Genomic DNA, 123612 nt, shown 5'->3' on the forward strand with positions numbered 1-123612 from the left:
GAAAGGGTACTTTGGATTAGAGACTTGTGGGGCTCACATCCTGGAGTCAGGCAGACAAGGTTCGAATCTCGTCTTGTACAGCTGCCCTCCTGTCTCAGGTTCTCGGCTATGAAATTGGGGAAAACATCTCCCCATTATGAGGGTCAAGGTAAAACCTGTACAAGGCAAACTCTCTGAGTGGTGCCTAGAGGGCTGCCAGGTGGGCTGATACACACAACCTGGCTGTCAGGGTCACGGGCACCTGTTCATTTACTGTCTTTTGCCACAATTGTGCCTGGAGCTCACTCCACCGATTACACAAGTCTAAACCCTTCCATGGTGCATCAGCTCCCAATTTGTCTCCTTCCCTCTGCTGGTACAAGCAGCTCCCTGCCCCCATCTGTGACATGGCTGGCCCCACCCTTAGTAATTGTATTTTTGTCACTGGTCTGAATACCAGCTTCACTGAATCTAAACCCCCCTGGGCCTAGCACGAAGTCCAGTCAACCCGTCTACTTGACCCCTCCCAGTGCCCAGAGCCCCATGGGTGCCCACCTGTCTGTCCATGTCAAGGGAGGGGCCCAGAGCCCATGGGCACCCACCTGTCTGTCCATGTCAAGGGCGGGGCCCAGGTTGTAGGAGATGCTGTGATCATACAAAGCAGGTACCTTCTTCCCAACCCCAGGGCAGGTAGCCTAGTTCTGTCATCAGAGTTTCTCCCAACCTCACCCCATCCTCTCAAATAAACCACTGCTCAGCCCCCACTGGGCACAAGGGAAGGGGGTCATCAGCTCTGTTTGCAGGCGTCTATTAAGAGAAGGCAGTAGCTGCCAGAGTTGAGCATGACTGGGCACATACCAATCTGTCCCTGCTGGCATCTTGGCTCCCCAAATGCTTTGCCAGTGCCCCAGCAGGCACTGTGGGGAGCAGGCCCTGGGAGAGAACAAAGCACCAGAAGCAGCTTCAGCAGTTAAACTTTTAATGCAAGAAAAAGTCTTAGTTGCTTTTCTTCCCACAGACGAATGTGGGTAAGCCACTGCATCTGAAACAGTGAATTCTCGACGGTGCACCTTCATCCTCTCCTGATACCGTACGGAATGGCGGGCCGAGGCCGGCTGGACGTAGCCAGGCCAGTTCCTGGCCACTTGGACCCAGCAGACGGAAGCCTGGAGAGCAGCCCTGGGCGGGTGGGCGGGTTGGAGAGGTCAGAGTGGAGTCCCTGAGACCCCCATGGGAGTGCCTGATGGGAAGCCTGCTTCCCCCTGCCACAGTGGCTGTGATGACGGCTCCAGCAAGTATGTCCAGGCCCCCAAAGCTGTGCTCAGGCAGCCCAGCCGAGGCAAAACGGTGAGGTGGCCTCAACTGGCCCCTCACTGCCTCATGTTTATTGCTCAGCCTGGGGAGGGGGTTGTTCTGAGGGCATCCCAGTTACGAGCCACCTTCCTTTGCTCAACGGAGGGAAGGCAGGAGAGGGCTTTCCTGGGAAATGAGGGGCTGAAAGAGGGAAGAGGTGGGTTGTCTCCGGTCTCTGGCCATTAGGCTGAGGCTGGAGCACCAAGCCATACCAAGTTCATGAGGACCTAGCACCCACCCAAAGGTGGGGCAGGGAGGTGCACTAGAATGTCCCAGGAAAGTGAAAGGGTGCAGCAGAAAACACCCCTCTGGGGTCCCTGGCGGCGGGAGCTCTGCACGCACCCGTCTAATGGCTCCTGGGTGGAGCTGCCCCGGTTGGTATGGGAAGCAAGACAAAAATCACAGTTTCTGAACGAGTGGTTGGGAAGTTACTGGAAAATTCGGTCAAGTATAAAAGGTGTTACTTTTACAGAACCCAAACTAGCTTATATATTTTCTGGAAGATGTTTTCTTTCACACCCACCCATCCCTCTGACCCCCCCAAAGGAGGCAGCTGAGCTTTGCCTTTGTGACTGCCAAGTGAGGGGTGGGAGGCTATGAGCAAAGAGCAGGACCTGCGCATAGGGGGCTGAGGGGTGGCAAAAGGCACAAGAACAAACGGAGCCCGGGAGCATGGGGAGGAAGCCACTGGCCCGAAGAAACAATACTCAGCTTAGAAATAAACGTGATCCAGTCATTCCTGCCTACACGAGGCCCCGTGCCCGGCAGCTGCCCGGAGGGGTGAGCTGGGAGTGGTCACGGGGCAATAAGTACTGTACAGCCAGAGCAGGAGGCAAGGATGGGGGGGACAGAGCTGTTTGCATGAAGGCATTGGGGCTGTCAGACGGAGGAGGCAAGAAAGAAGGCCGCCTCTAATGTTATATATTAAAAATATCCATAGTTCTTGTGCATAAAATTCCATCATTCACATCCAAGTATTACCCCTACCTCCCTTGCTGGGCCAAGGAACAGCCTTTAAAAGAAAGATGGTGGTTTTCCTTTTCAAGAGCTGAGGAAACAGCCACTCAGTCTTTATGGACCTTGAGAACTGGTGAGCCTTCCCTCCCCCCAGTCTGCCTGGCCAGGCTCTGAGAGGGCTGGACGCATGGGGCTGGGTGGTCACTCGAGCCTCCGCTTGGAGGGTGGGATCAGGTGCGGGGGGAGGTCAGAGGGCAGCTCGTGGCCCTCCAGCTTGACTTTGATGAGGTGGTTGGCCAGGGCAAACTCCTCATCATCCAGCAGCCCGTCCTTGTCCACATCAGCCAGCTTCCAGATCTTCCCCAGCACCGTATTGGGCAGCTTGGACTTCACCATCTCCTTCTTGGCATTGGCGCCTGTGATCTTGCCATTGACGGGCGACAGAGTGTAGAAGATCTCGTCATAGGTGGGCTTGTCCTTGCCTACCACCCACTCGATGTCATCTATGCCTTCACCGGCCCCCTCGCCATAGCCGTGCCCGAAAGGCCCGTTCATGGTGCCGTCAAAGGCGCCACCCTTCACGGCCTGGGAGGGCATCAGGGACTCCTCCTGGCGCACCATCACCATGAGCCGGGCGATGTCGTTGGCCAGCATGTCATCCACTGTGTCCAGCAGCTTGGGCTTCAGAACCTGGAACTTGCTAAAGTCCTGAGTCTGCAGGAGTTCCTGTGGTGGGTGGGGAGGAAGAAGGGTGAGTTGGGTCCCTCTCAGACTCCAGGTGGAGTGAGCAAAGCAAGGGTTCCCAAGAGAAAGAGCGGGCTCCTCGTCACAGCCCCAGCCACTTCACAGCTCGGGCAACTTGAGCAACTCCACTGGGCCTTGGACCCCAGTCTGTAAACTGGAAGGTAAAAGCAGTCCCTTCCTTGCAGGGCTATGGAGAGAATGAACTGGGATGAGGCCAGAGTGCCTGGCGAAGTCCATCTTCCCACTGCCCCGGCTGTCACCCCATTCCCCTCAGGACCTGTGTCAACTTCTTCAATTCAGGCTGACGACTAACCCAGCTAATTCCATTTTGGGAGCCCCCACCCCATGGAGACCCACTGCCCCAGGCCTTGCTCATACCCTAATGGCCACCAGCCTGCTGAGGGTGCGGGACGTCGTACCTGCATCTTGCGGAGGTTGGGGAAGTCGCCGGGAGAGATCTGATGCTCGCGCTCAATCTTCAAGTAGATCTCTCCCAGGTTGCTCACCAGCTCTTTCTTTTTGCTCTCTTTACCGAAGACATTGGGCATCTCCTTCTTGAGGGAGCTGATGATGTAGGCGTGAACCTGTGAAGACAGGGAAGGGGCGGATGTCAGGGGCTTCCTGGACACCTCGTCAGGAGCATGGTCCTGCCTGGGTTGCCCCACAAAGCTGGGGCTATAACCTGAGAGGCCAAAAGCAGTCCAAAGCCCACGCCCTGCTTCTCCACACAGCCTCCCTCCCCCAGCAGCCCCTCCACGTGGCAGATGTGCAGGGCCCTCACCATCCTGCATGTGCAAACGTGAACACTCACATCGAGGTCATAAAACTCCAACATAGCCTGAATTATGCTCCACTTTGTCAATATGAAAGCCACAGGGATGACTAAGGATTAGAAAAATCCCACAAGGCTTTTCCCAGATGTTTCAAGCTTTATGTCAGCTTCAATACCTTGCTTAGACATTTGCCAATTCAAGGCGGCACACCGTTCCCCACATCGGGGGGTAAGGTTGACAACCCTCCGAGGCACCAGCCCTTCAAATCCTCTGCCTTGACAATGTCCAGCAAGGAGGTCTGCAGCCAGCCAGCCAGCCTTGCCACCTTCTCCCAGACCCCACCCCATCAAATTCCCTCTGCCAACCAGCCCGTCTGCCCTGGGCCAGGAACCTGGCTGAGAGTGGCCCAAGGGAAGCAGGTCAGTCACACAGTGTCCCAGGCCAGAGAGTCAGCCAGACAGACACTCACTCCAGGAAAAGGAACAGCAGGTGGGGAACAAGATTGGAGACCACGGGGTTTCCCAGGCATGGTGACTCAGTGTGCCTTCAGGCCAGATGACACAACCCTTTCTGTAAACGAGCAGGCGACCAAGTCTGCCCTTTGTTCTGTCCTGGTAAGAGGCTGGGTCACAGCAGGGCTGGACCAGTCTCTTCTCCATTCACTGCATGTCCTCCTTCAGCTCAGGGTGTCCCTGGGCTCTTTGAGGCCAGGAACCAATTACTCAGGTTTTCTCACAGGTTCCTTTCTTAGAATGAGCTGCACTCACCAGGAAGGTTCTAGAAGTGATGTATCTAGAAAAACATGCAGCCCTGTGTCCTCCAGAGCAGGCCTCTGCAACTTCACTAGTTATATAGACCACCAGGGGTTCCGTTCAAATGCAGGCTCTGGTTCTCAGAGCACAGGTGGGGCCAAGAACCTATCTTCCAGCCAGCTCTGATCTGCTGGTCCGGCCCTCTGGGTCCCCAGGGAGGAGACACAGCCCAGTGGTAAAGGATGAGGGTCAGTTCCCATTGCTCAGGCCAAATGCTACCTGACGCCAGGTCTGAAGACAGTATGGGTGCCCTGGGCCACTGTGTTCTGTCCATGGTGGAGTCTCAAAGTCTCAGGGCTACACCCTGGCAGTCAGCTCCCTGGAGGCAGGAACATGGCCTGCAGGGCTCTTCTCGGCTCTCCCAGGACAGGGCCTGCTGCCCAACTGGGAAGCCCCATTCCTCAGTCCTGTGATACTCAGGAGCCTAGGGTGACCATTTCACTGGCCACAGAACTGCCTTCTCCAAAGTTGAAACACTCCCACACCGCCTTCCTATCCTCTGCATGCCACCCTGCTGTCCATGGAGTTTCATCAGAGAACCTGTGATGCACCAGCCGGGGCTGATGGCCGAGCTCTGGTGCCAGGAGGATCAGTGACCCTCATGTGCACACTGACCCAGCCTGAAGACTTACCCAGGCAGGTTCAAGACTTGGCACTATTCCAAATCAGATGTCCTCAGGGAACATGTTCTATTGTTCTGTGTTGGAAGGGTCCACTGGTGGCACTAACCTTCATTTCCCAGCTCAGTCACCCCAGGGTCTCACGTGCCTGGCAAGGCCCTGAGAGTCCAAATTCTTGGGCCCATGGTCTCCCCAAATGTGCTTTATATGCTGTATGCTTCCCCCTTATGGCTGCGCACTGCCATAAGGGTGGGGACTTGTTAGTCCCCTCTGAGTCCCCAAGCACCAGCACCTGCTGAGTATACTTCAGTGCTCAAGAGACCTAAGAGGGGAAGTGCGTGAGGCCTTAAACTGCACCCCCCACCCCCCACTTCCACTCCCTAGGCTGTTGATGGTACAGTGGTACCTACCATTTTCAGGTTTATGTGCATTAAGAACCTCACTTAAAAAAAGCCTGTGCCCACAGGTGCAGAGAAAGGGCTGGTTGACAGTGCAATGGGGTTGTGGCTGGAAGTCTGCAGAGATGGGTCTTGGGCATCCCAAAAGGCAGGGCAGACCTATCCCCAGGCTCCAGTGGCAGTCCCAGCGCAAGAGCCCACCCAGGAGCAGGTCCTGGCTCACCCAAGAGTAGGCCATGCCCCACCCCAGTCTACCTTGGCCAGCCTCGCCCTCTTGATCAGGTCATTGAGCTTCCTGAGGGCAGCGTTCCGGGGCAGAGACTGGATGTCTTTGAAGAGATCCTGCTCCTCGGCCTCGAAGAGCTTGCGGTTGTCGGGGATGAGGAGTGGGTGAGACCAGAAGGAGCCGATGTAGACCCTGACCACCTCGGGAGTATTGATGATCTTCCCCAGCGACCACATGAGGGCCCCGTACACCCGCATCAGCTGCTGGGTCTCGATCTGGTCAGCCTTGTTCAGCACCACGCGGATCTTGTCCTCGTGGTTCTTGAGGGCCTTGATGACTTCTGAGAACTCGTCGGAGATGTCCAGCTTGTGGGCGTCAAAGAGCAGGATGATGCGGTCAACCCGCTCGGCGAACCACTCGAGGACAGCCGCGAAGTCGTACCCTGTGGGAAGAGAAAGGTGAGTCAGGGGCCCTAGGCAACAGGCAGCTTGGACCTACCCTGGTACCTCTCCACCTGAGGTCATTTAAATTTCTAGAATGTACTCACATGGACAGCACAGCACCCTGAGGGCAGGGTCATCAGGTCCCTCCATTTCTGTACCCACCATGGTAGTGCCCTCACCCACGTAGCACCTGGCATTAAGAGATGCTTAGAAAATAAATAATGCAAAGGAAGACACAAAGCCCAAGCTCTAAAGTGGGTCAGACTATGGCAAGAGTGAGGAGACCCCAGCAGCACAGCTCAGCACCGTGTGGCAAGGGCAGACTCAGGTGATGCCAGCCAGATGCCCTGGCACAGCAGTGACAGCAAAAAACAACAATACTATCTGCCACCGCTACCTGTCCAGGCTCTGTTCTGCAGGAATCTCATGTATTCTCTACAACAGGCGCTGGCAAACTATAGCTCCAGGGCGAAATCTAGCCTACCACCTGCTTCTATAAATGAAGCTACACAGCCACCAAGCTCTACTGCCTATGGTCACATTTATCTACAATGGCTGAGTTCAGTTGTTGCGACAGAGACCGTAAGGCCTGCAAAAGCCAAATATATTTAGTCTCTGACCCCGACAGAAAAGTTTCCTGACCTCTGCTCTACAGCGAGCTTGTGAAGTGTGACAAACCACTTCCCTCGATAAGTCTTAAACACTTCTCTAAAACAAAGTGGCAGACTGAACTCTAGCTTTCCACTCCGTTCACAGCTGGTTCCCACCGACCAATGCCATCCGTGGCAGAGCGCTAATGGCAATTCTTCCTTTTAAAAACAGAACTGTCCTGTTTCAGCTGGATTCACTGCCCCGCAGCTGGCTGGCAACAGCAATGAGCACCAAAAGGAGTATGGACCCTTTGTCGTTTTTCCCTCTCCTGAGGACTGGAATGTACACGTGATGACAGGAGCTGAAGCAGTTACCTTGCGTTCAGGATGACAGTTGAGCGTCCAGGGCAGCCTTGCTGGACTATCATCTTTCACATAATCACACAGCTACCTGACATCAGCTTTAAGCCAATGGGTTTTGGGGTTTCTGTAAGGGCAGTTTAATTTGTATCCTATGTTGTAGTTATAGTTCAAAATGTTTCTTCCACAGCCCCCTGAAGAAATGAAAATTCTGTTTCTCACCTTTTAGGACTCCCAAGGAGAGTTGGGAACCTACACGGAAACAATGATCTAAGAGTCTTTGGGAAGCCTGGGTCCCAGCCCCTGCGCTGCCATTTCCTCTTGGGTGATTCTGGGCAAGCCTCCTGTCCCTGGGCTCCATCTCCTGGTTCTTCACCTGCTACCCATGGGCCACCCAAATGTAGGCCGACCCCCTTAGGAACCACCAGTACTTCCCAGGGTGCAGCCAAGCTCCAGAGAATTAGTCAGAGAAGCCATTCCTATGGCGAAGAGCCAGGGACATTGTCCAGAAACTAGCCAAACCAACTTCTACCCCCCAGCCAAGTGGGGGTTCAAACCTGCATTTTCTAGACTGTGGGAACAGAAAAGCAAGCAGATAGAGGAGGAGAGCAAAGAAAAGGACAGTGTGAAGAAAAGGCCCAGCGTGACCTACAGTACTATGAGGAGGGCAGTCCCTCTCCTTCAGAAGCTGTGCAGTAATGCCAAGCCCCAGGGCCGAGTGCAAGTCCACAGCCTGGCTCCCAAGAGGCTGCCACCTCCACTGGGCCAGAACCCTGGCCCCCTGCCTGGTTGGATAAACATCCTGGTTGCCAGGCCCCCAGGTTCAAGTGTGCTTCAGATCTGTCTGCGCGTCTGAAGCCACAGTGTTCCCAGCCTCTCCCCACACTAGGCACTCAGAAAACACAGGCTTTTAAAGAAGATAGCTATGGACTCAACTCCCAGCTCCAGCCACTGACTTTGTGACCTTAAGTTCTTTTTTTTTTTTAATTTAAAAATATATATATCTTTATTGATTTCAGAGAAAGGGAGAGAGAGAGATAGAAACATCAATGCTGAGAGTGTCATTGATCAGCTGCCTCCTGCACTCCCCTTACTGGGGATCGAGCCCACAACCCAGGCATGTGCCCTGACCTGGAATCGAACCGTGATCTCCTGGATCCTAGGTCCATGCTCAACCTCTGAGCCATGCTGGCCGGGTGTGACCTTACATTCTTAACTTTTTTTTTTAAAATCCTCACTCAAGGAATATTTTTTCCATTGCTCTTTCAGAGAGAGTGGAAGGAAGGGGGGAGGGGGAGAGAAACATCGATGTGAGACACATCAACTGGTTGCCTCCCGCACAAGCCCCGACCAGGGCCAGGGATCGAGCCTGCAACTGAAGTACGTGCCTTGGCGGAATCGAACCCAGCACCCTTCAGTCCACAGGCCGACGCTCTAACCACTGAGCAAGATGGGCCAGGGCTAAGTTCTTAACTTGTGAGTTACTCGTTCTTAGCCTGTTCCTCCTTCACAGATCATGGGAGGGTAACGTGAGGCAACACGCTGGGCTCCCAGCACAGGCCTAGGCACTAGAATGACTTCCGTGAGTTGGGCAGGCAAGGGGAGAGGTGACAGGGCCCACTGGAACAAGGGACAAGCAGCCCGGCATTGCATCACGGGTCAAGAACTAAGAGCGACAAATGTTGAGTCCGGCTCTGAGGCCAGAGGCCAGCTTTTGTGCCGTGGCAAGACAACGTAACTCAAGGAAGATCCCAAATCCACTGCTTCTGTCCACTTGGAAGGCAGCCTCTCCAGGGCAGCGATGTACAACCCTCTCCCACCCCAGAGCACCGGGAAATAGTGTGTTCTGAGCAGAAGCAGCCACTCAACGGGGAACTGGTTGGAAAGGGCAAGGCCACCAGACTCCCGTGCTTGGTATGGCAGGGCAAGGAGCAAGTCCCCTCACAGGCTGCAGGTTCCAAAGTACAAGTCCCTGTGGCCCCAGCACATTGCACAGTTGGGTCCCAGAGCCACGGAGAGGACGCCCAGAGCAAAGCTGTCAGCAGAAAACCAGAAAGGAAGGCTGAGGAGCAGGCTGAGGAAAGTGGGGCAGGGAGTGGCAGCTGTGCCAGGCTGGGGAGTCTGCAGGGCCTGCCCAGGCCACGCTGCTGCCACTTTTTATGGCTGGCTCTGGGACCGGCAGGTCAGCGCTGAAAAAGTGATGACTCAGGACTGAACAGCAGCTCCCTTTCAGCAAAAATGAGGGCCAACTTCTCCCTTCATCAAACTATTTGTCCTCAGACAAACAAGTTCAAATGACCAGAGTCACACAGCTGGGGAGGCAGCGATGCCAAAACTAAGGCATTGGGAACGGGGGCGCCCTGATGGGCTGGGCTTGAGCCCAAGTTAGCTTTGGCCCAGGAGTGAGGACAACGGCGGGGAGCTGAGGTCACCCCCACACTCCACCCAACGTGGCCTCTCCCTTCCCCCAATGGTGGGGGACCAAGAGCAAGATGGGGAGAAAAGGGGAGGTGGAGTGAGGCACCTGAGTCACTGCCTGCAGGTCTGAGCCCCCAGCCGAGCCCCCGCCGCCCGCACACTGCTGCTCGCCAACACCTCAACTGGGAGCCAACACAGTGAAGTCCATTTTTTGCAGGTGAATGAAATTTCCTGTTTATTATGGAAAACACTTTTGGTCAGAGAGACACAATGGCTGGCCAATTCCACCCACAGGTCATGAAAAGGGTCCCAACACTGAGCTTGTGTGATTTCATCGCAGGTGTGTGAGCTTCAACAACCAGGTGGCGGCAGCCACAGCCAGGCCCACCCAGTGCCCCTTAGCCCACCGAAGCCCACTGGGCTTCAGAAACGGTCACTTGACAGGCAACCGAGGGCTAGAGGCACAGCTGCAGCACCAAGAGCACCAATCAAGTCCGTCCCACTGGCCAGGCGGCCACAGCCACCACTCAGCCTGGACCTCTGCGGCAGGCGACAAACACAGAGAGGAGTTTGCCAATCCCTGCCGCCCAGGGCTGCCTAAGGCAGTGAGCCTTCAGGCTGTGGGACACACTAGAGGCCAGCCTCAGTGAGCCGATACATTTAGCCTCCCAATCGGGCATCAGACACCATGGAATGCACAGCGATTCCACAGCAAGTGGGAAGTCGTGGCATCCCTGGTGAAAGAGAAAACTGCCCCAGCCACAGAGATGGGACCCCGGTCTGCAGCTCCCACGAAGGACACAAAGAGTGCAGCCTGAGGGGTAAGCTGGAAAGAAAAGGCCAAGCCCGCAGTGCAAGCAGACGCCGGGCCGTCTCTGACGGGGGCCGGCTCTGGCTCGGACGTTGTGAGATAACAAGCCAGTCACAAAGGACAAACACTGTACAACTCCACTCACAGGAGGGACCTAGAGGCGGCCATCAGGGGTGAAGGAGGGAGAAGGGGGTCAGTGTTTAATGGGGAAGAGGTTCCTTTTGGGAAGAGGAGAAGGTTCCGGAGGTGGATGGTGACGGGTGTACAACAGTGTGAATGTCCTTAATGCCGCTGAACTGTGACTTAAAGATAAGTCTTAACCCCTCCCCCACACACAGAGTCCTGGGGTGGGGGAAAATAGGAGAAAGGTGGCGCCCATCAGGCTGTGCGGAAGGAGGCCCTCACCTTGGCTGGGTTCCTGAACCTCCTCTGGTCCCCTTCTGCCTCACAGGTGGCCTCCTGAGGGGGTCTGACTTCGCACAAACCATGCTTTCCCCTCCTGGCACCTGAGGTGCAGAGGCAGCAGGGCGATTGATGCCTCCTCAACCTGTCCCAGCACCCTCCACACACAGGCAGTTCCAGCAGCCAGGGGGAAAAGCTGCTTCATACGTTCCAGAAGTCTCTAGAACATGAACAATAGAGGGTTTGTCTCCAATCAACTTCTGTTTCCTGCCATTCAAGCTGCGTGGGCCTGGATATTTCTTACCAGCTTTCCATCTCACACGTTTCCAACTGGTGCTGGGCCCAGGAGAGCAAAATAGAGAGTAAAGGACTGAGAACTGACACTGGGAGGGCTTGTTCCTGAGCCTACTTAAGCTAAAGCTCTTAAGGACTTTTCCAGTGGAGCACAGCGGTGAGGAGAAAGGGGCCTCCCCACACCTAGGCGTTTGCCCAAGATAAATTAAGAAATTAAAATTTGCACTGTACACAAATGTTTATAGCAGCTTTATTCAAAACTGCCCCACACTGGAAACCCTTCAACAGCTGAATGGATGACAAATGACGGTGCATCCGCAGGATGGGACAACACAGCAACAAAAGGAGCAAACCCTGGTACTGAGTTCCTGATGGACCACGGGAGCACAGGCCAAGTGAAAGCAGACAAACAGCAGATGCAGACTGTACGATTTCACTAATGATGTTCTGGAAAAGGCAGAACTTGAGGGACAAGTACCAGATTAGTGGGTTGCCTGGGATCAGGAGTGACAAGGGGGCGCAGGGAACTTTCCAAGGTGATAAAAATAGTCTATCTTACTAGGTCACAGTGGTGGTCACATGGCTGCTTCAGAAAGCTGTACACCTTTTTTAAGGTGAATGTCACCATATACAATGTAGACCTCAGTAAACCTGACCCAACACTACAAAAGGACAGGGCCAGAGGGAAGGACAGATGGACTCTGGAGTCAGGTTCCCATTCTACTCAACAACCGGTGTGACCCTAGCAAGGCCACTTTCCCTCTCTGAGCCCGTTTCCTCATCTGTAACGTGAAGTGATAGATATTTCGACCTCATGGCGCTGCTGCGGGCATCGAGTAAGCGCCTGGCACACTGTAAGCTCTTGGTAAATGTTTGCTAGTATTTACTAACAGGATCTGTACTTTGTACTCAAACTCAGATTCTGATGGGTGTGTAGGCAATGACTGCTTCTAATGCATGAAGAATGTCTTGTACTCCAAATATAAACCGAACATTTGCAGGCCCTCGGGCCGGCAGCCTGGGAACAGGTGCCGAGTGCTGGCACCAGCTGGTACCACTCCTCTGCTGGCAGAGCAGCCCACGCCCCTCGGCAGAGTTGAGCGCATTCCCATCCAGGGCTGGGCCAAAAGCTGTCTGGCTGGAGAGGGTGGGGGCAGTGGGGGTGATGGTGAGAGGAAGGCTTTTAGAAGGTAGCTGCACTGGGGCCGAGCGCCCAGAGGACCTGCAATTTGAAGGGAAACCCTGCTGAGTCAGTGCTTCCCCACCCTCCAGCTCCTTGAGATGTGATTCAGAAAAAGGCGTTCCTCATCAAAATCTTGGAATTTCTTTCGCATCAAAGTCTGGGAATTCCTGGATTTTCCAGTGTCTTTATTTTCAATCAGCTGACATTTGTAGGACATTTAATTGTGTACTAGGCACTGCAGCGAGAGCTTTCTACCTGGAAATGCCTATAACACTGACAAGAACGACAGGCTCTATTACTATCTTGTTTTACTGGTGCGGCTCCAGAGGCTGCAGCAACTGCGGGGGCCCTTGGCCCCTAGTACTGACCTGGAACTGGAACCTTCTGTTATTAGCTGTGCACTGGGCACTGGCAAGCCAGGAGGCACGCAGCACTCAGCCTTATACCAGGCTTTTGGACAACCTAATGAAGCATTCTAGGAACTGAAAAACACTGGTGGAACTCTGGCCTGGAGGGCTTTTAGGGGTGGGGCATCTCAGGAGATGGTCAGCATGAGGGTCAGTGGGAAGGGACACCTGGGGAAGCCATACCTGACGATGAAGGAGCAGGCACCTCCTGATCTTAGACAGAGCCTGAGAACTAGGGACAGTGAGAACCCAAGGGACCAGCGAGCCTTGGTCAGGGCTCCTAGTAATGTTGCATGGATGGCCTGAGAGGCAATTTCTGGCTGGAGGCAGAGAACTGGAAAAGAAGATCCCAGCATTGCTGTTCAAAGCCCCGGACCTCAGATCCATTCTGATCTCAGGCTAGGAGAGAAGCACTTAAGAGAGCTCAGGAGCGCTGCACAGTAATGACCTAAGAAGGTCAAAGACTTGTCTGATCCAAGTTCTCAGGGGCTCCTTCACCCCAGATCACCCTCTCTCAGCACAGTGCAGTGTGAGCGCTTCTGCTGGGTTGCAATCCTAGCGCCGACCCATGCTAGCCTGTGTGTCACCTGGGCAAATTACTCAACTTTGCTAAGCCTCCGTTTCCTCTTCTGAAAAGCAATAGCTTCCTCCTAGGTGCAGCTGCTGTGACAAGTACGTGGAGTGGGTTCACGTGGCAGAAAGCCAGGCACAAGGCCAGCTGGGCTCTGATGTCCTAATCCAAGTCTAAACACCACTTCACTGCTGACACAACTCCCAAATTCCGGCTCAGCTCACAGCCACATAGTGACAATGGCAGAGAGCACACTGGCTGGGTCCCTGCCTCCTGGGCTGGGACTTCCACCTGAGGGTGCCTCCCACTGCTGCTACCAAGGTCCCTGATGTAACCATGCAGGCGTCCAGCAGTCGGGGAACCAAGGGCACCAGCCCAGGCAGCCCCAGGCACCCTTTGGAACGCCTTGGTCTGTCACACAGGAAGTACCCAGGAATGAACATGGTGTCCACAGGTCACTTTCTCTGCTGACACAGGAGAATGTTATCTTTAAAGTCACTCAGGAGATTAGCACAACAGGAAAGTGCAGCCCGAGAACCCCGTAGGATTCTCAGGGGTCTCTCGCAGAGCCTGGGCTATGTCCTGACTGCTTTGGGCCTGTACGGGTCTTACCTTATCTTCCAGACAGCATCTCCTGCACATGTTAGGGACCATGGGGCAAAAGTCAGGAGGAACCAGGCAGGCAGGGTGGGAAATGGAAGCAGATATAATGAGCAACTCAAATGCACATGCAGCTTCCAGAAGGATGTTGTTTCCAAGGAGCGAGGCTGGCAGACCACAGACCTGGCTCACACTGCTTGCCCCGGACTCGGGATTTCTGCTGGCTCTATCCTTCTGGGAGGGAAACGCCTGCTTTCCCCGCCATCAGCAAAGGGAGCAGAGAGGCAGTCCCAGGGAGCCTGGAACACACTGCCCTACTCTGACTTCCCCTGCTGGACAAGGCAACATGGGACCTTTGCAATAACCAACGGGTGGGGCCTCAAGGAGAAATCCACTCCTTTTCCATCCACCCAGTGGTCACCACCCCTGGACCCACTCCCAGCACATCTAAAAGGCCCCGCATGATGGACTTTCTCCTGCTGCTAACATGCTGACAACCAAACATATTCCAGAGCTAATCCCAACTTGGTGACTTTCAGTAAAATACTTTAAACTAAGACCTTCAGAGTTATGGAGGGAAAGAAATGGTAAAATCAGTTTGATGTCTCGATATTTCATAGGGAAAGCCCATCGCCAATCAGAACAATGCACTTATCTTTATTGTAATTTTTTAAAATTGATTTTCAGAGAAAGGAAGAGAGAGAAAAACATCAATTTTTGTTGTTCCACTTATTTAAGCTTTCATTGGCTGATTCTTGTATGTGCCCTGACCAGTGATTGAACCCACAACCCTGGGGTATCAGGAAGACACTCTAACCAACTGAGCTACCCCACCCTGGCTGGGCGCTTATCTTTAAGCCGCCCTCCTTCCTGTCCATGATGGGCTGGGGAGGCCTTCTGTGGCTGCCCAGGGACTTCGAGGGACCAACACCTTACACCCGGAGAGGAATAGGCGGGGCTCACTGGGGGAGCTGGGTGGAAAGCTACTGGAGCCCATCCTACTGGCTTCCTTCTCCAGGTATCTGCCATCTGCACGGGCAGCTTGAGGGCCAGGGCTGCCTTGCACGCTAAGTGTTCCCCGTCCTCAGTCCAATGCACTCTGTGTTACTGGAGGGCATGGTGAGGCACTGCTCTGGGGAGAGGAGAGGCAGGGGGCGGTAACATCCCACCAGACAGGACCTGGGTACCTAATGTATCAAGACATACACTCCCAACTTTTGAGCCAGCTAAGGTCTAAAAACAAGCTGAAGTGTCAAAGACAGCCCGGCAGGGGAATTCCCAGCACTGGTAGAAAAGAGCTGTTTCTGAGTTCCCCTTTCCGTGACAACAGGGGCCACAAGAACCCTAAATTCTTCCTCTCAGATATCTTAACTCCCAGTTCTGAAGGCCACACTGAGGGTGGCATTCTGGGGAGATAAGCCTCTTTTTGTGAGTTACTGTCCCTTATCCAAAGATATGTACACTGACTGGCCCCTGGGGCTGGGAGCATTGTGCGAAGCCCAGAGGTGGCCCCCAGTCAATAAGCCCCATTTACTCCTCCAGGTCATTAAAAAGACAGCTCTAAAGAGGCTCAAAGAAAGTCCCTCTAAGATAGCGCAACACTGGAGGGAGATTGGACATAAATTCCCCTTTGTGGGTCTTTCCCTTTAAGAGTAACTGATTCAGCTTTTCTAGCCTTAATTTGGCAAATGACAAGGCTTTAGCTTATCAGGCATTTTCTTAAAACCAGGTTGGAACAGTAACAGCAATAAGAGAAAACTGGTCCTCGCCTTTTAAAAGGGGTCCCTAAATGTGCTCTCTTGAACTCCTAGAGCAGGTTCAGTAGCTCTGATGCCCGCAGCCTGGGAAGGAAGACAAGCAAGGTTTCTCAGCACCGGTGACTGGGCCCCCCTCACAGCCACAGCACACACACCCCCAAACCTCAGGCCACGGGCTTTGGCTGCAAAGCTCATCAATGCTGGGCGGCTCAGAGGGGAAAAAAGGGTGCAGGAAAAATTTGCAAGTCGAGGATAAACAAACTGCTCCGTTGTCCTCAACCCCTCTCTGAGTTTGCTCTCGTTTCATTTTCACATTTGCAGCTGCAGGCTTCACTTCTGGTCTGCCAGATATCATCTGACTGCCCTCATGCTCCCCTAGGCCCCGACCTCCCCTCCCTTCTACAAAGTGGGGTGGGGGTGGGGTGGGGCAGCAGAAATAGAACCCAATTCAGGCACATCCTGAACCAGATCTTCAGAAAAGTTTGGCAAAATCGAACCAATTTACACAACTCGAATGGGCCTGGTGCACTAATACTTTCTTCTTCTTTTTTTTTTTTTTAAATATACCTTTATTGATTTCAGAAAGAGGAAAGGAGAGGGAGAGAGAGAGAGAGAAACATCAATGATGAGAGTCATTGATCGAGCCCACAACCCAGGCATGTGCCCTGACCGGGAATCAAACCCTGATCGCCTGGATCCTGGGTCGCAGCTCAACCGCTGAGCCACACCTGGCCGGGCAATACCTTCTGCCATGCACAGCACGCAGGGAGGCTGCTGCTCACTAACATTTAAGCAACTTAAACACATTTCCACTAGCCCCTAAACATTTAACAAATTCCTGCCCGAGTCTCCTCTTGGTGGCTTGTTGAAGTCCAACCGTTCTCTCACAGGCCTGCAGGACTCAGTAGGAATGTATATGCCGTCGGGAGACAAAGCTTTTAAATACAAAGTGAGTGAGCCCAAGGAGCCAGGGGCTGGCTCATTCAGTCAGCAATGCTAGCTGAGGTACCTTGGAGCCCGGATACTAAGTAATTTTCTATGACCTCACAGCCAGCCTGAGGCCCCATCTCCCAATCCTGTCTTCTTTCCCAGCATGCCCCAGGGGCTGGAAAGCATGAAACCCACACAACATTGCCAGTGGTTTCACCTGACAGCTCTTGTAACTTTAGCAAAGGAGCCAAGGAAGAAAGCAGCTCCTGCCTGTCAGGGCTCAAAGCACTGTGGACACACAGGGCCGATGGGAAATGAGCTCTCACTTGGGCTGGAACAGACCTCAAGGGTGTCATCTGGGCCACATCACAGACATTAGATGGAAGTAGTCTGACCACCACAGGTGCCCCAGGCTGTGTCACAGCCTGTTTACCTCTGCTGATGCGCTGTTTCTCTCCAGACAGGATCCCAGGAGTGTCGATGATGCTTATGCTATCCAAGACCGGGTTGGGCAGCTGGGCGCACATGAACCTGCACAGGAGCAAGAGCCGGGAAGAGGGCAGTCAATACTCAGTTATCGCTGCTCTAGAGGGCCCAGTGGTGCTTTCTCTGCTCCATCACAACCTCTGCTTCCTTTCCAAGAGCAAGAAACTTAATGGAGGTTTTCTATCATCTTAGTTTCCAGGAGTGGCCAACAGACTGTACACATATTTTTTAATATCTTTATTGATTTATCTTTATTGATTTCAGAGAGAGAGGAAGGGAGAGACAGAAACATCAATGATGAGAGTCACTGATCGGCTGCCTCCTGTAGGCCCCCCACTAAGGATCGAGCCTGCAACCCGGGCACGTGCCCTGACCGGGAATCAAACCTCGATCTCCTGGATCCTAAGTCAATGCTCAACCGCTGAGCCATGCCCGGCCGGGCTGTACATATTTTCTTAACTGATATCCAACCAGCAAACTCAAACTGACCCACATCAGCACATCCCTCACATGAGCTTTCCTCCAGAGTTCAAAAGTTCAGCGCTCAAGCTGCTGATGTGTTAGTGAGAACTGCATGAGCCTAAGTCACCATTCAGTCCCAGAAAGGAAGCAGAAGGGTGACACAGGAACCGTGGGATTCCTTATTACAATTTATAATTTCTAACCACTGACTACATCTCTTTTTTTAAAATATGTTATTGATTTTAGAGAGAAGAGAGAGGGAGAGAAACACAAATGTGAGAAACATCGATTGGCTGCCTCCTGCACGCCCTCTACTGGGGATCAAGCCCACAACCTGGGCATGTGCCATGACTGGGAATTGAACCAGCCACTCTTTTGATGCATGAGATGACCAGGGCACCACTGGCTACATTTCCATACACCGAAGAGAGAAGGTCCTTTCCCACTGCTGCTGGGCCCAGCCCTTCCCTTCCGCTCAGCTCCTTGGGGTAAAGGACTGCAGTGGGTGGCCAGTGAAAGCTGGAGGACCACACAGGCTGGTTGGTGGGACAGAGAAGTAGACACCATTTTCTGAAAGTCAAAGCCTGCAGAGGAAGAATGAAGAATGAAGCCATGGAGAGGCTAGCAACTCATGAGTGGGGGCTTAGCTGTGTATGCCTAAGTTACCACTGGACTTAGAACATCCCAGAACAGCAAGGGGCTCTCCCAACTGATAGCAGAGATTCTTGATTGGACACAGAATAGTCTCCTTTTAAAACTTCTCTGAAAAAGGTACTGTAAGCAAAGAAAACACTGACCCAATGTCCATAGGACTTGGGCCTAAAGCTGCCTTTCCAACAATAGGGAGGAAACTGAGCTGATTAACTTCCCCTTTTGGTCCCACCTCCCAGGTGGACCAGTGGCCTGCAGACTAAGGGTGAAAGGTGCTGTCTACAAACACAACAGAGCAAAACCAGCTGACCCACAAGGTGAGCAAACCTTGGACCTCATCCTCCCTAGTGCCAGCAGCAGAGCCCGTGTGCTGTAAACAACTGTGTGCCAGGCCTGGGGCTCCTGCTAGGGAAAGTAGTCACTGGGGAGAAGACCAAATAGAAGGATCCCAAGTATGACTGGCTCTGGGTAGCCCTGGCCGGTGTGGCTCAGTTGGTTGGGTGTCCTCCAGTGCACTGAAAGGCTGCTAGTTCGAATACCGGTCAGGTACATGCCCAGGTGTGGGCTTGATCTCCGGTACAGAGCGTGCAGGTGGTGGCTGATCGCGATGTTCTACTCTCACACTGATGTTTCTCTTTTTTTTCTCTCTCTCCCTTCCTCTCTCTCTAAAAATCAATTTAAAAATCTTAAAGAAAAAAAAGCCTTGCAAATAAGCCTGGTGAGTAATCTGTAGGACCCAGAAACAACTGTCACCCCAATAAACTTAATTTAAAAAGGGGGGGACAATTGCTCTGTGGTGGAAAACATGAAGGGGAGCAGGCACTACAGATGCATCCACCCATCCCATCCCTTCTCACAAACAAGGATGCACAGATTTCACTCTACACTACAAGTGGGCGGTAACAGTTACACAATGAGTTTTCACAGGATGATCTTAGGGCATTCTGACTGTGCCCTGCCTCCCTCAGTCTGCTCCATCTGATTTTTGTCTTAAAACAGCCACTTAGGGGGAAAAGGCTGGAAAGTCAAGTTCATGACTCAATGAGTCTCTTTAAGAGCACTGGGAGAGGCTGTGTCAGCCAGAGAAGAGCCCCCTTTGTGTGCCCTGGCTGGCCAGGAGGCACAGGCTGACAAAGCTCAGGCCTCTGCCCCAATACAAACCCATGTGCCCCACCCTTAGCTAATAAGGGCCCTTTTGGCAGGGTCATTAGCATTTGGGGACCCTCTGGAGATGAGGTGGTGGCAAGAAGGAAACAAGTGTGGTTGTCGGATCCTAGGGCACCAACATCATCGAAGTACCTGTCTGGTACCCAGCACTCCTGAATTGCTCTTTTTGTGGGGCAGAAGCAGCAGCAACTTGCTGAGCAAACACAGTCAGCACTGCATCCCCTTGCTAGGTGAGCTTGACAAATCCGTCTGGCTCAGGGGACAATTAGTTTCCTGAACTAATGAGGTGGATGAACTAGATGTCAGAGATCCCTTCTAGCTCTGAAACTTTCAGTCTACAAATTCAGAAAACAGGCCATATGCCTTGGCCAGGTAGCTCAGTTGGTCAGAGCATCGTCCCAATATGCCAAGGTTGCGGGTTAGATCCCTGGTCAGGGCACATACAAGAATCAACAAATGAATGCATGGATTGGGTGGAACAGCAGCATTTCTCTCTCCCTCCAAAATCAATTTAAAAAACAACAACAACAAAAAAACAAGCCATATACCCATTTCTCCTTTCAAAACAAGGTTTGCGATCACAAGCAGAAGTGGAGACCCAGGAGCAAATTAGGTAGGTATCGCTACCCTTCCTTCTAGCTTCACAAAGTTCTGTGTGAAAGAAGAGACCTAATAATGCTTGGAATTCCCAGCATAGCAGCCAAATTTTCCACAAGATTGCACCGCACCCACCAGCTAAGACTCTGAGCCAATCCCCTATCTATAGACACAATAATTCTAAAACACCAGCATCCTCCGGAGAGAGGCTCCAGGCTAAGAGGGCCGTGCCTCTTCAGGAGCCCTCACCAAAGGGCTTTAATTCAACTCAGGCCCTTTATGCCATCAGCTGTAAAATAGGAGGACAGTCTTAAAGGCCTGAAAAGGGCAAAAAGACAACAGTAGCCTGTCTCCTCCGTTAATGGTCAGCTCTGACTGGACAGGCCTGGCCCCAGCTTGGACTGGGGGCGAGCTGGTCCACCCTGTGCAGTTGGACAGTGTCTGGAAAGGAATGTGATCATACAGGGTGGAGACCTGGAAGGCGAGTCAAGGTTCTTACCCAGACCCAGACCTCAAAAGGCATGTCGAGTCACTCCTCCTGGAATGGGAAGTGTCAGAGAGGGCAGATCTGTGAAGTCCCTTGGTATGCACCATGGGGGTGGGCGGGGGAGAGGATTTTAAGAACACTGACTAGCTGGTTTGGTTCAGTGGTTAGAGCATTGGCCCTCGGACTAAAGGGTCCTGGGTTCAATTACAGCCAAGGGCATGTACCTTGGTTGCAGGCTCGATCCCTACACGTGTGGGAGGCAACCAATCGATGTGCCTCTCTCACATCGATGTTTCTCTCCCTCTCTCCCTCTCTCTCTCCCTTCCACTCTCTCTGAAAAAGCAATGGAAAAAATATCCTCGGGTGAGGATTTGAAAAAAAAAGGAAAAAAAAAAGAGAAAAAAAAAGAACACTGTCTAGGGCCTCCGAGTTCCTTTACAGAAAAATGAGTTTGGCCAAGTAGTTCAGTTGGTTAGAGCATTGTCCCCATACTCCAAAGTTGCAGGTTCCATTCCCCTTTAGGGCAGATACAAGAATCAACCAATGAGCCTGGCTGGTGTGGCTCAGAGATTGAGCATCAATTATTATCCAGGAGATCTCAGTTCATTTCCCGGTCAGGGCACATGCCCAGGTTCTGGGCTCAATCCCCCAGTAGGGTATGTGCAGGAGGCAGCCGATCAATGACTCACTGACTCATTGATGTTTCTCTCTCTCTCTCCCTCTTTCTCTCTCTGAAATCAATAAAGATATAGTTAAAAAAAAAGGATCAACCAATGAATATACAAGTGGAACAACAAACTGATGTTTCTCTCTAAAAAAAAAAAAAATCAATAAACAATTTTTTTAAAGTGAGTTTGGCTGTTGCGCTCCTTAGAAAGGAGGTCAATGTGTTTCATTCATAGCATCGTGAAGGTTAGAATCTTGGAGGACTGATTACTCTCATCATGAGAAGGCAAGTTTCACCCATTTAACTAAGGGAACTGAGGCTCAAGTAGGTTAAGGAAGCTCCCAGTGAGTCTACAGAGGGACTCCGGGTCCAAATCTCATTCCAGGGCTCCCAGGGTCACCACTTGACGCTGCTTCCTGTAACCCTTAAGGCAGCACAACTCCATCTGCCTGCAGCCCCAAACTCCGCAGGCTACAGCCAGATCCTCCCTGTTCTACAAAAACCACCGGCCCCAGGGGACGGACAGCACAGCACACCAGCAAAAGGAATGGCTAAAAGTTTCACCATATTTTTCCACTTAAGAAACAGATCCTCGAGGGAGGAAGGGGTGGTATGAATGAATTAAGTGCGTCCAGTCTGGGGGAAGGATGTGGAGACATGACTAACCCCTGGTTCGGAGGGAAGGGGAGCTGGAATCTGCGGGGATAGCGGTGTGGGTTGGGAGTTAAACTGATAACCTAGAAAATTCGGGGGAGGGGGGACAGAAGCCGGGGAAGCCGATGACGCGCACTCCCAGAACCACAGGTGGGTTTTCTATGAAGTGGCAGGGGACCCAGTCCCGTCCCAGGGAGTGGTCGCTGAGGGTCTCGCCAGAGCCTTGGAGACAAAGGACAGCGGGGCGGCGGCCACGGGAGGGTCGGGACCAGAGTGCGGGGTCGGGGCTCCGGTCGTCCCCCCAGCTCCCCAGGGCGTGGGGTGAGTACCTGTTGAGGAAGGCGTTGCCGAAGGCATTGAGCTTGCGGAAGGGGCGCCGCGGGTCCACGACGAGCGCGTTGCCCGGCACCACGCCCTCGGTGGGGCCGTGCATGACGGCGATGAAGGAGTCCGTGGTGGGCTCGGGCCCGATGCGCATCCCCGGGAAGTCCTGCTCGATCAAGTGCCGGATGAAGGTGGTCTTGCCCGTGCTGTACTGGCCCACGAGCAGCACCATGGGCTTGTTGTCGAAGTCGGCGTCCTCCAGAGCCGGCGAGTGGAACTCGTGGAAGCGGTAGTGCTCCTCCAGGGGCAGCAGCTTCTGCGAGTACAGCTGCCGCAGCCCTTCGGCCACCGTCTGGAAGAGCTCCGGCTCCTTCTTGCGGCGGGCATCCTTGCTCACCCAGCTGAACATGCTGCCGGAGACCGGGCTGGTTGCTGCGGGCAGAGCGGCGGCTGGAGCTGGGTGAAGGCGCACAGCCGAGGCGGGGCCCGGCCGGCGGAGGGGCGGGGAAGCGGCGGGGCGGCGGGGCAAGGGGCGGGGAGGGGCCGGTGCTGCGCAGGCGCACGTCACAGGCCGTGCAGCGCCCTCTGCGGAATGAAGAGCGCGCCCGGTCCAGCGCCCTTTATAAGGCCGTTCTCCGCGTTCGGGCGGGCGCGCCGCCGGGGGCCAGGGAACTGGGAGGGGGAGGGGAGGGAGAGCCCTGCCAGCGGACCCCACGCCACGTCTTCCCTTCCCCATCTCCCATTGGCCAATTTCAAATCTCGCGAGCGCCGCTTGCTCGGCTTCCAGCCCCCGCCCGGGTGCCATGGCAACCACACTTGTTTAGCCTCACATTAGTGGGCGGCTCCCAGAAGTGCTGTGGTGGGAAAGGCGGGAAGCGGGAGTCGCGAGGAGGTCCGTGGGGCTTGCGTGCCTTCCAGCGTGCGCGAGACGCCCAGTTAAACACCCCAGCTCCCTGACTGCGCACCCCACCCGCAATTACCCCCAAGACGGTCCTCCTCCTCCCACGGGCTCAGAACCCCCTGAAAGTTGGGACGACCCCCGGAGGCCTCCTGGCCTCCTCCTCTCCTCTCGCCCCTGCTTCCCCGACACTTCCTCTCATCCGCGCATCTTCGCTTTGGGAGAGGGAGTGGCAAGCAAGAGGTTGTAGAGGAAGCTGAACATCCCAGGCGGGGAGTGACTGGGCAAAGAAAAACGGGGAGGGAGAGGAGGCCGTGGGGGAAGTCTGACTAGCCGCAAGGGGTGACATCCCTCGGGCCAAAGGGGCTGGGAACTGGGAGACGGACGACAGCATCCGGGGAGAAGAGACAACCTCCTTAAGGAGGCTGCATCTATGGGAAGGTGGGAGCGTAAAGAGGAAGCTGAGGCCCTCTGGCCACATGAGTTTTGAGGAAGAGGAAATTCCCTATGTGGGGAGGAGGGGAAATGGGCAACAGTGAAATCTTGTGGGAACTTTGGGGGAATTAAAAAGCCCAAATACTTCTGCTTTCCTCTCAAGGTCACCACCAGTTACCATTTTTTCACTCTGACCTACCAGTTCTTGGCTGTTCCACTAGGCTCATTCCCCTGCCATCATCCCTGGCCACACATAGGTCCCCATGGCTGTCCAGGTTGGTGAGAATCTTCACTGGGTGATGTCAGAGCTTTGGGGACTGTGATTGTTATGTAACCATTACAGGATACCAAAGTGCAGGAGGGGATCCTGGAGGGCTCCTGGACAGATCTAAAATGTACTTGGGAACTTGGAGGACTCATCTCCAACTTTCTGGCTTCTGGGAAATGTGGGAGCCTGGAGGGCTGGGCGCCTATATCAGGGAAGAAAGCAGACTGTCATGCTAAGGGGACAGAGGCAGGAACTCAAATCTGAGAACAAGCAGAATATTAGGGGAGCAGGGTCAAGTGGAAGCCAGAGGGGGCAAGATGTGAGGTTTGGTCACCCACCCCTTAGAGAGTCAGGCCTCGGTGCCTTCTGAGGGGATAAGTAATGTTAAATTGATTGCCTTCCCCTGTTCTCTAAGCATTAGAGAGCCCTGCCTGCACTCTTAGGTCCCTGATTTACCTCTTTTATTTGGATTTCATTCCCATCTTTTCATCAATCACAGTAAGACATGTGATAAAAAGCCATAAGACTTTTTTTAGCTTTCTCCTCAAAAGAGGATATTGAGACTCCTAGGCAGGCTGTCACCATAAGGCTGTGTGCCAGCTGGTGACCAGGAACCTCCGGCAGGCCCTGTTCAGACTTCCTGGGTCGGCCTTAGAGCCAAAGGACTTGCCTCCTACATGGCACTTTGAGGGGTCCACCCCGGAGATGCAACTTCTGGGCTGTTCCAGGGAAGGGCCCGGGGCTGAGGATCCTGAAAGAGGTGGCTGTTCAGTGGCTTGAATGTGGTTTTAACGAGCTGGGTCCCGGCAGCGCTCAGACTGACCCACCATGGTTTGCATATCTCCTCAGAGCGCTGTGTGTTGGGAAAGCCCAGCCCTATAAAATTGAAAACAAAATGTTCCTGGGTTATTTATAAACGAAACCCAGACCCTGTTGTCTCTGTATGGCCACTTGATTTTCTCTAAGGAGCTCAAAGGGCTGGAAGAGGGGGTCTTTCTCCCTCATGAGGCTCAAATGGGCGGATATTAGGTTCCCCAGTTTCACAGAGTTGGCACCTAGATCCTGGCAGCTTCCTTTTCTAGTAATGCCCCAGACTGGTAATTACTTTTCTAGTAATGGCCTAACTTTCTTTCGTTCTGTTTTTTGAGTAAAGTAGCTCTGTTGGATGAGAAAGTTGTGTGAACTGTGAATGAACCATTTCACTTTTGGTTTCTCTGTTTCACTTTCTGTCTTTGCCCGGGGTCCCGGGGAAAAGATTGAGGGAAGGGTTCAGATATTTCCTTTTATCTCAGAAATGATGTCCACCCTGCACTCCCAGTATTTTTTCTTCTTTCAAATTCACGAACACACCTGCAAAACCCAGCCTCCTCAGGGACTGCACTCAGCCAGCAGAAAGGGGCCCCCTGCTTTCCCTCAGAGTCCCTTTTGCTCAGTCCCAGGAGGGCCTGGTCTAGAGAAGTATCTACCAGGCCTCTAAAAAAAAAAAAAAAATGGGGTTTTTCTCCAAATATGGCAGAAAAATCACGCTGGGACAAACCAAAAACACATAGGTTTGTCTCTGGGATGAGGAGTGGTTCATTCTTTCCACTGAGAAAATTTGCATATTAGTGCAGCTTTTTGGTCTTGCAGTCACGAGAAATAGATTTGGCCAACAGATCAGTTTTGCCAAAACAAGGTAAAGAACTGGAGAGGCTGTTCCTCCGCAGGACAGGGTCTCCAGTGCCGGCCAGAAGGGTCTCTACAGCCCATGAGGCCTCTTTCTCTCCTAAAGAGGCACAGCAGTGGACATGGCCTGGCGCTAGGGATCCAGGAGAGTTGCTGGGCTCCAGAGGCCTCTGAGGGGTCCAGCAGCCGGGACAGGGTCTGGCTTGGAGGTGACAGAGTGTCAGGGCTGCTCAGGACTCTGCTTCCAAATCCCAGTGAGAAGAAGCCAGAGGCTCTGGGATGTTGAGTGTCTTCCTCGAAGTCACTGAGGCCGGATGAGAAGCGGAGCCTTTGGAATGTTAACACTGTACTCTTTTCACACTCGAACCATCTGAAGTCATAGGTTGGGCTGGAGGCACAGCCGAGGAAGAGGGTTTCAAGAGCCTTTCTCATGAAGCTGCAGCTCCTGCCCTGCATCTTGGGTCTCGTGGGAACCACTCCTGCGACTTTCCAGGATGCAGTGCGCTTGTAAGGGCCACAGTGCTTTCCTGAGCTAAGCTGCACGGGCCTCTGAACACTTTTGATAGAAACCATATGCTGGGCTAGAGGACGCCACCCGCTGCCAGGCTTCCAAACTCTTCCAAACTTGTATCTTTAACTCTGTTGCCCTTGACCCCATCTTGCAGGGGCTGTGGGGGCAGGAGCTGCAGCTGCAGCCAAGCCCAGGGTGCAGTGTTTACTCCGAACCCTGCAGCACACAGGCGCCACCCCAGCCCTGCCCTCCACGCCTTTGCTGTGGACACATTGCAGTCAGGACTCCACAGGGAGTGATTTATCACTGCACATGAGAATTCTGCCTCTACAGTAATACTACCAGGGATCCCCTGACAGGGTCTTGGAGTCCCCTTACTCTACATTGATGGAAATGGTGGGTGTAGCCCTGATGTACCGTGATATCAGCAGCCTGAGAGTGCACATGAGGTGTGTGGGTGTTGCTAAGGACCCGTGCTCTTAACCCTGCCTGTGCCAGGACAGCCACTTGCCCTCCTGACCTCTCCAGGCATGTCTTCCACTCCAGGTGCTCTCCCTCACCATGGCCTCTATCCCCTGTTCCCCCATGGCTGGAAAACAGCCTGAGCCTCACAGTAGGCCTTACAGGCTAGGGGCTAGAGAGTTATTCTGTCCCCAATCATGTGTCACACTAAATTACCAGGGCACAGATCCCAGGTCATCCTTAATGAGCCCATCCTCTGGCCTCTGGCCCAGGCCCTCACATCCACACCTCAGTGGGGGGTCATTGTGCCCAAAGTCACTCTTCAGTCCCCTCCACATAGACAGTCCATGAAGCTGTCTTGGCCAGTCAGTCTCTCACTCCCTCCTGGCCTGGCTGAAACATTCCCCTGACCTTTGTCTTCTCCATCCTGCCCTAAGTACAGGCAGTGGGGGTGGGTCATCTGAAAAGGGACTGGATGTTGAGGAGATGAGAGGGCCATATCCGCCCAAGCTCCATGTTCACTCTCAGAAGTACATGTTGTGGCTTCTCCGAGGGCAGGAATGCAATGAGACCCTTCTCAGAGCTGGGGCTGAGCCTCCGAGACCCTTCTCAGAGCTGGGGTTGAGCCTCCATCTGCTCATCAGCCTGGCCTCCTGCCCCTTGATTCCAAGAGCTCTCCCTGCAATACCCTCTTGCCCTTTGTAATTATTGGTAAGCAGAATTCTAAGATGTCCCCAAGATTCCCTACCCTGGTGTACACACCTGGTATAATGCCTGGGGTGATGAATATGGTGGGTTTACTCCTGTGATGTCAGTCATGTTTGATTGCACAGTTGACTTTGGATCAGGGATTATTGGAGTGGCCTGACCTTATCACAGAAACTCTAAATGCAGAGTTTACTCCGGCTGGCATCAGAGGACGGAAGTCAGAGATGCAAAGCGGCAGAGTCAGTGTGCCCTTGTTGACTTGAACCAGGAGGGGCCACATGAAAAGGAATGTGTGTGGTCTCTGGGAGCTGAGAACAGCCTTCACCTGACAACTGGCAAGGAAATGGGGATGTCAGTCCTACAGCTACAAGCACCTGAATTCTGCCGATCCAAGCCAACCATCAACAAGGAGTGTGGAAGCAGATTCCTTAGAGAGCCCGCAGAGGAGAACTGAGCCTGGTCAACACGTGATTTCAGCATTCCAGGCTCGGACTTGTGACCTTCAGATCCTGAGCTGAAAAATGGCTGTTGTTGCAAGCCACTAAGTTTGTGGCACAGGTATTCCTGGAGTTTTGAAAGATCACATTGCATCACCTCCTTTTTATGAAAGACCTACATTAGTGCCTGTTTTTGCTAACCAAAAGAAATCCAAAGAGATTTTCACTTTTACAAAAAAGTCGAAAATAGTGTTGTGTTTGTTTGGCAGTGAGCCATTACAGAGGCAGTGCGTGCTCCAAACAGCAAGACTGGCCCTGCTTTTACTACGTATTAGTGTTATTCTAGGTGTTATCTGTTAGTTGGTATGATTGGGAGGTTATTTTTTGGGTCTGGGACTGCTCAAAAATTTTTTCACAAAAATTAATGGTTATTGCAAAATTAAAAAAAAGATGAATGGTAATTGCTTCTTTGCTTTAGGCCATTTCAGCTTATGAAAGGTTTCACAGGGCCCACCGGAGTGGCGCAGTTGATGGAGCATCATCCCATGCACTTAAAGGTTACCAGTTCGATTCCCCATCAGGACACATACCTGGGAGCGTACAGAAGGCGACCGGTTGATGTTTCTCAGTCACATCAGTGACTCTCTTCCCCGCTTCCTCTCTCTAAGCATGTCCTCTGGTGAGGATTTTTTTTTTTAAGAAGGGTTTCACAGGAACACTCTACTTTCGAATAGTGGGGGGAGGGGGCCAGATCCCGTCATTTGTTGCACAGCAGTGGAAAATTATTACAGCAATGGATTTGTCCTTTTGTCAAGCAACAATTTACTTGATTGGCAACACCTGGAAGCCACTCAACAGGCGACAAGAAGAAAACGGAAGGAAACAAAAGTGATGGTGGCTATAGCTGAGAAAGCAGATTTCAAAACTGAATACAGTGTGACCTGGCTACACACACACTACCAGGGACAATGAAGAGGGCAAAGTGCACAGTCAGGTTCAGGTCCGAAAGACTGTGTCATCTTTAACAAGACGCAGGTGTCAGGGACCAGCTGTGAAATGGGATAACAAAGCCCTGGCTAGCAGGATTAAATGAGCATGTGCAGAGCGCACAGCACAGAGAAGTCAGATAACTCGAGTGATGACAGGAAATGTCTACAGGGCTACCCTTGCACCAGCGAGGCTACAGCAACTTTGGTTTACTTCGCTATATTACCCAAATTTTATATCATGGACATATTTGATTTCCTTAATTGAGGGGTGAGAAGGGGAAGGAAAAAGCTGAGTGATGTTCTACAAAACAGCTGACCTGTACTTTTTTTTCCTTCAGATTTTTAATTGAGTCTTAGAGAGAGAGGAAGGGAGAGGGAGAGAGAGAAAGAGAGAAAAATATCGATGTGAGAGCAAAAAATCCATCAGCTGCCGACCGGGAATTGAGCCCACAACCCAGGCATATGCCCTGCCTGGGAATCGAGCTGGCAGCCTTTCAGTGCACAGGAGGAGCCCAAGCAACTGAGCCACACCAGCCAGGGCTGGCCTGTACACTTCAAAAATGCTGAGGTCTTGAAAAACAAAGAAAGGCTGAGATGGTTTCAGATTTAAGAAGACCAAAGGGACCCGACAGCCAAATGTGAGGAGCGATCTCAGTTTATTTTGACAAGAGACCTCGGAAGTGGACGGCATATCAGATGATAGTCTTGCACCACCGCGGCTATGCGTGAATGTGGCAACGGTACTGTGGTTGTGTAAGAGATGTCATTTTTCTGAGGGGATACATGTTGAAATATTTAAGGGTGAAGGGTCATGACCTATGTAACTCACTCTCAGATTGTTCAGAAAAAAATGTGTGTGTGTGTGTGTGTGTAAGAGAGAGAAAGCAAATATGCCAAAATATTAACTATTGGTGAATCTGAATGAAGGGTGTATGACTGGTTATTGCAACTTTTCTGAAGGTTTCATAATTGTCAAAAACAAAGAGTCCTAGCCGGTTTGGATCAGTGGCTAGAGCATCCATCTGCTTGCAGACTGAAGGGTCCGGGGTTCGATTCTGGCCAAGGACACATACCTCAGTTGCAGGCTTGATCCCCGGAACCGGGTCCGGGCTCATGGGGGGTGGTCAACCAATCGATGTGTCTCTCTCACATCAATGTTTCTCTCTCTCTCTTTCCCCCTCCCTTCCACTCTCTCCAAGCAATGGAAAAAATATCCCCAGGTGAGGATTAAAAATAAAAAGAAAGAAAGGCTGTTAACAAGATACCCCTCCTTCAGGCACCATGTGGCCTGGTCCAATATTACATTTAGGACCTCATGACCCAGCAGAACCAAAGTCTATCTATAGTCAATCAATCAATCAATCAATCAGTTATATTCTGTTCACATGTTGGAACACGGGGCAGCAGTGAACGAACGTGAATAAACTGTGGACTCCAGCAACCAGATGGACAGCCAGACACAGAAGCAAGATTCATTTATATAATAAACAACAACCCCGGGCAAAATAAACACATGGCGTTTGGGGCTGCATACGGATGGTCAACCGCAGAGAAAGTCAAGGGAGTGTTACCACAAAGGTCAGCGTTGTGCTTACCTGGGCGGGGTCACCTGGAGGGACACATCTGCCGGGACTCACTTCAGAGTTCCCCAAGTAGACACGGTACATTGATGTCGTACGCGCACATGGCAGCTGGATGTCCCACCGGGAACCCCACTCTGTGCGAGGTGAGCGCTGAGCCCCTGGGACCCGCCTCTGCGTGGCGCTGGCAGCCCCGGGGCGGCCGGGAGGGGCCGGGGCTGCGGGGGGCGGGGCCGGGGTGGAGCGGGCGGGCGGCCCCGCAGCTCCCGCGGCGTCGGCCTGGGGCGCCCCCTGGTGGTGGTCTGGGCCGGAAGGCTTGCTGAAGAGCAGGCTTCCCTGGTGCCCGCTCCCTTGCCCTCTCTGCACCTTCGTCCCCGTCGTTCCTCCGTCCTCCAGCGCTCCCGACACCTTCCTGGGCCTCACCTCAGCAGAAGCTGCACTCGGACTCGCCTCTGGGGGAATTTGCCCCTTCAGGGCCGCCCAGTTCTGACCTCGCCTTCCCCTAATCCTTCCCTTGCGGCTGGAACTCCGTGCATTTGCGCAGGCCCTCGACCTCGCGTCCTACCTGCCCGCACCGCACTGACGGCTCTGGGCACCTGATGCCCACCTCGCTCCAGGCGCGTCATTCATGCGGTCTTTCAGCGTGCATTTCATCTAGGTATGTGTTTATTTTCTAACACTGCCCTCCTCTCTTTGCCCCTGCAGCCCTAACACACTAGTGTCCAACGCCTTTTAATAGGCCCCTCTCTTTGAAATACCTGGAGTCTCCTAAGTCATTATAAATAGGTAGCATTGCCAGGCTGGTGTGGCTCAGTGGTTGAGCGTCAACCCATGAACCTGGAGGTCATGGTTTGATTCCGAGTCAGGGCACATGCCCGGGTTGCGGGCTCCATCCCTAGTAGGGGGTGTGCAGGAGGCAGCCGATGGATGACTCTCATCATTGATGTTTTTCTCTCTCTCTCTCCCTCTTCCTTCCTCTCTCTGAAATCAACAAAAATGTATTTTTTAAAAATAGGTAGCATTATTGGATAAACAGTGTTGGGAAAATTGATAACTGTTGTGTAAACTATAGGGAGATCTCAACATCATGCCACATAATAAATAAGCAATAATATCAATTTCCTTACTCTATTCCAGTTGGTCCTGTTTTAAGGGCTCTTTTATCAGTTCCTGCATCCAAGAAAGAGACATGGGCTCACCATATCCTCCTCTTAACCCTCTCGTCATATCCAACCACCCAGCTTTCTTCTCCTCTAACCCTTACAATTGCTCTTGCCTTGACATCTCTTCAACAGCCTTAATGAGTTTCAGTCTGTGAAAACAGTGCTCTCACTAGCCTTACTCTCCCACTCTCCATCTCCAGATTTGCCCCATTGAGTGTTATCTGGCTACTCTTCTGCTGAGACTTTCCAGGGATTCTCTGCTGCCTAAAGAACAAGTACGGATTCTGGAACCTCAGATGGAAAGCCCCCCAATACAGTTCATGCCCCTCTCTCCCAAATGAGAAAGGAAATAGGGTGTATGTCCCATAAATTACTCAACACCCCGCAGGCCCAAGGCGGGCTCTGCCATTCAAACGCATTGATATTCCTGCGCAAAATGTATAGAGATGTATGTAAGAAGAGTGTACATTGATGCTCTTCGGGTGAGGTTGAGTGTGCATTTATTAAGCACCTACTCTGTGCCAGTCTCTGAGGCTACAGGAAACAAAAAGTCAGTGGCTGCTGCTCCCAGGGGTTCACAGGCGGGGGGGGGGGGGGGAACAGCCAGGTGTTGGTGGTGGGATCTCTAAGGGAGACCGCTGAGCATCATGGGAGCCAGTGAGTGGAGGCTGGATGCAGTCGAGGGAGGTATGCACAGGCCAGGGGCCTGCTGGGGAAAGGCCGCAGGTCAGGAAATCAAAGAGCCAGTCAGAGGGACCTGGGCTGGCCTTGCTCACGAGTGGAGCAGGGTCTCTGAGAGCTGTCAGAGGCTCTGCAGAGGCAATGGAGGAGGAAACCCAGGGTGTATCTTGAAATGCCCCCCCAGGAGGAGTGAGTCATGGACTTTATCCTAATGGAGTTTGGGACCAATGGGAGGGTGAGATAAACACACAGAGGCTCTCAAGAAATAAGATAAGGGGCTGGTGGGCGAGGCCCACAGAGTTGTTGCGTTGAGGCCAGGAGCTGATCCAGCAGAGTCATGGGGCGGGGGGCATCTCAGCTGAGGAGATGGGGACCCAGGGATCCAGAGCTGAGAGGGCAGTGTGAGCAAAGCAGTCCGGGGGAAGGGACAGTGACAGTGATATAGAGACCAGAGCAGGGGGTGAGAGGCGTGTCAGCTTCAGAGTCCTCAGAAGGAAAAGGTCTGACTGTGTGACTTTAGCAAGCTGCTCACCCTCTCTGAGCCTGTGTCCTCATCTCCCAACCAGGTTCCCTAGAGTTACCTTGCAAGGTGGCTGAGCTGATTCCCGGTGATTGATGTGTGCCAGCGCCCAGCCCACAGAAAGGGCTCAAGAACCATTTCCTGTGATTAAGCAATTTGGGCTTTAGTCCTAGGTCTGTTTTTCCAATTTTTACCAGCAGAAATCTTTGTGGTCAAATGAAAATTTCCCCAGAATCCACTGTATAAAAGCCAGGTAGGAGAGAGGCTATTGTGGGAAGCTGGAGAGGGGGTGGGGCCACAGTCTCCCCCATTCGGCTCGCAGCTGTGCAGGAGGATGAGACTGGCAAGAGAGAGGAGGGGGGTGAGCAGAGGGGAAGGTTGGCACAGGGTCCCTGTCTTGGGGGGCTCTAGCACAGACTGGGGCCAGAGCCTTTGGCCCACCCCAGCCACACTGGATGTCGGTGGTCCTTCCTCAGGATGCAAGATGGAAGCTCAGGATCTGTTCAAACATTTATTGAGCACACACCTAGGCTCGGCCTGGGCCGGGGGCTGAGCTCACAGGTGGTGGAGAGGACAGAAACCTTGGGAGAGTGTAGTACTCAGGGGCAGCACTGGCTGCTGGGGGTGCCGGGCAGGTATTTAGGATCAGTGGGCTTCAAGAAGGCTTCCTGGAGGCAGCAAATGCTTAGGCAGAGCTTGGAATGGTTAGTAAGAGTGAACCTGGCAAAACGGCTGGGAAGGGTATTTCAGGCAGAGGGAACAGCATGGGCAAAACACAGAGGCATGCCATGTCGCAGCAGTCAGTACAGGTGGGGCCCAAAGCAGTTCAGGCTCAGAGGGGCAGTGGAAAGGTGGGAGTGAGACAGGAGGGCATTGGGCCTTGAGTGCTGCGCTGGGGTAGCAACTCTTCACTGCCCACTGGACACCTCCAGCCCCGGGCCTGCCCCACAGGTCCTGGCAGCTGGCATTGAGGCGAACATACCTGTGACCTATGGAATTGGCAGCCAGAGGGGAGACGAGAGCACTGGCTGTCAATTCATAGGTCAGAGCCCTGTGCACTCGGTCTCAGCAGCCTACTGACAGCCTATTACCCTTCGCCATCCTGGGCCTGAGGGCACAGCCATGGAGGTCCCTACTGGTCTGCTGGTCTCCACCTCCACGGGGACTGGCCCCCACCCCAGATAACAGCAGCCCCACTGGAACTAGTGGGCACTTCCACATGGAGTTGCTGTTACAGGGGGTGGGAGCCACTTGGAGGCATCTCCTCTTGGGCAGAGGTCTGAAGAGTACCCCGCACCCACGTAGCTGGGCCCCTGGGTCCTCATGGCCTGGGTCCATGGTCTTTTTATTGAGACTCCTTATCACCCAGGGCCCACTCCTCTGGGCGAAGTCCAGTCTCAACCCCAGATCTGCCCATAAAGCCGGGAGTGGCTGATTTACAGCTCAGAGGCAGCCTTTGCCCGCTCTGACACCCACACCCACTGTCCCCAAGTTCCCGGTTTCCTCCTTTCTTTCCCAACCAGAGCTGGGCCCCAGTTCCAGGTTTGGCTGCTGCTGCCTCCCTCCGCTGCCCTTTGCCCACCCTTTCCACCTCAACCACAGGGCAGAGGGACATCGAGGGACGGCTGGGCCTCCGTTGTCTCCAGGGACCTCCAAATGCCCAGATTCCTTAGGATGGCCCTGTAGGAACTGGACATGAGAAGGGCAGGGGTGAAGGGGAAGTAGAGAAAGTGGGCGAGTGAGGCAGAGAGGCCAAAAGAGAAACAGATGAGACAGGCGGAGAACGGACAGCGAGGGTGAGGTGGAGGGAGAGGGGACAGACAGGGCACTTGAAAAGGTGCCGATCCACAAACCTGCAGACACAATGGTAAGAACAGGGCTGCAAGCAGTCACCCATCTGGAAGACACTTAGCACCTTGGTGGCCTGGGAGCTGGGTGACCTTGAACATGTGGCTTAACCTCTCTGAGCACTGCCGGTTCCTCATATGCACTTTAGGGCCTGTGAGGCTGTCCTGCACACTGGCCTAGACTGGTGGGAAGACCCTCCCTTTAACCTTTGGGTCTGTCCCTGCTGTAGGGAGGGGAAGGAGCTGCTGGCTGGGGTCCCTGAGCTAGCCCCTGGCCCCCAGGCCCTGGCCTCCGGGGAGGACAACTTTTTGCTGCAAAGTGTTTTCTCATCCCCCCTGACTAGCTCTGGCCCAAGAGGCTTCAGTGACAGGTTCCTGCCAAGGGGATATTTCAGAGACCCCAAGACTTCCAGAGAGGAAGAGCTGGGACTCTGAGCTTTTAGAGTGGGCTTGGGCCATCCCTCCCTTTCCCTGTAGTGGAAACTGGCCCAGAGAGGCAAAGGAGGCTGCCCAAGGTCAGAGCCAGACCTCGAGGCCTGTCCTGCCCGGCACCCTCCCTGGCATGGTGTCCTCCCAGGATGCAGTCAAGTGGGATCGGGGGTCCCCAGGCAGGAATCCTCTGCCTAGGACAGGCCTGTGAATAAACATACAGGCCTGTGTGGGAGCTAGTAACCTCCCTCCCCTACAAGCCCGCAGGCCCTCCTGAGGATGCAGGGGCAAGACCCAAGTGCCCAACCTGGTGGAGACAGTGGCCACACAGGGATGCCAATGCCACAGCCCATGAGTCCCGCTACCTCATCCCACAGGTGGAAGCTGAGGCCCAAGGATGGAAGGAGCTTGGTGAGATCACCCAGCCGTGATCCTCAGAAGGGCTAGGGAGCCTGCAGAGATTGCTGGGTTTAGAGTGCCCTCGGGCAGAGGGGCTGCAGGGGTCTAACCGCCTGGGAAGGCTCTTACCTGGGTGCCTGGCTGGCCCTTGGGGTGTAAGGAGGAAGTGGGGACGCCCTGGGCCCAGCGCCTGCCTTTTGAGCCGTTGGCCCAACCCTGTGGCCGTTAATGATTATCCTGCTGCCTGTCAATACGGATCACAAGTGCAGTTCGAAGGGCAGGAAACCCTGGACTGTGCCCGGGCAGGGGGGCAGCTCCATGAAGTATGGGGCCAGGCCCATCTGCCCTTCTAGTGGCATCAGACCCCAGCTGTCCACACCCCATCGCCCTCCTGGCCCCCTTCCCTCCAGCTCGGCCTACTGCCCCAGGTATCCATGCACAGCAAGGACCCCGCGTCCACCAGAACAAAATCTCTGCCCTGTTCACTTCTCATGTCTCCCTCACTGAGAAAGGGACACTAGGGACACAAAGGGGAGCTGAGGGAATATTTGCTAACCACAGAGGGGTCTACAGTTGGCCCCAGCAATATGAAGGTTCTCTGAATCTGTGCCTCAGTTTCCCCATAGGCCCACCTACCTCAGTGTAGTGCTACTGGGGAGTGGGGCAGGGTGGGGCAATCTGAGCAGCTCCTTCCTTATTCTCAAGAAACAAAGTATGTGTATGTGTGTAGGGGTGTGGACAATGGTTATTTACCTGACCCCATGAAAAATTTCCATGCAGAAGCCACTGGCAGGACCCCTTCCAGCCAGTGCTACCCCCAGTGCCCCTCTACCCCTGGTGTCATTAAGCTGGGACCCCAAGACAGAGGCTCCAGTCACCTGAAGAGCCTTCTGCTAGGGATGGTGAGAGCAGCCTCCAGAGGGCTCGGCCTTCCAGGAAGGGCCTTGACTGACCCCCCCAGTCCTCAAAGCTGGGCAGGGATTATCAGGAAGGACCTGCGACTCAGAGACCAAAGGCATAGCAGCCTCAGGTCACACAGGGTCTGAGCCTCAGCCCACGCCCTGCCCTCTGCTCTGTCCAGAATCCTCCCAGTGGTCCCCTCACACCCGGCCCCAGGTAAGGCTAGACCCTGGACTCTTGCATGGACAGAGCCAAGAAAGTAGTCTGGGCCAGGTGGCTTCCAGGGCCATTACTCCCCTTCCCGTCACTCAGCTCCTGCCGCATCAGAGCTGGGCCAGGGTGGTGGCCCACTGGGAGGGTAGCGAGGAGCCCAGGGAACCAGAGGGAAAGTGCAGGGATGGGCAGGTGGCTGGGTTAGAGGTTAGGGCGGGGACCCTGTCCCACTGGGTGGGGGTGGTAGGGTGCGGCAAACCCTGGTGGTGACATGGGAGTGCTGGGTGCAGAGGTGGAAACCTGGGTGCCAGCCAAGGTCAAGGCTGAGGCTAGAGCGGTGCAGGTACACAGGATGAGGGGCTGGCGGTGGGCACAGTTTATTCTACTTCATGCAGACACTGACCCGCACGCTCAGGAGCTTAAAAATAATACATTGAACCACACAGTGTCTCTCCCCACAACTTCCTCGGAAATAGAAAGACACTTGGCTGAGTGGGGTCAGGGTCCGAGGGTCCAAAAGCCTCTGTCCTGGGACAAGGCAGCAGTGTGGGTCCAGGTGGTAGTGGGGGCAGTGTTCTTTCTCCCCAGAGAAAAAGTGCAGAGACAGAGCCAAGGGCCAAGGCCCCAGGCAGGGAGGCCCCACTCTCAGCGATTGGCAGCAGGTAGGCCAGGGCCAGGGTCCTTCCCTGTCCTTCCTGAGGGCCCGGCCCGCCAGGCTGTGGACGACAGCTCTTGGGGGGCGTGGGAGCTGAGGTGCCGCTGCGCCTGGCTGGGCGTGGTAGGCAAGCCACTCCCTGGAGTCCTGGGCACCTGGTCTCAGTCCTGGGCCTCATCTGAACGCCACTTGAGAGTGTGGTCCTTGTGTGCATCCGGGAGGATCTGGTTGCGCATTCCCCCGAGAAGGTTGGATGTGGCCTCTGTGGCCAGGATGAGGGGCTTCACCACTGTTGGGGGCAGCTGGCGGATCACGCCCCCGACAGCACCTGTCAGCCCCTTCTGCTCATGACCCCGAGTCGCCACATCACAGAAGGTCTGAGCTGTATCCAGGAGGCCCTGTGGAGGTGGGAGGTCAGTGCAGGGGTCTAGTTGGAGAGCGGGTGTGGGAAGATGGGGAGGGCTGGGCCTTATTACCTCTCGAACGGTGTCATAGGCCTTGGCCACGCCCTCCCGGAGGTCAGCTGGTTGCTGGCCCTTGCGCCTTCGCACAGAGCGCTTGTCCTGCAGGGAGCGGGCTACAGGTGCCGCCGGGGACAGAATATCATACACCGTCTCGGCCGTGGCCTGGGGGAGCACAGGGACACCGATGAAGAGAGGTGACCCGGGCAGACATGATGAACCCCTAGGCCCTAGTCCAGGGAGCCCACCGCTGCCTCTCCTCCACCCCTGTGCTTTACTGAGCTGCTATAGGGGTCCTGCCAAAGCTCCCACCAGCCATGTCAGGAGGCTTCAAGTGGACTGCATGCCTCCTCAGGAGCTGCTCCTAATGTCCTGTGGACCCACACCCCTCCTGATGATCACCACACCCCTGCACCCCACCATGTCTGTGGGGTACCCCAAATGCAGCTTGCCTGAGCCAGATGCACTGCCTAGCCTCGCCAGTTCTACAGAGCGGCCCTGCAGAGGCCAGGGGTTCCCCCTCGCTCACCTCCATGGACCAGTGAGTCCATTCCTGAGTCCAGCCTGCCTTTTGTGTTCTTATCTCTACTCCCATGTCTTTCACCCAGCATCACTCCTTCCTACCCAACTTCCTTGACTGATGGTGCCACACTCCAGCTAATGCCCTGGAGTGGGCCCTCCGATGCTAGCTTGTCCCTCCAGCTGCCTCTCTAGAGACCTGCCCCCTGCCCTCATGGGGCTGGATTGCAGGGCCCAGAAAGCACCATGATCCCTATGCATCTGTGCGCTCACTCCCACCTGCTATGACTGTCTACAAATCCCTGCCCATCCCAGCCCCCAGCCCACAGCACTCACTGAACTGAGCTACACCTGCCCACAGGATAACTCCCTGGGATCCACCAGCGCCTAGCAAGGTGCAGGGCCTGGATGAACCAAGGCCAGTGTTGGCCTTATTTTTCTGTCTGTAAAGAGAGCCCCCTTCAAGACTTGACGATGACTAGAGACCCAGTAGGCTCTTAAGCCTGGGGGGCACTCACCCTACTGCATGGGCCACAGTGGGCCTAGAGAGACCTGGCTGTGGGCCCCAGCCAGTTACTTGGCCTCTCCCTCTCCATGACTTCACCACTGTTGGGGGCAGCTGGCAGATCACGCCCCCCACAGCACCTGTCAGCCCCTTCTGCTCATGACCCCGAGTCGCCACATCACATTTTTCCTCAAAAAATGTTTTGTACACCCAGACTACCCACCGTCAGTAGAGCTTTGGGGACCAAGCTGGACGCCATGGCAGACCCTCCCTGCCCTGTATAGGTAGGAGCTGCTCACCTGGATGGCCTGCACCAGCCGGTTGCTGAGTTCCAGGGCAGCAGAAGCCGTAGACGAGCCAAAGGAGGCAGCCCCCCGTTGCAGCCCCCGCATGAGGCGCCCATCCTTCCTGTACTGCTCGATGGGCAGCCACAGCAGGTCCCGGAACCCTTGGACTGGGGAACGGGGTTGTCAGAGGTGCCCGAGGCTACAATGCTCCTACTTTAGGACCTCTCCTACATATTCCCAATGGCAACTTCTAGGATGCCCAAGAGTACAAGCAGTTTCAAGAGTCCCCAGAGCCAGACACTTACAGAGCTGGACAACTGAGTGCATCGGGCCTACCCCCCGCAGCAGGCCAGGCAGCTGGTTCTTGCGGATGTCCTGCAGCCACTCATTGAGAGCATAGCCCAGCACCTTGTCCACGCCTAGGAGTCTGGGAAGGAGAGGAGAGGAGGGCAAGGTGGAGCAGAAGCACACACTGAGGGGTCACAGGGCCAGGAGGACCCAAGGCACCTCAACACTCCCCATGGTGCCGCCCAGCCCCATGTGGGGGGATGACTGCACGTATTTCACAGAGGGGAAAATGAGGCCCCAGAGGGTTGATGTCTTGGCCAAGGCCACACAGCCAGTCAGGAACAGAGCAAAGGGAATATGGGGACCCTGGAGAGAGGTTGGGGTGCTGGAGTGTGGAGGCCTCACCCGTGCCGGCAACACAGTCGCTTTAACTTCAGCTCAGAGCAGTTGAGCTGGGCCAGGCCAATGAGGAGGCCAGTGAAAGTGCCCTGGGGAGGGAGAAGGGGTTCGGGTTTACACCCACAGGAGGCCAACTCAGCTGCAATGGAACCTGGACGCAAGTCCTGGCCTCCTGGTCCCCAAAGGCCAGGTCACACCTGAACAGAACCAGGACCCCAGAGGGTCCAGCCCACTCAGCCATCCCACCTAATGGCCCCACTTACCACTTGATCCATGGTGACGTGCTTGCCGTGGTAATCCAGCCAGATGGGCACCTCAGATGTGAATCGAAACTCCCTGGGGATGAGGAGAGAGGGTCCTTTAGTCACTGACCTGGCGTTGTGCAGCCCGACCCAGGGCCCCCAGCCCATGGCCCTACCTGAAGTAGATGGGCTGCTGCTCAGAGGAGCCCTGCCCACCCTCTGCGGCCTCCTGGATGCTGGTTGTCTCTACATCCTCAGGCTGCCCTTCTTGGGGGCTGCTCTGCTGGACTCGGGTCTCAGGGTGAGCTAGAGATTAGACAGAGTAGGGATGGGCCCACGGGTGGCTGGGAAGCAGGAAGCCATGACCCTCCCCTACCAGGTCTAGTTTCTCACCCTCAGCAGAGGCCTCTGCAGGGACCATGGGGTTGATGCCGGCAGCCAGGCTGCTGAAGTAATCTCTGAGGAAGAGCAGAGCGTCCTGTGGGGCGAGAATGTGGGCACAGGTTGGGCTCAGAGGCTTGGCAGCAGTGGGGCTCACGCCAGACCTGCCCCCACCCAGTCCACTCACCTGGTCCACATTGAGTCGCAGGGGCATCAGTGAGACCCGGAGACAACACTCAGGTCCGCCCAGGTTGGTCGCGGGGGCCACGTGCAATGCTTTGATGGTGAGCTGGGGACAGAGGGTGAGCTCTGGATGCCTGCTGGGCCTCAGGCCCCCGGTCCTGGCTCACCGCTGCTTGCCAGTCAGTCTGGGTCCACACAGGCTGTTCCTTCAGCTAAGCTGGCCCGAGCCCCACCACCTTCCCAGGCTCGCAAACAACCCAGGTGCGGGTGTGCAGCCCCATTCCCTGCCCAGGACCACGGGGCTGCCCACAGTACCATGTTGGAGTGGGTGCGCCGCGGCATCCGCTCGCTTGTGTACAGGTACAGGAACTTGTTGATTTTGGAGGAGGGGAGCCGGTCACGGACCTCGAGCTCCTGTACAATGAACACCTGGCGGGACAGTGGCTGCTCCTCCAGTTCCTTGCCTGGGGCTGCAGAGTCTGCAGCTGGTTCCACTGGGTACACCTCATGCTGGAAGCTCACCTGTGAGATGGATGGAGGCCTGAGCCAGGTGAGCAGGGCCCAGACAGGGACAGAGGGGTTCACCACAGGCCCCTCCTCTCCCAGCCACTCTTCCTGCACGCAACCCCATCTCAGATCCATGCCTCCCTGCTGCCTGGACTCCTTTATGTGGCCATTCCACAGGTATTTCAAACCCACAATGAACTCTTGACCGCCTTTCCTGAATCTATGTCTCTATTCCCACCTGTCTCGTTACCCTAAGCATCAACCTTCGCTCTCCAACCTCTCTATCACCAGGGACATCGGCTTTACATCCACAAAATGTCTGTAAAATCCATTCCACAAAGTAAGTTTCCATGGAGTCCTGGCTGAGTGGCAGGGATGGATGGCCTGCCACTGTCCCCCACCCCCCTACCCCAGCTGGCCCCTTGCACCCCAAGCCTCCAGCTCACCTTGCTGAGCTGGATCTCCATGAGGACCTGGTGCTGCCTCCCGCTGCCCCCCTGCATGCGCCAGGAGTTCTGGGGCCGGTTGGGGCCAGAGCTGTGAGAAGGGGAGCCCCTGGGACCCGTGAGGCCAACTCTTGCCCTGGGAGGAGGGACAAGGGACAAGCTGACTCAGGGAAACACCCTTTCCTCACCCCCTCCTCTCAGAGTAGGCCTTTCAGCCTGTGGTGGGAGACCTTCTCCTGGGAGGTGGATGGAATAAGGAAAGGGGAAGAGCTGAGGCCAGGGAGGTAAGGATATGGCTCCAGGTTACCAGCTACTGAAGGCCAGGGCTGGATCCCAGCCCAAACCCCATCTCCTGGGTGGGCGAGCCCCGCTGTCATAGCTGCCACCTTCACTCTCTCCTTACCTGTGGCTGGGGTGAGGGCCAAAGTCTCGACCCCCATAGAGGTGCCAGACAAGGGAGACTTCACGCAGCACCACACGGGTGCTGGGCACTGGGAAGTGGGCAGGCGCCCGCAGCAGGTCTGTTCTGCCCAGCGGCCGTGAGAAGTGCCCGTCCTGCACAATGATGGGGCCTGGATGCAGCTGTGTCACCACGGGTTCCCCGTCTCGGGGCTGCAGGGAGGAAGCCAAGTGAATACATGTGGCACAGATGCTTTTCCCAGTCCAGGCCACCCTCCACCCATTTCTCCCGCCTTTACAATTCCCTCCCAATTTTTGACAAAGCTGGCCCTCCTGGGTCACTGTTCCCACAGCCTGTGTTTGAATATTCTGTCTAGGGTGGGGCCGAATGCCCCTTGCTCCTGCCAGCCTTGTCTCCCTGGGTCTTGCTTGCATATGGCATTCCCACTGGTGCTTGGGGGCCAGGTCAGCACCCGTGCAGCAAATGGTTCTCCTCACTGTTCCACTAACCACCTGCCCTCGTCCTCCCTACTCTGATGTTCCAGGCCCTCTGCCCAGGACGCCATGCCTTCTCTTCCTCTGAAATCTACTACCTCCTTCAAAACCCAGGCTCAGGGCTGCTCCCAGAAAGAACCCCCCCAGCAACACCTGCCCGGGGGTACCTACCACCTTCTGCCTCTCCCATGGCTTAATCTCTAGAAGGGCAGGGGACTGAGCCACCCTCTCCCACCACTTCCTGCCCCTGCCAGTCTGCCCGCCACACACCGGGATGCCCAGGCCAGGAGCGTCAAGGATGCAGAACTCATCACTGTCCAGAGTGTCTCCATCCCATTCCTTTTCCTTTTCATCTCCCTTGGCCTCTGAGCAGGACCCGCAACTGCCAGCAGGGACCCCAGCAGGCAGCGAGGGAGGTTGCTGCGCCCCACTCCGTTCACCTGGGAATAGGTAGACGGACACGGGCGAGGCCTGAGGGAGAGTGCCACCTGTAGGAGAGAGGCTGGTTTTGGGGGGATGCTTGACGTGGGTGCTGATTGTGTCCGCTGGCCCCAAAGCCCCCCCACCCCACCTGAAGACTGGGCCAGCTCCCGCAGGCTGCGCTCGGTGTCCAGGAGGGCGTCAGTCAGGTCCCGCTGGTTGATGAGGGCTGTCTCCACTGTGGGGCATGAGGGCAGGGAGGCGGGGCTCTCGGAGAGCTGGGCCAGGCAGGGGAGGAGGGGTGAATGAGTGCCAGGAGGGAGGGGCAGGCCCAGGGATCCCCCATGGCAGGGCAGGGGGCCAGGCAGAGCTCTGGCAGCCTGGATGGCCAGGCCTCACCTGTACCTTCTGGCCGGCGATCTCAGTGGGGCTGGGGGGCCGGGGTGGGGGGTGCAGGTCGCCCGCACTCATTACGTACTGCAGCAGGTTGACCAGCAGAGCGCAGGAGTCGGCGCAGGTGTGCATGTGCACCACGTTGTTGGAGCAGCGCAGCTCGAACAGGGGCTGGCTCTGTGCGGATGGGGCAGGGGGGCCATCAGCCCAGGCTCTGTCCTCTCCATACACAGATAGGACAGGCTAGGTCTTCCCTGGGGTGGTCAACCTGCCCAATAACCCCACTGAATGGATGAGCAAGCAGGCGGAGCCCAGAGAACGGAAGGGGCTTGGACCCAGGCTGCCCAAGAAGCCGAGTGCCACCCCGAGGGAAAGGCTACATGAGATAAACACCCTCTCCTTTGCCCCTGACCCCAGCCAGCCAGGCAAGGCCTACTATCTCCATTTTACAGAGGAGGAAACTGACTTCCAGGCTCTGCTTTTGCCCTGGCTGCTGCTGCCCTCTAGTGGCAGGACTCACACTGAGGGACACCCACTATGGGCCCGGCCCTTCCCAGGAGGGCCAATACCACAGCCCAGCATTGGAAGGGCCAGCAGTGATTGTGACCTGAGCCTGGCCCAGGGAGCAGAAGCAGAGAGAGATGGTATGTGGGCGAAGGGTGACCCCCTTGAAGGCACCCTGGGCCCCTGTACTGCTCTGGCTCCAGGGATTCTGGGAAACAGCCGCACTCACCAGTTTGCCCTCAGTGCTCCCCTTCCAGGTTTTGATCACCAGCTCCAGGAGGTCAACATCCAAGACACAGACATAATCTGAAGCAGAGGACAGGAGACATTCCTATTGCTTCCTCACACCCAGCCCCTGACCCGCCACCAGAGGGAGAATTGGGGATTTGTCTGGGTGCAGCCCTTGTGCTGTGTACATATGTCGGTGCTAAAAACCTGGCCATCAGTGGGGGAGGACACTGGCTGCTCTGTGTGGGCCCGGGACCATGGTCCCTCAGAGGGGAGGGAGCCCAGTCCAACCCTGCCCACCTCGCCGCAGATCCAGGGTCTCCACCTCACACTTGTCAGAAAGGTACAAAGCTGAGTCGTCGAGGATGAACCTGGTGGGAACAGGGCTGAGAAGGGTCTGGAGCCGCTCCAGGCAGCTCCACGGCAGCCAGCAGGGGCAGGGCACCCAGAGACAGGCAGAGGGACACCCATAGCAGGTCCCAAGCTCATAAGAATGAGGGCTGGGCCCTCCGGCCTCAGTGCTGTCTGTGCCATGGGGAGGCCAGGCCTGGTCTCCGTGGCCCAGGCCGATTTGTCCCTCTCCAAGTACCTCCAGCTCTGCCGCCTCATCCAGGCCTCGCAGCAACCCTGGGAAGGGAGGGTCCTACTCCCCTCCCGCCGCCATTATTCTCTTAAAACAAGTCCTTATTTCTTTTCTTTCTTTTTATTAAGAGATAGCAAAAGTTTATTGAAGGAGAGGAGAGACAAAAGCCCCCGCCGCAGTGAGAGGGGTCCCAAACAGGTAGCCCCCTTATTTCTTAAGGGGAGAGACCAAGAGGATCTCTCATGCTGCCATTCCTCTGATATATAATTTTTAAATTTTATTTAATTTTGTTTTATACAAGCCCTTAGTTTAATGTCAACACAACACAAGCTCCTTTAAAATATTTTAAAATATAGCAACAGAAAAGATGCGATCCCTAATTCCTAATCCCAAATTCTGATACACACTTTCTACCAAGCCACACAGAGAGGTATAAGGACCTCCTCATAAATCTGTTTTAAACATATGTAGTTTTATATCTTACTTTTACACTGTACCATGGCATTTCCCCATATGTTTCAATGTTATTCTTTGACTTGACTTGAAAGGTTGGATGGGTCACAGTACTGACTCAGGTTATAATTTGGCAGCATTTGGACTGTAAGTTCTGATTGTTTTCAATTGTACTATAGAGGCATTATATTCCACCTGTTTTATCCTTACATCCCAGGACAAGCACCAGAAGTGAAATCATTAGGACAGAAAGTGCGAACACCAGTAAGGTTTGGGTTTGGAGGTCCTACTGCTCTCCAGGAAGGTGGACCCAATTCTGATGGAAGGATCATCACCAGAAAGTACAGAAAGGCTGAGAGTGGCCTGAGGACACACAGCAGGTAGGCAGCACCCTGGGGGAGTGGCAGCTGTAGCCCAGCTTGGGAGGGAGGGGGCTGTATACCTGAGCAGGAAAGTGGAAGTGTCCATGATGATGTTACTGGAGAGGGTGAAGGTCTCGGCGGTGACAAGGACACGCACAGGAAGATAGAGGGGCCTGGGGTGACAATGAAGCTGGGGCAGGCTCCTTATACACACGTGAGAGTCTGCCCCCGGCCCCTGGCACCCAGCCCGCCCAGCCTGGGTACCTGTAGTCCACAGCGCAGGAGAATAGGTGTGTGTGGAGGACGGTAATAACCGTTGGGGGCAGGTAGCCGAGCACTGGGTCATCCAGCACATCTAAGAACTCCAACAGCTTTGGGGACCAAAGTGGGAGAGGTGGTGAGGTTAGGGTGGCCTCATCCTTCCTCTAATCCCCCAGCGCAGCCCAGCCCAGCCCATGCCCATGGCACTGGCCTCCTCCCAGCCTAGAGAACTGTCTGCCCATGCCACCCTTGCTCACCTGGGAGTGCCAGCTCTGTTCTGGTAGGGTTATGTAATGGCGTAGGGTGGCTTTGTGCAGCCGCAGTGTCACCAGGAACTCCTGGGGGTGGGACACGGTCAGTGAGCAGGAAGCCCAGCCCTCCATGTACCAGGTGGGTGGGCAGAAGCAGGCGTGGCTGTACCTTGATGTTCTTGTGGGGGTCCAGGTGGATGCGCACAGCAGCGGACAGCATGTGGGGATCCCGGCCAGGGCCCTTTCGGCCTGCGGCTCCCTGCTTGGTCACCCCTTCCTCTGATGGGTAGATGGTTGCGACCAGCTGGGCCGGAGGAGCAAAGCTGGGCAGCTCCAGGTGACTGGGCAGCAGGTAGTCATCCACAGTCGCTGGGGAGGCATCAGGTGAGCCCCCTGCCAAGCCTGCTGATCGCCCACTTCACCCAGGCCCCACATCTGTCCTGAAAGCCCTTGCCCATTGGACCCTAGAGACCCCTTGACAACTGGCCCACAGCCCTCACCTTGGTGGTAGAGCGTTGCCTTTTCAGCCTCCAGGCAGAAGTAGCCGAGCCCTGGCTGGCCTCGGTACTGGGAGACACTGAAGATGGTACCTTGTTCCACGTCCAGCACCAGCTCCCCATGCACGGCCTCCAGCTGCCTCCCACCCTCATCCTGCAGACAGAGCATGTGGCCTGGCCTCACCCGCAGCATGAGCAGTGCCCACGCCCTCAGGGGCAAGGGGGACTCCTGGAGCCCCGGCCTAACTAGGATCAGCTCCAGCATCTACCCAGGCTCCGATGGAGGCCCAGGGCAGCACTTGTCTCTTTTGCCAGAGGGGAGGAATCGCCCCTGACCAGTTTGCCTCCCAGCATGAGATGGTGCCCTTTCGGACTCTTGTATACAGCAGGTGCTAATAAGTGGCTGACAGGGTACAATGGGATGGGTGTGGTGTCAGGGGAGTGCTAGTGGCTGGACAGGCCCCACTCAGCCCCCACTGGGGCCCATTTCCCACATCCCCAACTTGGCGCTGCTCACACCTGTCTTGGTCTCCTGCCAGTGGGAGCTCTGAAGTCAGGGGCTCACCTCCCCGGGGCTGCCCTCACCTTGGTCTCACAGAGGGCGGTGATCCGGCCCTTTAGCACCGTCACCAGCGTAGAGAACGTACTCTGGGAGCGAGGGCTCGGGGTCTCGGGGGCGGCCTGGGGGGCACCTGATGCCCCCACTGAGAAGAAGTGGGCATCCTCGTCGTCCGAGTCTGAGTCTGGGGTAAGATCAAGGAGCCGAGTGGGAAGGAGACCTGGAAGGGCTGCCCTAGCCCTGCCCGGCTCTGGGGGCCCCAGGACCCCACCAGGTGCCCCTCCTACCCAGCTTGAAGGCTGACTTGCACATCTTGAAGTTGTCATGCCAGAAGCCTGAGGGGCCCGGGAAGCCAGGAGGGTGAGCGGCAGAGGCAGGGGTGGGAGCAGGAAGCAGGTCTGCGGGCTCCCACATGAGCAGGTCGTTGTTGATCCTGAGACAGGCAGATAGATGGCGGCAGTAAGGGAGGCCCAGCCCGACTCCCTGCCACCCCCCATCTCCACCCCACCCCCCATCCGCATCGCCACCTGTTGTAGAGGCTCTCATAGACCTCCTTGCTGGGCAGGAAGACGTGGGCGCTGGGCAGGACCACTTCCAGGCTGCAGCGTGACAGCGCCAGGGCCCGGCTTTGGAAGGTCCTCATCTCTTCAGGGTCTCCAGGAATCACCATCTATATGGGGGAGCGGGGAAAGGCAGCTGAGAAATGCTGGAGCCTACGGTTGGCTGGGGAATCAGACCCAGGTCTTCATCCTAACCTTCTATCATTCATTCATTCTTTTTTAAATTTAATTTTTTCCCATTGCTTTTCAGAGAGAGTGGAGAGAAGAAGGGGGAGAGAGAGAACATCAATGTGAGAGGCACATGGACTGGTTGCCTCCCACACACGCCCTGACTGGGACAACTGGGTCGGGAGCAAACCTGCAACCCTTCAGTGCACGGGCTGACGCTTTAACCACTGAACAACACCAGCCAGGGCTTAATTTTATTTTTTTATCTGATCCTCACCCAAGGATATGTTTATTGATTTGAGAGAGAGAGGGGGAGGGAGAGAGAGAGAAAAAAAAAAACACATGGATGTGAGAAACATCGATCAGCTAGCTGCCTTGTCCCAATTGGGATATCAAACACCAAAGCCTAGGTATGTGCCCTGACTGGGGAACAAACACACAACCTTTTATTGTACAGGACAATGTTCCAACCAACTGAGCCACATTGGCCAGGGCCATTCATTTATTCTTACGGAGTCATCCATATGAGCCCTTCTCTGCTAGGATGACAGCCATCTCGTGCCAAGCACTGACCACATGCCAACCTTGCTCTGCGGGCTTCACACATGTTAATTCCTTTATCCACAGGACAGGCCTGAGAGGGGTCACTGTGCCCACTTTCCAAGGAAACTCATCTGTATGTAAGTCTCCAAGAGGTGAGGCATCAGGCTGAGATGACATGGCCACTGGGTAGCAGAGCCTGGATTCAAACCCGGATGTTTTGGCCCAGAGGTCAGGCCTTTAACTGCCTCTCACTCAACGCTCATCACCTTCAGAGAAGAGGACCCTAAAGGACACTGCCAATGATGGGACAGGGTCCCGCTCTTCCCCACAGGCCTGCCCTCCCCAGTGCCATCACTTCCAGGCCCCACGGCTTCCAACTCCCCATTGACATGAGATGATGGAAGAGACAGAATTCTCACAGGTGCTGGGTCACATCACTGGGTACCCCAAGTAGTCTCTCCTCTGGCCCACAGACACCACATGGCTTCCACAAGACCCAGGCGCCCCAGGCCTCACCTCTTCCGTCTCGTACATGGTCCTCTTGGAAGAGAAGGGTGAGGGCTCAGGCGCCCGCAGCTCACATGGGCTCTCAACAGACAGCTCCAGCTCCTCCCCCTTCTCTGGGGCCACGTCCCACTGTGTGCTGCTGATCCTGGGGTTCAGGGTCACCACTACCCTGCCAGGGCAATAGGCCTGTCACTGGTCTGCAGGGCGTCCCCAGCCCCTGATCCCAAGAGGCCTCCCACCCCCTCAGTAGCAAAGCCCTCCTCTCCTGTTTCCACTTCCCGAGCCCCCACTTACTGGGGCAGGAAGTATTTGTGACCAGGGCCCTTGGGATCCAGGGCTTTGGAGACTCGCAGGCAGGGGACAGGTGGCTTCTCTCCATCTTCATAGGTGGCTGGAGGGAATGGGGAAAAATAGGGGGAGTGTCACTGCTGCTTTCCCCCCATTTCCTCCCCAAGGCCAGGTGGAGTCAGTGGTGACTGTCCTGTACTGTTTGCAGACCTGTGCCTTTCTCATGCCCAGGTCTGCAGCAGCCCAAGGTGAAAGGGTCCACTCTGTCTGCTATGCAGAGCAGGCATGGACAGGCAATACTGGTGCCCCACAGAGCTGGTGAGGCCTGGGCCCAGGTCTGTTCTCCCATCACCCAGCCTCTTCAGTAGCCCTAAGCCCATCTCTCCCAGAGGCCCGAGCCCCTGTCCCACATGCTGTCTCCCAGGGGCTCTCACCATGTAGGTCGGAGCAGGTAAGTTCCAGGCGGGTGGGGGCTGGGGGGCCAGGCCCACTACTCAACTCTGACCGGAACTGGGGCTCACTCAGCTCCAACCGCAGCTGCTCGGCCCGAACGGCCTGGCCCGCCCAGGGATCACGCTCAGGCCGCAGGTCGGCAATGGGGAAGTGCAGCCGAAGTGTGGCCCGGGGTGCTGATAGCTGCACCACTGTCTCCTGTTGGGCAGCTGGCGGGGGCTCTGTCTGTGAGAAGGTATAGGAATCACAGCTGCCATCGGGGCCCCCACCACTGTGAGCGCAAGCCAGAAGACCTGTGCTCCACTCCCAGCCCCAGCTAGGCATCTTACCAGCAGGCCGGTAGATGGCTCGGGAGAGGTTATGGTGGCCAGGTGCAGCAGGGCAGCGAGCCGGTCCAGGGCCCCCAGCTCCAGGTCTGCCTGGAAGTCGGCCAGGTCCAGGGCCACCTCTGAGTGGCAATGGCAGGCAGCTGTGCGCCGGGATCGGCTCTGAAGTTGAGGGTGTTCAGGTCAGCAAGGGCTGTGGGGTAGGTGAGGGCAGGATGGGAAGGGGCCCCCTTGAGCAAAAACAGAACACAGAACCCTCCCAGGTTCTCATGAGAAGAGCTTGGGCAGGGGAACCAGGAGGGAACAGGAGACCCTCACCACCCTGCCTCAGGCAGATGACCGTGCTTGTTTAATAAAGCCATCCAATACTCGCCACTCCCAGGGGACTGCCATGATGAGCCAGGGGAGGGGCGACCGGGCTAAGAGAACAGCATGTACAAGTCCAGATGTATTCAAGGGTCCCCGGATGGGGAGGCATGCTCTGCTTGGAACACAGGCTAGGGGGACAGTGGGTGGGAGCAGGTACCAGGGGAGGCTGGGGTTGGGGCTGTGATGTCAATGCCCCATAGGAAACAGCCAAGGGCCTTTAGGCCTGGAGGTGGTGGGTTACCTTGGGCACACGGCGCAGGGTCTGTGTGTGGTGCAGGTGGGCGCAGGGCTGAGCTGAGGCCCGGGAGTCCTGGCTGCTGGGGAAGCTCAGGATCTGGGGTGGGACATGGGAGGTAAGAGGTTCAGGCCAAGCCCTCACATCCACCACGACCAACAGGCCCTGACCACACACACTTGCCTTTGGCCCTCACCTCCATGTACTCAGGCTCTGAAGAGCCCCTGGGCCATAGACACTCTAGCACCTCAAGCTGCCCGAAGTGCACGTCTGTGCTGGTGGTGCGGCGGCCCCTGCCTGTCTGCAGTTCCCAGGACAGCTGCACAGCTGTTCCTGTTAGCCTGAAGGGAGGAAGCTGGGCATCAGATAGAGGGATTACGGGGCTCAGGGAATCTCTCCTCAGGCCCCTGCCTTGGGCTTATACCGGACATGGCTACAGGGACAGGCCCTCTGGAAGCGCGGTCGGAGATGGTGGAAGTCACGGGAGCCGAAGGGCCCATCCTTGGCAGCATCAAACTCGGCAAAAAAATGGGTGGTGAAGTCAGGTGGTCCAGAAGACGGGGCGGATGTCTCAAGCAAGGTCAGGGTCATGCCCCCCAAGGTCATCTTCAGTAGTGAGTCAGGGCGCATGGTGTCCGGATGAGGCGTAAGGGCCGTCTTGCCTGAGGGGACAGAGGCTTCACCAGGGGCTCCCCAGAGCTCATGGGCACCCCAGGCTGGAGGCTGTGAGAAGTCCTGGCCCAGCTGGACTGTGGCTCTGGTAGGAGGCTTGGCCAGGCAGGGGTGACATGAAGCTTTGTTATGCCAGGAACTGAGCTCAGGCTCAATTCAACCCTCTCTAGGGAACTGGAAGGACCTGAGGTAATAAAGCACTCAGCCCAGTACCTGACACAAGCTCTTGATAAACATCGGCTAAAACACACAGCCCAGCAAGGTCAGGTCTAATGTCCCCATTTGATGAAAGGGGAAACCAAGTCTTGGGGAGTTGAAGTGCTTACCCAAGATCACTGACTCTAAAACCCAGGCTTTGTACATTGCATCGCCAGCCTCCCCAGGGAACCAAGTCACCCATGGTGGGCCTCTAGGCATTGCCAGAGGCCTCCTGCTACTCATGACATCACACCAGCACCAAGGCTTCTTCCAGTTCTTCCTGCCCCTGGAGCACTCACCAGCTGGGTGGCCCTGGGCAGAGAGCCGGCGAGGGGTCATGTCACTGTGCACAGAGGAGCCCAGGTCTACATCGGCGAGGGAGAGCTCAGAGACGGCTGAGGCCACACTGCTCGTGAGGCCCGCCATGGAGAAGAAGAGGTCTGTGGGCCAGGCAAGGGGGTCAGGCACAGCAGGCTTGGCCCCCTGACTGCTGCACTAGCCACCCCACCAACCACTGGGTCTGGCCCCACACCCACCACTGTTGTCCAGGTTGACAAGGGGGTTGGTTAGGGGGTCTGGGCTGAGGGGCTCAGCCACAGCCCCTGCCTGCAGCTGCTGGTTCAGGTCCTGCTCAATTAGCCACAGGTCTTCAGTGCCCAGTGGGCGGCTCTTGTTCAGCTTGTCAACTAGGGCCTTGGGGTCTACAGGGGAGGAAACTTGTGTCAGTCCAGCCTGCCTGGCACCTCTCCAGCCATCCAACCCCCTGGACTGCCCAGAGGCCTCACCTGCAAGACTCATGGCACTGAACAGTTCCTGAAGCTGCTGGAGTTGCTGTGGAGTCAGGAGCAGATGCAAGAAGCCCAGCTGTCCGGCCACCTCCAGCTGGGGGCAGAGGGGGCAACCATGGAGCCTATGCCTGCCACCCAAGCCCCTGAGAACCACTACTACCTGCCCTCACCCTAAGGAGCTAGGATGCCAGTTGTCAGGCTAAGCTCGCTCACCAACTAGCTGTGTGACCCTGGCCACAACCTGACCTCTCCGAGCCTCAGTTTCTCTAGTTGCCAAGAAGGCAGTAACTTCCCCCACTCAATGACCCCGCTTTGTTCGGGGGAAGATAAAAACTGCTGAGGATTCTGAGGGAGTGGAGCGCGCTCCCTCTTCCCCACAGGCCCACGCACTCACCTTGGGGCCTGGGAAGGCCTCATTCTGCTTCAGTTTCACGGTCAGCTCCACGTACCCTGAGCAGCTGCCGATCTGCATGGGGGGATCTGGGGATTCTTCCTGGGAGGCAAGAGGTTATAAGAGGGGAGTGGTCGAGAAGATGACATCAGAGCTGGTCAGAAGGGATGGAGGGGAAGAAGGGTCAAGGGACAGACAGGGCAGGGATTGGAAAAAGAAAGAGACTGTGGAGTCAGAATTGGCCCACCTGTCGGGGAAGCTCCTCGAAATGCAGGCGGACTCCGACCAGCTGCAGCAGCTTGTGCAGGAAAGCAGGAGGCTGGTGAACATCCACGGGGGGCGCCTGGCTTGGGTCCCGCACTGCCTCGTCACAGTATTCTAGTCTGGGGAGTGGAGGGTCAGCCTTTGCCCTGGTCACCCCAGGTGTGCAGCCCCTCTGCCTGCACAGTATTCTGTTCTAGGGGTCTCGGGTCATGGAGCTGCCCCATCACAGTCAGGCCATCCTGGACCTCCATGGCCAGTCCTGGCTTCTCAGACCCTCAGCATGCAACCTGATCTTTGCACCCCCCCACCACTCTGTGCCTGCACCACCTGGCCCCTGGACACCACTGCAGCCCACCTCCCCATTGCTGTGGCCACTGCCCAGGCCTACCCAGACTTGCTCTGCCACTTCCCAGGAGCATAGGCTGGGGGCGGGGCCAGGGCCAGGGTCACTTGATAGCCCCTCACATCCCCTTCCCTCATGCCAGTCCACCCAGCCAGGCCTGCCCCTACCTCTGCACATGGACTTCCACTGCCACACCATGCTCCCCATCACCCGGCGAGTGCTCCACCCTCACGACAGTGTCCAGGAAGGTCACCTTGATCCTTCGCAGCACTGAAGGGTGAGAAGAATGTCTCAGATCAGGTAGAGCTGTAAAGGGCAGGCAGAGTTTCCCCATTGGTGTAGCAGGGTGGCCTGGAAGGGCCTGCTTACCAGTCTCGATGGTCTGGGCGAACATCTCCAGGCCTTCCAGGGGTTGTGGTGGCTCAGAGGGCTCAGGCAGCCCATCTCGCAGGCACTCCTGAGCCAGCTGCAGGCTCGTGGTCATGCATGAGGCCCAGCTCTGTGAGTCAGCAGGCCCCGGTCCTGCGAGTAGGCCCAGTCAGCTCCTGAGTGCCCAGGCCCACTCCCACCACTGCCCCAGCCTTATCCTGCCCTCACCTGGGCCCTGGCGGGGCTGCAGGGTGAGCTGGAGGCCTGACACGAGAACAGTGCAGTGGTCTGTGAGCAGCGCGGCCCAGGGCACGGCCACCTCGATGGAGCCCACAAAGCCTTCTACCAGCTCCAATGGCGATTCCATGGACTCCAGCACCTCGTTCACAGACTGCAAGCAGAGAGGGGACAAAGCTGGCTCAGGAGAACCCCAAAGCTGGCTGTGTCCGTGGCTGCTGTGTCCCGTCTGTCTGCTCTACCTTGGAGAGCACCTTCACTCTCTGGGATCCTCCACATGCTACCTACAACTACAAGGTCCTACCTTTGCTCATGTTAATCCTTACTTTTGGCTGGGCCACATCACCCAAATGTGCCCAATCTTTCAAGCCAGAGGAGGAAGACCTGAAGGATGAAGAGAAAACCAGGTGTACAAGATAGGTGGCATGTTCCAGGCTTGGGAACAGCACATTCAAAGGCCCGGCAAGAGGGTGCAACAGCACCCCACATTCACTCTGGTCAAGCAGAGTTCATGGGGAGTGCCCAGGAGAGGCAGGCAGGGACCTGACCTGAGCCAAGGGGATGCCCCCCAACTCCAAACGGTATAGCTGTACATCTCTCTGAGGCACAGGTTGAGCACCCCCCACCTGCCTTTACAGATGGGGGAAGAGTACCCCCACCAGCCTAGGAGCTCCTCAAGGGTAGGAACCCACCTGCTTTCTCCATGTGACCCAGACAGGGCCTCAGTAAACACTTGTTGCATCCATGAGTAAACAAACTAGGCCTACAGAGATCAAGTCCAAACTCCTCATGCAAGATCCAGAGATGGGGAAACTGAAGCCTAGAAAAAAGACTATTCTAGTCACCCAATGTACTGGGACCCCTGCCTCTCCTCATCCCATCTCAGGGTCCCCAGGCACTCAGCTTCTTCTGGGATCTTCAAGGTAGGGGCTGCAGGCAGAGCAGCTGGGAGGAGGGACTGGCTATTGAAAAAGCACCAGTAGCCCGGCCACTGTGGCTTAGTGGTTGAGCATCGACCCATGGACCTGGAGGTCAAGGCTGGATTCAGGTCAGGACACATGACCGGGTTGTAGGCCCAATCCCCAGTAGGGGGTGTGCAGGGGGCACTCAATTGATGATTCTCTCTCATCATTGATGTTTCTATCCCTCTCTCCCTCTCCTTTCCTCTCTCTCTGAAATCAATAAAAACATATTTTTTTAAATGTTAAAAAAGTAAAACAAACCAACATGGTAAAAAAAAAAAAAAGGAAAGGAAACGAAAGGGGAAAAAAAGGAAAAAAGAAAAGGAAGAGAAGAGGAGAAAAGAAAAGAAAGAAAAGAAAGAAAAGAAAAGAAAAAAGAAAAGAAAAGAAAAGAAAAGAAAAGAAAAGAAAAGAAAAGAAAAGAAAAGAAAAGAAAAGAAAAGAAAAGAAAAGAAAGAAAAGAAAAAAGAAAAAAGAACCTGCATTCCACCAGGGCATAACTAGCTAGGCACCAATTCAATCCCAACAGGGCTCAGTAGGGGAGTGTTTCCTGGGACTAGAAGTAGGAAGAGGCAGCTGAGAGGTCTGAAAAGGCTTCCTGCACTGAGATTTGAGGAGGTCAAAAGACTACTGGGAAGTGCCCCCGACTCTAGGCTCAGGGGACTTCTTTTACCCCACATTTGCTCAGGAAGACCTGGCCTACCTCTAAAGCCCAACTCTTCCTGCCCAGATTGCACTGTGCCCAGCCAGAAAACTGAGAAACCCCCACCCCCATGCCCATGCAGTGCCAGCCCTGGGCTGGTGCCTCTAATTGGTGGCTCCTTTGCAACTTTCCAGGTCAGCTGAGCTGTGAGTCACCGCCCCCAGACTCAGGACTGACCCAGACCTTACTTCTCTCTGCCTCCCCAGCATCTCCCCTGCCTCCAACCAGCCTGGGACCAGACCTCTCCACCCTTCCCTGGGGGCTTCCCTCCGGGTGGGGATGCTAATTCCCAATCCCCTCCCCAAACACCCACTTGGTCCATTCCACTCTCCCCAAAGCAGGAAGTAGGCAGCAAGAGCAGCAGCAGCATTCACACGAGGTGTTGATCAACACAGGCGCTGACGCGGCTGTTGACATCCACATCCGGAGGCGAACCCCACCCACTGGGCCCACGATTGTAGGGTCAGGAGGTTAGGGTACCTTTGCCACAGGTGTCCTCAGCTGGTAATGGACCCCTACCAGCCTTCCCAGTCCAGCTACATGGCCGCAACTCTCTCAGTACCCTGGCCTGGTCCTACTGGAACCCCCTAGTTCCTCCGCTCCGCTCCCTCCTCACCCTCTCCTTAAGTTCCTCGGCACCACGCTCCTCAAATCAGGCCCCAAATCAATGTGCTTATTCTGGCGTCCTCCAGACCAGTGACATCCCTCTCCCTCGCCTCAGTTTCTCCTCCCGTGAAGTGGACGCAAGGAACCCCTTCCCGCCCAGGTTCTTGCTCTGGAGGCGATCAGTCGGGTCCCTCTGACGCCTGAAAAGGGCCGGACTTCCACGACCTCAGCACTCCCGGTACCTGGTCCCCCGGCTGCGGCCCCGTGCCCTCCGCCCTCTTTCCGGGCTCGGGCCTGGTTCCTCACCCAGATCTCCAGGTGGATATCCCGCAGGGCAACGCTGCCCTTGTACAAATCGAGGCTGAGCTGGTCCAGGCTGAGGTGCTCCTGGAAGAAGTGACCCAAGTAGTGGTGCAGCAAGTAGCGGCAGACCCGCTCTTTTACACAGTTCGACCATGGCCACAGCCATCGTGACATCTCGGAGACCGCCGAACCCGGGCTGCCTCCGCTCGCCGCCCGCCGGCGATACCAGTCCGGCTGCGCGGCTCACGAGAGCCTCGGGTTCGCCCCGCCGCTTCTCGCAGCGCCAGGCCGCGCCCCGGGGCGCTCAGCCACGCCCCCCACGCTCACTACAATTGGTCATTGCAAAGGGCGAGGCCTACTGATTGGCTGAGGGGGCGGAGCCTTTAGGCGCCAAAAAGGTCCTGGGCTCTGCGTGATATAGTGCTCCCAATCTTGATTTACGCTTGCGTATAAATTCTGTGTTGGAGAACCTTAACCTCCCTTAACAGACTCTGGGAAGATTTGTTGGTGCCAGCCCCGCTAGGGAATGCGCATGCGCTGACTAGTCCAATTACTTGAAGTTGTTGGGAACGTTTTAAAGGGACAGCGTCTAATAAAACTTTGTAGAAAGCTTCTCAGAGAAATCAAGTCGGTATGAGAGCCGCAACACCTGTAGAAACAATAAACATTTGCACCTTACAAAACGCTTTACCATCGTTTATCTCTTTCAACCCTAATAACCTTCTAAAGTAGAGATTATAGTCACCATTTTAAAGATAAGAAAATAAATTTATAAAGGTTGCTGTGAGTACATCACAAAGATCTTTTTAAAAAATTTACCTTTTTTGTGCAAAGTATTGCAGATGTCCCCCTTTTTTTCCCCATTGACCCCTTCTACCCCCCACCCACCCACACCCGAGGCCTTCACCACACTATTATCTGTGTCCATGGGTTATGCATATATGCATATACATTCTTTGGTTAATCTATTCCCACCCACACCCACCAAGGTCTTTTTCCGCTCCTCGCATGGAAAGCTTGGCAGGAGATGTACTCACCTTTCCTTCTCTCTTCAGTTGGTCAGAACTCCCCCCCCCTCTCTGGAATAATAATAGTTTTTTTTCAATATTTCTAATCCTAAAATTTATAAAGAATGGTTTCTCTATCCCTCAAGTAGGGGTCTATTGTTTTTGCACAGTTGGTGAGCTAAGAATAGTTTTTACATTTTTAAATAGTTGGAAAAAATCAAAAGAAGAATAAGATTTCATGATATGCAGAAATCATATGAAATTCACATGCCAATGTCCATAAATAAAGTTTAGTGGGCCCTGGCCAAGTAGCTCAGTTGGTTAGAGCATTGTCTGGATAAGCGAAGATTCCAGGTTTGACCTCCTGTCAGGGCACAAATAAGAAATAACCAATAAATGCATAAACAAGTGGAACAACAAGTCAATGTTTCTCTCTCTCTCTCTCAAAATCAATAAAAAAAATTTTTTAATTTATTTAAAAAAAAGTTTTAGTGGAACACAGCCATGCTTATTGACTAAGTACTGTCTAAGGTTGCTTTCTTGGTACAGCAGCAGAGTTGAGTACCTGAGAAAGACACCTGCAAAGCCTGAAATATTTATTTTCTGGCCTTTTACAGAAAAAGTTTGCAGATTCTTCGCCTGTCCAGTGTGGCTCAGTGGTTGAGCGTTGACCCATGAAACAAGAAGTTACTGGTTTGGTTCCAGTCAGGGCACATTCCCAGGTTGCGGGCTGGATCTCCAGTAGGGGTGGAGCAGGAGGCAGCCAATCAATGTTTCTCTCTCACATTGATGTGTTTTTGCTTTTTAATATTTTTATTGATTTCTGAGAGAGGGAGGGAGAGAGAGATAGAAATATCAATGATGAGAGAGAGTCATTGAGAGGCTGCCTCCTACACTGAGCTCGCCACCAGGGCATGTGCCCTGACGGGGAATCAAACCTGGATCTCCTGGATCATAGGTCAATGCTCAAACGCTAGGCCACGCCCACTGGGCACATCGATGTTTCTATCCCTCTATCCCTCTCCCTTCCTCTCTCTGAAATCAATAAAAACATATTTTAAAAAAAGTTTGCGCATTCCTGCTCTACAGGGTTGGTCATGCAAGCCCTGTTACATCACTGGTGACTTAAGAGATACCCAGAGGTCATTGTAATTCTGTTTCAGCCTTGCTAGGGGACATGTACTCAACCGCAATCTAATGGCAAAAGCCAGCCTGAAGCAAGGGCAACCGCCCTGGCCAAGGGGCAGGGACCTGGATGTCAGTCCCAGTTCTTTGTGGCCTCAGGCAAGTCTCTGCTCCTCTGTGAGCCTGTTTTATTCCCTGCAACCTGGGGTTGGGTTAGTAAGAGGGGGAACTCCTGGAAGGGGTTAAGGAACAACCTCCAGGAGAATTTTGGGAGATACTGGGAAGGCCCCACTCAAGGACGCAGTTAATAGGATGGCTACTCAGAAAATGCTTATGGAATGATTTAAGAGATCTACCTGGCCCGGCCAGAGTGGCTCAGCAGTTGAGCATCGGCCTAGGACCCAGGAGGTAAAGGTTCGATTCCCGGTCAGGGCACATGCCCGGGTTGCAGGTTCCATCCCCAGTGGGGGGCGTGCAGGAGGCGGCGGATCAATGACTCTCTCATCACTGATGTTTCTATCTCTCTCTCTCTCCCCCTTCCTCTCTCTGAAATCAATAAAGACACATTTTTTTTAAAAATAGAGAGAGATGTATCTGTCTGTCTCCCATGACAGACCGGGGGCACTGTTGTGTTCAAATTTTTATTAATTTGATAATATTAAAAAATAATAATTATGAACTGAGCCTGGGTGATGTCCTGGGCCCTGGGCTTGTCACTTTACTTGCATTGTCTCTTCTGCTCTTCACCACCTCTCTTAGAGAAACGCTATTAATATCCCTGTTTTACAGGAGAGGAAAACAGGCTGTGTGCCTAAGTGCCTGTGGAGCGAGTGAATGAACATCACTTCCGCTCCCAAAGGCAGTGAGAACAGAAGACTAGGAAATGTTGTCCTTGTGTCCACTATAGGAGGGGTGGCCATTCCCCTGCAGTGGGAATGGGGTGCACCATGTGCAAAGGTGGAGGGTACAGGACCATGCCCAACTGGGTAGCAGCTTCCCAAGGTGGCTTCTCTCTAGTGAAGCTGCACTCACATCTGTCTCTCATTGTACAACTGACTGGGAGCCACATCTGTCTCTTAGGAGTGGGCGCCTGTAAGTCCACTCCTCGTCTGATCCCCTCCGTGGCCAGGACACATGTCGTGCAGTTTCTATGTCACAGCAGAGAAGTAGATAGGACTCAGAGGGGTACAAAGGTCCTTCCTGTGGCCTCCCTGAGACAAAGCACTGTGAGCATCACAGAAATCCAACTCCAAGACATAATGAACCCACAATCTGCCCCAGGCCTGGAGCAGGAGCTTGTGGGAGAAAAGGGGCCACATACTAAACTTGACAAGCTCAGGGAAGGCCTGCATAGTGGCCTTGCAAGCTCAGAAACCTAAAATAACCATCAAGGATGGTCTGAAATGAAAACTTTTTTTTAAAATATGGCTTTATTGATTTCAGAGAGAGGAGAAGAGAGGGAGGAGGGAGAGAGAGAAACATCAATGATGAGAGAGTCATTGATTGGCTGCCTCCTGCACGCCCCCACTGGGGATGGAACCTGGAACCCAGGCATGTGCCCTGACCAGGAATTGAACCAGGATCTTCTGGATCATAGGTTGATGCTCGATCACTGAGCCACACAGGCTGGGCTAAAACTGTTTTAAAAAAATTAATATGTTTTTATTGATTTGAGAGAGAGGGGAAGGGAGAGAGAGATGGAAACATCAACGAGAGAGAAACATGGATCAGCTGCCTCCTGCAGGCCCCCTACTGGGGATCAAGCCAGGTCACATTCCCTGACTGGGAACTGAAAGAGTGACCTCTTGGTGCATGGGTTGACACTCAACCACTGAGCAACACCAGCCGGGCTAAAATTAAAACTTTTTAACTAAAAGCAGTGTATGTTGGGTAGTCATGTCCTAGGCTAGAATCTTCCCTGACAAAGGTCAATCTTTACCTTAACTAAGCCTGCCTTGATGTCAGGGTAACTCCCCTTTTTTGAGACCCCACAGGGCACAACCATTGTAACAGGGTGGAAACCATAAATCCCTTCATTGTTTTAGCATGTTAATTGTTGACTGTTAACTACCCTGCACTCACCTATGTAAAAGATGCATCTATCATTTTACTTTTCATCTGACCCCAGAGGTTCCCCCGCTTTGCTCTCTCCCGCCTCCCTCATCTATCACCAGTGGGTTCCATGTAGCCCACTTGTTGAGTGTAATGTATAAAATAAGGTGCAGAGCTTTCTCTGGAGCATTATCTCAATCTGTTGAGATTTTACTTCCTTGCAATTGGCAACAGTTTGGCTCAAATAAACTCACAAAAATTCTTCACAGGTTTGAATGTTTCTTACGTTGATAAGCTGAATGAAAGAATGAAAAATACTCATAAGGTAAAAGGTGTGCTATTCTCTTAGGAGGGAAGGTGGTGTTGGGGACCACATAGGGGTGTTTCTGAGGTGAAGTTCCAAGCCCTGCTTTCAGTTCAGCAGCCCCAGCAAATACACTGGCTCTGGGCACTGCATTAGGGAGCTTACTAGACAACTGGATCCCAGAGAACTCGAGGGGTTGGGAAAGATGGGGCCAGGGTTCCCCCCCATAGAAAGAAAAGGGGAAGGGCCAGGCTTTGTGGGGCTCCTTGGGGACCTCCTCACATTCAATTATGTGGGACCTCATCAGGCAGAACCTGATTTCTAGGCCTCAGGGGCTCTAGGGAGGAAGCTCTCCTTTCCCCGGGTCTGGCACACCCAGCAGAAGCCCCTCTGGGGACTTCCTCTGTGAGATCAGGATGGGTGTGGAAGGGATCATAGAAGATAGCTGGGGGCTGTGACTTTTGACTTGGTCCAGGATGGAGGGCCTTGATTTTATATCTTGTTTAAATTATGGTAAAATAACACAAAATTTACCATCTTGCCCGGCCAGCGTGGCTCAGTGGTTGAGTGTTGACCTAAGAACCAGGTGGTCATGGTTGCTTCCCGGTCAGGGCACAGGCCCAGGTTGCTGCTCATCCCCAGTAGGGGGCGGGCAGGAGGCAACCGGTCAATGACTCTCTCACCATTGATGTTTCTATCTCTCTCCCCCTCTCCCTTCCTGTCTCTGAAATCAATAAAAAACATTTTTTTAAAAAATTTACCGTCTTAGTTGCCCCGCTGGTGTGGCTCAGCAGTTGATCATCAACCTATGACCCAGGAGATTGAGGTTCGATTCCCGGTCAGGACACATGCCCAGGTTGCGGGCTCGATCCCCAATAGGGGACGTGCAGGAGGCAGCCGATGGATGACTCTCTCATCACTGATGTTTCTATCTCTCTCTCCCCCTCTCCCTTCCTCTCTCTGAAATCAATAAAGACATATATTTTTAAAAATTTACCATCTTAATCATTTCTAAGTGTAATTTGGTAATATTAAATTTATTCATGTTGTGTAACCAATCTCCAGAATTTTTTTCATCTTGCAAAACTGATGCTCTATACCCATTAAACAACCAAATGAGTGAATTTTATGGAATGTGTATGGTATCTCAATAAAGGTGATAAAAAAATTTTTTTTTATCTGCTTCTCCCAGGTGACATAGTATCTACTTTGAGACCCAGTTCAAATACCACTTTTTGCAGGAAGTCCTACATCTGTTCCCCACCCTTCAGTCCTCCAATTCTCAAACTGAGCACCGCCGTTGTACAAAGCACCACCTTCCACTGTCAGCCTGACCTTGAGTCCAGGACACTAGCCTCCAGGGGGCCTGGAGCTGGTACCTTCCTCACTTAGCTGGGAAATGGGAGTCTGGCCCTGGTCTCAGCTTTTGTTAATAGGCCTTGCGACGTTGGGGAAAGCCTTGTCCTCTCTGGAGCTTGGGATCTTCTACTTGGCTGTAGAAGTCTTCATGGGCTTGTCCTCCTCTGGCATTTTGTTTTTCTTTTTTAAATTTTTATTTGATTGACTTTTCTTTTTTAGAGAGAGAGGAAGTGAGAGAAATAAAGAGATAGAAACATCGATGAGAGAAACATCATTGATCGGCTGCCTCCTACACACCCCCTACTGGGGAATTGAGCCTGCAACCCAGGCATGTGCCCTGACTGGGAATCAACCTCTGGGTTCATGGGTTGACACTCAACCACTGAACACACTGGCCAGACTATTTATTGATTTTTTAGAGATAGAGGGAAATATTAATTTGTTGCTCCACTTATTTATGCATTCTTTTTTTTTTTAATTTTTTTTTATTATTGACAGTGTTACAGATGTCCCCCATTTACCCTTCATTATTTTCTGTGTCCTTCACCCCACTATTTTCTGTGTCCATGGGCTTTGCAGATATGCATAGAAGTTCTTTGGTTAATCTCTTCCTGCCCCCCACCCCCTCTCCTTCTGTCAGTCTGTTCCATGCATCCATGTCTCTGGACCTATTTTGTTGGTCAGTTTATTTTGTTCATTAGATTCCACATGAGTGAGATGTGATACTTGTCTTTCTCTGCCTGGCTTATTCCGCTCAGCACAATGCTCTCCGGGTCCCTCCATGCTGTGGCAAGGGGCAAGAGATCCCTCTTCTTTACAGCTGCGTCGTCTTCCATGGTGTGAATGTCCCACAGCTGTTTTATCCCCTCATCTACTGATGGCACTTGGGCTGTTCCAGATCTCAGCTATTGTAAATCATGCTGCTGTGAACATAGGGGTGCATATATTCTTTCTGCTCGGTGTTTCTGGCTTCTTAGGATATATTCCCAGAAGTGGGATCACTGGGTCAAAGGGCAGTTCCTTTTTTTTTTAAAATATATCTTTATTTACTTCAGGGAGAGGAAAGGAGAGGGAGAGAGAGGTAGAAACATCAATGATGAAAGAGTCATTGATCGGCTGCAGCCCATAACCCGGGCATGTGCCCTGAATGGGAATCGAACGCTGATTGCCTGGATCCTAGGTCAACGCTCAACCGCTGAGCCACGCCCGGTCGGGCGGCAGTTCCATTTTTTATTTTTGGAGGAAACTCCACACTCCACACTGTTTTCCACAGTGGCTACACCAGTCTGCATCCCCATCAGCAGTGCACTAGGTTCCCTTTTCTCTGCACCCTCGCCAAACTTGTTTGTTGATTTGTTGATGGCAGCCATTCTGACAGGTGTGAGGTGATACCTCATTGTGGTTTTCATTTGCATCTCTTGGATGATTAGTGACGTTGAGCACTTTTTCATATGTCTCTCGGCCATCTGTATGTCCTCTTTGGAGAAGTGTCTATTCAAGTCCTTTGCCCATTTTTAATTGGATTGTCTTCCTGGTGTTGAGTTGTATGAGTTCTTTATATATTTTGGAAATTAACCCCTTATCACATGTATCATTGGTGAATATGTTCCCTTTTCATTTTGATAATGGTTTCTTTTGCTGTGCAGAAGCTATTAAGTTTGACGTAGCCCCATTTTTTTAGTTTTTCCTTTCTCTTCATTGGTTGATTCTTTTTGTTGTTGTTAATCCTCACCTGAGGATATTTTTTCAGAGAGGATGGAAGGGAGAGAGGGAGATGGAGAGAGAAAGACACACTGATGTGAGAGACACATTGATTGGTTGCCTCCTGCACACGCCCCAGTCGGGGCCAGGGATCAAACCTGCAACCCAGGTATGTGCCCTTAACTGGAAAACGAACCCTCAACCCTTTGGTGTGTGGGCCGTCGCGCTAACCACTGAGAACACCAGCCAGGGCTGCAACCTTGGAGTACCAGGATGACACTCTAACCAACTAAGCTACTCGGCCAGGGCTTTCCCCAGTTTTTCTGCAGGGATGTGGGAGACACTTCACTTCCTGAGCCTGGGAGTTGGGCAAGGAGAAGATTATGGGTTTCCATAATCTTGGTGAAGATTTCTGAGCAAGGGGATCCTGGCTAGCTCTCCAGAGGTGCAGTCCTGGATGCCAGCCATGCTAAACTGGGGTCCTGGCTTTCTGTTGCTCTAGCAGGTGGGCATCTTTGGGTACCCAGGCTCCCTATGCAACAGGGAAGATGACTGGGTGGTTGCACTGGAGCACTGAGTGGTCACCAAGGCCCAAGGCAGGGTGGGGAAGACTCTGAAAAGGGCCCTAGCCCCCAGCCCCTTCCCTGACTTCATTATCTGGTCTCATTGACCACTCCTGTTGTTCACATGGACCAGATAATTGTTCATTCAAGCAAAACTTCTGGGTGGTGATTTCAGTGTAGTGTAGGGGCATGGAGTTCGGGGGTGTAAAGGGTATTGGGGTCCAGGGTCCCAGGAAGGGGCAAAAGGAACTGTAGGCCAGGCAGGAATGCCCAACCGCTGGAATGGCACCTGTGCCTTGCATACTCTGCACAGGCTTTTGAACAAGAGGGGCTGCGAGGTCTGTCTTGGGAGTCCAGCTTGCCTGGAGTGGGGTGGTGTCAGGGCCAGGGAGCACCTCCAGCTCTGATGCTTTGCCACTCCAAGGCTGGCCCTTTAAACCCCAGTCCATGATGTCACCATAGACAGCAAGAGATGGGAGGGGGACTGCAGGCCTGGGGACCGACTGCATTTCCCAGCAGCCTCGGGCGCGCCACACCCCTCCCAGCAGGCACTGGGTCTCGCAGACTATTAACTAGCCCCGTGCGGGTTTCCAAGGGGATTCTAAAGGGTCTGCCCATTCTGGGATGAGACTGGGGCTCCCATGGGGGTGGAATGGCTGGGGCACAGATGGAGCAGGCTAGATCTTTGGGCCTGGCACAGCATTGGGTCCCTTTCTGCCATCAGTGTCCTGTCATCAGTCCTAGCTTCCTGGTGCAAACTCCGGAGTCCTTCTCTTTCCCTATGCAGCCTCTCTCCCAGAACCTAGGAGCCCAGAACCATTTGGATCCCATCCCACTCTGCTTCAGCCTTGCCCCTGGGTGCCCACAGGAGCTACCCCTTTGGCCTGGCAGCCCCCTTTAAGCGGTGCGGAGACTACATCTCCCGGCGGCCCCGAGAGCTTCCTGACGCAGCCCCCCGCCCCCGCCCCGCCCCCTGCCCGCGGGGCGGTGCGGGCCGGGAGGGGGAGGTGACTTGATGTCATCCTGAGCAGCTGGGCGGCGGGTGCCGGGGCGCGCAGAGCCAGGGCTCCCGCGGCGCCGCGCTGCGCCAGGTCGGGTCCCGCGACTTGAGAAGAGGTCCGCGCTCCGCCTGGGCCAGCCCGGGGCCCGCCGAGCGCCCGCGCCCCGACCCGGGGCTGAGCTAGGGGTATGCTCCAGCCCCCCCAGAGCCCGAGGGAGAACCCAGGAGTGCCGCCGCCCAGCACCCGGAGCAGAACCGCCGTGAAGGAGCTCTGAGCAGCCACCCCGTCCCCACCAGCTGCCCCTGGGGTCTGGGGGCCCAAAGTCTGGGCTTCTTGGAGTGAGTGTCCCTCCACCGGGAGGCAGATGAGATTTGGGGGGGCGAGGAAGGAGGTGGGGGAGGGTGCTGGGTTCGAGGAGGGGTATGCCATAGGGATAGGGCCCTGTTTTAGGTAAGTCCCTGGTGGCCGGGATTAGTGGGGCAGAAATGGGGTCCCATTCTCTTAGGGGCCCGCGATGAGGAATGGGGTCCCCATTCTAGGTATGGCTGGTTGGGGGGTAGGCTGTATTCGGAGAGGGGTTATTTTGAAGCTGGGCCCATTCAGCCTGAGAGGAGGGAGGGACATGTATCCTATGGGAAGGGGCTGTGCCTCTGTTTAGGGTATGGGTATGGGCAAGGGGAGGAGGGAAAAGACTTGGGCACTCACCCACAAGCTGTCTTTCCTGGAAAAACTGACAGGCTCTCTCTGTCTCTTTCTTGCTGACCTCTGCCCTGACTTCGTTTTCAAAAAGCCAGGGTGGGAACCCTAACTGGACTCTTCGTGACCCCCAGGAAGGACCCGAGGCCTGAGCCATCCTGCTATCTATCCTGCCTACCCCCCAGGACTGGGCAGTTGCCAAAGGCCCTGGGGGGGGGCCAAGGACTGTGGTTGTGCCCCCCCCCCCCCAGGATGGGCCCAAGTTAGTTAGCCAAACCTCACTCAGCATCCTCCAGAGACAGCGGGAACCCCAGGGTCTCTGAAGGCTTGACCGCTGCCTGGCTGTCATGGAGACAAAGCTGCCCCCTGCGAGTACCCCCACCAGCCCCTCTTCCCCGGGGCTTTCTCCTGTGCCCCCACCGGACAAGGTGGATGGCTTCTCTCGCCGGTCCCTCCGCAGGGCCCGGCCCCGGAGGTCCCATAGCTCCTCTCAGTTCCGCTATCAGAGCAACCAGCAGGAGCTCACTCCACTGCCCCTGCTCAAAGGTGAGCCCAAATACTGGCTACCAAGCTGAAGGGGTAGTAAGCAGCAGCTGGCAGCTGCCATCAAAGGGAGTTTGGACAGCCCCTTCCAGGCGAGGGACTCCACTACCCAAGCTGACCCCCACCCCCAGTCCTCTCTGCTGACGCATGGCCTGACTGGCCTGTCATCCTTGGAGGTGGGGCATCTGGAGGTGGTGCCACCTTGGGGGGCAGACCAGGGCCAAGGGTGGGGCCCACAGCCTGGGTTCTAGGAGGCCCGAGCAGCTCAGGCGCTGCCAGGGTCATGGAGCAGGTGTTTAGCATGGCTCCCTGCGATCACCGTGTAGTCCCCTCTACCTCTGGGCCACAGGGCCTGTCTGGCTGAGCCAGAGGACACCCTAGAGATCCTCAGCTCTGACCCTCCACCCCACTCCTGGCTCTTAGAACAGAGTGCTACCTATGAGAGGGCGGCAGTGGCTGTTTTGGGCACCTGTGGAAAGCCCAGGCATTCAGGGTCTGTCGCCTTGCTTTAAAATCAGGCCATTGTGCCCTCTGAGTGGGTTAGGAGGGAGAGAACCAAGCTTCTTTACCCTACAGGAATGGAGGGTGGGACAGGAGTCATTTGCTCTCTGAAGGAGTGGGGATGGCACAAGAGCATGGGGTATGGGAGCAGGGGCGGCTGTCCTAAGGATTAGAAGGGTTCACCCCTGCCCAGAGCTGTGGCAGCCGAAGCCCAGGCTCAGCTCCTCCCTCCTTCCCAGATGTGCCGGCCTCTGAGCTGCATGATCTGCTGAGCAGGAAGCTGGCCCAGTGCGGGGTGATGTTTGACTTCTTGGACTGTGTGGCGGACCTCAAGGGGAAGGAGGTGAAGCGGGCAGCGCTCAATGAGCTGGTGGAGTGTGTGGGGAGCACCCGGGGGGTCCTCATTGAGCCTGTCTACCCAGACATCATCCGCATGGTGAGCACCTGCCACCCAGCCTCTGGGGGAGGGTCTGGGGGCACAGGAACACTACTGACCTGCCTGTGGGCTCCTGTGTGGAGAAAACCCCTGATACCCTTCTGCTTAACCTCAAGTCCCACATCTCCCCTCCCTGCTCTGTCCTCCAGCGCACCCAGCCAGTGGCAGTGTAGGTGACTCAGTCACCCCTGGGCTTGTCCCACCCAGCACTTTTGCTTATGCTCTCCCCAGGCCTGGTGTGCCCTCCCCCTTATCACCAAGTCCCTTATCACCAAGTCCTGGCTCCGGTGCTGCTTCTTCCATGAGGCCGCTCAGTGCCCAAGCTAGAAATTTCCCCTTTGCTGGTTAGAATGTCTGTAGACCTTACTGCTTCCCATCTTGTCTTCCCCACTGGCTGCACCTGATAGAGGGCAGGGATGGGTCTTGTCCACCCCTGGGTCCCCAGCCCCTGGCCCAGGGTTCCCATGAGGTATGTGTTCAGGAGTGAATTGCTTGCTGGGCAGGTGCTGAGGTCCTGGTTTCTGCCTTTAAGGGCTCTTCCTTAAAGAACCCTGACTCTGTCCCTCAGATCTCGGTGAATATCTTCCGGACCCTGCCGCCCAGTGAGAACCCTGAATTTGACCCTGAAGAGGATGAGCCCAACCTTGAGCCTTCATGGCCACATCTTCAGGTATGAGGGCTGGGGAAGGCAGGGATCGAGTTTTAGAAGAGATGGAGGCCTGGGGAAAGGGTCTCCTTAGGTCCTAGACTGACGGGTGCAGGCCATAGGGAAGGGTGAGTGGGGGAGTCTGTTCCCAAATTCACCTTTTTGCCTGTCCCCTCCCCCAGCTGGTATACGAGTTTTTCCTGCGTTTCTTGGAGAGCCCAGACTTCCAGCCCTCCGTGGCCAAGAGATATGTGGATCAAAAGTTTGTCCTGATGGTGAAGTGGGGACCCAGGCCGGGTGGTGCCACAGGGTGGGGCGGCCTCACTGAGGGGCGTGGGGCAGGACGAAGCAACCTGAGGTGGTCTCTCTCCTGACGCTCGACCCGGGGTCCCACAGCTCCTGGAGCTGTTTGATAGTGAGGACCCCCGGGAGCGTGAGTACCTCAAGACCATCCTGCACCGGGTCTACGGCAAGTTCCTGGGGCTCCGGGCCTACATCCGCAAGCAGTGCAGCCACATCTTCCTCCGGTAGGAACTGGCAGCCGCCCAGATGAGACCTGGAGAGAAAGGGGGACAGCTGTGGGGGAGAGGACCGAGGCAAGGCTCCCGGGCAAGGGGCCCCAAACTCTGCTCTACGGAGTCCTTTCTTGGCACCATATTACATAATATTGATTATTCAGAGCCTGTGAAGTCAGCAGAGAAAGGGTATTTATTGCCATTTTACAGATAAAGAAATAGAGGCTGAGAGAGATGGAATGATTTGCAGGGACTAGGTCAGTCCATAGGGTGCCTAGGATCTCTCTTTTGACCCCTACTGTGCTCAGCCTTAAGGACTTATAGAAAGATTCTTTCTGCAAATGAGTATCTAGCACCAGTGCCTGCATGGCCTTGTAGTTGAGACTGGCTCAGAAGTTAGATGGCCTGTATTTGAGTTTGGTTCGAACATTTGGGTACTTGGGCAAATTATTTAAGCTCTCTCCTCGTTTCCTCATCTCTAAAATGGGAATGATGCTGTACCAGGGACAGTCATCAGGTGAAATGAGGCAATGCCTCCATAGCACTGAGGACAGCGCCCTGACCAAGGCCGGGACTCTGAAATGTTAGCTCTTCTCATTATTAGCTACAGAATAGGTGAGACCTGATCCCTGTCCCCCAGGAGCTTGGAGTTCCTTAGATCCCCTGCTTATTAACTTTGGGACAAGTTTTATTGAACCACTGAGCCTCGATTTCTTCATCTGTGTAATGGATATAATAAGCCCTGCCTCCCGGGCTAATTTTGAGGAGTACATGGCACAGAGTAGATGCTCTAAGTGTTCGTCATTTTGGTGGACTGGCAGGAAGAGTAAAGGACACAGGCTAGGTGCCTGCTGGCGGATGGGGACCAGGTAATGAGGGTCAGGGTCCGGAGGAGATGAATTGGAATGCTTCATGGAAGAGAGGTTTGAGCTGGGACCCAGAGTGGCACAGGTGGCTGGGCTGGGCAGGGCAATTTAGAGGGAGGCGTGGATCTCGGTGGGGCCTGGTTTAGGGTGTTGGGAGGGAGCACGGCCCTGTGTGGGGAGAGAGCTGGATAGCATGCAGGGGCTGGGAGGGGCTAGGCCTGCTCCGATTGCTCTGAGCCCTTCGGCACCCTTCTCTTCCTCTCACAGGTTCATCTATGAACTCGAGCACTTCAATGGCGTGGCTGAGCTGCTAGAGATCTTAGGAAGGTGACTCTCCCTGGGCCTCGGCCAGAGCATCAGCATTCTGGGAGGAAGGATTGAGGCCCGGTCATCTGAGCCCTCCTCCTCTCTTCTGCCCCCTCCTCAGCATCATCAATGGCTTTGCGCTGCCCCTGAAGACTGAGCACAAGCAGTTCCTGGTTCGGGTCCTGATTCCCTTGCACTCCGTTAAGTCGCTGTCTGTCTTTCACGCCCAGGTAAGGCCCAGGCCTAGCCCTGCACAGCAGAGAGCTGACAGGGCAGTCATCTGGGTCAACCTGACACTCTGGCTTCAGCCACACTAAGTCACCAATTCATGGGATCCTCTCACTTTCTCTTTCTTTACTGATTCTGTTCCAGCTACCTTAGAGAAGTCCCATGACCCTTTAAGTTTGTGACATCAGCTCTGTGTGAAGCCTTCCCAGCCCCTTCCCTCTTGACCTGCCCTCAGCATAATTAAACTCTCCTCCACCTATATTCCCATAGATTGTGATACAGATTTTGATTGTGGAAACTTCTGTAAAATTTATAAGGATTGTTTTGCTGAATGTTACCCTGTGTGATCATCACTGTGTCCGCGCACACTGAGTATGGTACCTGTACATCCTAGGTAGTAGTAAATACTTTGTGAGAGTAGACGCAGCAAGTGAGCAAACATCTGGAGTCCTGTCCTGTCCCCTGCTGACCTGTCTTCTTTCTCTCTGCCCCCCACAGCTGGCATACTGTGTGGTGCAGTTCCTGGAAAAGGACGCCACCTTGACAGAGCATGTGAGTACCTCTGGGGGAAAAGGCAAGTCTCCATCCCTACAGGTCTGACTCCTTTCTGCCTCAACTCCCACAGGTGATCCGGGGACTGCTCAAATACTGGCCAAAAACCTGCACCCAGAAGGAGGTAGGAAGAAGGGCTTTGACGACCACCAGAGGGAGGTTGGGAGAGCTTAGCTTCCGGAGGGCAGTCAGGTGTGTATCAGGGGAGATGGAACTGCTGCCCACTGTGTCCCTTCCCACCCAGGTGATGTTTCTGGGGGAGATGGAAGAGATTCTTGATGTCATTGAGCCCTCCCAGTTTGTGAAGATCCAGGAGCCCCTCTTTAAGCAGGTGGCTCGCTGTGTGTCCAGCCCCCATTTCCAGGTATGGGTGGGGACGGGTGAGGGTGGGAGCCGGGGAATGGACTAGGAAAGTTGACCAGTTGACCTAACACAGCTCCCTCAGCCTTCTGGACCCTCCTGGGTCTGACAGTGGGGAGACATTGCACTTAGGGTCAGGAGACCTTGCGTTAAGCCTCAGATCTGCCTCCCACTGGCTAAGGGGCCTTGGGCAGACCACTTCACCACCTGAGTGTGACTAAGCTTCCTCATCTGTAACATAGGCCAACAGGGATCTCTTCACAGGGTGGTGATGAGGATTTTAGAGATCATAGTGTAAACATACTTGGTAAACTGAAATGTGCTCCACGTGGGTTATCACTTCTCTCCTTTCTTAGTGGCTTTCAATTTCATCAGTTCCACTTCAGGGCCCAGCCGACAGTCCCCACACCATGAGGCTGGCTATAACTAATGTTCTTCTACATGTGTGTGCAGACTTTCTATCATTCTTATGAACCATAACCTGGTGGAAGTTGATTCTTCCTCACAGTGCTTCTAGTACTAAATTTGATTCTTACAGCAGCCCTGGGAGGTAGCTATTAGCCCCATTTTACAGATGAGAAAACTGAGGCTGAGAGGTTAAATGCCAAAGTCATGTGGCCAATGTGCAGTGGAGCTAGGATTCAACCCTGAGCATTGGACTCCAAATCCAGTGTTCTTTCCTCCTTGTCACATTGCTTCCTCCAGTGGGTCAGATGAGCCCTGAGGATGGGGTGGGTGGAGGGCAGGGGTGGATATCAGCCCTTGCACATGCAGGGAAGGCACTGTCAGGTGCTCCCTCTGCCATCTCACTGCCCCAGGTTGCAGAGCGGGCTCTGTATTTCTGGAACAACGAGTATATCCTGAGCCTCATTGAGGACAACTGCCACACTGTGCTGCCTGCTGTGTTTGGGACCCTCTACCAAGTCTCCAAGGAGCACTGGAATCAGTAAGTGCCCAGGCCTTGACCTAACCCACAGAAGCTGGTCCAGGGCCAGCCAGTCCAGACATGGGGTTACTCCCAGCTAGAAAAAATGAGGGAAGGCGTCTCAGAGGGCTGAGGGTGGTGAAAGGGGCAGGAAAAGGGCAGTGCCTGCGGTGTTTAGGGCTGCACACTGTGTTTGGGCAACAGGGATAGAGCACTGTAGAGGGAGGTGGGCCAAACTGAAGTTGCTCTCATCTCTTCATCCCCCCTCCCTTGACCTGCCAAGAACCATCGTATCTCTGATCTATAACGTGCTGAAGACCTTCATGGAGATGAATGGGAAGCTGTTTGATGAGCTCACAGCCTCCTACAAGCTGGAAAAGCAGCAGTGAGTGTTGGGGGGTTGGGCACAGAGGGAGAGGGCAGAAAAGCAGGAAGGTACCAGCTTCTCACAGTTGGAGAGAACCTAAAAGGATGACCCCACATCCAATCTGATCAGATATTTAAAATCTCTATGTCCTGGCAAGTGCTGGGCCGTTCATGCCTGACTCCCCACTGCATTCTCCAGTCAACCTCCCAATGCTTCTCCAGGTCTGGAGCTTTGACTCCCTGGAGTTTCCGCCTCTTCAGCCAGGCCTCTCAGAGCCAGGCTAATTCATCTGCTCCGTGACCAGTCTCTCCTCGGTGACCTCTTCCCAGAATGGAAGATTCCCTTTGTAGATGAGGTGGTGGTGAGGGAGGCTGGACTGTAGTCAGGGCCACAGGTAGGGGAGCTGCCTTACCCTCTCTCCCCAGGGAGCAGCAGAAGGCCCAGGAGCGTCAGGAGCTGTGGCAAGGCCTGGAGGAGCTACGGCTACGCCGGTTACAGGGGACCCAGGGGGCAAAAGAGGCCCCCCTCCAGCGCCTTACACCCCAGGTGGCTGCCAGTGGGGGTCAGAGCTAGAGATTCCATAGAAAGGGAGGAACTAAACCCAGAGCTATCAGTCCCTCTATCCCCTCTCCTGCCCAGGGGCCCAGAGAGACACATACCTATCCCTGGCCTTGCCAGAGTGGGCTTGGAGGGCTCCCTGCCTGGCCCCGTGTGGGCAGCTTTCACTGTGGGGAGAGGAGGAGAGGAGATGGTGGTCCAGGCAACAGAACTCTCAGGCCCTTGTGGCAGGACTTGACCAGGGCAAGCTTGACCAGGAAGGTGCCATCAGGGATCTCCCTGCCCCAAAAAGCTGGGTTCCAGACTGCAGGCAGGTTCCCACCCCTTGCTCCCGGCCTAGGGCAAGGGACTCAGCTCCTCATGTACCCCACCTCGTGCCAGCGCGAGGTTCTTCCCCACCCCACCATGGATCCATGGTCTATTTATTCTCCCCTGCTCACCCCAACACAGACGCTGTCCTGGGCCTGGGGCATCCTCCTTCCCTACCCTCCTTCACCCTGTAATTTCTTATACCCTTTTTATTTATTGGGCACGGGGAGGGGTGAGGGCACAGGCAGAAGAGATTCCCCATGTCTTGGGGCAAGGTGGGCTCACAGTTACCATGGTCTGTCCCCCTTCCCCTGGCTGGGGGTAGACTTAATAAAGACAGAAACTCGAGGACTGCTTGCTTTATTAAGGGATGGGGACAAAGGGAGTGGAGTGATGAAAGGCTGGTAAGGAGGCCAGGCAGAGGCAGGAAAGAGGCGGAAACTCCCCTCTTTTCAGGAGGTGACAATAGCAGAATCTTAAGAGGGTTGAAGCTGCTGTCCTCAATGAGGCTCAGGATATATGGGATATACCCCAACTCAATCCCTCTGACCAAGGGGAGGGAGGTGGGGAAAGGCTGGGCTAGTAGCGTGAGAGGCGACACATGTCACACTGGCAGGCCCTGGCCGTGAAGATCTCCAGCTCTTCCCTCCGGTCCCCCCCACACTGCAGCTGCACCTTCACCTGTGGGAGAGGGGGGATCCGTGCTCCAGTCCTCTTCCTTGGGGCATTTTAGACCCTTGTCTCCTCTGTCTCCCCCAACCCCCAATGAGCCACCATGGGGCTTGGCCCCCTCACCTTCCTTAGGCCACTGATGGTGCAGCATTGTGAGATGGAGGTGATGTTGTGTCGATAGCCACTGGCTACCAGCACAGAGTACCGGGAAGGGAAGGCACTGGATTCGCAGTGGCCCACACAAGCCTGTGCCACATGGGAGCCCTGGCAGGTGCCTTGGCGGTCACTTCGCACTGTCACATTAAAGGCTAGAAGGAGACAGGCGAATGGTATACGGTCCCTCTGCAAAGGCTTGCCCTGGCTCCTACCTGTTCCCTCAGTGTGAGTCCATCGAGGGTGCTGCCTCCCCTCTGTCCAATCCATCAGCTCTTTGTTCCCACCCAGCTCTCTGCTCCCAGGATTACTCACGGTGCAAGTGGCAGCCTGGGATGGCCACCTGCCGACCCCAGCCTTCAGTGATCACCAGGAACAGCAGGCAGAAGAGCAGGGTTTGGGGGGACGCCATGGGCACCTGAAACAGTGGGTAGACAGATGTCTCTAGATAGGTGTGCAGGTGGACGGGGAGTTCTCTAAATACTGCATGCTTCCAGGTGAATGAGCCAGGGCTAGGTTGGCCTGTCTGACTGGGGTGAGGCAAGCCTGTGAGTGGGGCTATCTTTTCCAGGTACCTGCTTTTGGGTGTATGTGTGAGTCTGTCTGTCTGTGTGTCTCTCTGGATGGGTGTCAGTGTGAGCAGCTGTCTCCGGATGTGACTTGTATATCAGCCCACTGTGGTGATTTTCCCCAGCATTTTCCCCACCACCTGGAGCACAAGCATCTGCCTCCCTCCATCTGCCCCATCTTGGCCTGCAGGACCCCATCTGCAGCCCCCAGGTCCCCTGCCTCAGCGGCTTACCACTTCCAAGGCCCAGGAACTGAGTGGTTTGCTGAGTGGCTCCTCACGCCTGCTGCTGGTTCTTCGGATTTTTATCTGCCAGCATTTGGGAGCCACACCCTCTTAGAGATCAGCTTTCAGGCCTGTTGCCCTGCCAGAGGCCTCAGAGCAATCCCACCTGGGAGATCCAGCTCTTGTCTGAGGTGTGGTCCAGGAAGAGTGGCATCTGCTGCTTTCTGCTCCCTTCTGCCCAAAAGCTGCCCAAGGTCCAGGGCTGCGGGAAGTGAGGTGTGGAGAGAAGCCCTGGAGCTGGTGGAGTGGGCGGCTTTGTGCAGTTGGAGAGAGAGGGCCCAAGACTGGGCTGAGTTGTGGCCACCTGGGTTCTCTTTGCTGTGCGGCCTTGTGCAGGACACATATTGAGGGCCTCACCACCCCCACCTTAAAACTACTAAACTCAGCCCTGCCTGTCTCCTTAATCCACTGCAGAGGAAAGGTATGGGAGGAGATTCTTAAGGACAAGGGGAATGACAGCATGTTTCCAAGGCCTGTGGCTGTTTGTAGCCATAGGATCTCTAACTGCATGTGAGAACAACCTGAAAAAATTAAAGCTCAGGTCAAAGTCAAAACTCAAGGCAGCTGCCACTCACTGTTCCTGTAATAAAACAAAAAAAAAGAAATGACACCAGCGGCAGTCTCCTGAGATGTGCCCAGTGGCAGAGCCAGGAGGAAAGGGGGTTCTACGTCCATTTCAGAGTTGTCAGCTGCATAGTGCGCTCCCCCTAGTCCCCGGAACAACAGAAACTTGACGCTGAGAAGAGACTGAAGCTGTTGATCCTAGCAAATCCCATCATTCAGTCCAGCTCTGGCTCTGGTTTTACAGGTGAGGCAACTGAAGCTCAGAGAAGGAATGTTACTGAAGGTCACACAACTAGTTAATTTCAGGGCTGACTGGGAACCCAAATCTGCTATCCATGCATAGTGCTAAATTACACTTGGGACAAGAATGAGGTAAGTTGGAAAAAGAACCCCCAGTTACCAGTAGCTGCAGGGGCTGGGGAGGGGTGGAAATCAGAATGAAGCCTGTGGTGAGCGACCCCAGGGCCACTGCCTCATGGACCTGCTCAGAAAGGCAGAGCCAGCGGCATGGACTGCCAGAGCTGGAAGGCATTGAGCTCATCAAATCCTACCCTTTCATGTTCCAGATGAGAAAATAAGAACCAGAGAGAAAGCGACTTTGCCAAGACTCCACTGTAAGCTAATCAGTCAGGCGGCACTCAGCTCTCCAGATTCCCAAGTGTGCCTTTCGGCAGCCTTGTGAAGCAGGCCAGGTTTGGGACAATAGGGCAAAGGCTAACAATGCAACTTGTCTCTAGTCCTCCAGTCCTGACACACGATGGCTTTCCCTTTGGCCCTCCCCTCCTCAGGTCCCAGGCCTTTTCACAGCACCCTGCCTTTTCTTCCCACCCAAGGTAAAGGCAGCAAAACAAGGGGTCTCCAAGGGACCCAAGCAGTCCAGCCCCAATGTCCCCACTCATCCTGAGAACTGTCCAGCACCTGACAGATAAATCAGCTGTCTAAAGACTAGAAGTGACAAGGGCTCATTACTTCACAAGGTGGTCCATTCTAATACTGAACATCTCTAACAGTTAAAAAGGAATTCCTTTGTCCTCAGCTAAAATGAATTTCCCTAAATTCCCAACAATCACTTTGATCCTCTGTGGCCACACAACATGAATCTAATCTGTCTGTCCCAGATCAGCCTTGTGTTACATGAAGACGGAGCTCAGGTGCCCTGGTCTTCTCCAGGGGCCCTAACCTGGACTGACTTCAATAAACTTACATGCATTACTGTCAAAAGCCAGAGGGATGGGTGGGTGGGAAGCATTCAACTGAGAGGCTGCACTTTGGAGCCAAACTGGGGGAACTGGGAAAGATGACTTTTCAAGGTCAGCAAGGCTCAGAACAGTGAGTCTGGCAAGACGCCATTCCCTAAGCGCCAGGGAAGGTACAGACCCCACCCACCCAAAGCATCCTGTCAACAAGAACAGGTAGAGCCAGGGGAGAGTTCAGGCATTGCTTCCCTGCATCTTGAGGGAAGAGTATGAGCTGTCTCACTCTACTCCACTAAACTCAGTCAATAACTGTTCATAAATAATTTATTGTCATTAGAATCCTAAGTGCTAGAGATGAAATACCTAAACTGAACCTCTGAGCAGTACAATTCTCAGACTAGTGCATTTTAGAAAGTTCTTTTCTTAGTTTTAAATTGAAAAAAAATTTCACTGGAAAGGAGCGAAAGACAGAACAAATGGACAAGAGGACTCAGGGAGTTTGGGGCCCTCATTCCCCATGACTGGAGTGTCATAAGGAGAGGATAAGGTGGGAGGAGTCACTGCGAGAGTACACTTCCCACTGCTGCATTTGGAAGACTCACTGGCTGCTCTTTCTGAAGAAATATCTAAATGGGAAGAGAGAGCTGCAAAAAAGAAAGCAAAACAGGTTGAGACTCTAGAGGTCCCCTTCTCTTCTCCCAGGTCACATTAGGGCTCCATTAGCTAGGGCATTTTTGCTCTGGGGAACCACTCAATGGAAATTCAAGTCTGGACCAACATTTGAAAAGGAACCCAAATTAGATTATACTCAGGCGGGGGAAATAAAGAATTGCTGAGCTCTAGACAGACAAAGGGATTTGCTAACTGCCCTCTGTGAAAGGGACGCTGAAGACTCAGGGGGGAGAATGGAAGCATTTTGGTAACCAAATCACCTAAATGAGCCTAGTACAATGGGAATAATCTCTGTCCAAGCAGCATTTACGGAACCAGGCCCAATGCTGGGCACACTGGGTAGGGTGGGGTGTGTACAAATGAACAAAGTGCAGTTTTATTAAATTCACAGTTAGGGGCCCTGTGCTCAATCTCATTTTCACCTATCCTGCAAGAAATAGAGACTATGCATGTAATCTGCTTTCTTTTCTACTCTAATTTCCCAGAGAGACCCAATGCGGCAGACTCTGGAGCTACTTCACCCTGGGTCTCAGTTTGATGGCAGGAGAGGAGCCTGTCTTACCTTAAAAACCCAAAGAAGCCACTGGTTCCCAGGTCTGTGGGTCCTCTAGGTGAAGGTGGATTGCTCTGCTGCAATGGTGAGCTAATCTCTCCTGCTAGGCTGTCCTCCCACCTAGAGCCTGCAAGGAAAACACTCAGTCAGGGAAAGGCCACTTTCATGTGAGCAAAAGGCAAGATACTTGGCATGAGCCAAGGGCAACCTCACATGAGCCAAGGGCAGCCTCACACCAGGATTTTTTGAAGCCAGGTGAATTGTTTGTTCTGAATTTCCCAAGTTCATCTCAGCTCAGTAAGATGCTATTCAGACCTTGGAGTATTTTCAAAGTCAGACCCTGAAATCTGTACACTATTCAAGTCCCAGCCACCCCCCATGGCGGGTGTCTTCACACGGAATGACTTGTTGGAGATCTCACTTGCTTACACCCTGCACCTGTGATGACTGCATCCATACTGAATGCCCAGGCCGAGTGAAAGATCATCAAGTTAGAAGGGCAACACTGCGACATGCATTCCCAGCCTTGCCAAGCATCTGCTGCACCTTCAGTATTAACACCAACACCCCGAAGGGAAGAGAAGAGAGCAATCCTAGAGAGTGTTCTCCAATAAGATGAAAAAGTGAAACACCCCTTCCAACTTTTCTATAGAACTTATCACCCCACATGGAAATGTTCTGAAACATTGTGGGCATCAGTTTCACTATTAAAAGCATGGGAAGGACATGTACTGCCTCCCTTCACTTCTCATGGGAGCCGGGTGTGAGGTGGTTTCTATTACTCAAGGGCAGGCCCCCAGACTGGAGGGTGGCCAACAGGCACCTCCACAGGAGTGAGGCACATGGCCCACCAAGCATGCCCAGACTCAGAGCTCTGTGCTGCTCTGCTCACCAGAAAACTAAAAGGGACAGAACAATTATTAAAGGTGAATAAATGCATTTCCCAGAACCTACCCCGTTCCTGGACATCAGTGCCATCAAATGTTGGAGTCTCCTGATATTCCTGCTGGGTGTCTCTTTCCCTGCTCTGATAAAAAGAGGACCAAGAAAAGTTTTAAATTTCACTCCTATACAGCTTGGGGGTCTGAATGCTATTTGCTGGAGAACTGATTTCACATCAGCACTGGGGCTGGCTTCTGACTGCCAGGCAAGTTCTATATTTCCTTCTGTACGACTGTCCTTTTCCCATTTCAGCTTCCTGAACATGGTCCTTCCAAAATCACAAGATTTAAGAGCTGAGAATAAACCAACCTGGGCCTAATTTATCATTACATAGTAATGAGTGCCAACTATTAATAAGGATAGAATATTGAGGTTTCAGAAATCAGGAGGACCTTAATTTTACTGTGGACAAATGTATAATCTATGTGGTAAAACTGACACATAGACTAAGTATTATAAGATGGTGTGATAAGACTACCCCACGAGTCTATATAGAGTGCTGTGGTCGATGAGGAAGATGTGAATAGAGCGGGTGGCAGTTAGTCAAGGAAGACTTCACAGCGGAAGTGCTATTTGAATGGAGCCTTGATGGATAAGTGGGATTTTGTCAAAATGGGGGTTAATGGGGGTGAGGAGATGGTCAGAGAGAGCAGGCCATTCCAGACAGGGACGTGATGTACAAAGGCACAGTGCCATTACGAGTAAATATGATCAGCATGGTTAGAGCTGGCGCAGGGGAAGCATGGTCACAGCATAAGCAATCAGCACACAACACAATCGCATGACTTCTCCTTGTGCTATCCCTTTATAGAGCTTCCTTTTGACATCCTACAACCTGGTTCCAAGCCCACATTTCCAGTAGACACTGTGCTAGTCAGAAACATCGATCATATGTTTTCTTTGGGAATCTCTACCAACTGACCACTGCCCTCACCTGGGCAGAACCTGAGGGCCCGACCACCAAGCAGTGCCGGGGAGCTCTTTGAGCCGTTTTGCTGGTGAAGAATTCTGTAGCAAGCGGCTGCAGACTATCAGGGTAGGTCTGGCAGGCAGAAGCATGGCAAGCCCTTAGGGAAGCTAGAATATAGCCCCCATCCTAAGCATAAGCTGCTATTTCTGATATGAGCTTTTCCACAAACCATCAAATTCTAGACCGCATAGACAGTCACTTAAGTCATATTCCTATAAAAGTGAAAGGAAACTCTAGGAAGGGAGAAGACCATCTCTTACCTCTTCTAGACAGGGCTGATATGGAACTCAGAGGGCCCCGCTCTAATTTCTAGCATGAGGGAATGATTCTTACAAATTAATGAAACTGGTTTGGGGCTTAAATCCTGTTAAAACTGGTTTGAGGCATTGACCCTAATGAAAGCATCTAGTAAGGCTGGTAGTGGGAACCAGAAGGCAAAGGCCCTAAGACAGAGGTAAAGCCTACTTCTGAACCAGGGGGGATTTCCCTCACAAGATAATTTAGCTTCCCTATTCTCCTGAAATCTTGCGAGAGGTCTTAGGCAAATGTCAAGAGAGGAAAAAACATTATAGCCTGAAATAAGACTGAGGGCACCATCTGGGACATCCAATGTACACAATACCCTGAAAACCACACACAAGGTTGTCTTCTGTATGTTTGGGGCCAGATATGCTTAGAAGTACAATTCAAGCAGAGATGGAAAAAGCAAAACAAAGCAAAAAAACCTATACACACAGCAGTGTTTCACCTCTGGATGATTCTTCTGTCCTCACCCATTTTTTATCCTTCCACCCTCTGGATCTCTAGGTCTGGGACCTGGGGTAACAAAGGGAATGAATGGGTCTGCCCTTCCTTCCTATTCTCCCCAAAACGCCTTTTACGGAACAGAGACTTTATTCAGATATGTGTTGTATTCTTCTAAGCTTTCCCCACATAGGCTTTCAATGTGTTCAGACGTGCATAACCCACACTGTGATCCTACATCCTAACTTCTATCAAAGGGGAGAGAAAATTTTAAAGCATTGGACCATAGGAGCAAATTCAATTTTTCCAGCTCAAGTGACTTACACTGAGAGTCACTGTGATCACGTTAGTTTAGGAAAAATCCTTGCCCTGGGAACAGGCCTACAATGGAGACAGTCTTTGGGCTTTGAGTCAAAATCAATAAACATGTTCCTTTTCGTTTTTTTGCAAAGAGTTTTTGCTAAACTCAGTATCAGGTTGAAAAGTTAATTATGTTGAATAAGAAACTGTGGGTACTGTTCTTGAGGGAGATGATTTGTCAAACTAAGAATAGGAAGGTATGAAGGGTAGAGAGTGAAGGAAATGTTCCTTTAGCAGTAATCATCTTGGTTGTATAAAACATCTTTGTTCTCCAGGGCTTCATATACCCCTGTTGTACTTCTTCGGTTTTTCTTCCTTCTCTAAAGGATGAGAGGATAGAAGAGGGTAACTATCTACCTAAAATCACTCTGTCAGCCATTTGGCCACAGCACAAGGAGGCCCTGTAGCCCACTCCTGCCCACACAGGTAGAAGTCTGAGTCCCAAAGGGTACAATCTTCCTCCAACTAAATGGTAAACTCCTAGAAAGAAACCAAATTTTACATGTTTAGGCACACCCCTGAATCTAACACAACACCTTGCAAACAGGAGACAGAAGAACCATTTCGGAATGAAAATCATTTCATTTTTCTACTTAAAATTGTTTTAGGGAATTCCTGTAATCTTGAAGGTAGCCGTAAGGCTTTTCATGATCCAGCCAGTGTGGACCTCTCCAGTACCATTTCCCAGCACTCCAAGCTCCAGGGACACCGGCTTGCACTCACCAAAAGCACTGTACTCCCTCCTCTTGGCCTTAATTCTTTGAGCTACTGTGAGCTACTATAGGAACCCTCCCTCACAGCCACCTAGTCTGAGTGAGGTTCTCCTTTGCGGCCCCTTTGTACCCTGTGCTTCCTTTATTCCTGCACATAGTTCATCTATCAGTAATTGTCTGCCTACCTTTATATTGTTGGCACTTCTCTTTAGGAGAGATTGTGATATCCCTGGCACATAGCAGACTCAGTAAAAGTTTGTTGAACGAATGCATATATAAATGTGTACTCACTAACTGATCATGTTATGGGTCCTGGGAAGGCGAGGGAGGTGAGTTAAGAGTGTTTGTATACTTAAGGTAAGACCTACTTTGGAGAGAGATATGAGAAGAAAAAGGCATCAATAACAGCTATTTGGAGAGAGGGAAAAGAAAAAGGGTGCTATTTTAGAGGCTATTTGGAGACCACTATGGAAAAGCAGCCCTGAAATGGAGGAGCAGCAAAGAGATAAATATCTAAATGGAGAATAGACCTCAGAATGAAATAAAAGATGATTAGGACCAGTCCATCACTGCTCTAAATAAGTTTTCTCTTATGTGTGTCCTGTGCTTTTACATGCCTAGCTAGTCTGTAAAACCTAGATGTTCCTAGACTCAGACCCCAATATAGATGAAGGCAAAAAGGTTTCCAAAGAGAAAGTTCTATACTGGATCCTACCTCAATTCAACAGACCTCTTTTCTTATTTCAACTACAAGTACAAGAAGCAGCTTTTTAAGCTGAGAAGAATTAACAAAAGGACTCATCGATGTGTACAGTGTTATGCAGCTACTTTTGGGACAGGCTGTGGCCAGGACGGAATGGTTAAAAGTTGTTCCACAGACAGTGAAACCTGAGAATGAGTTCAGTCAATTCAGTCTGTACTAAGGACCAAGATGTGCTGGTAACAGGAATCCTGACTTGCTTGTAGCAGAGTGGGAACGGTCAAGAGCCTCGAAGCCTCCACTGTAGTGCTTACCCTCCTGGTTTCCATAAGGAGCTTCTTGTTGCTGGAACCTTGGCTGGAAGTCCTCATCTTGGCCCTGAGGTGGGGGGAAAAGCCCAGGAAATGTTACTGGCAGCAGCAACATCACCACATTCAAGCAAATGGGGCTCAAATGAATATTTCAGCAGGTTGGCTATTTTTATACCAGTCCTGGCCTGCAGAATAAATTGTGTGACCAAATCCTCTTTGGGTGCTGCTTTAATTCACAGTAGAATCCCAATTTGAGATATTCAGGGATCTAGTAGTTGAGAAAAGGGAAGTGGATTGACAGCAGGTATCAGATTTTGAAATATCTGATCGTACATCAAAACCCAGAGAAAGGTAAGATGTGAAGCTTTGTCTCCACAGAAAATTCAGTCAAACGGAACTGAGCAAAGCTTCACACCTCCAAGTACCCTCACATTCCACCTGGCTGAGAAAGGAGTTTCCTAATTCTTCTCCACCATGTGCATTAGAACATTAGGAGGGTGTAGAAATCAGCTCCCTCATGGTCTACTTTCACTAGTCCTGTATGTCTTGGGACCCACACAGACCCAGGAAAAAAGCAGCTGCTCTCTGTGAACCTGGGCTGAAAGCACTTTGGGCTGGGGAGCAAACCACACCTTGGATTATTCCAGCAGCCCTCTCTGGGTGCTACTAAGAACTGAATTGTTTTACTGATTCATTCTGTCCCTGACAGAGAATCAAAAGAAAATAAGTAGCCTCCTCAATTGCAACTTCAACATGTTAGGGATGTGCTCAATATTCCACCTAATATCGCAGCACCTCACCTGATAATTGATACATACCCTCTTGCAGACATTTATATATATATATATATATATATTTTTTTTTTTTAAATCCTCACCTGAGGAAATTTTTTCTGTTGCTTTTTCAGAGAGAGTGGAAGGGGGAGAGAGAGAAAGAAACATCGATGTGAGAGAGACACTGATTGGTTACCTCCTGCACGTGTCCCGACCTGGGCCAGGGATCAAACCTGCAACTGAGGTATATGCCCTTGACTTGAATCATACAGAGACCCTTTAGTCCAAGGGCAGACACTCTGAGCCAAACTGGCTAGGGAGCAGACATTTATATCTTAGACTGGACTATCTTTTAAGGTAGACTTCTAAAAGCTTACTGCTCACTAGGTAAGACAGAATTACATTTTATTTGTTTTGTGTTCTTGTATAATATCCTGGGACTTCTTAAATCGTGTGCCTTCTGATTGCATTTTCTGGTAGTACGACCATAGTAAGTACTCAATGAATACGTGTTGGACACAATTGTATAGATCTGATTGCATTTCTTGTCAGCCTTCGTCTTAATGAACAGAAGAATCCTGTTTTGCTGAGGAAAGGACTGTATTCAAATTACATTGCAAATATCAACTTGCTTCCTTCCCTTAGTCCATCCACTGGAATAGGCAGGTACCAATGAAGCCCTGAGAGAGAAGGTGACTCGCCCAAGGACAAGATCAACCAGCAGCAACAGCTGGCAAGGCCTAACTAGAATGCAGGATTTTGACTCTCTCCCAACACCACTGACCTGTCCAGCGCTGGCCTGCTGGGGGAGCTGGACACTTCCATGCGTTTTCGTTTCTTCTTCATGGCTCCTGCTGCTTTCTTCTCAGCTAGGACCTTCAGAGAGGAACCAGACGCCCATGAATCCTCCTTTTCCAGAGCTGTTCAGTTCATGAGGGCACAGTGAACTCCCCATCTTTAAGTTGTCAAAGGCAACTTTGCCAACTTTGCAAGTAAGGGTAGACATTCTGTTAGTCTTAGAAATTTATCCAAGGGGGAAAAGATGGTTTCATGTATCCAATTCTTTTTTTCTTTTTTTTAAAATTTAGTTACTGATTTTAGAGACAGAAAGGAAGGGGGGGCGGGGAGAAACATCAGTTTGTTGTTTCACTTATTTATGTATTCATTGGTTGCTTTTTGTATGTGCCCTGACCGGGGATCAAACCCACAACCTTGGCATATGGGGACAATGCTCTAACCAACTGAGCTATCCGGCCAGGGCTCATGTGTCCAATTCTGATTGAACCTGGGCAGCAAAAAGGGAAAAAGTAAGAGGAAGAGACGAGAGAAGGATTTTTTAGACAACATGAAGCAATAAAGGCAATTTTCACATTATATACAAAAGGCAAACTTACCAACCCAAGAGGACTGTCCTTTATTGGTTTCCCTGCAACAGGAAATTTAAACGTCATAATGGATCGAAACACTGTTTCACCTGGATTTCTGGCTACCATTTACTTGTTTTACTATACAAAACCTCTGTGTATACGCTTTCCTCTTCTGCCTGGTACCACTTATCCTAGAAATAGTCTTCAAAAGTATCTTTCTCCCCTATTTTAGAACTATTATCATCTACAAGCTGAAAATTTAGAGTTTGATTCACACTGTATTCTAATGAGATGCCACTTAAAAAGGGGGTCCCTACTATGAAATAAAAGGTGGAACTTCAAGCATCAGTAACAAATTAACTGGGGAGATATTTTGAGGCAAGGCCTTTGTACTCTTTTCCAAATCAACCTGGCAGGTGTCTACTTGTTCCTCTATAAGTAAAAATTGTGATGGCCCTTAGAGATTAAAAATTGTGAGATACCACTAAAATGAAAGTCACTGAATACTCTAAAATGGAAGGAAGCACTCATATAATAAATAGGTCTCTTCCACTGAGTGATTACTGTCAGACTTTGTACTTACTTTCCATCTTCCATATTTATATATTTAATAGTTTTAACAACTCAACAAGATAGGTACTATTCTTCTTCACCATTTCACAAAGGAGGCACAGAAAAATTAAAATTAAATTTATCTAAAAATTAAATTTAAAAAATGTATCTCAGGTGAGGATTAAACAAAATAATTATCGAAGGTCACACAGACTCAGTGGCAAAGCCACCAGGATTTGAACCAGGCCATCTGGCTTGGAGCACATGCTCCTGACCTCTGCACTGTGTGGTACTGGCCCAGCCTGGCTGACATTCTGCCGTATTCAGCTTGCACTGCTAACCCACGGAAGCTCAACCTTCTCCTTTTATTTCTTCACCACCCACACTTCCATCACTCCACTTACCAGGTGACAGGTTTTCATGAAACCATTTCATCTCCACGTATAGAGTCAAAACAAATGGGTAGGGGACCAAGACGATTTCCCCGTGTTTGAATTTCAAGCGGGACACTCTCTCCCATTTGCTTTTATCTGGGAAACAGTGCTAAGGAATGAGGAAAGAAGTCAATATGAATCCCTGAGTACTTTTTAGGGATAAGACTCTTTCTCCTTTCCCTGACTTACCCTCCAAACTACCTAACGGTTTGTTGCTTCCATTTCAACCTACAATGTAAGTTGTAGCTCATTCCTATCCAGAAATGAAAGGATACAGGGAAATACAATGAAGTGTTCTGTAGCAAATGGCTGCAGATTGTCCAAATTTCCCAAGACCACACGAATGGAATCCTGAAAAAAATATTTGAAATGACTAATCCTGTCTAGTGTCAGCCAATCTTTCCATTTATACTTGTCCCTGTTCTTTACATACCCCATATTCTATTAAAGCTGAACTATTTACTGTTCCCTAAATGTGGCTTCTGTATCTCCATTTCTATGCTCTTGCATAGTCCATTCCCTCTGCCTGAAATGCCCTTTCCATCCATCAGCTTATGTCTAAGTCCTACCTACCTTTAAGGTACACTTCAAAGCCATCTCCAGAAAATTTCCCTCAATTCTCCAAGTTGTAATTAACTGGCCTTGGGCCTTTACTACATTCCATCTATATATGTTTTATTTTCCTTACTGAGAAATCTCCTCAGGTAGAATATATACCTGATTTATTTTAGTACCCCTTCCATGGTGTCTACCATAGTGGATGATACAAAACAGGTCTCCAGTAAACATATACTGAATGAACGAATAATCCTGGTATTTACTGATACATAGTTATATTGCCTTTGCTTAAGTCAAACCTTTTCTTCTACTATTTTAAAATCTTAATCAATTAATCTCTAATTAACCTAGGCTTATTACTAATTAAACAATTTGGTATCATAAAAAGACTACTAGACTTCTATAGGGGGAAAAATCTGAATCTCAGTCCTAACTTTGTCATTTCCTCTCTCATTTGGGCTCATTTACTCATATTTGGGCTCAAAGAAGGCAGAAATTGTGTCTTATTTATCTTTCTCTGTACTAAGCATAGTATCAAGCTTATAATTTTTAATATCTAATGTTTTGATACATATTAATTTAACACTCACTAAAAACCCTATGAGATAGACACTTGTATTATCCCCATTTTACAATAAGGAAACTAAGATAGAGAAGTGAAGTAACTTATTCAAGGTTCATAGCTAATAATGGTGGAGCCAAGATATAAAACCAGGTAGTGGGGTTCCAGAACTTACACTCTTAACAATTAGGCTACACTGCCTATCACTAAATGTTTCCTAAATGAATGAAAGAGAATAACATCTGCCTCAAAACTAATGACAGCAAGAGAAAGAGAACATATAAAAAGCACTTTGAAAACTTTACTATGTGGCAGGCACTGCACACATCTATTTCTAATCCTTACCACAATCTTGAAAACAGGCATTATCTATTTCCCTGATTGACAAGTAAGGAAACAGACTCAGGGAAGGTAGGTCACTTGCCCAAAGTTACCTGTGAAGGCAGCACTGGAATTCAAATCCAGTCTGACTGGCTCTAAAGTCTATGCCCGTTCCACTTTACTATGCTGTCTTGAGTTCTCTGCCCAAATTAAGTGAAGCAAAGTGAAATAAATTCTGCTCTACTCACAATTAAGACAAGCAAAAAACTGTCATGGTCCTATATTGTTATTTATAACGATGTCTCTGAGGTCCTGCAAGATCCTAATATATCTTTCAACACTTACCCAAAGAACCACAAGTATCTTTAAGGCTATGACTCAAATTTTTGGTTTCACAGAGTATTTGTGTATTTAATTATATTTGAATTCTTTGAAATGTGGCAGCATATGTCTTCATAAACCACAATAGTCTTAAATCACTGAGTTGTGAAGTTAGAAGAGAATAAACTACTTTAAAACTCTATCAATGAGGCAATCAAGATCCAGAGAAATAAGTGATTTGCTGAGGGCCACACAGCTAATTAGTGGCTCAGCCAGGACTGGAATCCAGGGCCAGTTCCCAGAACTCTAACCCCTAGCCCAGTGCTTTTACCAATACAAAAATGTCCACCTGCTCAGTCTTCTTCCTGTGGGAAAACCTAAAGCTAGAGAAGCTGGGCAGAAAAGGAATGAAAATGAAGTAGGAATAAAGCAATGGCAAATGTTTCCAATTAAAATGAAGACACAGCAGCCTTGTCTCTCTATTTACACTGGAGTTTCCTGAACGTCAAGTACCAGGCAGCGGTTGGGATGGTGAGGTTTCTCTGAGCCCTGGAAGGCGGCAGTTCTTCCAGTTCTCCAGAAGCTTTCTCTATGCCAGCTGCCACAAAAGAGAGCTGCACAGGGCTGGAAACTCTGGTAGAAACAAAATAACTCGGCCTGAAAGGTGCTGACACTTCAACTAGGAAAACTGAGAAAGGATATAGGCTTTAATTTCCCTGGAAAAACAGTAAAATTTCTTTGCAGAGGAAATGTGGCAGGGAGAAGTAATCAAGTGGAGGTTGTGACTCAGTTGGTAAGAAATAATTAAAATCTGGATATGGATGCATCCTTGGCTTAAAGAATTACTTTCCCAGAAGCTGTCAGCTTCTTTCCCTACCTCCAGCTCCTGGACGACGACTTCCTTATTTTCTATATCTTCCCCTCTAGAAGGTAAATAAACAAGAGGTAAGTAAGCCAAGAAGAAAAACTCTGGAGACAACAGAAAGTAGAGCAAAAATAACACTTCCACTGAGCTAAAGAAACATGACTAAATAATAAATGTCTGTGCTGACCCAGTACTCATGGGAGGAAGTGATCACCTAGGTGGTGTGGTCTGAGAATAGGTACAAGGCTATATACCAAAGTATCTTCTCCACTAACTTGCCAAGACCTGAAATTCCCACTGTGAAAGTTATTAATTTGTTAGACCATTTGTACTCAAGTATAGTTTGATGACTCCTAGGGGTCCTCAAGACCCTTTAAAGGGGTCTCCAAGGGCAAACTTATTATTTTCATAATAATACTAAGATGTTATTTGCCTTTTTCAGTGTGCTAACATTTGTAATCATTAGTACAAAAACAATGGTGAGCAAAATTGCTGGTGTCTTAGCATAAGTCGAGCCAGTTACACTAAACCATACTAACAGTTGTAGTGATCATTACTGCCACACAGGGAAAAAAATCCAGTTTCATTTAATATCCCTGAGGGAGAAGTAAAAATTTAATCTCAACCTTTGAATGCATGTCTTTTAAATATGTTATGTGATAAAGTGGGAAGCATGCATAAAGCACTTCTGCCTACAGAAATATCAGAGTTGTCTGGAGGAAAAGCACTTGTGCAACTAAGCTGCAAACAACTAGCTGCTCTTTTCATGGAACAGTATTTTTTTTAAAATATGTTTTTATTGATTTCAGAGAGGAAGGGAGAGGGAGAGAGAAACATCAATGATGAGAGTCATTGATTGGCTGCCTCCTGCACACCCCCTACTGGGCATGGAGCCCTCAACCTTGCATGTGCCCTGACCGAGAATCCGGTGGTGACCTCATGGTTCATGGGTTGACACTCAACCATTGAGCTACACCGCCAGTCTGGAACAGAATTTTTTTTTTTTTTTTTTTGGTTAATCCTCACCTGAGGATGTTTTTTCTATTGCTTGTTTTTTAGAGAGTATAAGGTAGGGAGGGGAAAAGAGAGGGAGAGAAAGAGAAACATTGATGTGAGAGAGACACATCAATTGGTTGTCCCATATGTGCCCCAACAGGGGCTGGGGATCAAAACTGCAACCTAGGTACGCGCCCTTGACTGGGAATCGAACCTGTGACCCTTTGGTGTACAGGCCGATGCTCTATCCACTGAGCCACACAGGCCAGGGCTCACAGAGCAGCATTTTAATGATCAGTTGACACACAAAGTATGGTTATTATTCAGACTTGGTAATGTGACATTTCCTCAAAAATGAACAGTAAGTTTATCAATTCAAGTATTTGTTGTCAAATGATGAGTGATAGTATTTGTCATCAATGATAAATTTTGGGATTTCAAGCAAAAATTTGCACTTTAGAAAACTTCTGTCCACCACAATGAGGTTGGCAGGTTCCAAATACTTAAAATATTTTTCTGATGAGACAGTAGTGATATTAGCAAATATGATTTTTTGATATTGTACAGGCATACCTCATTTCATTGTGCTTTGCTTTATTGTGCTTCATAGATGTTGCCCTTTTTAAAAATTCAAGGCAAAACTCTCCACCGGCAAAAAGATTACGGTTTGCTTTACTGTGGTGGTCTGGAACCAAACCCACAATATCTCCAAGGTATGCCTGTATAATGAAATGTGTTGCTATTTGGATGATCTGCATAAGTCAGTGAACCAATGTTTTCCAAATGACCAATGAAACACATTGTTACAAAATCATTCTAGGTAAAAGATTCATTCAAAGAACAAGAATGACCAATGAATTTTAATGCAGCAGAGTTCAAAAAGTCCATTGATATAATTTCAGATTTCACATTGCAATTATCCTTTAAAAAACTACCACAGTAAAAAGTAAAAAGCCCTGGCTGGGTAGCTCAGTTGGTTAGAGTGTTGCCAAATATGCCAAGGTTGGAGGTTCGATCTCTGGTCAGGGCACATACAAGAAGCAACCAGTGAATGCGTAAGTGGAACAATAAATTAATGTTTCTCTCTCTAAAATCAATAAATTAATACATTTTAAAATTGTAGTAAAATTTGCCATTTTAACCATTTTTGAGTATATGATTCAGTAGTATTAATTACATTTACAGCCCATGGTGTGCAACCATCACCACTATCTATTTCCAAAGCTTATCTCCCCAAACAGAAATATTATACTCATTATGTAGTAATTCCCAATTCTCCCCTCCATCCAGCCCCTGATGACCTCTAATTTACTTTTGTCTCTGAATTTTCGTATTCTAATATTTCATAGAAGTAGAATCATACAGTATCCGTCCTTCTGTTACTGGCTTATTTCTTTAGCATAATGTTTCAAAGTTCATCCATGCTGTACATGTATCTGAATTTCATTCCTTTTGCAACTTGTCTTTATGGCTGAATAATATCCCATTGTATATATGTATATATACCACACATATAACCACATTTTATTTATCCATTTACCTGCTGATGAACACTTTAGCTGTTTTCACCTTCTGGCTATTGTGAATAATGCTGTTATAAACGCTGTTGTACAATTTTACCTAAGAGTGAAACTACTGGGTCACATGGTAATTCTGTTTAACTTCTTGAGGAACCGCCAAACTGTTTTCCATAGTGGCTACACTATTTTATTTCCACCAGCAATATACGAAGATTCCAATTTCTCCACATCTTTGCCAACAACTGTTATTTTCCATTTAAAACATATTATAGCCCTGGCTGGTGCAGTTCGGTTGGTTGAGCGTCATCCCATGCACCCAAAGGCTACTAGTTCAATTCCTGGTCAGGGTGCATACCCAGGTGGAGGGTTTGATCCCTGGTCAGGGTGCATACGGGAGGCAACCGATCCATGTTTCTCTCTCACATCAATGTTTCTCTCTCTCTCCCTTCCTCTCTCTCTCCCTCTCCCTTCCTCTCTCTCTCTCAAATCAGTTTAAAGAACATTTAATGATATATATTTTAAATTAGTAGGTATGTTAATTTTTCTATTTTAATTTTTATATGATAAATATTGACAGCTATAACCCACATAATCAAAAACTTTGGGATACTCAATAATTGTAAGAGTGCAAAGAGGTTCTGAGGTAAAAAATTTTGAGAACCAGTGCCCCAAAGGTATGTCATCACTAATTTAGAAACATACACGAGTAATAACATATGGAATATAAAATACCTGGGAAATAAAGTCCTACAAGGTGCTACTTCAAGCCAGTCTCCTGGACTGGGTGAAGACAGAGAAGGGATGATGACCTGTGAGAAAATGCACTAACCTGTTTGCAAAGGCTACCCCTCCTAGCTTTAAATTTACCTGATGCTGTTGCCATATCTGATTTTCAATTTATATACATTGGATCCTGAATGAAGAAATCTTGTCTCTGGAAATGGGTAGGTGAAGGGTTTTAAACTCATTGCTCCCAAACAATAGCCTAAATAAAGTAGAAATATTAGAAAATTATTAAAAAGGTAAAGATGGCTCCTTATGTATGAAAAGAAAACTTGCCCAATCTGTAGCATTCTTTATGAGTAAAATGTCCAACACTTAGCACTACTGCCTATGTCCCAGGCTCAGTTCTGATATTCATCACCTGGACCGTTCTCCTACCCGCATGGGGAGTATACATGCTGTTTTGGGACGATCTCTATACTTGGAAGTCAAAAGTCCTGAGCAAGTTTTGTCATTTACCTTACAACCTTGTGCACATCACTTTTCTTTCATGAAAATAATACTAACATCTGATGACTCACAGGGTTTAAATATCTATCCCCAAATATCTGTTGAGTCTATTCTGCTGCCTGTCCTCACTTTCCCTGTAACCTAGGCCAACGTGAACAGGGCTCAAGCCAAATTATGAAACAATCTAAAGGATATACCAGTAAGTGGCACAATCAGGAAGACCTCTGCTATTAACCTTACATGCAGTTAAGAGAGGAGGACACCTCCCTGCCATAGCCAATGCAGCAAATAAGGATGTACACAGTTTCCCAGTGGTGCTGAGGAATGCCTCACCTTCACTGCCTCTCGCTCTTCCTCTTCACCACCTGTGAGACTGCACTGTGCCACAGTGCCTACTATCCTCCTAGCACTTACTAGTTTTACTTTTCCTAGTCCAGAATCTCTGCCACTTAAGGTCCTCTCTGCAGGAAACTCAGGAAAGGGGAGAGATGAAAAAGAAGGATAGCATGTCTCTTCTCCAAAAGGGCAATTGGTATGTGCTCAGAGCTAAGGATCAAGCACACTGTAATTTTCTAAGTCACTAGGATTTTTCTGTGCCTCTTTTTCCTTTGTAGAGATAACAAACCCTGCACTTTCTGTCCCTTCATATAGATTAAATAATAAACAATGAGAGCCTGGCCGGGCGTGGCTCAGCAGTTGAGCATCAACCTAGGATCCAGGAGGGCGGTCAATTCCCAGTCAGGTCACAGGCTGCAGGTTCGATCCCCAGTGTGGGGCGTGCAGGATGCAATCAATCAATCACTCTCTTATCATTGATGTTTCTATCTCTCTCTCCCCCTCTCCCTTCCTCTCTCTGAAATCAATAAAGATATATTTTTAAAATAAATAAATAACGAGAGTAAGAAGTCCATATTTCTTGAAGATTAAAGCTACCTTTATACAATGCAAGGTACTGATTTCAGAGGAAGCTGAGATGACGTAGAAAGAACAGGCACGAAGTAAGAACAACGTAGGTTTAAATCTCAGGTTAGTCCTTACTTAGTTTCTCTGGGCTTTGGTTTTCTTATTGACACAAGAACTAACAATTTTTTTCCCATGCCCTCTTATCTCAGTCCTCACAATATGCCTATAAGTAGTCTAAATTTGATAGATGAGGAAACTGAGACATTGAAAGATGAAGTAATTTCCATAGCTTTGAATGTTGAAAATGGGATTCAAACTGAGACAGTATAAATCCAGACTTGATGCTCTTAACCATTTTTCCACTCTGCTTCCTGGGGTTATTAGGAAGGAAAAAAATAATGAATATAAAATCATTTTGTAAATACTAAAATATTATATGCACATAAAGGACTATTTTCATTACTTTACTCCATATTACTGATACCATTTCTACTTAGCAGGGAAAACTCCTGTATGGTGGTGTCAGAAGATCTATGTGCCCAAAGAATGGAATTTCCCACAGTTTCCAAAGTTCAAGCCTGGGACTGCCAGTAAAGATATATCCCAGTGTCTGATCTCAGCTATTTGGGATTAGAATGACCGGAGGTTGGAGCCAGAGCCCACAGACTATTTAGACTAGAATTGCAGTCAAAAGTGAAAAGAAATAGTTGGTGCCAATTGCAAAATTACCAGAGGGGAAATACTGTTCATATCCTGAGAAAAATCTTCCTGATTCTCCATGCCCAAGGCATAGCAGGAACCCAGGCTAGATTTGATGGCTTTAAAACAAAAAAAGTTATAGGCAATATGGGATAGTGGAAAAGACATAAGATTTGGAATTGGAAGACTAAGGCTTGAGTCCTAGCTCTGCCTCTTATTAGTTATTAAACCCTGAACAACTCACTTAGCCTCTTTTCTCAGTTTCTGCATCTACAGATGGGGATCTCATCTACTCCTCAAATTCTTGTGGGCATTAAATGAGATGATGCTATAAAATAGCACTTCATAAACTCTAGAGTATTATATAAACATTAGCTGTTTTGATAGATTTGAAGTTTCTCTATTAATGCTATACTAGAAAAACAAATTTAAGAGAGGAAAACAGATTAGCTTTAATCTCAGTGCATGATCTGACAAATCTCAATCTTTCCTTGAAAATCTCCAATACTTAAGACTTAAATGACATGTTGGCACTGATGTTTGAAAGAAAGATTTTTCAAGGTCTTAGTAATTTGTTTCACATAAAGAAAAACCTGGGTCAGTGCACAGAACCTGAAGCAGGACTGAATGCTATATGAGGATAATGATATTGCCTATGGAGGTGGAAGGAGATGATAATTTTTTCTGGTATTATTTGAAGAGAAAATCTTCCAGTGTTAAAGAATAAAAGAACTTCCACCGGCCAGCATGACTCAGCAGTTGAGCATCAGCCTATGATCCAGGAGATCGAGGTTCGATTCCCGGTCAGGGCACATGCTCAGGTGGCGAGATCAACCCCCAGTAGAGGGGGTGCAGGAGGCAGCCGATCAATGACTCTCTCTCATCACTGATATTTCTATCTCTCTTTCTCCCTGTCCCTTCCTTTCTCTGAAATCAATAAAGATATATTAATATATATATATATCCATCCTTGGGTGAGAATTAAAAAAAAAAAGCCCAGACACCAAAGCTCATGTTAGCATACCTGTCTGCAATACTCTCTGTATGTTGTCACATATTGTTGGCGGGGAGGACTGGCTACTTATTCGCTTGATTCTACTGGGAAAGGACAACTAGGCTCTCATGCCTGGCATCTTCTATGGATCCTATGCTCCTCTTCCTTTTGATATTTTCACTCTGTGTCCGTTCAGTGTAATAAGCCCTAACTGTGAGTAAAAAGCCTTTCTGAGTTAAAACACACACACACACACAAACTTGGTCCCTGCCTACAGTGAGCTTACAGGTAATTATAACTTTAACAACTAATATAAAAAATGATAGGGTGATATGGATGGGCCACGTTACAGACTACCCTAACCTAGAATGGAAGTCAGGAGAGCCCGCTCTAGGTAAGTGACTCCTGCCTGAAGGATGAGTATGACTCAGGAATGCACAAATGAAGATGCAAGAGTCCTCAGTTGGGACCAGCATGGCATTTTCAAAAGAGAGAAGTATAGTAACCTGGAACACAGTGGGCAAGAAGGACAGTTCTAGGAGATAAGGCTGCAAGTGAGTCAGTCACCACACATTTGATAGCCTCGGGCTCTGTTCTGCATCAGGCACTGTTCTGAGCACTGATGAACTGGGTAAAAAGAGAAACATGATTCCATCTTTAAGGGCTTACACTTCAGGAGGTGTGGAGAGCAACAGCAAACATATAAATAAATAAATGTAATTTGAAGTACTCTAAGTACTATGAAGAAAATAAAATAGGGTTTTGTAGTAGTGAAATGTGGCCAGCAAAGGCCTTTCAGAAGAGATCACAACAGAGTTGAGGCCTTAATGGAAAGGAAAATAACCATGCAAAGTCAAGGGAAAAAGCATTCCAAGCAGAAAAAAACCCAGCAAGCACAGATGCCCTGTGATAGGTGAGTTAATGGATAGAAAGGTCAGTGTGACTGGAACATAGAGAATGAAGACAGAGTAGCAGGAGATAAAGTCACAGAGAGAGGCAGGAGCCAGATCACATAAGGTCTATAGACTGTTGTAAAGAACTCAGATGTTATGCAAAGGGTTTTATAAAAAGGAGCAAAATGATTTATGCTTTAGGAATATCACTCTGGCTGCTGAGAGGAAGGCAAACTATGAGGACAAGTAGAAGCAAAAAGACCAGTTAGGAAGCTTTTGCAGCAGTCTAGGAGAAAGATGTTGCCAATTTGGACTTTGGGATCTTAGTAGTTATTGAATAGTTGAAGTTGAGGCATATTTTAGACTGATGGACCACATGTGGGAATCAAGGATGTCACTTGACTTTGGCCTCTGCTATGAGGTGGCTATTGGTACATACCCTTTACTGAGATGGGGGAGGATGTTAGGGAAAGAGATTGTGGAGAACAATCGATAGTTCTGTTTTGCTTAAGTCTGAGAGGCCTACTAGACATCCCAGTGGATATGCTAAAGCGGTGGTCTCCTAGTGTGCAAGGGATGAAAATATAAATTTGAATCATCTGTATTTAGGTGGCACTTGGAGCTGTTGGAACGAATGAGAACATTTAGGAAGAAAGCACAGGTAGAGAAGGGATGAGGGCCTGCCTTATAGGCCAAGTTATGGATTGTGGAGTCCATCCTAAGAGCAATAGGAAGGCACTGAGGGTAGAAAAGAAACAGCACGACCACACAGCTCTGTGTTAGAAAAAATAAGTCCCTCTGGTTGTAATGTGGGAACAAGAGCAGATGGAGAAGAGCCAGCTAGGAGACTCTGCGGTTCCAAGCAGAAACTGATAGTAGCCTGGTCTACACCGATGAAAGCGTAGATGAAGAGAAGTGGACTCGTTTGGAAAATGTCCAAGATGATGTCTACTCGTGATCTGGTGACTTGATGGGGTGAGGGGCAAAGACCATTTCTCATTGTCTGAACTAGGATAAAAGATAATTGTGCCACTTTCTTTACAAAGGAGCCTTAGAAAGTAAGGTTTTGAGGGGAAGATGTTGCATCCTTATTTGGACAAGCTCAATTTTGAGGTGCCCATGAGATATCCAAAGAGTGTCTAGGTAGACTGTTCCATACTGTGTAGGCCTACTACCTGCAGATGTGCAGATGAAAGAACTAAAGTTCAGTTAAGTCCAGGGTGTACACCACAGTATACCTGCCTGGACCTTTCTGTCCATGTTCCCAGATGCCAAGATTCAAAAACCTGAGGGGCTGAGCAGTGATCTCACTGAGCGCCATAACTCAAATATTTACTCCAGGTTCAATCTGGCATTTCAAAGCCAGAAACTCATCCCAATCGTGAAGACGTGACGTGACAAGAAATGCTTCAATGGAAGAAGTTTTGTTTTCCTGGCAACTGCTAAGCCTGGGTTACAGGGCGGGTACGGATCGGAATAAACGCTTTTGTTATCAGGCGAAGTTTTTTAAAGAGGGTGGGGTGTGCGGAGGTGGGGGCCTCAGAAGACTGGAGCTCTGCCAGGCGCAGCATTTCCCGCTGGGTGTGGCACAGCTGGAAGATCGGTCCCTGAAGTCTGGTGGACAGACACGTGGGCGAGGTTCTCCACCTCCGCGCAGCCCAGAGGCCTGCGCAAGGGGACCCTACCGGGTCAGCTTGGCACAGGCTGGGCACTCCGCTAAGGCGCACGGACGCCACTGCCCTCCCTGCCCGCTCCCCTCCCCCAGCTCGCCCTCGATCATGCGCAGCTGCTGCCTGAACCGCAGGCCGCCACCTCGACGATGACGACCACAATGACCAGGCCCTGTGGTTGGGCACAGGGTGTGCTGGGCGTCCGAAGGGGCCCAAGGGCTGCGAAGGTTAAGTTAGGGGACAGCTGCGGAGTGGTGGGCTGGGGCCGGGCCGGAAATTTCCCTCCGGTAGAGAGAAAGCGACGAACAGGAGCACCAAGCCGCTGGCCCGTTACCTCGTACCCAAGGTCCTGCCGGCCCAGCCGGCTTCTTTCTCACACACTGAGCGCTCTTCGCGCCTCACAGGAGTGGCCTCGGCCCTCGGCCCTCGGCGGGAGTACTCACTAAGGAATCCTCTCTGAAAAAGGCGGCCGCCGATCTCGAAAGAAGTCCGGCTACAGGACTCGCTCGGCGCTCGCCCGCGACCTCTGCTCGTGATAAAAGCCCGCCAGACCTCCTGCGCACGCGCGGCTGCCCGCCCGGGCTCGCCCGGCGGCCTTCTGCGCACGCGCAGATGTGCTCCCCGCCCCGCCCGCGGGGCGCGCGCGCTCTGGCTTCGCCGCGGTCAACGCGCGCTCGCAGCTGGGCCGGGGTCGCGCGAGGCGGAGACGGAGAGCCGCCCTGGCCCCACCTGGAGCCGAGATGCCCCGGCGCCCTCCCGCAGCTCCGCTGGCATGTGCACCAGTTGCTCCTTTCGTGCCTACTACGTGCCTGGTGTGGTCGGTCCGGAACTATCGACTGCAGAGCCCCTACTGTGTGTGGAGCGCAGCGCAGGCCCTGTCTGCACAGCCTCTCCGGCAACGCGGATACGACCGTCCCCACGCCAAAGAGGCCTGGAGGAGCGCGGTTGGTTAGAGTGTCGTCCAGTGTGCCAGGGTTGCGGGTTCGATCCTGGTCAGGGCACATACAAGAATCCACCAATGTCTCTCTCTTTCTCTCTCAAAAAATCATAAGTAAAATAAATAAAGAGGCGTGGAAATGGGAGCCAACTGTAGAGGCACAAGGACTCGAACCGAGGTCTGTGTGATTCCAACTCCCAGCACCTTCCCTCCCACTTCCTGCTGATCAAATTCTGACCATGTTGTGAATTATTAAGTGATTCTGTTCAGGTCTGTCCCACATCTGGGTAGGGCTAGGGGTACTGGGGGTGCTTGGGCATGCCCACTTGGCTGTCCCCTTGGGAGACAGATACCCTGTGGAGGCAACTGTTATCCCCATAGTCCTGCATTCTCCTGCCTCCACTTTAGCTGCTCATGTTCCTTCTGCATGCAATGCCTCCCCTACCCCTAAACCTACCCCACTCTAAAACCCTACTCCACCTGCTGTGGACAGGAAAGGATTTCCAGGGAAAGTAACTTTAAAAAAATTTTTTTATATGTCTTTATTGATTTGAGAGAGAGGAAGGGAAGGGAGGGAGAGAGAGAAACATCAATGATGATTGAGTCATTGACTGGCTGCTTCCTACATGCCCCCCACTAGGGATCGAGCCATGTGCCCTGACCAGAAACTGAACCTCCCTCTCCTGCTCAACCGCTGAGCCTTGCCAGCCAGGCAGATAATGAATTCTTAACAGGACAAGTCACGGTAAGTAGTCCTGCCCCAGGCAGATAGCTTTTTTTAGTAAAAGGTTTACTCGCCCTTGTTTTTGTGCATCTTTGAAATAAGCCTAACCACCCTCAAGAAAGCACCTAATCTTGTTAACTATCCTGTAACCCAACCCTTCTCCCACCCTCATGTAATCTTCTTTACATTCCTCTCCTTAATCTCAAGTGCATAAAAGGAACTGTAAAACTGATTATCCAGAGCATTTCAGATCTTGCTCCTTGGCAGTTGTCCTCAGTTTGGCTCAAATAGACTAATTCTCTATGGGACATTCTTATCTCAACAAAGTCCTGATAGTAAACTCCAAAGAAGGCTGAGTCTTGTATATCTTTTGGTACTCAGGGCAACTAAGCCCCTACTACTGGACAGTACTCCCAGAGGCTTGGGAAAGCAAGGCAGGAAAAGAAAGTAGTGAGGGAAGCAGAGGGAGAGAGGACACTGGGTCTCAGCAGGGCATCTGCCCCATCAAAAGAAAGCATCTGCTTATCCAGTCTCCCACTGAAGGGAGGCCTGTGGGAAGTGTGGTCTGGTAATGCCAGATCTTCTTTTCATGGGAAATCTCTCAATTTGAAAAGGTTGACAACTAATTGAAAAACTCGAATACACTCTGTGGACTGAAGCCAAACACGTTTGTGGGCAGATATAACTCTTAAGCCACCCATCTGTGACTCTGACCTTGCTTGGCACAGAGGAAAAGTTGACCAAGTTGATAGGACTTGAGTCCCAGCGCAGCACTGCCTTCTGGCTGCTTTGGGGTGCACATCTCTTGCCCTCACCATGCCTGGGAACCAAGAGAAGGACCCTTCTTCTCTGGGTGGAGTGGGGTTGGGGTCAAGGCAGGGTAAAGGAACCAGGCTTCTGGTGAGGCTAGAGAAAACTGTCCTGTGCCTGTGTTGTTTACTTGCAATCTACTTACCTGGATATTGTCCCTAAGATTGTGGAACAGAAGGTCATGAGTCTTAAATGGCCACCTGTGTGATATGAGGCTTGACATGGGGTCTAGTACATAGAAGGTGCTAATGAATGTTTTGATGAATGTGAACCAATCTGTGGAGAAGGAAGTTTTCTAGACAGCCCTGCTCCGGAGTCCAGTCAGATTATGCCAGTGGTTCTCCAACTTGAGTGTGCATCAGAATCACCTAGATTATGGGATTGCTGGGCCCAAGTCTCTAATGCATGGGTCTGGGAAGGAGGGGGGCCTGGGAATTTGCATGTTGAACCTGCAGAATAAGTTCCCAGGTGCTGCTGCTGCCGCTCCTGGTGGGAACCACACTCAGAGAACGTTGGATGTGGCTGTGGTTACAATTCAGGTACTTCTCCTGCCAAGCACTAAGTGGGGCATTGTCAAGGAGCCTTCATTGCTGCAGTTTATCACAACCATCTGACCACCTGGCCCTTCAGGGGTTTCCCTGGTCTTGACTCTTGTCCCACCTGCTTTGAGCCAGAGCTGTACCCTCTCCTGGTCCTTTTTTCCCAGGGATCCCTAGAGCTTCTCAGTGGGGCCCTGGTCACGTGGATTCCTTAACTGGCTTCCCTCCCACTGAATATTTCCACTGGGGAGCCCAAGAGGACAGGGCAAATCCTGAGCACAAGCCATAAAGAAGCCCTGGAAGTAGGAGGAAGGGTGGTGTTTCAGGAGTGGAGGAGTTGCTGCAGTGCTTAGGGTAATCCCTGGGAAGACCTGCCATCTTCCAATGAGGATCAGAATGGGGTCTTGTCTCCTTTAAGATCGGCTGCTCCCTGGGCCTCAGCAGGTCCAATCTCCCAGGCCTTAAGTGGGAAGGAGCCACTTAATTAACAGCTGCACTTCCTGCAGCACCTGGGGCTCCTCCTCCCCTGAGCCCTGCTCCCCCCTCCCTTTGGACTTCCCAGGCCAATTACCTGCCAGGCAACAGTCCTCAACCCTGAGCTGGGGAGGCTGGAGGCCAGAGACTGGCCTGGCAGGGTCTCAGAGAGTATTGACCCTGCTCAGAGAGGTAGCCCTGGCAGTGGAACCAGGGGTGGGGTACAGTGTCTCCTATTGGTGGAGACTGTCATTTAATTTGCCAGTTGCCTCTCCCCCTTTGCCTGTTGGGTATCTGGGTCACAGCAAGGCTGTGAAGCCTGGTGAGCACCCAGGTGTGAGCCTTGTAGAGGTTAGGGAGGCGATGGGATTGGCCAGGGCTCCTCAAAGAGGCCTCAGGATCCTTCTGGGCTCAGCTTAGACCTTGGAGGCCTTTGCCCATTTAGGAATGAGAGCCGATTTCTCCAAGTGGTGGCTGCTGTAGCACAGAAGCAGAGAACCCCAAGAAGGAGGTGAGAGAGACCCCTAGAGACCCCTTCAGAAGAGCCCTTGGGAAGGTTTTGTGTTTGGACCTAGCTGGGAGACGAGCCCCCTAGGAGCTTGAGAACCTCCGTGGAACCTGTTCTAGACACTGGCTGGGTCCTAGTCCCAGCCCAGAGAGTCACATTTGGGGGAGGGGGGCAGGCAGCACTCTGCATTTGTGCCAAGGATCCCAAGTGAGTTTTGTCTTAATTTTTAAAAATTATTGAGCTTTGGTGACTACATCCATGTGCTGGGAGGGTGGTACACTCCAGCTTCTTAGAGACAAGTTCCTGTGTACAGGACCCTGCCTGACCTCTCCCTGTGCGCCCCTTCATTTGGCCGTTTATTAGTATCCTTTATAATAAACTGGTAAATGTAAAACAAAATTATTATGAAAATCTTCAAACATACAGAAAACTTGTACACTCGCCTCCTAGACTCTGTCATTAGTATTTAACTCTACTTGCTTTATCATATAACTGTGTGTCTACAGATCCTTCTGTCCATCCATCAATCCTTTTTTTTTCTTTTGACGCATTTCCAAGAAGTTGCAGACATCAGTATACTTCCCACTAAATACTTCAACATCATTAAAAAGAGATCAATATTGATTTACAAGTTTTTTTTTCTCTTGAGATAAAATTTATATAAAGTGAAATGCCCAAATCTTAAGTATAGATTTGCTGAGTTTTGCCAAATGCATATACCTGTGTAACCCAAACCCCTATCAAGATATGGACCATTAGCAACACGCCAGAAAGTCCCCTCCTGCCGCTTCCCAGTTAATGTCTGCCCCAGTGCTTCCCCCCCTGCGGGTTACCACTGTCCTCATTTCTTCCATCACAGATCATTTACTTGGTTTGAAACTTCATATAAATGAAAGCCTATCGTGTAAAGCTTTTTCTTCAACTCAGCATAATATTTTTGAGCTTTGTCCATGTTGTTGCACAAGTCCGCAGTTTCTCCCTTTTCATTGCTGAGCAATATTGTATCATATGAATATACAACAGTTTATTCACTCACTGTCCAGGAGATGGACGCCTGGGCTTTATTTGGTCTTTGAGTGTTCTGACTAAAGCTGCTAGGAACACTTTATAAGGCTTTTTGTGGGCATGTTTTTCATTTCTCCTGCATAAATGCCTAAAAGGAGGACCTCTGTGTCATCAGGTAGATGCGTGTTTCATTATGGAGACCTTTTCCCAGCGTGACTGTACCATTTCATGCACTCTCCAAAAACATGAGAGTCCTCACCAGCATCCAGTGTTGTCATTTTTATTTTAGTCATTCCGGTGGGGGTGTAAGTATCATGTTGAGATCGGTAGTTTCACACTAATGATGCTGAGCGCTTCTTCATGAGGTAACTGACTGTTCATCTGTTTTGCATTGAGAAGTATATGTTCAAATCTGCTCTTCTCTGTGCTCCCCAAGCAGCTGCATGGCCCTGGCCCCTAACTCAGTACAACAGCTCACCAACGCCTCTCCCCCTGGATACCGGCTTTGCCTCTAAGCTGCCGAAGCTGGGTGTCCAGAGCAAGTCCCAGATACTTGTGAGTCAAACAAGCCCACTTGCTTGTAACTACATTCATCCATTCACCTCCCCACCCATATTTTTGCCCAGGGAAGAAATAAATGGCATGAACACACCCCAAGTGTGAGTGTGTGCTGGGCCCTCAACCGTGACTTCGCATGCACCACCCATTTAGCCTGCACCCAGCCTAGCCAGGTAAGCCTCGTCATGAGTCCTATCTGGATAGCTGACAAACAGGCTCCATTATGTTAAATAATTTGCCTAAGACCACACAGTGAGTCAGAAATGGAACCTGGTGTGTCTCTCTTCCACATCACTGCCTCCCATTGCAGCTGCCAGTTCTGGACAGAGATGAGGTCCCTGCTAGCTAAGTCCCTGCTAGCTGCTTCTTCCCCAGGCTGGGCCCTGACGTGGGGTCCCTGCAGCTTGCTGGAGCACTGCTCAAACCCAAAGGACTTCAGAGCTCTGATGTAGTCACTGCCCGTGACCTCAATAGCCGTCTTCCACTTGCATATCAGCTCCCCTTGGTGTTGCTATAGGTCTAGATCAGGCCTCTTTGTGCCATGAGGTACTCTGGGGAGGAGGAGAGAGCCCTGCAGCTGGGTTAGGGTTCCCTGAGGCCTGGCTACTCCATCCCCACAAGCATCTTCTCTTTGGTTATTGTCCCTTCTGTATTGGATTTGTTCCTTTTGCCTGGATTCTCTCCCTGCCGTGTGAATCCTCCCCTCATCCAGCCAGCTGTCTGTGTTAATTATCTATTGCTGTGTAACAATCTCCCCCCAAACTTCATGGCTTAAAATAATAGATATTTAGCCCGGCCAGGCATGGCTCAGTGGTTAAGTGTCGACCTAGGATCCAGGCGATCAGGGTTTGATTCCCGGTCAGGGCACATGCCCGGGTTTCGGGCTGCAACCGATCAATGACTCTCTCATCATTGATGTTTCTATCTCTCTCCCTCCCTCTCCTTTCCTCTCTCTGAAATCAATAAAGATATATTTTTTTAAAAAAAAGAAAAAGATAGATATTTATATCCCATGCAGTGTCTGTGGGCCAGAGTACCTTAACTGGGTAGTTTTGATTTGGGGGTTTCTCATGAGGTTGCTGTCAGGATATAGGTTGGGGTGCAGTCATCTGAAGGTTGGACTGGGGCTAGAGGATCTGCTTCCAGGACACACTCATGGGGCCTGGCAAGTTGGCGCTGGCTGTTGGCAGGAGGCCTCAGTTCCTCATTGCCTGGACCTCTCCATAGGACTGCTTGAGTGGACTCACAGCATGACACTGGTTTCCCCCTTAAAAATAAACAAGACTATTTTAATTGTTTCAGTTATTTCCTTTGACTCAATATTTCCCTTCTGGAATTCTAACCTAAGAAAATAATTCAAAACGTAGTTAACTATTTCTGCACAGTTATTCATCATGAGGTTATTTATAGTGTGGTAAAAATATTGGAAACAGCCCAAGTGTTCAACAAGGAATGGATGGTTCAGTAAATGACATATCCATGAAATTGACCTGTTACACAACTGTTAACGTGATTAGTTTGTGGAATAGTTCATGACATAGAAAGAGCCTCTGATACCTATTAAGAGAAAATTTCAGGATATAAATTTATATACAATATGACCCTGTGTGAAGAAAATAATTCATAAGACATATGCTAAAGTGTTAACAGTAGGATTTTCTATGCTTTTAAATTTCTTTTTATTGATTGATTTGAGAGAGAGAGAGAGAGGGAAGCATAGATTTGTTGTTCCACTTATTTATGCATTCATTGCTTGATTCTTGTATGTGCCCTACCAGAGATCGAACTCACAACCTTGGCATATCAGGACGACATTCTAATCAACTGAGCTACATGACCAGGGCTATATTTTTGTTTAATTTTGAAATAATTATAGATTCACAAGAAATTGAGAATGAAGTACAGAGGGGTAGGTCTTGTAGACTTCATTCATTTTCCTCTAATGATTACATCTTATGTGATTTAGTACAACAGCAAAACCAGGAAATCACCATTGCTGTAAATGTTGTATAATTCCATGTCATTTTAGCACGTGTGTAGAGCTGTGTAACCACCACATGCAAGATAGTGTCCCGTCACCTCAGAGATGCAATCCTTTATAGTCATACCCATCCCCTTCCCCCACCATCTCTAACTCACCTGCTCTCCATCACGATGGTTTTATCATTTTGAGAATGTTACATAAGTGAAGGCCTACAGAATGTGGCCTTTTGAGATTGGCTTTTTGTTTCACTCAGCATAATGCATGCCCTTGAGTTCCATCCAAGTTATTGCGTGTATCTATAATTCATTCCTTTTTATCACTGAGTAGTATTCAGTGGTATGGATACATTTCCCCCTGCTTTTCAAATTTCCTGCTGAACATGATGTATTTCAATTCTTAAGAAAAGGGGGAAATTCTGGTGTTTGGGGGTGAGGAGCAATGCAGAACAAAGCAGTTCACGCCTTCAAGGAAATTTGGTGTTGATTTAAATAATAGAATTTTAGCCTTGGAGTGTCCTCAGTAGGCATCTGGGCAAGTTCTTCATGTCATAGGAGAACTCCTTGCAATATCCTGAGAGGTAATTGTGCAGCCTCTTGTGGATACTCCCAGTGACAGGGAACTCACTACCAAATAAAGCAGCTCATTAAACTGATATAAAATATGCCTTTCTTCCCAGAGCATGGGTATGACTGAGAGATCTATCATAGGCTATTTTTACCCTGCCTGGAGTCTCTTTCCTATCCCCCGACCAGATAAATACAAGCCCAAGACACTGAGAAAAGCCTACAGGAGCCTGAGGAAGCCATTGGATATACTAGATCTAGGCCTGGCCTCTCTAGGGAGCTTTCAGCATTCACTGGCTTAGAAAAACAAGGTGCCGCAGACATTTTTAAATGGAATGAAATTCTGCATGAACACACACAGATACCCACGGTCCCCTAGGAAGGGTCTCCTTTCTGCATGGTAGCAATGCCCCCAGAAGGCACTGAACCACTAACTTAGGGGAAAGGTCTCAGAGCCTTTCCCTCTTGTCCCCAGGATCAGAAATCTCTTCTTTTTCCTCCAGCCTTCCTTGAGGGCAGACTCTGATCTGTCCATGGTTCTGATTGTTAATGAATTCACCTGGGGCCAAGGCGTGGGTTTTCCTTCCTTCCTTCCTTCACAAGTAGCTAACATTTATTGAGGCACTGTCAGGGACTGTGATATGCTCCTTACATTCACCCTCTTTTTATTGAAGTATACTGGACATAGCAGAAAAGAGCACAGATCACAAACAAAGCCTCCTCACTGCCCTCCCTGTGTCAATGCTCCTTCGGAAAGCCAGGGGGAGAAGCCGCCTTTGCCTCTTCCAGCTTCTGGTGGCTCCAGGTGCTGCTTGGCCTGGGGCTGCCTAACTTCAGTCTCTGCCTCTGTCTTCACATGGCCTCACATGGCCTTCTCTTCCTATTCTTGGTGACCTCCTTTTACTGGTCATTGGATTTAGGACCCACCTGGATAATCCAGGATGCTCTCAGCTTCAGATCCTTAACTGAATTACATTTGTAATGACACTTTTTCCAACTAAGGTCACAGTCACAGGTTCTTGGTGAACATACCTTTTAGGGAGCCACTGTTCAACCCACTACAGAGGTGAATACCAGGAGGAAATAAAGCAGCTCAAAGAGTTTAAACTGAGTTTAAACTTTAGTCCTCCAGTGAGTGATTACTTTTCAGAGCAAAGGAGACTTTTTTGCCATGCATACTGGCGATTTCATCACCTACTGTCCATGCTTGGCTTCAAAGGTCACTCTGAGGAGGGAGCGGCTGCACTGTGCTTGCTGCAAAGCTAATTTGTGTCTCTAGGGTAGGAGGGGAGAGTTGGGGGGGGGTGGTTGCTGAGCCCCAAACACACCAGATCCTCTCTGTTCATTGCTGGGGGCATTGCCACTGCTGGAGAGGGGACATAATTGTTCCCTTCTGAAAAATGGCCCCCTCAAAAAGCCAGCTGCTAGTTTTGGTGATGAGGAAAAATAAGGGATCCAAGAAAGTGCTGGTTCTTACCAGGGTGGTAAGTGGCCTCTAAGATGGATGTCCCCTTGATTCCCCCTCCTGGTGTTTGTGCCCTTGTGAAATCCTCTCTCCCTGAGTGTGGGCTGGATCCAGTGTCTTGCTTCTACTGATAGAATATAGTCGATGTAACAGGATATAGTTTCTGAAATTAGGTTACAAAAAGACTGTGGCTTCTGTATGCTCACCTTTTGTTGCTCTCAGACTAGCTTAGAGGTGCCAGATGCTATGTCGAGCTGCCCTGTGGAAAAGCCCACGTGGCAAGGAACTAATATCTCCAGCCAACAGCCTACGAGAACCTGGGCTCCTCAGTCCAACAGCCCTCAAGGAGCAGAATCCTGCCAACAGCCTTGCAAGTAAGCTTGGAGATGGACCTTCTGAAGCCTGCAGACAGCCATAGCCGTGAGCTTGGAAGTGGATTCCCCCAGTCAAGCCTTCGAATGCCTGCAGCCCTGGCCAACCTACTTTGATTGGAGCCTGTGGGAGACCCTGAGCCAGAGGCACCCAGTAAACCACGCCCAGATTCCTGCCCCACAGAAACTGTGAGAGGGTAAGTTTTGGAGTAATTTGTTATGTAACAATAGATATACTCACACATAAGTTCCTCAGATCTATTCAAGCATGTGGAAGGCTCCTGCGGTAGTGATGGCCATGTTTACAAATCAGGGCTTCACAGATATTAGCACATATCCCTCAAAAATTTACAATATCTTCTCCCACTACTTCAATTCAATTTATATTTTTAAACAAGCACAATATCAAACTATAGTGACAGTTGCACTTTTTTTCTTAATATGTTGCGAGCATTTTCTAACCTCATTAAATATTCTTCAAAGCAATCTTTGTTCTTGGTACCTCCAGTCATCTTCATATGAGTGTACCAGTGTTAATTAGCCACTCCCCTCTCCTATTGTTTTGAACTTAAGGAATGCTTTGACCTTCTTGGGCCGTGTCTATCAGCCTGCAGCTGCCCCTCCCTGCAGGGCCTGCAGGGAGAGGAAGGGGAAGGCAGGAGACAGGCTTGCCTCTGGCCAAGTGCGCCTGATATTGCATTAAATCTGTCATTTCCTAGCTATGTGACCTCGAACTTGTTCCTTAACTCCCCTGGGCCTCAGTTTCCCCTTCTGAACAGTAGGGATAGTAACCATGCCTACTGCACAGTTATTAGCTGTATCACTTCGTTAACCCACGTAAAACACAGCATGGTGCCTGACAAATTTTAGGCTACAGAGACCCAAGCCAGACCCTAGTACCCTCATCCGCTGGTCGAGTACTGGTCCACGTGCATTACGTCAACTCTGGGCCCAGATTCCAGCTGCCCTGTAATTAACACCTTGGCTTCCCTCCGCGGACCTGCTCTCCTGAACCTCTGGTGACCCCAGCTCTACTGCCATCCACAATCCTGTGACCATCGCACCTGCTGGGTGGCCCTGGGCAAGTCCAATCCATCTCTGGGCCTCAGTTTCCCCATCTGAAATATGGGAGGGGGGTTAGATTAGGAGGTTCATGAGGGATTGCCCACCTCTGAGATTCTAAACTATTCCCTCTTCTTCCACTGCCCTTTGTTTTCAACAGTACAGAGTGCAAGCAGAGCTTTAAACCACTAGCCAAAGCAAAAAGAGTCGGTGAACACTTTATTTACCATAACAATGTGCCGACAGGCTCGGCATCCTGGAGTGTGTCAAATACTAGCAGTGTCTGCTTAGAGTGTGAACACCTGGGCAAACAGCAGGATCTTCTCATCTCAAGCCCCTTGCAGTGCTTGTCCTGAGTCTAAATGAGAGCCCTCCTTGGAGCAGACACAGTACCTGAGCTCCAGCCTGGTCCCCCGTCCCTGTTCTTCCAGGTGCCATCAGACCAAAGAGGAGCACTGATCAAAGGGGCCTGGGGCTGCACAAGGATGAGGGTGGTGCTGAAGAAGACACAGGTCTCACTACTGCAGGTTCAGGTCCAGCACTTGGTTAAACATAACCTTGCACCTGGCCCTTCCCTCACCCTTTCCTCCAGCCTTTTGCACAGGATGTGAATGGCTCTCAAGCGCCCCCCCCCCCCTTCATCGTGACGCTGAGGGGCAGGGCGGGGCAGGGCAGGGGCTATTTGGGAATAGCCTGGACAGCTGACCCTGCAGAATCTCCCAGGGCTTGGTATGGCCACAGGCACCTCACCTGCAGAGACCCCAGGGGAGACTGTTCCAGGCTTCTTCCCAATTCCCACCCATGGGTTCAGTTCCTGGAACTGAAAACATGCTAGGGAAAGACAGAGGCCACTCCTGCCCGCCTTATCCCCACCCAGGTTTGGACTCTGGACCCCCCAGTTAAGGCGAGGTTTCAGGGACTGCAGGGCTCTGTGGCCCTGGGAATCACAGAACAGGAAGGAGAGCCCCTCCTTGCTCCCAGCCCTTAAACCTCATCACACCAGCCTGCAGTTTCTGGGACTTCAGCCCCTAAGGAGCCTGGGCCAGTATCCTACCAGGAGAAGGAGGAACAGATGGTGGTCTTTCAGGTCCCAAGAAAGGCTGTGTGACCTTGGATGAGTCACTTGACTTCTCTGAGCCCCAGTCTCCTTCTCTGAAAAAGTGGAGTGATAATCTGGATTTTGCAGATGACCATGAAGCTGAAATAAGATAGTGGTGGTGATAGGGCCTGGTCGAGTGGTGGGCACACAGAGATGGCTTCCTTTCCTTGGGGAAATCCTGGGCCAGCTGGTCAGCCAAGAAGGGCAGCCTCAGTGGCAATGGAGGAGATGCTGTGTGTTGAGTCTGCTTCCAAGCCTGAGGAAGGGCCAGCCCAGCTCCAGGCAGCCAGGTTAGAAGTGGACTTGAGCAGAGGAGAGCAGGGGAAAGGCCAGGAGCAGGTTGGGGCTGAGATCCACACCCTGCCCTGGCTGGTCTACTGCTGAGAAAGCAGGCTTGTGCCCCACGTCCTGCAGACTGGCCAGCCCCAGAGCAGCCGAGGGACTGTGAGGTGAGGACACCAGCTTCCCCCTGGTGATGTGTTCCGGCCCAAGGGGCTGTTGAGGGGCAGGTTGGGCTGACAAGCTGGGCAGAAGGGCTTTGAGCTTGGAGGAAGGTCTCAGTAGGCTGGAGACAGAGGGCGAGGCAGATTGGACAGGGCTGGGGGACAGCTGAGCAGGAGGTGCAGTAATCGTAGTAGGGCCAAGGGACAGTGAGGGCAAAGGGGACAGGACAAGGCCAGGGGAACCATGAGGCTGCAGATCCGGAGAGAGTTGCTGAGCAGAGGAAGAGGAGACTGGGGTCTGGAATAGTCTCAGTTGCTCCTGGCAGTCATGTTGTCTATGAGGTGAGGGGTCCAGGGGCCGCCTGGCCTGGCTCCAGCAGCTGGAGGGCAAAGGAGCCAAGCAGGAGGCACAGTCCATCAGGCACAGGCGTTCGTGCATATGCAGGGCCCTACCCCACCATGCCAGCTCAGCCTGCAGGCCCTGGATCTCCTTCCGAAGAGCATGGTTGTGTTTCTCCAGTGACTCGTGCTGCTGCAGGGAGAAGCAGAGGGGCAGAGAGGGGGTGTCAGCCAGCACTAGGGGCTCAGCATGAGCCCCATTCACCACCACCCATCACCACCCCTTCAGGGTTCTCAAGGTAGGGAAAAGATACCACCACCCTGCAAATGTCCAAGCTGGGGCCCTCAGCTACTCACTGGCCAGCTCTCCACAACCACCACCAAGTCTCTCCCATTCTGCCTCCTTTCAGGGCTCAGATGTGCCTGCTCCCATCCTGAGTTCCTTGGCCAGTGATCTCTACCAGCCCGCGATCTCCACTCACCTGGGAGCTCCACCAGACTCCGGACTGGGGCTCTCCCAAACCATCTCGTTTTCTTGACCCAAGGAACCATTGGACAACTGTGTCATTAACCAAACATTAGAGCCTTTAAAGGCTCCCACAACTCCCTGTGCAAGGTGATCTCAGCTCACCTCCAGCTTTACCTCTCACTCCTGCCCCTCCCACTTCCTGTCCCTCCAATGGACTCCGCTTCCCCATGACATTTCCTGTTGCCTCTGCCTGGACACTCTTCCAGCACTCCCTCCCCTGGCCTAATCCTGACATGGACTTTTCATGGCAACTGAGCTGTCCTACTACCCCGGACATCTCCAGACTGCTCAGCACCCTGCCAGGCCTTCCCAGCACCCAGCACCCACCCACTGAGGCCCTGGGGGTGGAGCCCAGGTCCCATTTCGAAGGTTGGCAGCACAGTGAGTTCTGTTCAGCATCCCTGAGTCAGCACGTGTCAGGTCCTGTCCTGTTGGGTTCTGAGAACCCACAGGGACTTAAAAACTCAACGTGCACTTCTAAACAGCCATTAATGATGAGGACATCGGCAGAAAATACAGAAAAAAGCACTATTTCCACAGTTCCTGAGGCTGAATGGTTCCCTCCCTCACTGCACCCCTGTGGACATTTTTTAAAAGAAGAAGTTGCAGGGTGTCTCACATAAAAATGTTGCTGAGGCCGTGGACTCAAAGTCCTAACAGGTGTCAGAGCCACCAGCAGCCTCATCCTGGGCTGGTCTCTGCATGTGGAATGACATTTCTTAAATGTCATTAGGCCACCCTTCACCTAAATTCTCCAAAGACTTCAATTCACCTCCAGAAATTGAATCACTCCATTCATTCATTCATTCATTCATTCATTCACCACCTTTAGGCTGCTCAAATGTCACCTATTCAGGGAGGGCTTTCCTTGTTAGGTTTCCGTCACCCCATCTGCCCTGCTCCCTTCCCTCTTCTCTGCTTTAATTTTTCCCCATAGCACTATCACCATCTGACATCCCAAACACCTCCTGAACCATTTATTTGTCTGCCCAGCTCCCCCCATAAAAATACGAGCCCTGGGGAGGGTGGGCTGTTCTTGTCTGCTGTGTTCACAGCTGTATCTCCAATGCTTACAACAGTGGCTGTCAGACAGGAGACACTCAACAGGCATTTCTGGAAGGAAGGAATAAATGAATGCATGAAGCACCATCCTGGCGCCTGTCCTCACTCTCAGGCAACCTGCAGGGTGGTGTTCTCTCCTGCCGGCGCCAGCGCAGTTTCATTCGCCTGCAACGCCTTTTCTTACTTTCTTCACCCATTTGGGAAACTCCTGTTCATCCTTCAAGACTGGTTCAGACTTCATCTCTCTGTCACCCTGATGCTGCTATCTGTTGTTGCCCCCTTTGTGTTTCTAGAGTGCTTTATTCTGACTGTATTTGCTCCACAAGGAATTACTGAGTCCCTTCCATTCGTCAGGCACTGTTCCAGGAGACGGGGAAACAGCAGGGAACAGAATAGCTCTCTGCCCTCATGTTGCTTACAGGCTGGTGAGGGAGACAAGCAGTGAACATCTAAGGAGGTCAGTGCTGACAAGAAAACTAAAGCAGAGTAACAAGGAGAGGTCTCTTTAGCTCAGATGGCTTAGAAAGGCCCTTCTGAGGAGGCGACATTTAAACCAAGCAACTGGAAAGAAGTGAGAATCTAGCTGGACTGCTGCCGGAGGGTGGAGGGAACAGCAAGGGCAGAGCCCCTGAGGCTGGATATGCTGGTCCAGAGAAGGACCAGGAAGAACAGGGTGTGGGCGTTAGGAGAGGAGGGCACGCAGTGGGGCTGGCATCATAGGGCCTTTGGGTGCAGAGGGCTGTGAGTTTTACCCATCACTAGGGACTAAGGTGTATGCAGCCTTCCCAAGGGCCAGGTCCTGAGCCCAGCCCTTAAGAGTCCCTCCTCTCTGCAGAGGAAGGAGGGAATCGCCAAGGGGAGGTCACCACTCAAGGTGAGAGGCCAGTGCAGGCGCAGCCCTCCTGCCCCACTGGGCTCCCTTGCCTCCTTTAGTCTCCACAAGTATCTGCTAGCGGGCAGGCATTCTTGTCCGTCTTTGGATGGCGACAGTGAAGCTCAGAGAGGGAGGCGACTTGCAGCTAATGAGTACCACAGCTGGGACTCTGAAGCCAGTCCAACTTAATCCAGAACCAGTGTCTCATAGTGTGGTCTTGGCCACCTCATCAGAAACCCCGCCAGGCAGCTCCTGGGGTGGGACCTGCGCGTGGGGTGGGGGTGGTCAGGGGTCACTTTGAGGAGCACCTCAGCTGGTTGCTCTGCTGGGCTCTCCCAGTTTGCCTCCACTTCCAGCCTCCTCTCCCTAGACTAGGGGCGCCTAGAGGGCAGGGCCAGTGTGGGCACACCTTTTGTCTAGAGCCTGGTCTGTATCTGGAACACAGTTTGCATTCCACACCCAGAAATTTCCAAATCTCAGCGGCAGAGCCCTTCCCTCCTCCCAAATTCAGCACCAGCCGCATAGGGGGGTCTGCTCATAGGTGGGTGGAGAAGAGGCAGCTGGGCCAGGTAAGTGCAGGCAGGGTGGGCAAGGGCGGAATCCCCCACCTGGTGCAGGGCGTCTGCCTTTTCCGTGTGCTTCTTACGGCTGCGCTGGGCAGATGCCCGGTTCTTCTGTTTCTTCTTCAGCTGCCTCTGATGCCCCTCAGGGTCCTGCAGGGCACAAGCAACGGGTTCAGTTCCTGGCAGCGGCTTGAGCCCTCTGTCCTGGCCTTCTATAAAGCCATGCCCTTCCCAAGTCAAGTCCCCAAAGGTCCCCTTTCTCCCAGAAGCCACCTCTGGCTCCCTGGGAGCCCACGCACCCCATCGCAGGCATGGCACACCTCGTTGGAGTGCCAGCCTTACTCAGTGTCAGTGTCCTGCTCACATCTCCCAGTGGGGGAGGGCAAAGAGGAAACTGGGAGGCTGGAATTCAAACCCTGACTTTACTCCCACACTATCAGCAATGTCGCTCTGGGCAAGTCACTCACTTCTTTGAACCAGCCTTATCTATTCAATGGAGGCATCACAGTGTCTTCCCACAGGCCACAAAGCAGGTAGCCCAGGGCCAGCAGGTGGGGGGGTTAATAAAGGTCAGCCTCCCGCCGCTATTATTTCCACAGTTAAGCTGGTTGATTCCCCAGCTGTGAGCTCCATCGTGAGGGCAGGGCGGGCCTGACTGCTCCACGAGCCCATGCTCAACTCAGGCCCAAAGGTCATACTTACCTACTCAACACATATTTATTGAGCACCTACTATGTGTTAGGCACTGAGCTAGGGGGACACAGCAGTGAACAAAACAGGCAAAAATCATTGCCCTAAAGTAGCTCACATTCTAGCATGGGAGCAACCTAGAATGAATGAGTGAAGTCTGTTCCAATGAAAGAGTGGACTCAAAGGTGGACAGCTATGACCCTTTCCAGCCCCCAGACCCCAGATTAGGAGGTCTGTGATACTTAAACTATTTAACCCAAGTGCCCAGAGTTTTGGAAGTTCAGGCAAGAAAGAATGTTGGAGGCCCCACAGCCCAACCTCCCCTCGCGCAGGTCCCTCTGGGAGGTGTGTTCTGAGTGTGGGAAACTCAGGCGACACCTGCCTCCCTGGCAAAGGACCCGCTCTGCTCCTAGGTCCGTGGCCACAACAGGCCCATTGCAGGTGCTGGGGGGAGGTAAGGGGCAAGAGACTGGAGCATGAGGAAAGACCCACAGTGCAGGAAGGGGGTGCCTCTGGGTCCTGGGAGAGGGGCAGGGCCTCCAAGGGGAATCATGCAGGAGAACTGGGGAGGGAAGAGAGGCTCCCCTAAGGGCAGTGAGGGGAGGACAGGTGGGTTAGGAGAGAGCAGTGTTCAGGGGCCAAGTTCTAAACTGGAGGCTGGACCTGCAACGTGAGAGCTGGAAAGCCCTCATTCCGATCCCTGAGGAAACTGAAGCTGAGACGGGGGTGTGGAGCCCACGGTCACACAGCCCATGTGTACAGAGCTGGGACGACATTCTCCCCACCCAGGCGCTGGGGACCTCAGGCACATGTCCCTTCTCCTCCCCTCTCCCTGTTTCCCTGTACTCACCGTCCCGGTCAGCAGCCCTTCGCCCCCACAGAGGTGCATGGTTTAGGCAGTGCGGCAAAGGCTCACATCTGGTTCAGGGTGTCCCTCAGCTGCTGTGACCTCCCAGTGCCCTCTGGGGACCCAAGGAAGTGGTGACTCTTTAAATCCCCAGTGACCACTCCGCCCCCAGCAAGCCAAGTTTCAGTTTCTTCTAAAGCCACCGGCTGCTCAGAATCCCTGGCTGGGGTTGGCTCACGTGGCTGGAATTTCCTAACATGAACTGGCCTTCCGGTTGGGCCACTTCTCAGGGAGGAGGACAGTGGAGGGTGGCCAGAGGAGGGAGATCAAAGCCCAGGTGTGGGGAGGGTGTTCTGCTGGAGGGAGGGCAGGCTGCCAGGGACAGAGGCAAGAGAAGACGATGGGGACCGAAGGCTCATAGGGGACATGGGAGAGCCTCCGGACTCTGCAATTGGAGGAGTCCAGGTTCACAGCCCACCTCTGGCACACTGGAGCTGTGCAGCTTTGAGGAGGTGACTCACCCTCTCTGAGTCTTAGATGCATCAACTGTAAAGGGTGTGTGTGGGGGGGTGATACAAATACCCACTCACAGGCTTGACGTAGGAACCAAACGAGATAATACAACCACCCAAAACTCTCTGATCCCACTGCTGAGGCAAAAATAATCAATGGCCCTTAAATAGCAGAGCAGATGGATAACTTACAGTGTTCTCATTCAATAGACAGCGCAGCAGTGAAGAGTGTGCAGCAGTCAGAAGCACTGCTTCCAAGCTATGTGACTCGGGTACGTAATTTCACCTTTCTGTGCCATTGTTTCCAAATCTGCAAAGTGGGAATAAAAATAACTTTGTCGTGAAGATTAAATGAGTTAAGCCAGGTGCGGCACCTGAAACCATGCCTGGTGCAGACTGAGGGCTTAACAGATATTCACAATTAGGATCCAGTGGGAGATTCAGAGCGGCACTGATCATGCCTATGAGTCCCTAATATCCAACTGTGTGACAGTAACAGCAGCAACACGACCTGAAGGACGTGTGTCTGTAAGGTTTAATCATATGTATATGTAAATATATCATAAAAGTATAAAATATGAATGGGAATGAGACACAATTCAGAGAGATGGGCTGAGAGGGACACAGGAACTTCAGTTGTGTCTGTGGTGTTTGCTACTTAAACTGTGGGAACACATTTCTATGTGATAATACTATCTACATTTTAGGGTATACCTGAAATGTTTGATAATTAAAAATTTTCTATTAGCAAACCCTGAAGCCCCAGGCAAACCTGCATGGTGGTTGTATCTCGAAGAGAGACCATGCTTGGAAGGCACATCTGTTGCGGGGGGGCGGGGGGGCGGAGGAGACAGTAACCCCTTTCCAATCATTGCATGCACAATGAATTCTGTGGTCTGCTACTAGGACATGGGGGGGGGGGGTGCCTGGGTCCTGGGGGCTCAAGACTGATGGCGTGGGATCAAAAGAATGGCAAATACTGTGGATTTGATCTGGTGACGGGGTACTGTGCTGAGGAGTAGGCAGCTGCCTCTAATCTTTTTTTAAAAAAAGAGCACTGCAATTGATTAGTAATGTCTGCCAGGCCCTGATTGATTAGTGGTGTCTGTCATGAGCACAGCATTGAGAGTAATAGTTGCTTGCTCAGCCTGGAATTGGGCATGAAACCAGTCTGGGCTTTAGAATTAGCCAGAAGATTGACTGACAGCTGGCTCTCTGTTCACCAAGTCTGTCACCCTGCGCCTCACTGTTCGCGTATATATGCCGGGCCTGACAAGGAAACCTACTTTACAGAGTTGTTTTGAAGATGGGAAAGAAGGAAATGAGAAGAAAGCTCTTTGCATATTGTAAAGTACTATTCAGCTGGAATTCATTCCCTTTCCTGCAGGCTCATAATTTAAAACGACTGGGTGGCCCTGGCTGGTGTGGCTCAGTGGGTGAGCATCGTCCTTTGCACCTAAAGTTTGCTGGTTCCATTCCTGGTCAGGGCACTTGCCGGCGTTGGAGGCTGCTCCCTGGTGGGGGTGTGCAGAGACAGCCGATCCATGTTCTACTATCACATCAATGTTTCTCTTTCTCTCTCCCTCTCCCTTTCTCTCTCTCTAAATATCAATAAAAATATTTTTAAGTAAAATAAAATAAAATGAGTGGATGGACGTGACAGCTGGGCCTGGCACTCCTTGCTTGTGAGGGGCCTGGGAACAGAGGCTGAAGTGGGGCACCCCATGCAGTGAGACTGCCCTGATTTCCCAGAATTATTTTTGTTTCCCAGAAACCAGGAAGGCTGGGCATCTTGCCTGAGACGAACACCTAAGGGGCTCATTAAGCCAGGGAGGCACATGCAAGACGTAACAAAGGAAAAACATTTGGGGGGGCGGGCAGCGGCTAGGGCCTGAGTGTCCCAGCCCCCAGCCCCAGACCTGAACCCCAATCTTCCCCTCTCCAGACCCTGGCTTTGGGTGGGAAACTGTCAGCAAGTGTGCCTGTGGCCCCTCCCAGGAGGCCACAGCCCTGAAGGAAAAACCAAAGAAGGCAGTGTTTATGGCTTGATATCACTGAGGAGTGGCAGGGAGGGATGGACACAGAGTGGGTAATGTTTAACCACAAATGGCTGTGCAAGGCTTCCCACAGAAGTGGACCCCCTCCCAGGCTGGCACAGCAGCCTTCAGGGCCATGCAGTCCAACCTCTCACTTAGAAGGTGAGGAAACTAATGCCTGAGAGACCAGGTTGCCTGGTGGGGTGTGGGGCACACAAAGGGCACATGGATTGGCAGGGCAGGGGGTACACTTCCTGTTGGGGAGACCAGAGAAAGCTTTCCGGAGAAGTGGGTGGGCTCGATCCCAGGCCTGGAACTTGATCTTGGGCAAGTCACTTAAGTAACCTCTTTATGCCTCATCTGTAAAATGGGGATAACAATATAAGGGTTTGAGGAGGTAATGTATGTAAAGGGCTTAGAACAGTGCCTGGCACACAGGAAGTCACAGATGTTTATCTGTTAAACTTTTAACAAAGGCACTCAGTAAACACCGGATGAAATTTTTGTTCACACAACAATAGGCTTGTATTTTATTCATTATTATTGTTTAAGAAGAAAAAAGTTGTGGAACAGGGATGAGATTTGTTTTTCTAATGAAATACTTTAGTCATAAAAAAATGTTAACAATTGTGTCCATGTGTAGGAAGTAGCACTTAATGCCCTGGCTGGTTTGGCTCAATGGCTAGAGCGTCGGCCTGGGGACTGAAGGGTCCCAGGTTTGATTCCAACCAAGGGCATGTACCTTGATTGTAGGCTCCATTCCTGGCCCAGTTGGGGCTTGTGCAGGAAGCAACCAATCAGTGTGTCTCTCTCACATCAATGTTTCTCTCCCCCCCCCACTTCTACTCTCTCTGAAAAAGCAAAGGAAAAAAATATCCTCAGGTGAGGATTAAAAAAAAAAGTAGTAGCACTTAACATTTGACATAAATTGCTCAAATTTTCTCAAGTTTACAAAGGAGTCTCAGTAAGAAATGGGCAATTAGGGCTAACTGAATTCTTAGTTTTATAAATGATCTAACTCAAGTTTAAGCCACTAACAAGTCTAGAGTGTTCCAGCTTCAGGCATGGCTGGATCATGATACCCAATCAATGTCATAAGCGGTCAGCGTCCCATCCCGCCTGCTCTGCTCTGGGCTGGCTACATCCTCAGGCAGGGGCCACTCGTGGCAGTAAGACGGCACACAGAAACACCAGCTTAGCTGCCCCAGGATAGGGGTGCATCTCTCTACCCTTTACTATTTTCCCAATCATTCCTGCAAAGGTCCCAGTCCTGGCTCTCCTTGGTCTGACGTGAGTCACTGTGGCCAGGAGATAAAGGTGAGACTGGCAAGGCCAGGTCCCAGGCCCTTCAAGCCCAGGGGAGATCGGGTCAGCACCGTCTTAACCATAGGGACTAGGGGTAAGGAAGGGCCACTACCAAAGGGCACCAGGGTGCTAGTGGCAGGAGAAGAGGGAACAGATTCTGGGCTGACATTGCCACCGTGGCTCAGATTCAGATATAAGTAAGCTGCTGCTCGGAGGTACAGCCCTTGGCCGAGGCACATCCCCAGGTGGGACAAATTCAATGCCCCATGTGTCTCTGACATCAAGACTGGGACTCTCTCCATTGCTTCCCAGGGACCTGTGGGTGGGAAAGCAAAGTCTTGCTGAGGGTATGATGCCAGGTGAACTGAATGCTGGACAGGGACTGGGGGCAGTGACGTGGGGACACCCTGGGGCATAGGGAGGAAAGGACTGACTTACTTCAGTGCAATACCTGTGAGTGCTCCTTAAAGCTGAACTCTGCAAATAGCAGGCCTCCCAGGAACTCGGTGGCTTCACCTGGGCTCTATGATGCCATCACTGCTCAGTTTTTTGCAAAAGTTTGCACACAATCCTGCCCCCCAGTCCTGCAGGAGACCCCTGCTGCCTCCAAAGCTTTGCGCTTGGGATTCTCTGCTATTCCTTTAACTCACACAGCTTTCCAGGAAACTGACTCGAACTTCTGGAAGTGGACCGGAGCATAAATAATAATAATAAACAGCTGAGCACCAGAGTCCTCGAGCCTCCCATGGCTTGTTGAGAAATGGCGGTGGTGACCACAGATCCTGGATTATCCCAGACAGGCTTGAGTTCAAAATCCCTGCTTTGCCACTACGAGCTGCGTGACCTTGAACAAGACCCTTGATTTCCCTGGGCCTCAGTTTCCTTGTCTGTAAAATGGGGATAATACCCTCACTTTGCCAGGGCTGTCATGACAACTGAAACCACACATGGAAAGCAGTCAACGGCCAGATCCTTCTTGTCCAGTGTCCTTGGCTGGGCCTCGTTGTGACATCACATTCCCACTGTCAACTGAGAATGTCAGAGACGTGCCAGCTGGGCACCCTGCTGAGATCCTGAACACTGGAAAGAAATGAAAGTCCTCCTGGCCTTTGAGGAAGCTTTCCACCCTTCAAACATTTCTCCCTTCCCTTTCGTGCCAGTTCCCACAGAGCTCTAAGGGAAGTGGTCAGCCAGTGTCACGTGCGAGGGCCTGGAAGGCTGGGCTGGGGGGTGAAGCCCAGACCAGCAGGGCCAGGGACTCCACCCAACAGACAGGAGAGGGCGTGCCTTGGCCCACCCAGCCAGAGGACAACACCAAGGGTACCGAGAGCAGAGGATCCCAGAGACTGTCAGATTCAGCAAGGGGAGGAGACTGGCCAAGTATAAGGAGGTGGCAGAGCCTGGCAGGCCCGATACTCACCAATCCAGCTAGTGTCTCCTAGCCCTGGAGTGGAAGTCATGGGAACCCAGGGCCTTCAGAGGTCAGGGACACTTGTACTTGGGGCAGAAGCCTGCTGTGGGTGAGCGTGGGAAGGGTTGCTGAGCCACATTGAAGTACCAGTGAAGTCAGGGCCTCCCACGGGTGGGTCCTGGGCCAGGGTTCCTGAAGCCGGGAGGGGCTGCCATCCAGAAGAAAGGCTGGGAAGGGGTCCCAGGAAAACATGCACGTACTACCAGGCCTGAGGCCTTGGGCAGCCTCGTGCCCTCTCTGGGGCTCAGTTCCCCACATGTAAAATGAAGGAATGTATCCACTGACCTTTTAGGGCCCCTCTTGCATTAGCTGGAGGCTGGAGCCAGCCTGAGGCCTTGTGGGAGAGGGCCCAAGGGGTCTGTGCCATTTGAGAGAACACAGGGGGCTTTTTACTGAACAAGGGGCTGAACATTGATCCGAGGGTAAGAAACCTGCGGTCTTCTCCTGACATCGCCACTTACCCACCTTCCACGCCAGGCTTCAGCAGCCCCTCCAGAGACCTGCAGGGAGGGGTGCCTGTGAGATGCCCTCCTCGGCTGGGGTGGGGTGAGGGGGAAATGGAGAAAGGCGGTCAAGGGGTGCAAACCCACAGTATAAATAAGTACTAGGGATGTAAGGTACAACGCGATGACCGCAGCTGACACTGCTGTGGATCTACAGGAAAATTGTTAAAAGAGTAGATCCTAAGAGTTCCCATCACAAGGAGAAATCTTTTCTTTTCTTTTTATTGTCTCTATATGAGAAGGTGGATGTTAGCTGAACCTTGTGGTCATCACTTCACAATATATGTAAATCAAACCACCATGCTGTACATCTTAAACTTATGTAGTGATGTATATCAATTACTTTTCAATAAAACAACAAAAGATCCCTTGTGGAGCTTCCATTCTAGTGGAAATGGAGGGATTGGTGAGAAGAAATGTAATAAATTAAGGGAAATATACAGGCTGGTAGAAGGCCTTAAGTGTCATGGGGAATCTGGGTGGGGGATTAAGCAGTTTCAAATGTAAATAGTGGTCAGGCTGGGCCTCATTGAGATATTCAAACAATAAAATGTTTTTGAGACATTGGACATTTGAGCAAAGCATTGAAGAGGGGGAGGTGACACGGACGTATGTCTTAGGGGCAGCGGGAATGCGCTGGGGAAGGGGAACAGGGGGACCGGGTGAGAGGCTGCTGCAGCCACCTGGGTGAGTAGTGCTCCTGGCTCATCTGTCAAGTGGAGATAACAGGGTACCTGGCTCTCAGGTTGCTGAGTGAAGGCTCAGTAACTACTCCCCCCCTATCCCCCCCCCCTCCGTGGAGACAAAGGCCTAAGGGTGTCATGCGCCCTTGGGTGGGTGGCAGGGGTGTAACAACTCATTTCGTCATCTGGAAGTTGGGGAGGACACCTCCTCGGCCTCCCACATCAGGCAGCTGGGCTGAGACCTATAAGGAAGGTGCTGGACACTCTGACTTGCCACCTGAGGCATTCAGCTGCGGCCTGCTCATCGCACAGGCCACCCGTGGATTCTTAAGAGGTGAGAGTGCTAGGGCAGGGCAGGGCAGAGGTCTGTAAACAGTTGCCATTTCAATGATTAGCTGCACATTCAAACATTCAGTTCTTTGCTTACTAGTAAGTGGGACGCGACCTACACTTGGGTATGCTGCCACCACGTGCTGGCTGGTGCTCCTTTCAAGAGCATGTAGCCCAAAAAAAGAAAACCTGCATCACAGATGTGTTTCACTAGAGAAAAATATAGAATTTCTCTTATCAAAACTGCAACTTTAAACCTCATATGTACATTATAGTTTAAAAGAATCAAAAAGAAAATTCATCCAGAGCAAGCTTAAAAATAAATATATAAATAAATAAAATACTTAGGTATACTTCCTGCTAATGCCTAATGATTATAACTCAAGCAGGGTCTTTGACCTGGCTGCTGGTGGTGGTAGTCCCAGGGAAGAAGCTTTATTTTTCTTTTACAATTGAAGGTGATACATAAAGTTCATGGCTGGACCAAAAAGGCTCTCTCTCTTAAATTTAAAACTATAGTGCCAAATTTTCTTCCTCAAACACTGGGTAAACAAACCTGTTTAAAAGGGATGTAGAACTCTGCCCCCAAGTTACAATCCACTTGGAAACCCTCCCTTCAAAGCAGGTTTCATAGCTGTCAGGATTCGGGTATTTTAATTTCATGATCCTGAATCATGAATATATTCACAGTTATATAACTACAGCTCTATAGATCTTACTCCAAAGGTATTCCCTGAAGATTTCCCATCCTGAAGAGCGCCCTTTCCTCATTTCCACCAGGCCAATGAGAATGCCTATCACTAGGCTCCTACAGCCCGGATTTCTATAGGCAATTAGTATTCAAAAGTGAAACACAGTGACTTCCTGGTCTACTACTATTTCACAGAGCTTCAAGGTTTTTGCAGTTGATACTTACTGTAATCCTATTATGTGGCCCCTGGGAAGCCATAGCAACTGCTTGGACAGGACAGGGCTTGAAGCCCGACATTTAAACCAGGATTGCAGTGCTGGTGGCAATAGCAATCCAGGAGTTCCTGTGGTAATCATCTGAAGTTTCCCTTAAACTACTGAAGAGGTAGCGGTTGAACTGCAGTGATTTTCCTATTTTTGTGACTGTGACTCTTAGTGAGAAGCACAGACAGCCATATAAATATCTGAACTAAACACTCCGTGCCTTTACTTCATGGGCAAAGGCAGCAACGCTTTCTGCTCTGCTCACTCTATTTAATTTTTGCTAATGCTACGAGGCTGAGCCATATGAAACATATCTTTTTAGTCAATGCAGTCAAATATGGACGATTTCATGTGGTACAACTTATTTGTGACACTAAAGTAATTTCACAATCTCCTTAATGGGCTGCCCATAGTTTGAAAAATATTGTTTAGTGGGTTATTTTTAACATTAAAATGGGACTGAAGTTCCCCTTTTTCACTTAATAAGGCATGGACATCTTTCCATGCAGGCACATTACAGCTCCAACTCACGCTTCACAAAGGCTTCATGGAATCTACCACACACGTGTACCCCAGCTTAGGCAACCGATCCCCACCAAAGGCACTTAGATTTTTGTTTTTATTTATTGACTTGAGAGAAAGAGAAACATTAATTCATTGTTCCACTTATTTATGCATTCATCGGGTGGTTCTTGTATGTGCCCTGACTGGGGATGGAACCCAAAACCTTGGCATATCAGGAGGACGCTCTAACCAACTGAATCACCCGGCCAGGGTTACACTTAGATTTCTCAGGGACCCGGAAAAACAGTGCACTTACTGCCAACCAGACCTGAGTTTAAATTGCTGTTCAAACACCATAAACTCTCTAGGCTCCACCATTACATCTACAAAAAGGAAATAAACCTCTCAGGGTTGCCAGAAGGATGAAGTAGAAAGCGTGGGGTGCTTTATAAACAATTACCAAAAAATAAATAAATAAATAAATAAATAAATAAATAAATAAATAAATAAATAAATAAAATAAAAAATAATTTTTAAAAAATTACAGAGAAGTCAACCATGACCTTCAGCTGGTGCCTGACTTCCCAAGCACGAGACAGAGCCTTCTCTGCACTGCCTACTCACATTTACCCTGTAGTGGGCTGGGGAAAGGGCTCAAAAATTAAGACAGTAAGGCACACGCTTCTGAGTTTACAATATGCCTAGTCCCTGGTCTGTTTCCTCACTTTTTTCTGTACTTGATCAAGGTAAAGAACCAACCCCTTAGACAGTCATTCATTCAACAATAAATATTTTATGAAGCATCTACCATATGCCAGTCACTATGCCAAGCACCAAGTGAGCCTCAACTTTCTCATCAGCAAATTGAAGAACTATGCTTAACAGAGAAATGATGGGCATCTGGAGCAGGATAATTACTTGTGCAGGTCTATCCCCTGCCCTCTAAACAACAGGGACCTACTGGTATTGGGACAACCCAATTGAGGCAGGATAGTGAGAAGTTAGGAAAATTCCTTGGCAAGTGGGGAACAGATGGATAGATGAACAAACTGGCCAAGCAATTTACAGCCACATACAGGTCACCAAGGCCAAA

General features: G+C 51.5%; 6 protein-coding genes, 1 long non-coding RNA gene and 1 other non-coding gene across 10 annotated transcripts; 3 read left to right on the forward strand and 5 right to left on the reverse strand.

The window, feature by feature from the left end:
• Nucleotides 1-941: 941 nt before the first annotated feature.
• EHD1 (EH domain containing 1) lies at nucleotides 942-22547 on the reverse strand. Its single transcript, XM_016208433.2, has 5 exons — nucleotides 22129-22547; nucleotides 17062-17159; nucleotides 5892-6304; nucleotides 3453-3617; nucleotides 942-3015 (listed from the first exon to the last, which is right to left on the reverse strand). The coding sequence occupies exons 1-5, from the start codon at nucleotides 22530-22532 to the stop codon at nucleotides 2491-2493; spliced, it is 1605 nt and encodes a 534-aa protein (XP_016063919.1). The 5' UTR covers nucleotides 22533-22547; the 3' UTR covers nucleotides 942-2490.
• Nucleotides 22548-30506: 7959 nt separating this feature from the next.
• LOC107533648 (uncharacterized) lies at nucleotides 30507-49288 on the forward strand. The gene is made up of 3 exons (XR_001602881.2): nucleotides 30507-30734; nucleotides 44794-44956; nucleotides 47862-49288. It is a non-coding gene; the product is annotated as an uncharacterized LOC107533648 (long non-coding RNA).
• Nucleotides 36590-56055, reverse strand: ATG2A (autophagy related 2A). The gene is made up of 41 exons (XM_016208432.2): nucleotides 55795-56055; nucleotides 53209-53371; nucleotides 52981-53133; nucleotides 52779-52881; nucleotides 52252-52387; nucleotides 52008-52106; nucleotides 51611-51707; nucleotides 51362-51526; nucleotides 51125-51265; nucleotides 50380-50617; nucleotides 50152-50296; nucleotides 49962-50054; nucleotides 49355-49513; nucleotides 49007-49250; nucleotides 48579-48675; nucleotides 48294-48453; nucleotides 47034-47176; nucleotides 46794-46939; nucleotides 46533-46690; nucleotides 45951-46101; nucleotides 45620-45819; nucleotides 45457-45537; nucleotides 45203-45309; nucleotides 45019-45111; nucleotides 43841-43911; nucleotides 43542-43618; nucleotides 42815-42985; nucleotides 42567-42693; nucleotides 42266-42483; nucleotides 41505-41713; nucleotides 41102-41237; nucleotides 40464-40670; nucleotides 40153-40254; nucleotides 39978-40062; nucleotides 39761-39890; nucleotides 39606-39678; nucleotides 39349-39431; nucleotides 38961-39082; nucleotides 38668-38822; nucleotides 37360-37509; nucleotides 36590-37281 (listed from the first exon to the last, which is right to left on the reverse strand). Exons 1-41 carry the CDS (start codon nucleotides 55963-55965, stop codon nucleotides 37045-37047), a joined length of 5796 nt encoding a protein of 1931 aa, XP_016063918.2. The 5' UTR covers nucleotides 55966-56055; the 3' UTR covers nucleotides 36590-37044.
• Nucleotides 56056-65119: 9064 nt separating this feature from the next.
• Nucleotides 65120-73059, forward strand: PPP2R5B (protein phosphatase 2 regulatory subunit B'beta). Of its 2 annotated transcripts, none has more exons than XM_016208331.2 (14): nucleotides 65120-65241; nucleotides 65698-66145; nucleotides 66883-67079; nucleotides 67648-67749; nucleotides 67908-68000; nucleotides 68122-68252; nucleotides 69374-69433; nucleotides 69534-69642; nucleotides 70139-70192; nucleotides 70266-70316; nucleotides 70437-70556; nucleotides 71371-71498; nucleotides 71761-71862; nucleotides 72270-73059. In XM_016208331.2, the coding sequence occupies exons 2-14, from the start codon at nucleotides 65947-65949 to the stop codon at nucleotides 72415-72417; spliced, it is 1494 nt and encodes a 497-aa protein (XP_016063817.2). In that variant the 5' UTR covers nucleotides 65120-65241; nucleotides 65698-65946; the 3' UTR covers nucleotides 72418-73059. The 2 variants fall into 2 exon arrangements, with proteins under 2 accessions (XP_016063817.2, XP_016063819.2); XM_016208333.2 differs by having other exon boundaries at nucleotides 66883-66986.
• A 231-nt stretch (nucleotides 73060-73290) lies between these two features.
• On the reverse strand, nucleotides 73291-73948 carry GPHA2 (glycoprotein hormone subunit alpha 2). The gene is made up of 3 exons (XM_016208330.2): nucleotides 73852-73948; nucleotides 73507-73691; nucleotides 73291-73392 (listed from the first exon to the last, which is right to left on the reverse strand). Exons 1-3 carry the CDS (start codon nucleotides 73946-73948, stop codon nucleotides 73291-73293), a joined length of 384 nt encoding a protein of 127 aa, XP_016063816.2.
• An 897-nt stretch (nucleotides 73949-74845) lies between these two features.
• LOC148092105 (small nucleolar RNA SNORA44) lies at nucleotides 74846-74977 on the forward strand. Its single transcript, XR_015715326.1, has one exon. It is a non-coding gene; the product is annotated as a small nucleolar RNA SNORA44 (small nucleolar RNA).
• A 1770-nt stretch (nucleotides 74978-76747) lies between these two features.
• On the reverse strand, nucleotides 76748-91351 carry MAJIN (membrane anchored junction protein). Its single transcript, XM_087822411.1, has 10 exons — nucleotides 91251-91351; nucleotides 87880-87925; nucleotides 85516-85591; nucleotides 85211-85336; nucleotides 84282-84313; nucleotides 83672-83763; nucleotides 82118-82181; nucleotides 78329-78401; nucleotides 77384-77501; nucleotides 76748-76793 (listed from the first exon to the last, which is right to left on the reverse strand). Exons 1-10 carry the CDS (start codon nucleotides 91349-91351, stop codon nucleotides 76748-76750), a joined length of 774 nt encoding a protein of 257 aa, XP_087678537.1.
• A 17695-nt stretch (nucleotides 91352-109046) lies between these two features.
• On the reverse strand, nucleotides 109047-114278 carry BATF2 (basic leucine zipper ATF-like transcription factor 2). 2 transcript variants are annotated; one of them, XM_087822412.1, is made up of 3 exons: nucleotides 114225-114278; nucleotides 112730-112834; nucleotides 109047-109846 (listed from the first exon to the last, which is right to left on the reverse strand). In XM_087822412.1, the coding sequence occupies exons 1-3, from the start codon at nucleotides 114261-114263 to the stop codon at nucleotides 109166-109168; spliced, it is 825 nt and encodes a 274-aa protein (XP_087678538.1). In that variant the 5' UTR covers nucleotides 114264-114278; the 3' UTR covers nucleotides 109047-109165. The 2 variants fall into 2 exon arrangements, with proteins under 2 accessions (XP_087678538.1, XP_016063815.2); XM_016208329.2 differs by having other exon boundaries at nucleotides 109047-109849; nucleotides 114225-114263.
• Between the last annotated feature and the right edge of the window lie 9334 nt (nucleotides 114279-123612).

Source organism: Miniopterus natalensis, chromosome 11, assembly GCF_054644295.1.
Source record: "Miniopterus natalensis isolate mMinNat1 chromosome 11, mMinNat1.hap1, whole genome shotgun sequence".
Taxonomy (NCBI): Eukaryota; Metazoa; Chordata; class Mammalia; order Chiroptera; family Miniopteridae; genus Miniopterus; species Miniopterus natalensis.

Excerpts from the sequence above, each read along its gene's own strand:
- PPP2R5B (XM_016208331.2), top strand. The coding sequence starts at position 65,947 with ATGGAGACAAAGCTGCCCCCTGCGAGTACCCCCACCAGCCCCTCTTCC. Across the intron at positions 66,146-66,882 it reads TCCACTGCCCCTGCTCAAAG|ATGTGCCGGCCTCTGAGCTG; the intron begins GTGAGCCCAAAT and ends CCTCCTTCCCAG. Across the intron at positions 71,863-72,269 it reads TACAAGCTGGAAAAGCAGCA|GGAGCAGCAGAAGGCCCAGG; the intron begins GTGAGTGTTGGG and ends CTCTCTCCCCAG.
- BATF2 (XM_016208329.2), bottom strand. The coding sequence starts at position 114,263 with ATGCACCTCTGTGGGGGCGAAGGGCTGCTGACCGGGACG. Across the intron at positions 112,835-114,224 it reads AAGGGCTGCTGACCGGGACG|GACCCTGAGGGGCATCAGAG; the intron begins GTGAGTACAGGG and ends TGTGCCCTGCAG. Across the intron at positions 109,850-112,729 it reads AGGCAGACGCCCTGCACCAG|CAGCACGAGTCACTGGAGAA; the intron begins GTGGGGGATTCC and ends TTCTCCCTGCAG.
- ATG2A (XM_016208432.2), bottom strand. The coding sequence starts at position 55,965 with ATGTCACGATGGCTGTGGCCATGGTCGAACTGTGTAAAAGAGCGGGTC. Across the intron at positions 52,107-52,251 it reads TCGAGGAGCTTCCCCGACAG|GAAGAATCCCCAGATCCCCC; the intron begins GTGGGCCAATTC and ends CTTGCCTCCCAG. Across the intron at positions 39,679-39,760 it reads CAGCAGCCCATCTACTTCAG|GGAGTTTCGATTCACATCTG; the intron begins GTAGGGCCATGG and ends CCTCATCCCCAG.
- GPHA2 (XM_016208330.2), bottom strand. The coding sequence starts at position 73,948 with ATGGCGTCCCCCCAAACCCTGCTCTTCTGCCTGCTGTTCCTGGTGATC. Across the intron at positions 73,692-73,851 it reads CCCAGGCTGCCACTTGCACC|CCTTTAATGTGACAGTGCGA; the intron begins GTGAGTAATCCT and ends GTCTCCTTCTAG. Across the intron at positions 73,393-73,506 it reads CCATCAGTGGCCTAAGGAAG|GTGAAGGTGCAGCTGCAGTG; the intron begins GTGAGGGGGCCA and ends CCTCTCCCACAG.
- MAJIN (XM_087822411.1), bottom strand. The coding sequence starts at position 91,351 with ATGAGTTTAAAACCCTTCACCTACCCATTTCCAGAGACAAGATTTCTT. Across the intron at positions 78,402-82,117 it reads TCCTTATGGAAACCAGGAGG|AGCAGGGAAAGAGACACCCA; the intron begins GTAAGCACTACA and ends TCTTTTTATCAG. Across the intron at positions 77,502-78,328 it reads CACTGATGTCCAGGAACGGG|GCTCTAGGTGGGAGGACAGC; the intron begins GTAGGTTCTGGG and ends TTTTCCTTGCAG.
- EHD1 (XM_016208433.2), bottom strand. The coding sequence starts at position 22,532 with ATGTTCAGCTGGGTGAGCAAGGATGCCCGCCGCAAGAAGGAGCCGGAG. Across the intron at positions 6,305-17,061 it reads GAAACAGCGCATCAGCAGAG|GGTACGACTTCGCGGCTGTC; the intron begins GTAAACAGGCTG and ends CTCTTCCCACAG. Across the intron at positions 3,016-3,452 it reads CCAACCTCCGCAAGATGCAG|GAACTCCTGCAGACTCAGGA; the intron begins GTACGACGTCCC and ends CACCCACCACAG.